Genomic DNA, 144,179 nt, shown 5'->3' with positions numbered 1-144,179 from the left:
GGCTATTATGCCGAGGGTGGGGGGAAAAGATACAAACAACTGCGCGACGACGCGCGCCAATATGTGCGCGACATAAGCACGTACGCAATAAATTACGCGCGACGCGGCCACGCGCTCCGCATCGAGGAGGTGACGACGTTCGACTCGACGCGCCACGAGTCGATCGCCGCCACCGTTCAGCGACTGCGCGTTTTTATGCCCGGCGAGCCGACGCTCGTGCTGAGCGAACTGCTCGCGCGTCGGCTCATCACGCGCGTGTCGGGGTGGCCGGAGCACTTCGACCAGACGGTCGGGGCCGACCTCGGCACGATCAGGCGCTGCGTCCACGACGCAGATTTCTGCGCCGATACACTCGCGTGGCCGCAGCGCCACGCGATCGCGCAAGTGGCGCGCGCCGAACTGCGCCTCCTATATTTTGTGCACGGCCGTAGCACGCGATATAACTACGGCCTTATGCAAACGGTGTTCGCGGGTGGGAGCGAGGCCGCCTCGCTACAGGCCGGGGTCGCGCGTCTGCGTTCGTGCGCCGAGTTGGGCGCCGACGCGGAGTGGGACGACGCCTACGTGCCCCTCCACGCCTCGCGTCTCCCAAACGACGTGTCCGAGGTGGTGCGGCACGTCGCGCAGATACAGCGACTCATGCCGTCTGGAATGAACGCGCCCGAGCACGCGGCCGTGTATCTCGAGGTGTGCGTGGCCGCGTGGGGGTACACGCGGTGCTGCGGCCTCAGCCAGCCGGCGCAGAACGGACTGGATCAGGCGCAGCTCGTGAACGAGCTCGCGAACGCGGCGACGGAGGGTGGGCGGGCGTCGACGTTCAGCATGGCCAAATTCTTGGCCATGTACGCCGAACGTGCGGTAAATTGTACGGTCAAGATCATTAAGACCGTGACGGCCGATGTGGTGTTGCGCGCCATGGCGACGAGGCCCGAAACCACGATGGCGAACGTGGTTCGCGCCAGTCTCAACGTGACGGTGGAGGGCGCGAGGGAAGCCATGCGTTTGGCGAAACTCGCCGCGAAGCAGGCGGGTCGCGCGAGACAGGCGCGAGAGGCGCGAGAGGCGAAGGAGGCGCGAGAGAGGGACAGGAGGAGGCGCAAGAAGCGCGCGCGATCAACAACGTCGTCGTCCTCGTCGTCCGCCTCGTCCGCGTCGTCCGCGTCGCACCGTCCTCGTCAGTCCGCGTCGGCTTGTCATCTTGGATGTCACCTTGGATCGTCTGATGGCCGCGCCGAGGTCTTTTCCACCGCGGTCCTCTTCCTCCTATTAATGCTCCTATTCTTTGGCGGCGGCTGCTGCTGCTGTTCTGGCTTACTCATTCTATTGTCAGGCCTAGCTGTTCTCACAGGGGCCTTAACCAAGGGTCCACCCTCTGTACTCCAGAGGAAGCTGCATATCCGAAAGGTCCCGAAGAAAAGGAGAAAACCGATGATGCTGGTGTTCATGCTCCCGTTGCTGCTGCTACTACTGCTGCTGCTGTTGCTGGTGCAGACATCACTGTCGCCCTCCTTTTTCTTCTATTGGAGACCACTCTCCAATCCTGGGGCGGCACAATACGAACATTCTCGACAATCTTGATGCCCTTGTCCTTCTTGGATAGATGTGAGACTACCGGCGTACCTTCGGGTTTCTTAATAATACCCTCGTCTCCCATCCTTTTTAATTTTTAACCGTCTCCAAAGGTTAACATTGCGTTGTCTCAGCAATCGGATTAAGAGCTAGCACAAGTAATAGGTGCGTACCTTATTATTATTTTAAACTATTATTCTAAATATTAATAACAGTTTTATTTTCTCTAAAATGTTTATTAATAAAAGAAGTATGTATACTGATAGAAAATACATTTTACTGATAGAATTATGGAAAGAAACGAATAACTGTTTATAACTCATTGTATTAATTAAATGTTAATCAATAATTATATAAAAAAATGAATGAATAATTATTTTATTAATTATATGTTAATTAATAATTATTTATATTTTATTTATATATTCTATTTATTTATTTATATTCTATCATATATTATTTAAATTATTACTGAATAAACATATTAAATATATAAGGATGATGGATATCCCTTTTTTGTGGAATGTTTTTATTAATAACGATGAAGGTGATAATTGGCAAATAGATCATGTCAGAGAACGACATTTCCCAGATAGCACAGCGAATTCGAGAAGAATTCTTTTTGAATTCTGAAATGAAGTCTTTTTCTAACCCATATCTGTGCCAAAAGAACTATTAAGAATTCGCAATAAATTCAAAATTAATTTTAAATAGTATTCTAGTAGAACTTTTATCAAAGTGCTTTTTCGAATTCATCGCGATGGTTGCTTAACAGTTAATAGACTATGAGCGGAAAAATGAAGCGTATAAAAAATCAATTTTTATTTTTTCATATATTAATGAATTTTGAGGTTTAATATATGTATGTATATATAGAATATAATAACTGATTTTGATTGGCCAAAAAGATGTTTCTGTTTTTTTATGCTTTAATAATTAAAGATATATCAATACTGCATCGCATAAGACTGCAGAAATATTGCAGACATTCAATAGAGATAAGAAAAAATACGTAGAAACTGTGTAAATTCATTCTGTCTACATCAGTAATATTTGGATATCTGACTACTTTAATCTTCATAGCCACTTTTTGTAAGCTTTATATAATTCTCATAACAAATCTTAAATACGAGATAGATAGCGCATCGTGCGTCGCATAGCGGTAAATAAAGGAACTAACGATTACTGAATACGTATTCTCTAGGAATTCATTTTGACTAAATTATGTGAATTCATAACGAATTTGAATATTGAATCCTTTTTGAACTCATTTTGACTAAATTATGTGAATTCATAATGAATTTGAATATTGAATTCTTTTTGAACTCATTTCGAACAGATTACTTATATATTTCCTATGTTTATTCAATAATAATTTAAATAATATATGATAGAATATAAATAAATAAATAGAATATATAAATAAAATATATAAATAATTATTAATTAATATATAATTAATAAAATAATTATTCATTCATTTTTTTATATAATTACCCAGACAGCACACAATATTTATGATAAATATTCATAAATATTTATGAATATATATTTTTTAAAAATATTATATATAAATATTTTATACATATTTTATAAAAATCTTTATTTGACATATTATTAAAATATAGATAAAATATTTTATATAATATTTATGGTAAGTAAAAATAAATATTTGTGGTAATTATTTTGTAAATATTTTTTAACTATTTGCTGGAAACGCCATCTGTTTCATGAAGTGCAAATTAATATCCGACTGTATCTGTTGTATGTTTCATCAAGCAAGAGAAAGTTCTTTTGTAAACGTGCCTTAGGGCCAATTTCACCAACGTCGATTAACTTTAACCTTCGGTTAAACTATATCTTTGTCTCTTTTTAAGAACGTATCTGAAAAGAGACAAAGATATAGTTTAACCGAAGATTAAAGTTAACCAACGTTGGTGAAATTGGCTCTTAGAGTTCTATAACGTGCCTTTGAAAAGTGTCGTTTTATCTTCGGCTAAACATCGATTTTTGCTCTCTACAAGGATTTTTGGTTTTATTTGTGGAGTCCCATACAAATCCCATGTAAAATCAAAATACTTTAGTTTTTTCGGAGTGCTTCAGCTGAAGGTATGTTATATTTTTTAATACATACTTTTTTAGGTTAGGTTAGGTGAGCATACTTAGGTTGCAATACTCGCTATCATATATTTTTGTGGTAATTGGATTTTTTTAAGAGGTAAGATATATTACTTATTATTATACACTTTTGTAATTTTTTTTAAACATTAATATAAATAATTTTACTTGTTTCGACATTCTATATAAAATGATATTCTATATAAAATTCAGTAAACGTGCGTTATGATTTTGAGCTCCGTAGAGCTCCAAATTATTGCAACAATATTGAATTAAAAATTATGAGAATTATTAATTATATTTATATCTTATGTTCGCAGAAAAACACAAAATATCACAAAAATTAAAGACACAAGGAAATTGAAAAAAAAGAAAAGATAAGAAAAAGGAAAAGGAAAACAATTCCAATCCAACATATCGATAAGTAATATATACATATATAGCTGCGCAGTCAAGACTGTGCTACGAATGCTTCACAAAATATCATTCTATCTTAATATTTTCATGGAATATAGAACAAAAATAGATGATGTTTCAAAGCATTCATAGTGCAGTCTTGATCGCAGCCTACATCACAATATTTGTAGCATAAGTATACATTTCTTATTTTATCAAATGTAAATATATTAAAACTGTATGTAACAATAATCTGTGGAAGGCCTATGCGAGCAGTAACATAATAGTGGAATAATTCATCAAGAAAATTTATTGATGTTTATCCTTTGTCAACAATGCTTACATATAAACGTAAAACGTTTCGATACTTGTGTCTTTTCAGCTACGTAATAAATAAAACACTATTGGAAAACAAATCTTTCACTTTTACAGAGACTCACGTTAATACATACATATATGTATTATTTTTACAGAAGCTGTATAAATGCATATACCTTCAGCAACAGAAGACAATATAAAAGTAGCTATAGCTTCTTGGCTAAACAATTCGGCATCTCGACTGAAAAATAAATTAAAGTAAGTAGTAAAAAATACAAAATTTTTGTACTTAAAAAAATTTATTTAATTTATGTTATAATGTATTTGTTAAAATGTAAGATAAATAATTAAAAATTATTTGTTTCAGTAAATGTGGTTATAAAAACCCAAATTTGAGACAAGAATTTGAAAAAGATCCTCTGATGAAGAAGAAAACTTATAGCATACGTGAAACGATCGACGAGTGGCTACGATGCTACTTATACTAATAAAAACAATATTTAGGTTAAAAGGCATTCTATTTTGATAATTTGGATATAATCTTAGTTTAATGTATTTATAAAAGTTATTCAAAATCTATTTTTTATATAATAAAAAAATTTTCTACAAAGCTTTTTTATATTCAATTTTATTTTTAATTTACCTAATTTTTCATAAAAAAAATTATATATATATATTTATTAAAGAAAATATAAATATTTTTAAAAGTCTCTCTAGCATAATGATTTATTAAATATATATTATAATATCTACCATAATATTTATGATACATATTTTTCTGATATTTATGATAAATATTTATGATCTATTGAATCTAAGACTCCAAAAACATTTATAAAATATTTTTGATAAATATTTGTAAAATATTAAAATAATTCGGACCAATATTTTTCTCACTTAAGAAAAAATTTGTAATTAATAATTTCAAGTTATACTTTATAAAGACCACAACCATATGGTCGATAAAGTCATAACTTACAAGGGGAGGTCGCGGTTGACTCTTCACCGATTTTGATCTCCTTTGGTATGGTGAATCTACATCGAAAAAAAGTTGCTCCGTGTTCGAGTTTTTCGTCCAATGCGCCTTGTAAAAAAAAATTTTTTTTTCCCGAAGTTTAGAGAAATTGTCAGGTTCGTTACGAGGCCTAAAGAAAGACACACTTTCGATCGGTGCCGCTAGTGCAGCGGCAGAGCACAAGAATAGTAATCCCGGGATCCCAGGTTCAGAACTTTGGGCTGTCATAACTTTTTTTTTTTTTTTTTTTAATAACGTATTATTTATTATGATAAATAAATATTCGGCATATTTTTATCGTTAGTTATGCATATATCTCTTTATATATTTAAAATTAATAAAATGATCGTAATATAAATAAAATATTTTTAGAAATATTTTTACTTTTTAAAGATTTATACATTTTTTCAAATTTTCTTTAATCTAATAATGTTAGAATACACACTTTTCATAGCTTTACAAAATTTAATTTATTACTCATTATTATTTTTTGCTTCAATATGTAATAAATATGTCATAAATATATAAGTAAGATATTTTCTAACCGACCTTCTAGAACCCTTATTAGTAGACAGGATCAGACGACTCTCTCCTCTCCCTCCAACGTTCCTTACACTTTCACAACCAGCAGTTTTATCCAGCGGTTCACAGCAGGTAGAAAATCCGAATTTTGTAAAGCTATGAAAAGTGTGTATTCTAACATTATTAGATTAAAGAAAATTTGAAAAAATGTATAAATCTTTAAAAAATAAAAATATTTCTAAAAATATTTCTCTATAAAAATATTTTATTTATATTACGATCATTTTATTAATTTTAAATATATAAAGAGATATATGCATAACTAACGATAAAAATATGCCGAATATTTATTTATCATAATAAATAATACATATTATTAATAAAAAAAAAAAAAAAAAAAAAAATTATGACAGCCCAAAGTTCTGAACCTGGGATCCCAGATTACTATTCTTGTGCTCTGCCGCTGCACTAGCGGCACCGATCGAAAGTGTGTCTTTCTTTAGGCCTCGTAACGAACCTGACAATTACTCTAAACTTCGGGAAAAAAAAAATTTTTTTTACAAGGCGCATTGGACGAAAAGCTCGAACACGGAGCAACTTTTTTTCGATGTAGATTCACCATACCAAAGGAGATCAAAATCGGTGAAGAGTCAACCGCGACCTCCCCTTGTTAGACAAATTCATTGGCTAGTGTGGTCGATTAATTTAACTACCCTGTTGATTAATTTACTAGCGATATATAAAAAATAAAAAACATATTTAAATTTGCTCCTGGACCTAATCATGGAGCCTACCCGTATAGATGATTTTCCAACTGTTTAGTATACGTCGGCGGATATACAAGGCGTTATTTACAAATAACTATATAAAAGCAAAAAGAGAGAAGTATTGTTTCGAAGGGTCTGAATAGCTTAGAGGTAAGAGCAGTCGCCCGGAAAGCGAAAGACTCGGGTTCGATTCCCGATTCAGCGACTTTCGGACCAATATTTTTCTCACTTAAGAAAAAATTTGTAATTAATAATTTCAAGTTATACTTTATAAAGATCACAACCATATGGTCGATAAAGTCATAACTTAGACAAATTCATTGGCTAGTGTGGTCGATTAATTTAACTACCCTGTTGATTAATTTACTAGCGATATATAAAAAATAAAAAAATAAAAAAAAAACATATTTATAATTATTTTAATTATAGTGTATATTTTAATATGTATTTTTTATGTGTATATTTTAATATGTATTTTAATATGTATTTGTTCCTCGATGCAGTTTGATTTAAAATGTATCTCGCATATTCTTTCTGGATACAATTACAATAAAAATTATTGTATTAAAAAATTTAGGTTATGAGCGATGTATGTTAAAAACATAATTTAATTACCATTTTTATTCTTGTATTCTTTATCTTTCTGACAAGCTTTCAATCATTTCGATCACAAATCCGGATCTTGGGGAAATGTATAAAACATTACTTTCTTATTGAAGACATAAGACGTCCGAGTTTTGCAATTTTTTACGAAACAATTCGGCATGATGTTGATGTCCAAAATAACACTTTAATATCACACTCCAACACTTAATATTTAATGCACATTGCCAGCAATATACATATGGCAGTATCAATCATATGATTTTGCCGAATGGGTGAAATCTAATTGGATCACTTCCCACTACTTTCGGACGACTGCGCATCCACCGGAATACTTCACCTTTTATCTTTCCACCATGAGTACCACCTTTCAAGGTGCAGATCGGGAGCTCGCTTCGTCGATTCGATTTTCCCTCAAATTTCAACTCAATATTCTTCCACAATTCACTTTGAAGATTTGAAACTATTGCTTCACGATTGCTTACATTCTCGAATAGATACTAAAATTGTAGATAAAATATTTGGTAGTTCGAAAAATTTTTTCAAGACCATTTTTATACTTATAACTTGAATCTCTGTATTTGATATGATAGCTTCGCGTTTTTCTCCAGCTAAACGAGAATCTAACTATGCAAAAATATTGATCGATTGTGGTTTAATAAGTGCATTCAAAGTTTCAGAATATTTTAAGCTTTGATGATCAGTTTTCAAATAATCGAACCCGTTCTGCATTATAGTTAACATTTTGGTAAGATCCGATAGTGACTGTTTGGGGTCTGTAAAATTACATTTCTGCAGCAAAATCAGTATGAGGGTCTGATTATACAAATTGTCCAAGTTACTAATTAAACTAGAAAATGATCAGCCCCTCTCAGTTGTAGAGAGTCCTGCATTTATTGATTAATTAAAATAGGACTGCCTTCATCAATTCGAATAATGTGCAAAAAACGTTAAGAGAAAAACTTAGTCAATCATATTGTGACATGAAAACTACTCTTGAAAACCAATTAAATAGAAGTTATCTCAACTACAGCAGACTTATGGATCAAAGCAAAAAGTTCGCTTAGATATAATTATGATTATATATTTTATTTAATATTTACATAATTATATATATTTTAGTTAATTTTTACATTAATTTATTTATATTAATTATATATTAATTTATTAATGCATTTTATTTTTTATGAATGTATATTTTTATTCTTTAATATTTATTATAATTCAATTAAAATCTTTGAATTTTTTATAGAAGTTATTTAGGAATAACGGTTCATTGGATTAATTAAATAACTTTAGAAAGGGAATCAGCCGCACTGGCTTGCCGTAGAATTAAAGGAAAACACACTTTTGATGTTTTAGCAAAAGCAATTAATTCCATATTTTTTGAATACCACATACAAAATAAAGTATGTATAAATTTGTAATTAATAATTTCAAGTTATACTTTATAAAGACCACAACCATATGGTCAATAAAGTCATAACTTAGACAAATTCATTGGCTAGTGTGGTCGATTAATTTAACTACCCTGTTGATTAATTTACTAGCGATATATAAAAAATAAAAAACATATTTAAAATAAAGTATGTTGTACAACAACAGATAATGGTACAAATTTTGTCAAAGCATTTCGGTAAATTAACATTTTATAATATTATATACAATTTTTTTCTTGTATATGATTATACATATATGTGTGTGTATATATATATATATATATGTGTATGTATATATATATATAATTTTTATATACATAATTATATTTAAAAGCGCATTAAATTTTTTTATAAATACAATTTTTTGTAAATAAAATTCTTTAAATTTGTTAGAGAATTTGAAAAAGAAGAAAATGATGAGGAGACTAACATGGAATTCCATAATTTAAATGACTTATTAATCACGGATGAAATAAAAGATTTAGACGCAGAAGATTTCATTACTGTTCCGCCACACCATAGGTGTGTTAGTCACACGCTTAATCTTATTGCAGCCAAAGATTCTGAAAAAGCTTTGAATAATAATGCTTTATATAAAAAAAAATACAGGCTAACATTTGCAAAATTATTTAAATTATGGAATAAACAAAATCAGTCCACGCAAGTGGCAGATAAAATAAAAGAAATTTGTGGCGTTTATTTAAAAACCCCCGTTGTTACTAGGGAAAAAGATATTTTATTACTATTTTTCATTTATCTATATTTATTTTAATTTAATAAATATCTTAATATTTTTTTGAATATACATATATTATTCTCACACATACGCATTATGTATTATATAAAAACAAAACTTATTTATTTATTTGTTGTTATAATAGATGGAATTCAACTTTTGATTCCGCATATCAACTAGTCACTCTTTTGAAAGACAGCTCAGAGAAAATAAACCAATGTTTGGATTATTGTAACTTACAGAGATTGACAAATGACGAAATAAAATTTTTAGATGAGTATTGTCAGGTAAATTACATGCACATATATAATATAACAAAATTGAAACATATAAATTGTATGTATAAACGATAAAAAAAATGCATTTCTTCATATTTTCTTGGATTCTTAGGTAATGGAACCTTTGGCAAAGGCATTGGACATCTTACAAAGCGAAGTGGGGATGTGTATGGGATATTTGTTACCTGTTTTGAACAGCTTACAAGAAAAACTAGAAAGTATTAGTATTACAAATAAGTTGACGGATTACCAGCCATTAGTTACAGCCATTCAGGAAGGTTTAAATCAAAGGTAAATCAAATTTGTTAATCTATTTATAAATTAAAGACTAAAAAAATACATACAGTATTTACAATTTACATTGTATAAAAAACAATAAAAATATAAAAATTTTAGTATCTATATGTTATTTTAAATTTTAGATTTTGTACAATATTCGAAAAGAAGGAATTAATAATCGCAAGTTGTCTACATCCTAAATTTAAAACAAACTGGTTAAGTGGAGAAAAAAAAAGTAGCTGAAAGCTATTTAGAAGATTTGTTAGGCATTCGCTCAAGTGAAAATTCTCCAAATTTAAATAATGACGATTACGACGATTTTTTTATTTTTTATCGGCAATCAACAACTCCGGAGTCAGAAGAAGAACTGCAACGATTTTTAAAATCAAAAAGATCTGATGTTAAATTATTACAAGATTTTCCGACATTAAAAAAGTTATTTATTAAGTTTAATACGGCTTTACCAAACAGTGTATCAGTTGAAAGATTATTTCGTATCGGTAATTCTGTATTGTCACCATTTAGAGGTCGCCTAAATGATGATCTAATGGAATATCAACTTTTATTAAAGGTTAATAAAAAATATCGATAAAATTAACATAATTTTGTGAGTTAGATAATCCTATATCTTAATCCAAACAATTCTATAATCAAAATAATCCTTGTAGTTGCATTTTAAGAATAAATTTATTTTTTATTTAGTCTTATCTCGATTTAGCATTAAAAGTAACGGAAAGAGGAACGAATCGTTATTTTTTAAATAACGGTAACGGTAACTAGTTACTTTTTTTATTCGGTAACGAGTAACGGTAACTAGTTACTTTTTTTACTCTGTAACGAGTAACGGTAACTAGTTATTTTTAAAAAGTAACTTTCCTATCCTTGGTTTTTAATAATTTTTTTAATGGTAAAGATATTTTAGTGATTAAGCTATTTTTAGTGATTAGGATATTTTGGAAAAGACAGGTTGAACTCTTGCGCGCGACCTATCGACTTGATAAAAATTCAACCAAGATATTAATTAGTTTGCGTCTGAAGGACAAAGCATTGAGTTGGTTTCACTCGAAGCCGGAACACTTGCAATTGAGTGCTGTCGAGTTACTTTTTGAAATGTCTCGTATTTTCGATAATCGCCCTAGCAGATTGATATTGAGAAGAGATTTCGAAAAGCGCAAGTGGCGAAGCAGTGAGGCATTTTCGGAGTATTATCACGAGAAGGTGGTTCTCGCGAATAAAGCATCCATTGAGAAGGAGGAGCTGATCGATTGTTTAATTGACGGAGTGCCAGATGCTCGAATGCGGAACCAGGCGCGGATGCTGCGTTTTGCGTCTGCGGCGGATTTGTTGGACACCTTCAGAAAGCTGTCGCTGGACAACGAGCCAAAGATCGGTGTGGAGCGATCATCGAAGGGACAGCGACCTGTGACGTCATCGGAACCGCCAAGTGAGGGGACTTCTATCACGCGGAACGTCCGATGTTACAATTGTGGAGCAGCCGGACACCTTTCCAGGGAATGCAAGCAGGAGCGGAAGCGCGAGAGTGGCTCGTGTTTCCGATGTGGCAACTCGGAGCATCGCATTAAGGATTGTCCGAAGCCAAAGCCAGGGATGGATAACACAACGAGCGTGATCCAGACTTCATTGAGCGCCCCATATTTGGTATCCCTTTCGTATCAGATCGCGGATGAATCGGATAATAGGTGTAAATATTCTCTCTTGGCAATGATCGATTCGGGGTCTCCGATAAGCTTGATAAAAAGTAGTTTTGTTCCTATGCACGTTCGTGCTGCAATGACAGTAGATCAATCTTTTTATGGTATTAACTAAATTAGAGATTCTCGGAGTTTTCGAGAAGGTTGTCGAGATAAATGATATTGAATTAAAAATTAACTTTTTTGTAGTGTCGGATGATGCAATAACTTGCGCTGTTTTACTCGGGAGGGATTTTATCTCGTCACCGTGGATTAAAATATCATTGGGAGAGAAATTTAGTATTACGAGAACCGATTTGCAAACTATTGATAGCGCCGATTTTTCGAAACAGATTTTTCTTATGTCGATCATCCGTCGTCTGTTACCGAAACGTTGAGCATTGATCCGCATTTAGATTTTAAGACGATAAAGCGTGTAGAACAATTGTATAATAATGAATATGTTGCAGAAAAAGAAGTCTTAAGTCCTCCAAAGGAGATCGAGATGGAAATTAATTTGACGCATGATCGACCTATTAGTTTCAGGCCGAGGAGACTTTCATTTGCAGACAAGGAGAAATTGAGTCAGATATTGGACAAATTGTCTCAGGAGCGGATAATAAGACCAAATAATTCGCCCTATGCTTCACCTATCGTACTTGTGCGGAAAAAAACGGCGAACTGCGGTTATGCGTTGACTACCGCGAATTGAATAAAATAATCGTTAGAGATAATTTTCCGACTCCTCTAATCGATGATCACTTGGATCGATTGCGCGGAAAATCGTATTTTTCTAACCTTGATTTACGTAACGGATTTCATCACGTGAGGGTTGCCGACGGGTCCGTAAAGTACACTTCCTTTGTGACGCCCTTAGGCCAATTTGAATTTTTGAAAATGCCCTTTGGATTAACAAATGCTCCGCGGATTTTTCAGCGATATGTGAACGATATTTTTCGTGATTTAACTTGCATGAATAAAATATTGGTATATCTTGACGACATATTAATTGCAACCGAGAGTGTTGACGAGCATTTGGAAATTCTTAGTGAAGTTTTCAATTTAGCTCGACAATATAAGTTGCATTTTCGATTGGATAAATGTTCGTTTTTGTATCGCGAAATTGTTTATCTGGGATATTTGATTGATGAGAGTGGCATTCGACCCAGCGTTGCGAATGTAGAGTCCGTCATTTTCCGGTGCCGCGCAATACCAAAGAAGCCCATAGATTTGTATGCCTTGCTAGTTACTTCCGACGATTTATAAAAGGTTTTTCGATTATCGCGAAACCACTTTATGATTTAATTAAGAGGAACGGGATTTTTCAATTTGGTCCGGAAGAGAATCGCGTGTTTGAGTTGTTAAAAGAAATGTTGTCGTCGCAGCCGATTCTTGCAATTTATTCGCCAAAATTATTGACGGAATTACACTGTGACGCCAGTGCGAGCGGATTCGGCGCAATTCTGTTGCAAAAACAAAATGATGGCACTATGCGACCAGTGTCATATTTTAGCCATAGAACTACAGTGGTAGAGGCGCGATATCATAGCTTTGAGCTAGAATGTTTGGCCGCGGTGTACGCAATCAAAAGATTCCATATTTATTTGTCTGGAATTCCATTTACCATTGTTACCGATTGCGATAGCTTTCGCCTCACCTTGAGCAAACAAACTGTAAATCCGCGTATTTCTAGATGGGCAATGTTCCTGCAGGATTATGATTATAAAATTTTGCATCGTCCCGGCAACCGTATGTCTCACGTTGACGCATTGAGCCGTTGCAATAGTATATTAGTTTTGGAATCGAATACTTTCGAGCAGACGCTGTCGATTCGACAGGATAAAGACAAAGGAATTCGTGTACTCCGAGATAAATTAGAGAATGCCGAGGATAAATTTTATGAATTAAGAGATGGCTTGGTCTATCGTAAATCTAAGAACAAAAAATTGTTGTTTTATGTTCCCGAATGTATGGAGTCAAACGTGATTCGTACATGCCATGATGATTTAGGTCATCTTGGAATTGATAAAGTTGTCGATAACATTACAAAAGTTTATTGGTTTCCTAAGTTGAGGGAGAAGGTCCGCGATTATATATCCAATTGTTTGAAGTGTATCGAGTTCTCTCCGGTTTCCGGTAAAATGGAAGAACATTTGCATAGTATCCCTAAGGGGAAATTACCGTTTCAAACAATACATGTAGATCATTATGGTCCGTTGGAAAAAACAGGAAAAGGACATCGATACATTTTGTCCGTAGTGGATGGTTTTACCAAATTTATAAAATTGTATTCGTGCAAAGCCACTAAAGCCGAAGAAGTGATACGGCATTTGAAAGACTATTTCCGTGCGTACAGTAAACCCAGGCGATTAATAAGCGATTGAGGAACATGTTTTACCTCGCAATTGTTTGCGAAGTTAATGGAAGAAGAATCTATCCGTCATATTCTTATTGCCGTTGGTACTCCTCGCGCCAACGGACAAGTTGAGCGTTTCAATCGGGTTCTTACGCCATTGTTGGCGAAGCTATGCGATGCGCCGGAAAAATGGGATAGAATATTAGGAGATGTTGAATTTTCTCTAAACAACACCCGTTGTCGAAGTATTGGTAATACATCCAGTCAATTATTGTTCGGAATTGATCAGCTGGGAATTATAAAAGACGAGATTCGTGTTCTTCTCGACCCGATAACGATAGAGATTTAGTAGCGATTAGAGATCGAGCGGCAAATATTATCATAACTAATCAGCGGACGAATGAATATCAATATAACAATAAGAGAAAGCGTGCGACTACATATGAGAAAGGCGACTATGTTATGATTTTCAATACTGACGTGACTCCGGGAGTAAATAAGAAATTAATTCCAAAATATAAAGGCCCGTATATTGTAAAGGCCGTCCTTGATCACGACCGATATATTGTGTCGGATATCGAAGGATTCCAAATAACACAAATACCATATACAGGAACAGTTAGCGCCGATCATATGAAATTTTACGTTGACGAGTAAACCTCAAGATATTGTATCTATATTTACTTTTATTTATTTATTTTTATATTTCGCAAATAATTTGACGATCGGCTTTTGATAACGTATTTGTTGTATGTACATGGCCGAGACGGCCATAATGTCAGGCCGAACTGTAGGCAATTATACATATGGATATATATGCTCATTTTGGACACGCTGTCCTGGTCGTGATGCGCGAGATCGATGCGCGTGACCGATCGATTGCTTCCGTAACAAATCGATATCAAACGGGGAGAGTCCTGAAAGATCCGCCGAACAGGACACACGTGTTTATTTTCTTCAACCTCGAGCGAACTTGAGATAGTCGGAATACTGTCCGTATTGACGAGCGAGAATATTTCGGAAATAAGATTGAAACGCTTTGATAAATCTGTGACTTATTCGAACATTAAAATTTTCCTGACAAGCTAGAAACTCTTCTTCTTTTCTTTATTACATCTTTCTTCCAACAAATGCATTTTTCAAATTTAGAGATCAACCTAATTTTTGAAATGAACCTATCTTATTTTTATTATATAAATCGAATCTTCGCAACATAAAAAGTTATAAAATGGGTAGAAAATGAAATCATTACAAGAAATTTTTATAATTACATAAACTATGAAATATATCTCATAAAATATTCATTTTTTTATAATCTTACCTCTACTTATGCACAAAATAATGAGAGAAATAAATTAGTGTAAAAAACAGTTGTTTTCAAGAAAAAGTATGTAAATTGAAACTGTAACAGCTACATGTTTTTTTACAACTACATATTTCCTTTACACCAATTTTTTTTATTTTGTGCATAAATATTGAGGTAAAATGATCGAAAAATGAATATTTTATGAGATATTTCATAGTTTATATAAAATTATATCAATTATAAAATATCTCGTAAAGATTTCATTTTGTAGCCATATCCTATAATATTTTTTATTGAATATTGCGAGAGTTCGATTTACATAATGCAAATAAGATAGTTCTAAAAAAAACTAGATCTAAATATAATTGGAAAATTAAGAAATATTTTTATCGGCTCTCAGTATTTAATAAATAAATAAATATGATTTTTTTAAAATTATAATATTCGTGCTTGGTTCTATTGGTCGTTTAAAAAAATCATATTTATTTATTTATTAAATACTGAGAGCCGATAAAAATATTTCTTAAATTTATATATTTGCGTCTGGGCCTAATTCATGGCGCTATTTACTAACATCCATTATAAGGCAAATGAAAAATATAGGATCGAAAGGGTCTGAATAGCTTAGTGGTAAGAGCAGTCGCCCGGCAAGCGAAAGACGCGGGTTCAATTCCCGCTTCAGCGACTTTTCGGACCAATATTTTTCTCGCCTATTTTCCCGTTGTAAAGTTCGAGGATTATGAATTGATGGAACTTAGTAATCTCAAACCAAGAGATACAGTTCTAAAAATTAGAATTAATTTTCGTGCTTGGCTCTATTGGTCGTTTAAAAAAATCATATTTATTTATTGAATAATTGGAAAATGTTACTCAAGAGCAATTTCATGATATTGTCCCCCTTCAAAATCTTACAATTGTTATATAAAAAATTTTTCCCGAAAATTTTTTATTTTTATGATAATATCTACTGTATCAAATAAAATATCTTGTATATATATGTATACGTATTATGTATGTATGTAAATATAAGAAATATATGACGCATACAGATGTATGTGTATAATACATATATATATATATATATATATATATATATATAACTGCATATTATAATGTAACTTTCTAGTAAATTACAATCTAATACAGTTCAATTTTTTCCAATTGATATAATCGACGATTATATAACCCAGCAAACACAGGAGATGTAACATATATCTCTCAGAGTTATAACATGATGTATCATACCCAGCAAACACACATATATAACTGATATTTCCCGTTATATAACCAGAAAGTATCTGGAAAGTATCATTGATATGTAACTAATTTATGTATATAATACATAAATGTGCTTTTGCTTATTTCATATATGTAAAAATAGCATATAAAAGATACATAATTATACTACTATCTGATACGTATCATTATCTGTGAAACGATATTATGTAGTATAGTAGCATGATTATGTAACATAAATATATTTACATTATATAGATATATCTCTGATATATCAGAGAAGTACTTTTGTTGCTGACATTTTTAGCAGTACATGTAACATACATGTATGTTACTTATTATGTAACTATGTATAACTATGATACGTATCAGATAATAATATAATTATGTATCTTTTATGCTATTTTTACATATATGAAATGTAAAGCAAAAGCACATTTATGTATTATATACATAAATTAGTTACATATCAATGATATTTTCCAGATACTTTCTGGTTATATAACGGGAAATATCAGTTACATGTGTGTTTGCTGGGAATAATAATGTATTATTTATATAAACATTATAAGTATATACATATATGTTTGATTATATAAATAAGTATATTTATATAAATATAATTACATATATGTAATAGATATTAATAAGCGCAATACGCTCACACATATGAACAATTGTGTTGAAACATGTAATAAAGGCAGACACACATATGATATACTGTTATCTATGCGCTTCGCTTCGATACTTTTTGATACGCGTGCAAAGCGATAGAATAATAGAAATATATGATGTTGTCTTTTCAATATATTGAACACAATTTCTATTCGTTTTTTTATTGCCCTGTAACATGTATAACGCTGTCGGTAATGGCAGAACTACAATTATCGATAATTATCGACAATTTTAGTTCCGCACAGATGAGGGCGCAAATCCGTCGGAGTTCGACCATCCGACTAGGATCCCCTTAACTCGCTCGTGCACCCTTTGGTGTGCACGAGCTACAAGCTCCATGGGCGGAAGACCTGCCATCACCGAGGCCGCCGCATGCGACACCGTCCGGTAGCCGCGGACGACGCGGATGGCCACTCGGCGCTGGACCCTTCGCAGGGTATCTCTTATGCGCCTCGTGGCCACCGCCTCGCCCGCCCACACCGGTGCCCCGTAAAGGGCCATCGCATTGACGGTGTTTGCGTAAAGGCGGCGCACACGAAACCTCCCGGCAACCGATATTAAACAAGTCGTGGATACATAGCGATTCCGCGAAGTGAGCGATTCAAGCGTTACCATTAACTTTAGAAAGACTCGAGCGAGTTCGTGAAAATTAGAGAGCGAATACTCAAACAGAAGCGAAGTTGAATTACCTGCAAACGTCACCGTTAAACGCAAGTTCACTTTCGATAGCCTTGACGAAAGCGTACTAAAGGCACGAACGACAGTAAGCGCGAAACTAACTATTATAAAAATACTCTTGTAAGGGAGAAACCCCTCTAGCGTCGAGAAATAAGCCCGAAGTTACTCAATGTCGGAACGACCTAAAAAACGCGTCTCATTTAAGCCACGATTCTGGAGCGGACCAGCTCAACTTAATCGTAGATTCGGTTCCGTAACACCCGTACAAGTAGCCGAGGAAGCGGTACGCGACATTCGCGATAACGTACGCACAAATTTAGATAGACGTTACTCGGACGCTAGCTCACCAGAATCAGGTGCCGAACCTATCGAGGAAAACGTACGTCCTTCTAATATAGACGAAAGAAGACGTCCCTCGGATCGCGCGTCTTCCGAGCGAATTTCGGTTAGGAGAAACTATTCCCCCGTATCAGTCGACGATAGCGTTTTAGGCACGCAAAGCGAGGACGACATGAGACGAAACCCTCCGACGCGGAATGCCCCCCCTGAAGATGTCGACAGGGAAATCGAACAGTTACGATCAATAATCGACGGTAATGCCGCCGCGTGTTATGCAGACGCCGGACGTCCAGTATCCGATCCGAATAACGCCCTACTCACTGAGCTCATACAAGAAATCCGGGAATTGAGAACAGAAGTAGATTCCTTACGCGACCAAATAAATGATCGCCCTACAAATATGAGAGAAGTACGACAGACGCGATACGGGTACCGCCCCGAGGGAAACCGATACACGGATCGCCGCGAAACATACAACGACGACCCAAACGCAACGTACACGTACGAAAGATCCGAAAATGATATCAGGAACCGACGCAGCACCTCTTTGCGATATTTAACCCTGAAAGAAGCAAGGACAATGATCCCAGACTTCGACGGAACTTCGCAACAGAAGCTTCAAAAGTTTTTAAACGCGTGCACATATGCCATGCAGAACATAAATCCCGCGGACGAAGAGTCATTAATTCAAGCAATATTATATACAAAATTAGACGGAAAGGCCATGCAAGATTTTGAAACGCATGATATCCAAACGTACGAAGAACTCAAACAACAATTAGAAGAATGTTACCAAACAAAACAGAGCACGACGCATCTACAATTAGAATTCAACTCGTTAAAACAAAAAACGAACGAAAACGCGCATGATTTCGGCCAACGCGTCGACCTATTGGCCATGAAGTTATACAATTCCATGATTGAAGGGAAAGACCACCCCCCCATGTTTAAACGCGCTATTCACCAAACAATCAAACACCAAGCATTGATTAACTTCCAAATCGGGCTCCGAAGCGACCTCAAAATTCTCATTCGAGCGCAACGATATACGACACTGCAGGAAGCGATAACCGGCGCGGGCGAAGAAGAAAAACTTCTCGAAAACCCTTGGTCTCAGGACAAACATAAAGCCGAATCAAGTGATTCGCAACCAATTCCACGTACACAATGTTATAAATGCGGAAAATCGGGGCATTATGGACGCGATTGCCGCAACAGTACATACGCACTCCCCAAACCGGACAAGCCCCCTCGCTCAAATACCGTAGAGAAATTCTGCAATTATTGCAAAAAACGCGGACATAACCGCGACGAGTGTTGGACTTTAAATGGAAGGCCGGAAACAAATACACCGGACCGCGATAAGGGAACCGATAATAAAAAATCGCGAAGCATTAATAAAATTGAAAACCGTAAGAAACCGCAATCGCGAAAAAGAGATACCGAATCCGAGTATAGCAGTGACGAGGAAGAACAGCAAGAAGAAAAGAATAAAAAGACACGCGCGATAGAATATCAGGTAACACACGTGCGACAAATGTCTCGTGGAGCAGCAAGCCTGAACTTGATAACTCTACCTATATGCGAAGTAAAGAACGGCAAAATTAACATGCTCTACGACACTGGAGCTACTGTCTCTCTAATAAAGGTCAAACATTTAAAAGGCGAAACAGAGATATATAACGACAAAATTACTTTGATCGGCATAACCGGGCATAAAGCGCGAACAATAGGAAAATTTTACGCGACTATCGACCTAGGCAGCCGAAAAATCAAACACGCGATTTATGTCGTAAAGGACGACTTCCCAATGGAATACGAAGGGATCATAGGAATGGATTTTCTACAAAAACAACAAGTCGCGTGCGATTACAAAAAACAGGAGATTCAAATAGGAAATGCCATATTAAAATTACGACCGTACAATAAAATTCAATTAAAACCGCGTAGCGAAACAATAATACAAGCGGCAACGAATCGTAATAAGATAGGCGTGATAAAGGCCGAAGAAACAGCACCGGGAATATATATCGGACGAAGCCTGGTAAAACCAAAAAATTTTTTGTGCCCCGTCAGTATAATTAATACGACCGATGAAACGGTAGAGATTAGTACGCCGCTCGTAACCGTAGAAGACATATGTGAAGATAACGCACACAAAATATATACAATACAAACGGGCGACACTCATGACTCAAACACGCGCGCCGACACCTCGCCCGTCAACGTAATTACCAAAAAAGAACTCCAACGTGAACTACATAGTAAAAAAGGGAAGAAAAGCAGTGTACATGCATGTATGCGAATAAACTAAAACTAGTTATAGAAAACTAATACTTACTTCACCTGATAATAAAAATTGCGAACCAAAACCATTAAAGATAAAATTAACACTTAATATATTATCACAGGACACTCACACTATTAATCTGCAACGCTGCAGCATCGCTTAGAATTAACAAAGCCAAAGTACTAGATTTTAGAAATAAGAAACGATTATAATACTATAATGTAAACGGGAACTATAACTGTACGTAGCATTAGAAATAATCTTAACAAAAATAAGATAAGAAAGCGAAAAACTTCGTACCTCCGTTTTTCTTTTTTTTACGGGGGAGGAATGTTATAGCCCGAACTATAACCAGTAATTATTAGGAATAAGAATATTATAAAACATTTTTACTTATAAACGAGCGCTCTAGCCAAGCGCTCGTCGAACGAAAACGCTAACGCAGCAAAACACGCACGAAGCACGGAAATCGCGAGCTGCAAGCGAAGGCCAGGAACTTCGACCTGCTTCGCTTGCATTTAGATCAAAAACGCGTGAATATTATTAACCAATCGAGGACTTGTTTCCAAGGGCCTCGCCCGTTGAAAATCAAAGAACAAAAGAAGATATAAGACTGAGAGCCCGCCCGCGAAGGCAGTCTCGAATACAATTCCTAAACATCAAGACGTGGTCGCTAATAAGAATCCGGAACATCAGGACGAGACTCACTAATAAAAATCTGAATCATTAAGAAGAATTACTAATAAACGCTCGTTAGCCAAACTTCGAATGTTACGCGAACATATATATATATATATATTTAAAGAAAGGACGAGAAATAAAGTGAAACCAAATTTAATCAGAAATAAAAGTGTATTTAACGAAAAGAAGAGAGTATAATCCTCCTAACGTCCTGCGAAGTCCTGATCGACCCGAGGATCCTCATCCTTTATTCGACGCAACCCCAGTGCCTTGCTCGAGGCACACAACAATATTTACCCCAACTGTTCAAGGCAAAATAAATAAAATTATTTGTTATTGTAGCGTTGGTAACATTACGAGTAAAACAATGATCGATTTGCATTGCCAAACGCAGTATATATGTTAAATAGATTAAATTATATGTATATCAGAGTCGGATCTAGATATTTTGTCACCTGAGGCAACATTAGTAATTGGCGCTTCCCCCCCTCTACACATACAAAATACAAGCATTATATGTTAAACAGACTTTGAATGCAATAGTACATTAGTATTATTTTCGAATTCTTCTAAAAAAATTTTTTTTTAATTGTTCAATTTATTGGTTATTTTTGCGCCTCCTCATGTTTTTCGCCTCGCTCGCCACACCCTAGATCCGGCTCTGATGTATATATTAAAAATTTTCTAAATTGAGTTATTTCATTTCAGTAATTAGCAGACGATATGCATAATGAATTGCAATAAAATAAGACAATTAAAATATTCATCAAGAAAATAATTTGATGCAGATTAAATTTCAGAAACTATTTTCTAAATCGATTATTATTCCTCTCCCTAATTTTAGTATAATTTCAGTATAATTTCAATACAAAAATTATCTTTACAACTCTTAGTTTTAACGAAAACAGGTATAGAAAATTTTTTAAGTCCCGAAGTCGAAAACTTTTTCAGTTCCGATTAGTTCTGATTGGAGTTCTGGACAGTTTTCGACGAGTGTTGACAAAAAGTCTTATGGGTTAATGCGACCGGACCAACGGTTTGCAAGATGTCAGATATATTTGAACGGTTATTGAAAATTTTCTAAGTTTCGAGGTCGAAAATTTTTTCAGAGTTTCGATTAGTTCTGACTGGAGTTCTGGACAGTTCTCGACGAGTGTTGACGAAAAGTCTTATGAGTCAATGCAATCGGGTGACAGAGTAAGAAGATACGTGTTATTTAACTGGTTTTTGAAATTTCGTTTAAAGTGTAGAATTTTTTCATTTTTGGATATAAATTATTTTTAATTGCAGAGAAATTTGCAGAACTCTTTGAAATCAATAAAATAATAATAGAAATATCCCAGAACTATCGTATCTTAAAATTAAATTTTCAAAAATTTTTTATTTTTTTTTAAGTATTTTTTTTATCTAAAAACTGCAGAACTCTTTAAAAAAAGTATCAGGAACTATAGATCTACTCAAAAGAGTTTTAAAATTAAGCTCAAAACTATTGGAACTCGATGTGTAAAAAAATCGTGAAGTTGGCACCCCCATTTTTCAAAGTCAATTTTCATTATCATAATGATCGGAACTATTTATAAAAACTATCAAGAACTCTTCCTTAGCTTCTAAATAATTCAGAACTCTTAACAGAACTATGATATCGTAACATAGGGGTGTCAACTTCACGCACCCCCCTTTTTCACGAGTTACAAAATAACTTAATCTGTTCTTTATCGGTAAACGCTTATAAATAACAATATCCTCTAAATATGTTTGTCTAAAGATATTTTATTAAGATTAAATTTTAATATTAAATAAGAACACAATATAACATGTTTAGAGAATAATTTTCACTTTGACGAGAATAGAAATTTTGAATCAATACGTCACAATTAATGTGTCAAATCAAATATGTCGAAAATAAAAGTGTTACCAATAATCCTCTTGAAAAGCCTTGAACAGTTAAACATCAAGACATCAGGTAAGTAGTTTCATCGCCTTATATACTTTCTTAGACTGTTTTCTTCTACGGAAAGACTGTTCGCCGCGAAGCCATCTCGCGGTACAATGGCGATACTAACTGTATCAGCGTAAAGCACTCGCGAGAAACTTACTTTAAATACTTGACAAATAATTGCCGTGCGTTCTGACAGATTTACTTAAATAGTAATCTTTTTCAACAATTTTTAGGAAAGACAATCTAAAATATTAGACAAATTAAAATACAAACAAATATACACTGCCAGTACTGAAAAGCTATAGTTTACGTTACGTATATTATATATTTTCAGTACTGGCAGTAATATCGGAACATGGGGCATATTATCCCACAATTATCATGATTTTCAAGGTAAATTCTAAGAGAAAATTCTATCTGTGTAATTCTAAAGATTACAAATTCAAAAGGAGGCTATATGGAGCCACGCGTAGGGTGTGTTATAGCCCTAAAAGCTATAACTATAATTATTAAAATCACTTAATATAATTATTATTATTTTGTATATATTACACAAAAATAAGTAAGACGCATGCTTGCAAAAGCGCTGAGGCAATAAGAATTTCGACAAGCATACGAAATCCGAAAAACGAGACTAACGCTGAGTAAGCACTGCGCTAATTAAGAAATTACCAAAATCGCAAGCAAAGCGTTCCATTAACCTCCTTCGCTTGCGACTAGTAACCCAATTATTAGATATAAAAAGGACCCTAAGACAACTCTCGAGGTCCCAGTCAAGCTGCAGTAAAGCGCAAGTACGTTAATAACAAACCACGACACGATTGTGAACAAGTGATCTACGCAACAACTGTGTAAGCATACTTTATTTTGCGTCATCCCAAGACGCTCATATACTTTGTACAACTGACTATTTATTTTAAATATATTGTGAAACCACAAACGGAAGTGAAATTCCCCCTGACGTTCCCGAGCTTCCTAGTTCTAATTCGGTAACGATCCCTTAACTATCCTGTGCCTCACAAGGGCATAACATAATTTGGTGGCAGCGGTGGGATCTACCGAAGGATCGTCTTGTGACAAGGAGTGACAAATACTTCCGAAAATCAGTTGACAAAATCAATCACGAGAACTGTCACCGTTAGTGATAAAACAGTGAACGTACGAAACGCCAAGAGCCATAGCCGTAAAAACGACGACCAACACCGTGGGACCACCATTGACGAGACAGCACCGCCAAGCTGCAGACCGCCACAGCATCCACGGAACCTGGGACCACCACACTAGCCGCTGATACGAAATACATCGAAAATGCGAGCTGCACTACTGCTGTAAGTGCGAAACTAACTATTATAAAAATACTCTTGTAAGGGAGAAACCCCTCTAGCGTCGAGAAATAAGCCCGAAGTTACTCAATGTCGGAACGACCTAAAAAACGCGTCTCATTTAAGCCACGATTCTGGAGCGGACCAGCTCAACTAAATCGTAGATTCGGTTCCGTAACACCCGTACAAGTAGCCGAGGAAGCGGTACGCGACATTCGCGATAACGTACGCACAAATTTAGATAGACGTTACTCGGACGCTAGCTCACCAGAATCAGGTGCCGAACCTATCGAGGAAAACGTACGTCCTTCTAATTTAGACGAAAGAAGACGTCCCTCGGATCGCGCGTCTTCCGAGCGAATTTCGGTTAGGAGAAACTATTCCCCCGTATCAGTCGACGATAGCGTTTTAGGCACGCAAAGCGAGGACGACATGAGACGAAACCCTCCGACGCGGAATGCCCCCCCTGAAGATGTCGACAGGGAAATCGAACGCTTACGATCAATAATCGATGGTAATGCCGCCGCGTGTTATGCAGACGCCGGACGTCCAGTTTTCAGTCCAAAAAACGACCTACTTGTTGAACTCATACAAGGGCAACGCGAAATGCGGAACGAAATAGACCGATTACGCACCCAGATACGTGACCAGCCCACGAATAACCGAGAGACACAACAAACGTCGAACCGACACCACTTAGAAAATGCGCGAAATACAGACCGTGACCTCGACACGACCTATACGTACGGAAGATCAGGAAACGACGTTAGGAACCGACGAAGTCTCCCTTCAAGGTATCTGGCCCTAAAGGAAGCACGCGCCATGATCCCCGAATTCAATGGGACGCCTCATAAACTCAAAAAATTTTTAAATGCATGTACTTACGCCATGAAAAAAATTCACCCCGAGGACGAAGAATCCTTAATTCAAGAGGTCTTATTCACAAAACTAGACGGAAAAGCCATGCAAGACTTTGAAACGCACGATATTCAAACATTCGAAGAATTAAAGGAACAATTAGAGTCATGCTATAAATCCAAACGCAGCACGACGAGCCTACAATTAGAGTTCAATTCACTAAAACAACAACCAAACGAAAGCACACAAGAATTCGGTCAACGCGTCGACCTATTAGCAATGAAACTATACGACTCAATAACTGAGGGAAAGGGCTACACCCCGGAAAATAAATGTGGAATACAGCAAACCATAAAGGAACAAGCACTAATAAATTTCCAAATAGGGTTACGCCATGACCTTAAAATCCTCGCACGGGCGCAACGCTTTAAAACTCTACAAGAGGCAATAACCGGCGCCGGCGAAGACGAAAAACTCCTCGAGACCCCTAGGGCCGCGGATAAGCAAACACACGAATCAAAGTATTCGCAGCATCCGCATGCATCGCGGATTCAATGTCACAAATGCGGAAAAAACGGACACTACGGACGCGACTGCCGCAGTAGCTTCAAGTTCGCGCTCCCAAAACCGGAGAAACGATCGCAAGTAAACGCGATCATTAAGTACTGTAATTATTGCAAGAAATCCGGGCACAACCGCAACGAATGTTGGAAATTAAACGAACGACCAAAAAATAGCAGATATAAAAAACAAAACGAAGACCTAAAATCACACTCCAAATATACACGCGAGCAGCGGGAATCGCATCGTCAACGAAAACAGAGCACCGACTCTAATAGCGGCAGCGAAGACGAAAGCAAAGACAAGAAAAACCCGCCAAAAAGGGCGCTAGAATACCGCGTCGCACACATAAAAGGCGAACCAGGATTACCTACAGTAACACTACCCATACGCGAAGCAAAACAAGGGAGGGTAAAAATGATGTGCGACTCAGGAGCAACCACTTCATTAATAAAATTAAAGGAATTAAAAGATGATACTTTAATCCATGAAGACGATATTTCACTCACCGGAATAACGGGACACAAGGTACACACCATAGGAAAGATAAACGCTACAATCAAGATAGGTGACCATAAAATAAAACACGCGTTCTACGTGGTAAAAGACGATATGCCCATCGAAAACGACGGAATCTTAGGATTCGACTTCCTACAAAAACATTCCACCGTCTGCGATTTCGAGAAAGCACAGTTAAGGCTAGGGAAAGGTATCTTAAACCTACACTCCACTAGCAAGATTACTTTAAAACCTCGCTGCGAAACCATAATTAGAGCCGCGACAAATATAAATAAAATAGGCATAGTTCAAGCAGCAGAAACCGCCCCCGGTATATACATCGGAAATGCGCTAGTAGAACCGATCGACTTCACTTGCCCGATCAGTATGATAAACACGACAGACGAGGAGGTCGAAATAGAAACACCAACAGTGATCATCGAAGAAATCGAACGAGACACTACAACCGGGATAAACGCAATAATTAGCGACAAATTAACCAAGCTAGAAGAACCACGGAAGAACCGCGTTTGCAAATTATTACGAACCGACCATCTAAACAATGAAGAACACAGGGCACTTTTAAATATCTGTGAAGAATACCAAGACATATTTCATGTAGAAGGGGAACCCTTAACGTGCACCACCACAATAGAGCACGAAATAAATACGCGTTGTAATACTTCACCCGTAAATATAAGACCATATCGCTTACCCGAAAAACATAAAACCGAAGTAAGCCAACAAATAACCGAGATGCTAAAAGCCAAAATAATAAGGCCGAGTATGAGTCAGTGGAATGCACCCTTACTAGTTGTGCCTAAGAAGATGGACGCATCCGGACAACCTAAACTTCGAGTAGTAATAGACTTCCGAAGACTGAACGATCTAACCATAGGCGATTCATATCCTCTTCCGAATATTACTGACATATTAGATCAGTTAGGCAACGCCAAATATTTTACCACGCTGGATTTGGCCTCAGGATATCACCAAATTCCAATGGCCGAAAAAGACAAAAATAAAACCGCATTTTCAACACCCCACGGACACTACGAATTTAATCGAATGCCGTTCGGACTAAGAAATGCGCCAGCAACTTTCCAGCGGTTGATGAACTCCATACTCAGCGGAATGCAAGGGCTCAAATGCTTAGTTTATTTAGATGACATCGTCATATACGGAGCCAGCCTAGAAGAACATAATAAACGACTCAAGGAAGTACTGCAACGACTCCGAAAGAATAACTTAAAACTCCAACCCAATAAATGTGAGTTCCTACGAAAGGAAGTTATATATCTAGGCCACATAATAACAGAAAATGGAATATTGCCAGATCCCTCGAAATTAACGGCAATAAAAGAATTCCCAAGGCCCGAAAAAGTAAAGGACATACAGTCATTCATAGGCCTTGCCGGATATTACCGAAAATTTATAGAGGACTTCTCAAAAATCGCCAAGCCATTAACAAAGCTGACAAGAAAGTCAGAAAAATTCGAGTGGACCACAGACCAACAAAACGCCTTTGAAACATTAAAAGAAAAACTGATGACTGCGCCAGTGTTGCAATATCCCGACTTCGCACAAGAATTTATAGTGACTACCGATGCTTCCAATTACGCTATCGGAGCAGTGCTATCGCAAGGTAAAATAGGTAATGATCGCCCCATTGCTTACGCAAGCAGAATTTTGTCACGAGCAGAAAAAAATTATAACACAACTGAAAAAGAGCTACTCGCAATAATATGGGCCGCCAAACATTTTAGACCATACATATACGGCACGAAATTTAAAATCGTGACCGATCATAAACCATTAATATGGCTATTCAACGTCAACGACCCCGGATCGAGACTGATTCGATGGAGGCTCAAGTTAGAAGAATACGATTACGAAATAATACACAAGGCGGGTCGAGCGAACGCAAACGCTGACGCATTAAGCCGTAATGTAATCCGAGATACAAGCGAATCGGAAAAGGAGCAAAAAATACATGCAATAGAAGTAAACAACACAAGCACTGAAAATACTGAAAATTATACGGAAGAAGAAAGGAAACAAATATTACATGAATATCACGACGCCCCCATAGGAGGACATCAAGGTGTCGAGCGAACTTTAAAAAGAATTCGCCTAAAACACGATTGGCACGGAATAACAAAAGACGTCGAGAAATATATAGCTAAATGCGAATCGTGTCAAAAAAACAAATTGTCGAAAAACTAAAATGCCTTTAATAATAACAGATACACCCACTGCACCATTCGAGAAATGTGCATTAGATATAGTCGGACCACTAACAGTAACCACGAAGGGAAACAAATATTTGCTAACATTCCAAGATAGTTTAACAAAATATAGCGAAGCAGTACCAATCCCAAACCAAGAAGCGAACACGGTCAGCAAGGAATTTATTACAAAAATCGTTCTCAAACACGGGACGCCAGAAAAAATCCTTACGGATCAAGGAACAAATTTCCTCAGTGAAATATTCAAAAATACATGCAAGCTGTTAAAAATAAACAAAATACAGACAACTGCATATCACCCTGAAAGCAACAGCGCACTAGAACGATCACATCGCACGCTGGCAGAATATTTACGACATTACATTAACGAAGACCAAACCGATTGGGATGAATGGATACCGTTCGCAATTTTTTCTTATAACACCACACCACACACAGCAACAGGATACACGCCCTTCGAACTAATATATGGACGACAAGCAGAATTACCGACTGCACTAACGAAACCCCCAAGGCTAACATATAATTACGACGATTACGCACAAGAGATGCGAGAAAGAATACGAGCTACCAATCAACAGGCAAGGGAACATCTAAAGGATAAGAAAATTAAAGCCAAACAACAATACGATAAAGAAACAAAAATAACAATATTTAGAGTAGGCGACAAGGTACTGGTCTACGACGAGACGTTACGACGAGGACGATCAAAGAAACTCGAATCATTATGGACCGGACCATACGTCATACTCGAAAGGAACTCAGACGTAAATTATACAATAAAAAAAGGAAGAAAGACTATACGTATACACGCAAATAAACTCAAACAATTTATAGAAGCATAAACGAACTGTATTATTACAGGATGCTTACTTGCTGGAACAGCAAGGTACTCGCAAGGCCCCACGACGACAAGGATCGCCCATATAAAATACACGAATTTATTCACAACCCAGGCCTACATTTTGAAAAAATCGGAAAATTACATTATACCGAAGGAACATGGAAACTTGTAATTAAATTAAACTTAGAAGAACTAATGCAAAGGTACGAACAAATAGAAGAATACGTACAACAGCAGCAACTGAAATGCGACACACTGAAGTTCCACGTTCAGTAACAAAAGGACGCATGTACTAGCTTCGAGACCATCACAAATAAAGAAGCTAAATATCTGAAGAACCTCATGACACAAATCCAAACGGTTTACAGACCGCCGACTAACAAACGTCGAGGATTAATAAACGGAATAGGAACAATAGCGAAAACATTATTTGGAACGATGGACGCAGAAGATGAGGAACATATCAACCAACAACTCGAGCTACTAAATGACAACCAACAAACGATGCAGCATGCAATAAAAACCCAATTAAAGGTAGTAAACGCAACGATAGCACACATAGAAACGTTAGAAAATATAGTTCAACGAAACGAAAATCTATTACGCAAACAAGTACAGGCATTTTTCGAACGCGAAGACATTTCTGAACATTTTGCGATAACCACTGCGGTCATTACAGAACTAATACGCGACGCAGAAAATGTACTAGATTACCTGACACACATACAAAAAGAAACAATACAACTAAAATTAATGCCGGTAGATATAATAACCGCGCATTTAAAGGAAGCGGTACACCAAATATCGCAAGGTTCATATTTCCCGTTCTCAATACATGCCGAGAATTGGTTACAAATAGAAAAATACATGACAGTAAGCGCATATTGCGATAAAACAAAAATTTTCACCATCCTTCATTTTCCGCTAATAACAAAACCTACGTACGATATCATAAGAGTAGTAGCGCTCCCTATTCCGGACCATAACGCGATAATGTCAAGCACAGAAATAACAAACGAACTACTCGCGTTAAATAAGGAAACGCTAACATACGTACTAATAACAGAAAACGTGTTAGAAAAGTGTAAAAGGAACAACTACGATTATATATGTCTAAAGACACATCCAATATACCGTATAAACGCGAACGCCCCGTGCGAAATACAAATGTACGAACAGCGACAACAGTATCATAACAATTGTAAAATAAAGCGAACTATTGAAAGAAAAGCAGTCTGGATCGCATTACACCAGCCAGGCACTTGGTTATATTCAACCACCACTGACCTGCAAATAATTATACAATGCAACGGACAACATGAGTACAGAGAAACAATAAGAAATACGGGACAAATAACACTACAAGGAAAATGCAAATTGACAACCACAGAAATGACGATACAAACAAGAAACACAGTTTTCGAAACGGAAACGGAAACGTACCTACCAGAATTAAACATAACACTATTACGCGATCTCAAAACTAACAACAATATAACGTTAACAGACGTCACAGAACACGAAACTGAATTAACAGAATTAAGAGCCAAATTACACACGATAAATAATAACTTGGAAAACAATGAGCAAAGGTTTTTCACCAAAAAATACTTTCTATACCCAATGGCAACCAACGGAATAATCCTTACCGTAGTAATAGCAATAATAATTTATATAACAAAAAAAACCAGGAAAACCGTATACAAACCTACAACAATACCAAGACCAAAACCAATATTAAAACGTAGTCTAAGCACGCGATATTAGAAGTAAGAACAAAAATTGTAAAGCATTGTAAATATCGCTATAGAACTAAGAAAACTACGTGCCTCGTGTTCTTTTCTAACGGGGGAGGGATGTTATAGCCCTAAAAGCTATAACTATAATTATTAAAATCACTTAATATAATTATTATTATTTTGTATATATTACACAAAAATAAGTAAGACGCATGCTTGCAAAAGCGCTGAGGCAATAAGAATTTCGACAAGCATACGAAATCCGAAAAACGAGACTAACGCTGAGTAAGCACTGCGCTAATTAAGAAATTACCAAAATCGCAAGCAAAGCGTTCCATTAACCTCCTTCGCTTGCGACTAGTAACCCAATTATTAGATATAAAAAGGACCCTAAGACAACTCTCAAGGTCCCAGTCAAGCTGCAGTAAAGCGCAAGTACGTTAATAACAAACCACGACACGATTGTGAACAAGTGATCTACGCAACAACTGTGTAAGCATACTTTATTTTGCGTCATCCCAAGACGCTCATATACTTTGTACAACTGACTATTTATTTTAAATATATTGTGAAACCACAAACGGAAGTGAAATTCCCCCTGACGTTCCCGAGCTTCCTAGTTCTAATTCGGTAACGATCCCTTAACTATCCTGTGCCTCACAAGGGCATAACAGGTGTAGGTACGCAAATATTAAAAACAAACTTGTTGGAATAACAAATTTATTGAATCTAAACGTTTCGGTCCTTTCTTTGGACCTTCTTCAGTAAGTTTAATACAATAAATTATAATGGGGAATCTACATACTACCGCACGCAGCGCAAAAGCCGTGAGCTGCCCTATCGATATCCCATTAAATAGACAAAGTGAGATAATATGTCATGAGGTACTCAAAAGTGGACTCTAATGAAGAGTATAGTGAGGAATTTCCGAAAGGGGGCTCACTCTTACTCACACACTCATCCATCGCACGTTCACACGACCGTACGCGGACGCGCCCGACGCACGAGTGAAGAAGATATTCGTTTTGATGCTATTTATAAGGCGCCCTACGACGGCTCATAGCCTGTTATCGAAGTCAATGTCAAACACAATGTGTGGAATTTATTTCTCTTCTTCTCTCTCTCTCTCCCTCTCTCTCCCTCCTCTCTCGCCCTTCCCCCCCTCCGTCACACTCCCTCTATCGCTGTCCCCCCTTCCTCTCGCTTCCCCCCTTTCTCTATCTCCCTCTCTCAAACATACAATCTATGGAAATTAATGTTACAAATGATTTATGGCTCTCTAAAGGAATTCGATAACAACTAAACGAAGACCGTCTTTCAGGAAATTTGAGGCATATTTGTCACAACAGATATATATGCTTGACTTAGACACTCTGTGTCTTCTTGTCGGTTTAGGCCATTTATCTGGCGCCTGATAAACAGCATCTCTGAAACAAGTCTCTTTCTTAGAAACGGTTCCTCATCCAAGATCTCAACGTTATCCCAATCAAATTCGTGGTTATTCAGCCTGTGATCCGTGATCACGGATTTTTGCGCGGTGTTTCTTTTTATGTGATTTCTGTGCTCCCTAATGCGTGTTCTCAACTGTCTGCTGGTCTGACCGACATAAGAGGCATTACAATTTTGACATGAAATTTTGTATACAACGTTATTATGCCAGTCTTTCTGCAGTGTGTCTTTATGCACGCGGATAAACGAGCGTAACTTATTCAAACCTGTGTAGGACATTTTTACATCTAGATCACGGACCACATGGCTAAACCGCTCGGACAATTTGGGTATGTATGGGACATTAAAATATGCAACGCGAGCCGAATTAGTATCAGGTGTTCTGTTAGCGTCACCTGAATTATTATTTTTATTTCTCGCAAACAAAGTCCTAAGCCTTTCGTGAAATGTTTCAAAAATCAGTTGCAATGGATACCCATTATCACGTAACACCCCAATGACCAATTCGAAGTTCTTTTGGTGATATCTTGGGTGTGATAACCAGAAAGCCCTATCTATTAGGCCAAATATTGTGCCTCTCTTGTGGCAGAGAGGGTGACAGGAGTAATAATTCAGATATCTTCCCGAAAATGTTGGTTTATGGTACCAGTCGAATTCAACATATCCCCGGTTTAGAATGAATGTAACATCCAAAAAATCGAGTCTATTGCCCCCCCTTTCCAAAGTAAACTGTAATCTATTATGACACGCGTTAAACTGTCTTAGTATCTCCTTGCTCGTCCCGGGAATGTCCTACGCCACGCGTAGGGTGTAGGTACGCAAATATTAAAAACAAACTTGTTGGAATAACAAATTTATTATATCTAAACGTTTCGGTCCTTTCTTTGGACCTTCTTCAGTAAGTTTAATACAATAAATTATAATGGGAAATCTACATACTACCGCATGCAGCGCAAAAGCAGTGTTGTTCTTCACTCAACTTTTTTCACCTTTGATAGCATAATCTATCAACAAACCTTCGGAGCGCCCATGGGTTCTCCGCTGTCTCCCATAGTAGCCGATTTAACCATGCGCGATTTGGAGAGCAGGGTGATAGGAGACCTTCCTTTTGAACTCCCGATCTACGTACGCTATGATGATATCGCGTTGGCCGTCCCTCCCGGGACGAGCAAGGAGATACTAAGACAGTTTAACGCGTGTCATAATAGATTACAGTTTACTTTGGAAAGGGGGGGCAATAGACTCGATTGTTTGGATGTTACATTCATTCTAAACCGGGGATATGTTGAATTCGACTGGTACCATAAACCAACATTTTCGGGAAGATATCTGAATTATTACTCCTGTCACCCTCTCTGCCACAAGAGAGGCACAATATTTTTTTTTTTTTTTTTTTTGCGCTGTGGAAAGCTCATGGTACCCTTATCCCCCGGGTAGAGGATGAGGGTTATGTGGGACTCCTTGTTCCCCTTGACCGATCCACGAATGGATCGATCACGGGGCCCAAGACCTACCTCACTAAAACCACAGCGGGTGCCTACGCTGGCTCTTACGAGGATGGTAGGGAACTACCGAGCATTGCTTCCTGCCATCCTCTGGCCCGACCTTCCCGGAAGAGCATCTTCCCCGAGAGGAAGATACTCTCCCCCGCACATCGTGCGGTCCTATCCCGGTTGCGGCGCAGGGGGGCACCGCCCCCACGCCGCGCCATCCCAAAAAGTTTGGTGGGCGAGGTCACGGCTCGAGTGTTCCCGCTCGAGCCGCCACCCCCCGCTACCGTAACGAGGCTCCCTCTCCCTCCAAAAAGGGACGGGAGATTCGGCCAACGCTCCGGGAGCCCTGCTCCTGGGAACTCCCCCCCAGAAGGGGAGGGAGCACCCCCGCAGGCAGTGGTGCCCTCCCATCGGCGCTCTAGGCACCGGTGAGAGGGCCGCCCCTGCCGCGTCCCTTCCTGGGGGGGATCACGTGCAATGGGGCTCGGTAGTAACTGAGCCCCTGTAATCCCCCCGTGTCCCCAGGCCGTGGTTCCCTCCCTTAACGGGATTCGACCGTCGGCCCGGGGGCATAGTCGAGACCCTCCCCCGGGGGCGGACCTCGACAGGGGGCGGGGGCGGATGCCGCCCGACTCCCGGCCGCAAGGCTTTCGCCGTGCGGCCGCCAGCCGGGCGACACCCGCCCCCGCCCACCTCCTCGGATTACAACTCCACCCCCGGAGGGGGCCTCTTTCTTATTGCCGGACGGGGGGCACAGCGCCCTCCGCCCAGCCTTAGCGCCCAAAAAAAAAAAAAAAAGGGGGCCTTCCTCCTCTTCCTCTTCTCCACCGGCGAGGGGGGTACAGCGCCCCTCGCCCAGTCTCCTCCTGTGTTTGGCCGCCTCTAAGGGAGGCGGCCCTTTCCCGGTGACGTTTAGGGGAACTTGAGTTCCCCCTCAGCGTCACCGGGCCTGCCTTTGTTGGCGACGGGGTCTCCTCACTCTTCCTCTCGATACCCCGCCGCCATCTCCCGGCTCGTCACGGGCTCTCCTCCCCCCGGCCCCCATCATGACGGTTTCCTCGCCTAGGCAACCAGGAGGGGTCGTCCCTTTCCTCCCGGGATTCAGGGCTGAGAGGGATTCTCCTCCCTCTTCCCCGTCTCTCCCGCTCTCTTTCCGCCTCCTCCTTCTGCGTCATTACTTTGGCGCAGAAGGAGGAGACCGCCTCCCATACTTTCCCATACCCTCGCTCCCAGCCATCTTTGCAACGATGGCCGGGAGCGATATATCCTCACCAGTCTTCTGGACGAGGACACGGCGCTCTTCTGCCCACGCTGGGCAGATCTCCAGCGTGTGCTGCGCCGTGTCCTCGTCCTCCTCACAGTGGTGACATTGCGTGGTGCGCTCCTTTCCTATTCTACACAGGTACTCGCCGAAGCATCCGTGCCCGGCGAATACCTGTGTAACGTGGAACGACATCTTGCCGTGAGACCTGTTCACCCATTCCTCCAACACAGGTCTCACGGCCCCAACGACTCTCCTGCCCGATCTGGATGGAGGGATGTTTCCCAAACTTTCCCCCCATTCCTCGAACATGAGCCGTCGGGCTTGTGTCCTGACGACCCCTCGGACCCTCTCAGTTATCTTAACACCCCACCCACGGAGCTCCTTGATTCTCTCGTACACTCTCTTGTGAGTACGAGCTTGGAGGCATTCCCGCGAGGGCCGAGACCGCCGCATGCGAGATCGTGCGATATCCGCGGACGACGCGGATGGCCATTCTCCGTTGTAGACGTCGGAGGACGTCTCTAATTCGTCTCCTGGCCACCGCCTCGTCCGCCCATACCGGTGACCCATATAGGGTCACCGAATTTAGCACGGCCGCATACAGCTTTCTCACTCGGCCGTCTGGTCCGCCGAGATTGGGCAGCAGGCGGCTGAGTGCCGCCGCTACCCCATCGGCTTTTTCAGCCAGACGGCCGAAATGGTCGTCAAAACTCCAAGTCCCATCCAGCCAGAGGCCAAGATACTTCAGATTTTGCCCCAGCTGGACGGGGATGCCGTCCACGATAACCTGGGCCTTCGGCGGCTTCCCCGGGAGCCATCGTGAAAATAGATGGCCTCCGTTTTATGGGGAGCCACCTTAAGGCCCATTCCCTTTATGGAGCGCACCACGCACGCTATAGCAAGGTCCGCCTTTCTCTTTGGATCCCCCCAGTCATTCCCCCCGGCCAGGATTATAGTGTCGTCCGCATAGCAGACAACCTTGCAGCCGGGGGGGAGGGCACAACGGAGCACGCTGTCATATGTGATGTCCCACAACAGGGGGCCCAAAACTGACCCCTGCGGGACACCACACGACATAGCCCTTCCGCGCAGAGTACCGGTTTTATCCCGGTACTCTAGGCACCTATCCCTGAAGTAGGCTTTAACTATCTCCACGAGGTATTGTGGGACGCCGTGTTCCAATAGGGCGCCCCTCACCTTCCCCCAGGGCAGGGTGTTAAAGGCGTTGGTGATGTCCAACGCCGTTGCAATCACCACCCTGCCCTCTGCAGTCTCGGATTCCGCGAGAGAACGGACGCGTAATATTGCGTCCGTTGTTGATCGATTCTCGCGGAATCCGTACTGCTCCTCGTGGAGATTTGGGCCTACTTCATTCATCCGCCTGACGAGTTGGTCGGCAATAATTCTTTCAAAAATCTTGCCGATCTCGTCGAGCAGGCAGATGGGCCTATACGCGGAGGGCGCTGCTCCATCGGTTCTGCCCCCTTTTGGGATAAGGACCAACTTGGCCTTACCCCAGACTGGGGGGAACTCTCCTTCCCGTAGACAGCTCGTATACAGCCTGCGAATGGGCTCCGACACATGGGCTAAGGCATATAGCCAGACCCTTCCGGGGATGCCGTCAGGCCCGGGGGCTTTATTGCCCCGAGCCCTGAGCCTTTTGGCAACCCCGACCAACTCAGCGCTAGACACCTCGTACGCCTCTTCCCACTCGACAGGTTCTTTTTCGTATAGATCCGGAACCCTGTCACACTGTGGGAAGAGGGTCGACAATATATTTTCGAGTACATCGGTGTCCAGCACCTCCGTCACGGGGGGCGTCCATCCCCGCAGTTTTTTCATTACCGCTTTGTAGGGACACCCCCAAGGGTCCGCATTGAGGTTCCTGAGTTGCTCATCCCAGGATCTCGCCTTAGCCTTCTTAATGGCAGCGCTCAAAGTGTTACATGCTTCCCTGTAACCCTCGAGCGCTTCTGCCATGCCCTCGTCTTCATTGCCGAGGCCCCTCCTTCTTATTCTCTTGAGGCGACGCCTGGCCTGGACGGAGGCGCGTCTGAGATCCGCGATCTCCTCCGTCCACCAGTACGCCGCCCTCAAAGGCCTCGACTTGGCTCGGGGCATAGAGATGTCACAAGCATCTCTCATTGTCTCCCCGAGCCATGCCACCTGGTCTTCGATACCCATCGGTGCGTTGTCTGCACCGGGCCAGGTAGCCGAGAGCATGGCTGCCACCAGTCTGTCGGAGTCTAGCTTTGCTAGAGCCCACCTTCCGGGCGGATTCCCTCCCTGGGCGCGGCTCAGCATCCCCCGGCAGGCGATGTCGACCCTCATCCTAATATAGAGATGGTCGGAGAGGGTCTCCTCTTCCATCACCCGCCAGTCCTGGATCCTGTCCGCCGCAGAGGGAGACGCCCATGTCAAATCGACAATGGACTCCCCCTGCGGCCTGACCAGGGTGCTGCTCGACCCCTGATTGATTATACAGAGGCCGAGAACTGCTGCCCAATCCTCCAAGACCATGCCTTTGCGGTTCGTTCGCCGGGAACCCCAATGCGCCGAATGGGCATTGAAGTCCCCAGCGACCACAATAGGTTCGGGGAGTCTCCTTTGCACGACGTGCAATTTCATCTAGGATATCCCCGAACGTGGCAGGTCAATACTGGGGGGGATGTAACACCCTATCACCCACAGTGGGCCCCATTCTACGGCTGCATACGAGCGCCCGCCTCCGATTTTGGTACACGGAGGCGAGCCCATCTCCTTTCTCCACGTGATCGCGACCGAGCCCGCTGCTTGCCCAACACGGATTATCCGGTGGGACGCGATACGGCTCGGCCGCGATCCCTACACCACATTTCCACTGCGCCAGGGTGTGCAAGAATAGATCTTGCGCTCTGGCGCAGTGATTCAGATTCGCCTGGAGGAGGCCTATTTTCTTCGCCATAATTGGCGATGTCTAGGCCCCCTCCATGACCACCTCCATCGGCTCATTCGCCTGAGCCGAGGGAGTGTCGGCTCCCGCCTTCTCCTGCTTGGAGGCGCCCCTTTCCCTCCTCCTTCTCTGGGGTTTGGGCGCCTCACAATATTTGGCCTAATAGATAGGGCTTTCTGGTTATCACATCCAAGATATCACCAAAAGAACCTCGAATTGGTCATTGGGGTGTTACGTGATAATGGGTATCCATTGCAACTGATTTTTGAAACATTTCACGAAAGGCTTAGGACTTTGTTTGCGAGAAATAAAAATAATAATTCAGGTGACGCTAACAGAACACCTGATACTAATTCGGCTCGCGTTGCATATTTTAATGTCCCATACATACCCAAATTGTCCGAGCGGTTTAGCCATGTGGTCCGTGATCTAGATGTAAAAATGTCCTACACAGGTTTGAATAAGTTACGCTCGTTTATCCGCGTGCATAAAGACACACTGCAGAAAGACTGGCATAATAACGTTGTATACAAAATTTCATGTCAAAATTGTAATGCCTCTTATGTCGGTCAGACCAACAGACAGTTGAGAACACGCATTAGGGAGCACAGAAATCACATAAAAAGAAACACCGCGCAAAAATCCGTGATCACAGATCACAGGTTGAATAACCACGAATTTGATTGGTATAACGTTGAGATCTTGGATGAGGAACCGTTTCTACGAAAGAGACTTGTTTCAGAGATGCTGTTTATCAGGCGCCAGATAAATGGCTTAAACCGACAAGAAGACACAGAGTGTCTAAGTCAAGCATATATATCTGTTGTGACAAATATGCCTCAAATTTCCTGAAAGACGGTCTTCGTTTAGTTGTTATCGAATTCCTTTAGAGAGCCATAAATCATTTGTAACATTAATTTCCATAGATTGTATGTTTGAGAGAGGGAGATAGAGAAAGGAGGGGAAGCGAGAGGAAGGGGGGACAGCGATAGAGGGAGTGTGACGGAGGGGGGGAAGGGCGAGAGAGGAGGGAGAGAGAGGGAGAGAGAGAGAGAAGAAGAGAAATAAATTCCACACATTGTGTTTGACATTGACTTCGATAACAGGCTATGAGCCGTCGTAGGGCGCCTTATAAATAGCATCAAAACGAATATCTTCTTCACTCGTGCGTCGGGCGCGTCCGCGTACGGTCGTGTGAACGTGCGATGGATGAGTGTGTGAGTAAGAGTGAGCCCCCTTTCGGAAATTCCTCACTATACTCTTCATTAGAGTCCACTTTTGAGTACCTCATGACATATTATCTCACTTTGTCTATTTAATGGGATATCGATAGGGCAGCTCACGGCTTTTGCGCTGCGTGCGGTAGTATGTAGATTCCCCATTATAATTTATTGTATTAAACTTACTGAAGAAGGTCCAAAGAAAGGACCGAAACGTTTAGATTCAATAAATTTGTTATTCCAACAAGTTTGTTTTTAATATTTGCATACCTATACCCTACGCGTGGCTCCATATAGCCTCCTTTTGAATTTGTAATTTCTCAATGCAGGGAGCCTACATTGTAACTTATTCTAAAGATTGTTATAATACTTTAAACTCGATTAATATTTTTGACAGTTATCAGCTGATTTCTGTCAAAAAATATTAATCGCGGATAAAGTATCATAATATATTATTTCAAACATTATTTTATTTAATTTGCCTCTCGATGCTACGAATATAACGCACAATGCGAATCGAAACAGTGAATCAGCATCGCGGAAAAGATGCAACAATACTCGCGAGAATCGACTTAATATGTCTTTTTTAGAAAGAGATGTTATAATATTTTTAATTCGATAAATATTTTTGATAATTATCAGCTGATTTTTGTCAAAAAATATTATAATCGCGAATAAGATATTATAACATATTATATAAAACATATTAATATTTCAATATTTTCAAACATTATATACACCCCCATTACCGCTATAGGAATGTTTTAAAATAAACAATTTCTCACTCACCGATACGTACAATAGCCGGAGTTGTAGTACACAGCACATTAATCTGAAAACAAAATATTCAAATTATGTATATACATATGTGTGTGTCGAATATCTCATAAACAATGCAGTTTAGAAAAAAAAGTTTTTATTTCGTATACCTCGCAGTTGCTCCGCTATCTCTTTTTACCATAAAAAAACTTACCTTTTTTTAAAAAAAAAGTAAAAAAAGGGCGTCAAGTTTACGCGCCATATGAAAAAGTGTTATACAAAAAACAGTGTTTTTAATTACTGTAAAAAAACTGCTCTAAAAAATAATGTCATTTTAAGTTTATACAATATAATTTAATTGTACAAAATAATTAAATATTTCTAAACAAAATAATGATATAAAAAAATTGCGTCAAATAAATACAAATTTATGTTATAAAATCTTTATTATTATTATAAATTACAATATAATTAAAGTAGGGTATATAGTTAATATAATTAAAATAGAGTTATTTTTTATAATTAACTAAGCACAATTGTAATATACACACATTATTATCATATACTGCAACATTAAACTTATCTCTATTTTTTAAATAAGTCTCAGTAATACACACTAAATCATATTTATTTAAATACTTAAATAGGAGCAGCAAGAACAAGAGGCATATTTCTATCCATCTATAAGTACACGCAGTAAACATGTATTCATTCGACTAATACGCAACCGCGCCGCTAGATGGCTCCGTAGCGACAAACTTATCCGATAGTGAAAAACCACTTTCTTGTTTTATATAAAGCAAGCAAACCGCTTCGATTATATTATTAACAATGGAGACGTTGAAGAAACTGTTGAGCTATATCGGTTTATACAACGAAAGTAAAACCGATTTTATAAGGCAATTGCCTCTCGAAATATCAAGCATGATAATGGCTATGTTAGACTACAAATCTCTTCAATCTGCTAAAATGGTTAGCCATGGCTGGAGACATTATGTGTTTACGAATTTAAACATAGAAGACTACTGCGACAGACTAAAACGAACAAATACATTTCTAATAAATTGAGGATAAGAAAGATTCTGAAGTCAACTATAGAAAGCAACGGCGGTATTATATCACAATGTATATATCATAAATCACTGCAAACACATATATTTGTCACGTTCAAAACAGCAAACGCGTCGAATCATCAGGGATGAAAAAATATACGGCTGTGATATTCAAATGTACAATAAAATGTAAAATTAATATTTTTTTTATTGTTTTGTTAAAAACAAAAATGCAATAAAATAATTAACAATAATAACTTAAAATTTATTATATTATTAATGTTATTGGCATTTGACATCTTTATTGATTATTTGATTTTTAGTATAATTGATTTTATATATCTTAATATATTATATAATAATTATATATAAAAAAACTACATGAAAGAGTCATTTTTCGACATATTACTTTTATTAAGAATTGACAAGAAACAATGAAAACACATTAAGAAACTTGAACAAACTGAAATATAACATAAAAAATAAAAAATGATATAGATTTAAGGAGACGACTCATTTTGACATCCGATATTTTATTTCATTTCCTCCTTGATTTCCTTTTATCATGTAGAGATCCCTTCGAGGGAGCATCTCTCGCCCGTGTCAATTTTGTGCTATGTAAAATATTACAAAAGCACGTGGAAAGCATGATGCAGAATAAGTTTTTTTTAGCTAAGTTATGTGTCACAATTACTAAATTATAGAATAAAGTTATATTCAATATATACATATACATATATGTACGTAAATTATAATTACATCATTTATTTCTAATAATCTATAATTTATAATATATCATATATTGTTTACAAATTTTCATTGAAGAATGAGCAACGTGCAGCTATGGGTATCAGTATAAATATTAGTAGAAGAAGGAAAACGTGGAGACCATTAGCAACAAACAAAATATGTAACTTGCATTTCTCAAGTATCAATATAATTTCTAATTTTGGATATCAAAATATAATCAACTAAAACTTACAACAATCCCATCACTATCTTAAGTACATATTGACATGAATAAAGAAAATATGCCAAATGTAAGTACTAAAATTCAAGAAATAATTACAACTTTATAATCATTTTATTTACAGGCTATGAAGAAAAAAAAAATGGAAGAAAGTAAGCACTGGAAACAGCGCAATTATCATACTTGTTGAATCAGATTGTACATGTTTCAGGCACATCTCAAAGTGCAAGAACTAATGCTACTAAAGTAATTTCATCTAAACGAGTTGCTGATAAGTACACAATTATACAACCAAGAAACAAGAAGTACGGTCATTCCTAAACAATACTTTATACTCCTCAAATAGAAACACCTTCGGATTAAATTTCTACAATAAAAGACAGTCCACCCGAGAAAGTAAAAGCTCTTCATGGCAAAAATTAACAAACTTTGGTGTTTCGTATTGACACTAACTTCTTCTACATTATTAATATATATTATTCGTCATGTATTTATTTGACCTGCCAAGTTAATATTGTAAGGTACTGTTCGAAACGAGCGATATTGTTTTTATTTTTCTTATATACATACATGCTCTATTGAATGTCACGTATTGTATTTATCTTAGCTCGTGACGTGTAGATCGTTACTAAAGTCAAATTGTTTGAGACTCGAAGACTTCGATCGTAAAATTTCGGGTTTTCTCGGAGCCTTCGGGATCGCTCCTGAGAGCCGGTTTATATAATTCTCGCGAAAACGGATGAACGAACACTGCTAATCCTGCCGCCGCCTCGAACTTATAAGGCGCGAGATTTTCACTTGAAAAATGAAGTATCGAGTATTTAAGAAGTGAACAAGGCGTCTCGATTCATTCGCCTACCATCTCAGCCGTACTGCAGCAAGAAAATTAGAGGCTTGTGCTTCGGCTTGCGTCGACCGCGGAATACCCGGGATTTCCACGCAAGGAATTACAATACATTTTGATCCTTCGAGCCGGATCGTGAAAGGCTACTCAGATCCGCATCAACATTTTAACGGTGCGAGCTGATTTGGATTGAGGCGAGGGAATCAACAATTGCTGGTTATCGTCGGTTGAGGAGGTATCCTTGAAGCAGTCAATTGACGGTCACAGAACCGGACAAGGAAAAGGACTGCCAGCCGTAAGGAGGTCAGCCGACGCTCCCAGAAGAAGAGGAGGCGGTGGACTGCCAACCGTGAACGAGCAAGAAGGCAACAATGGAGCGGTCGAATCGGCGGTCAAGGTAGGTCACTCATTTGCCAATCAAAATTATTCATTTATTATTTCACCGTTGCGTGAATTATCGAATATTATCGCATACATTGTGCGCGGTACATGCAGATATTACATAAGTTATGGCTCATTCGGCTCAGATCTCAACGCTAAGGAGAAAGCGTGCGTCGATAAAGGCGGCATGCTTCCACATAAAAACGTACGTAGAATCAGTATCGCAACTGACGCCGGAATTGATCGCGAATTTAGAAGAGAGAAAAGAAAAATTATCTAATTATTGGACGGACTATAATGGTTTGTAATTCGAGATAGAAGCTCTTTGTGACAATGAAGGAGAAGATCGCGTCGCGTTTGAGAAGATGTTTTATGGATTGACGGCTGCACTGCGCTGCATGATTTCGGATTTTGACCGCGCGCCTGCAGCTAACCGCGGCGCGATATTACCCGCCGCGTCCCCGGTCGGAGTGGGCACCTCCACGTGCGGTGTACGATTGCCGAAATTAGATTTACCAAAATTTGCAGGGAAATACGAGGAATGGTTCCCATTTTATGAAATGTTCGACTCTATAATAAATAATAATTTGTCGTTAAGTGGCTTTCAAAAATTTCAATATTTGAGAGCATCTATAACTGGCAAGGAAGCAAATATAATTCAATCGCTGGTATTGTCGGATCAAAATTATCAAGTAGCTTGGAATTTATTAAAACAGCGATACGATAATAAGCGCGCTATAGTGCAAACGCATCTACGCGCTCTGTTCGAGATGCCGAATATCGCGAAGGAGAATGCCATTGAGTTGCGTAGAGTGGCGGACAATGCTAAAAACATATACAAGCGCTGAATGCCCTGCGTTGTCCTACCGAACATTGGGATACTATGCTGATATACTTGATTTCGTCTAAATTCGATTCAATCACTGTCAGAGAATGGCAAGCATAGTTAACCGGGACAGAGTTGCCCACGTTTAAAAATAATTCGTGGAACTTTTGGAGCATAGATGTCATTTGCTGGAATCATTGAATCGCGGAAATTCGGTGGCTCAATCCGCCGGAAAACGACTGGTAACTCACGTTGCCACTACTTCTTTGTCTTTGTGCGGATATTGTCAAGGAGGGCATCTCATTTATTATTGTCAGGACTTTATTAAATTGCCGGTGACTCAACGAATCGCGGAAATACGGAAACGCAAGCTATGCACAAATTGTCTGCGCGGAAATAATCATTTTTCCGGAAAATGTAAAATGGGCGCGTGTTTCTTTTTTCTACGCGGGGAAATCCTTATGGATACCCTTTAATCCACGAGGAAGTAGTGCCGAACTCTTACCGGCGAAAACCCCGCGAATGTCCTACTCGGACTTTGTTTGCGCGAGATGCCCGGCACAATTTGCTCGCTTCGGGACATTTCCGCATTCAATGCAACATTCTTGAATAGAATTGCAACGGTTCGAATTGATAAAGATAGCAGATACACATTTTAAATCACAATTTGTCCTTGAAAAACCGACTTTTTTCAAATTGCGATAATTAACCGAAAAATTATCGTATCGAGTTCCGCCAAAGTGCATTTTAAAGAGAAAAGTTCAAATTTTCACGTGCTTTTTATCCCATTGAGCTACGTCAACTGATTTACGCCGTGCAATTCAGGAAAGTGGACCTTCTGCTCATCAGTTTTGCAGGTTCACATTCTATCATTTGTCATTGCAAAACTGATCATTCCACGTAATCGGCATTAAAATTTTCTCAAACTACAGACTTCAAGCTTCATTTTCGTTTTTTAAACATCTCGATATCATAATTATTTGCTGAGTTATAAATTCTTAAACTTTTGCAATTTTTTACTACTTTGCAAATGTACCGTTTTTTTTGGCCGAGTGTATATGAATATACATATATATATATATATATATATATATCAGTTAATTCTTTTTATTTACAAATTTTTAGTACTCTCTGAATGAATTCACACTCAAACAATTTGTCACACTTGTCATTCACACAAATATATTTTAAAAAATTTTAAAAACATCTTGAACTTTTTAAATATTTAAAGCTTCGAATCTTCGAAAATAAAATAATATTCAAAAATAATAGCTTTAGGCTATATTGCAATTCATATATTCTAATATTTCTAATATTTCTAATATTTTAACAAATTCAACATTTTATTTTTATATTATTTTTGTATACTTTTAATATAGACTTAATGCTTTTAATATTTGAAGCATGTTAAAAATGTCTTGTGTCTTTGTAAAATACATTAGAGCAGAGCATCCAACTATTTTGGAATTAAATGTGTAACGAATTTATTGAATCTTCTAAGTTTGTTTTTTTATTTATTTTTATTAGAAAAATTTATAACTTTAATAAGTTCGTTTAGAGTTATAAATAATTATTTCCAATTCAATATTTAATCAATCCTTTTTAAAGTTAATCTTCAATATTTTGTTTAAAAATTTACTATTAGATTTATTTTGTATTTTAATTTATGTTTAATATTTTAGATTGTCTTTCTTAAAAATTGTTGAAAAAGCTTACTATTTAAGTAAATCTGTCTGAACCCACGGCAATTATTTGTCAAGTATTTAGAATGAGTTTCTCGCGAGTGCTTTACACTGGCACAGTTAGTACTGCTATTACCGCGAGATGGCTCCGCGGCGAATAGTCTTTCCGTAGTAAGAAAACAGGTGAAGAGAGTATATAAGGCGATCAAACTGTTAAATTGATGCTTTAATGTTCAAGGCTTTTATAAAAGAACGTTGGTTTCATTTTTATTTTCATGGATCTGGTTTTAATATTTCTGTTCTCGTCAAAGTCGAAATTAGTATTTAAATATGTGTGATTACATGTTTTAACTGAATATTAAAACATTTTTTTTTAAGAAATCGTTTTATACACAATCATATTTATAGCAAATTATGTGGTGTTTATAAACTTTACAGACAGAGAACAGATTTAAGTTATAAAAGTAACGTGTTTAAAAAGAGGAAGGAAAAATAATAAACGACATAAAATTGTTCCCAAAATTTAATGTATATAAAATTATCTTTTTTTGATGAATCTTCTGATAATCTAATTTTATTACAATTTATCATACATATTATCTAGAATTTATTGCACTGAAATATATAAATGTCTCAGTTTAATAAATTTTAAAGTCAAACATTTTTTCAAAAGAATTGTTTTAAAATAAAAATTTTAATGTTTCAATAATTGGTACATAAGTGAACGTACAAGTTGAAGGAACCGTTTTAAATTCTTAATTGTGAGAATTAAAAAATGTTGATAGTTTGTGTGCCAACAAATAACGTTCGACTCATCTACATTATCCAAATTTTTAAAATACAGGATTGACAAGTTGAGATATACTGATATACATTGTAATATTTTATCAATTGTTGAATCAGGTATCCTAAAAGAATATGAATTTTGTATAAAAATCAACAAACTATTATTAAATTCATCTTCAGAAGTATCAGAAAGATTTATATGATCTGCACAATAATTTATATTAAAATCCTTATTAGTGTTTATATATTCAACTCAATATTATTATTGGTATTTAAATCTTGGTATTTATCAATGTTATAAATACAATTATTAGGAAGAATCTCTGTCGAATTATTTGAATTATCTATAGCATTGACTTTTTCAATATTTAACTTACATTTAGCTAAATGTTTTCTAAATTTTGAATAAGTTTTGAACACGGAAGAATAGTTTGAAAAACAACATTGTAAGTTTAATTGTGAACCTTCATAAAACGAATAAATTATTATTGTCGACATAATTAATTGAACTTCCGATATAAAAAGTACAATTTGTACACATTTCAAGGCATGTTTTAAAAATATCTTAATCACTAAAATAGTTTAATCACTAAAATTATCACAATCGCCCCGAAATTCACTCAACAAATCGCTGATGGTTCGAATATTAAATCTCGAATCAACGGCATGATCGCCAGCACTACTCACGCTAGGCGACACACTCGCTTCCCGTCGGACAAGATCCAGTTCCCGCTCCAAAAGAGCCTTCTCACGTCGCAACAGTTCAAGCTCTCTGGCCATCAATTCCGGCGGCATTGTCAACTGATCTGAGGCTGCCTCAATAATTTCCTCAGACTGCGATTGTTGAGCCGGTGCATCAGCACTCGAATCCGACGGCGAGGGATTCTGCGTCAACCTGCTACCCGTAAAACGCTCATATGCACTCTTCCAAGTATCCTCGCCGACAGACAATATTTTCGCCACTAACTCAACTTTCGCTCCCGTCGGAGACTGTCCAATTTGTCGCGCAATCTCTTTCAAATTTGCAACCGTTAAATCGTTTAGAATGTTCTGAGATGCCCGTTCCATATTGAGAGTCACTGTCCGTTCAATTCACTACAACGGGAAACACATAGTATCGCGCGTTGAAAGGTCACAAATACCGAAAAAAGGTACAAAAATATTTTCGTCTCAATGTCAATCACAAGGAGCACGGAGCTCAAGACGATAATAAATTCGGCGACCGTTAACAATTTCGAGAGGGTCGTGAGACCCTTAAATAAAGCCGACACACGAAAATTTGTCCGCTAACCGCCGTCAAATTTTGTTAATAATAATAGGCGCGGACTGATTCCTACTCACAGGCGCGAGAGAGAGGAAAAAAAAATTCACTCACGAAGGCGTAGTTTCACTGTCCGAATCCCACTTCTGAATTTGTTGGAAGAAAGATGTAATAAAGAAAAGAAGAAGAGTTTCTAGCTTGTCAGGAAAATTTTAATGTTCGAATAAGTCACAGATTTATCAAAGCGTTTCAATCTTATTTCCGAAATATTCTCGCTCGTCAATACGGACAGTATTCCGACTATCTCAAGTTCGCTCGAGGTTGAAGAAAATAAACACGTGTGTCCTGTTCGGCGGATCTTTCAGGACTCTCCCCGTTTGATATCGATTTGTTACGGAAGCAATCGATCGGTCACGCGCATCGATCTCGCGCATCACGACCAGGACAGCGTGTCCAAGGGTGTGTTCCGATATAACTGTCAGTACTGGCAGTACTGAAAAATCATTCCGTTATTAGTATGCAGCGCACTGTGACAGCATCTAGTACCATCAATGTCGTCATAGATGGTAGCCATATTGCCACTGCGATTACTGCAGCTGGAGAGGTGAGGCAGTTATAGTGCAATATGGCGGGCGAACAAGCGCAAAAGTTAGAATTATTTGATGCTGAAACCAAAAAAATATATACATTATATGTAACTGCAAAAGATGCACATAAAGCGAGAAATGGTAAGAATTTATTATAAAATTACATACTTAACATTATATTGTAAAATTGACTATTTATTTATTTAAATAGTGTTATAACCTTACTTATAGCATATTTTGTATTTATAATAGATAACTTTATATATGTAAAAAGGACTAATAATATTTCATATATTGTTTACATGGTTCTCAAATGAACTGAAAACTCTCATCAAGGCCAAAAAGGGTGCTCACATCCGATTTAAGAGAACTAATTGCTTTTCGGATTATATGGAATTTTCGGGTCTGAGGGCTCGATGTAAATCCCTTTCATCGGCGTGTCTGCGGAGCTATATGCATCGTACGGAGGAGGCTATCTCGAGTAATGTAAATGTTTTCTGGAGCTTCACAAAATCCATGTATACTTCTAATAAACTTCCAATGTCAATTTATCACAATGGCTCGTCTGTCTATGATGGATCAGCCATAGCAAATTGTTTCGCAGACTATTTCGAAACTGTTTACTCCGGTTCGGATGTGCATGGTGGCAGCGATGTTGATTTGTGTGAGCATGATCTGAGCCTGTTGAATATAGATATCTCCATCGGGGATATATTTAATTGGATAAATGCCACGAATTTGGCATCCAACTCTGGCTATGACGGCATTCCTCCGCTCTTTCTTAAAGCAACCAATTTTATACTATCTAGAGTACTTTGGATTATCTTCAATAAGTCTTTAGTAAGTGGCATCTTCCCGGAATCCTGGAAGCTATCCACCGTTACGCCAATATTTAAGGACGGTGATAGAACTTTGGTCTCTAATTATAGACCAATAAGTAAGCAATGCCTCATGCCTAAATTATTCGAAAATATAATAGCGAATAAACTTGCATCATTATTTAAGCATGTTTTGATTGAGGAGCAGCATGGCTTTATTGCCGGTCGTTCCGTCGTGACTAATCTGCTACTTTATCAGAATTTTATTAATTCAGTGGTGGAGGATGGCTCCCAGGTCGATGCAGTTTATACGGACTTTAGAAAGGCTTTTGATAGCATTGACCATTCCCTGCTACTCACTAAGTTGCGGGCCTTTGGTATTGATGGTATTTTGCTGAAATGGGTATCAAGTTATGTAACAGACAGGTCACAGATTGTAAAGATCAATAATTGCCAATCTAGAATTTTTAAAGCATCGTCTGGCGTGCCCCAGGGTTCTCACCTGGGCCCGCTTCTTTTCAATCTATTTATTAATGACATTAACAAGGTCTTTAATCACTGTAAATTTCTACTTTATGTGGACAATTAAAAGTTTTTCGACGAGTAAATAACCTTGAGGACGCGGATCTGTTGCAGCTTGATCTGTTTCGGCTCGAGCATTGGTGTAATGTTAATAAACTACAGTTTAATATAGCGAAATGTCATGTAATCCGTTTTAATCGGAGGAGAAGCGTTTGCATGCATGAGTACTCGATAAACGGGGTGCGTCTCTCTGAGGTAGATTCTGTGCGCGATCTTGGGGTCACCTTTTGCCCTGATCTATCGTTTGAGAAGCATATAATGAGTATCACGAGCTGCGCGTATAGAAAACTGGGTTTTGTCTTGCGGACTGGCAAATACTTTAATAATGTGCACACCTTAAGATTGTTATACTGTGCGCTAGTACGGCCTCATTTGGAGTACGCCTCCATTGTCTGGGCTCCGTTTTATGCCAAATATGATATTCAGATTGAGGGAATCCAACACCGCTTTTTGTGTAGAGTGAGCTTCATAACGGATAATCCAATGCGCTTTTTCGATCACTCTTATGATGATATGCTGAATAACTTGCGGCTAATTACTTTAGCAAATAGACGCACTTTCCTAGATCTACTGTTTTTTTTCAAATTGATTAATGGAAGTATTACATGTTCGGAGCTCCTAGAGTATGTGGGGCTGCGTGCTCCGGCTAGGCCTCTCAGGAAGGGCGTCATATTTAATGTTGAGTCTCACCGTACCTCTTATGGAAGATACAAGCCCCTGAATCGAATCTGCATGCTGGCGAATGAGTTCTCTGATCGTGTGGATTTCTTTCAATCATCACTCTGCACCTTCAGACGAACGTTATCCCATTGTCTACGATAGACTTGTTATTTCCCTCCTGTGTTTTAGTTTTATTGCGATAGGCTCTTAATGTTATCATTCGTGCGTAATCATATAGCGATAACTTTGTACATTTTCTATGTTCTCAACTTATTTTATTTTAATTTGTTTTTAAAGGGATATCTCCCGTTTATCTGTACATAAATAAAATAAAATAAAATAAAATAAAAATAATTCATAATATTTTTACATTATTCGTAATATTTTTTACATAAACGTTTCAACATATTTTGTAATGAATAAAACGGTGGTATATTTCTTATTTTTTATAAAGCTACATGTTTTACAGATAAACAATTTTTCTCAGCATTATTGAAATATGCGAAACAAACTATGTCTGATTCTGGTACGTATAATATTGTGTATATAGCAAATTTTTACATTATAGTGTATTTTATATGAAATAAATCTTTCACATTGTATCAAATATATAATCTCAACAGAGACACCAAGTACAAGTACAACAAATATGACAAATAGTTCTGCATCAGATGTATCAGACAGAGACATAAAATCTAATAATGAAGGTATTTATTACACATATTATACACACATATACACACATATATTTATTACATTATTTTGCTTATGTATTTGTATGTACGAGGGCAGTTCGATAAGTCAGTGACTTTTACAAGATATGGCACTCAAATCGCAATCTAATTTTATTTCTGATATTTACCATCTTATTTAAGTATACACACCAAGTTTCAAGTAGATCTGTCAAATAGAAATTTTTTGACAGCGTTCTAAAGCGGATAAGTTTGTGTTTTTTGCTAAAATGGAAAAAAGTGAATTTCGTGTGCTAATAAAACATTACTTTTTGCGTGGAAAAACCATTAAGGAAACTGAAGAAAAGCTAAAAAAGTATTATGGGGACTCTGCTCCGTCGCATGGAATGGTTCACAAGTGGTTCACTGAATTTCGTTGTGGTTTTTGGTCGATTGTGAGCAAGCGCGGCACCCATCTGGCCGACAGCTTCTTCATGCCCAAATGTTTATGCAAGATATTAAAAACACGTTCATTTGAGATGTTTACCATCTTGGCTATCTCGCGTATCTTCACTCGACGGTCGTCCAATACAATATCATGGATTTTATTGACTGTTTCTTCAGTTGTGACCTCATTCGGACGTCCCGGGCGCTCAGCATCATTCGTGCTTGTACGACCACAACGAAATTCAGTGAACCACTTGTGAACCATTCCATGCGACGGAGCAGAGTCCCCATAATACTTTTTTAGCTTTTCTTCAGTTTTCTTAGTGGTTTTTCCACGCAAAAAGTAATGTTTTATTAGCACACGAAATTCACTTTTTTCCATTTTAGCAAAAAACACAAACTTATCCGCTTTAGAACGCTGTCAAAAAATTTCTATTTGACAGATCTACTTGAAACTTGGTGTGTATACTTAAATAAGATGGTAAATATCAGAAATAAAATTAGATTGCGATTTGAGTGCCATATCTTGTAAAAGTCACTGACTTATCGAACTGCCCTCGTATATATATTTTACAGATGTCTATATATGGAACAAAAATGAAACTTTGTTGTTAATAGATTTATATAAAGAACATGAAAAAATGTTTACTTTGGGAAAAATGAAGCAACATTTATGTTGGGAGCGAATAGCTACAGAAATGTCCAAGAAAGGTTATAATATCTCTGCAAAAAAGTGTTGTACAAAATTCCAAACACTAAAACGAACGTACAAGCAAATAAAGGATCACAATAAAAAATCAGGCAATTCCAGAAAAACGTGGGAATACTTTGATGTATGCTGGCATGTATTATAAAACCTTGTGTTCACAATGCTAGAAATCATTTCGAGATCTCTGACAGAGAAAGAATTAACAAATTTGAATAATTCAACCAATTGACCAATGCAATTGGTCAATTTTTTCTTCGTATGAGATCTCGAATCAGTTTCTAGCATCGTGGATACAAGACTTTAAATTGATGTTAATATTTTTATATAAATATACATATGGATATTATATACTTACAGGCTATGGATGAACTATGTGGTGAAAAACCATGGATTGAACCAATGTCAACTGCCTCATCTGATCATCAAAATAATCAGCCTGCAGAATTGTTAGATCCTGTGAAAAAAAATAAAGGTATACATATTTTTAATTACATATTTTTTACACATGCATCTATAGCATAGAAATTATACATAAGAAAAATCTTAAATGAAATTTAATATCTCTTTAATCAAACTTAAACTAAATTAATAAAGTAATTTTTTAATTTGTTTTGATTATATATACTTACAGATAAAATGCACTCTGTTACGAAGCACACATTGTTGGAGTATAGAAAACTCCGTGCAGAAAAAAGAGATTCACAACATAAAGAAAAAAATGGATTTATTGCAAGATATTAAAACTTGATTCAAGATACATTACAAAAGGAATAACTTTGAAAGTTCAACTGAATTATTTAAACAAGACTGAAAATGAAAGTTAGAGTATAGTTACTATAGAACTAAATGAAAGTTAGAGTATACTACTATATAAATATAGTTCTTATGAGATGCTATTTTATAGCTTAAAATATTGCAATGTTATATATGTAAGTTATGTTACGATTTTATTTTTCAATTTTTAGTTTCGTTTATTTTAACGTTATCAATATAAATATATTTATATTGCACATATTTAAAAGATAAAAATAAAAGAAGATTGATTCGTGTAGGTTTTTTTTTTCATAAACTATGTGCACTTTTCTTTGTGTTTAAATCGTTACATGTATATAATAATTTATGTTTGTTGCATCTGTTTTGGTATGCATTATTATGAACATTCTATTTATCAGTAAAGTTTAAGAATTATCTACAATATAAGTAGAGAGATTAACATTTTCTTCCAATATCTGTGATGTAATGTTAATATTACATGAAATGTAATATGTGATGTGTAATGTTATTACATAAATAAAAAAGCTATTTTTTATAAATACATACATTTATTTACAAAAATATTTAAGATGTTTTATAAACTATTTAACATGTTTTATAGACGCTTCTATAAATTCTCACTCAACGTATATGCTAGCGCATTTCTTTTTTGAATGCCTCTTTCTTTATCTGGAGCATTAATTTCATTATCATGTGCAATCGCAGCAATATTGTTTCTTTCATCGATTATAACATCATCTATAAAATCTTTATGCAATATTCAAATATTGTGTAGCACACAACAAGTAATAATGTATTGAGGTTATAACCGATAAATTTTATTCGATTTAATAATTATCGTTAATTTCGCGGAACTTCCCTCGGCACGATCTCTCGGAACGTTCGGGCGCTCGAGCGTGCGGGTTAAATTTCTGAATTCTCTCTAACCGAAAGGGGCGCCAGGCACGGGAGCCGTGCCGCTACTCCCTGAGACTCCGCGACGCGGTCGCCGCGTCCGTCTCGAATCCGGCACGCCCGATTCAATACCCGCTACGAGATCGCTACGACGATCCAAGGCGCGGCAGCTCGGCCGACAGCAGGGGTTCGGATTGCGACAGCGTAAGAAGGAGAATAACGGGGCGACTCAGATGGGTTTTCATGAGTATATTTGCTTAAACCAGAGAAAGTATTAAATAAGAAAGCGTATTAACGACAGAGTATTAATAAAAAACCCGAACAAAATAAATTCAATATATCGTATGACGACAACGGACACTCGGTCGACAGCGAAGACCGGTGAATATAATTTTACAGAATAACATGATCCGAGTTGCATCGGAATTTTCGCATACGGATGTCGTCGTATTAGAACTATGCGGAAGTCGCTCGCGCCGCCCGAAATTCGATACTATAACGTACGGTCACGCGCCGGGACATTAATGTACCCGCGCCGCGCACGTGATCCGCTCCTTCGGCTACTCGCGTGAGTATCGAATCCGGGACTTCTCGCTCGCGCCGATTACCACCGAACTGAGGGTCAGGACCTTCTCGTATACCGCCCTTCGCTCATTATAAATTAACAGCAACAAAATACCCGCTCTAAGTACGACGTTACGAGCTCACCGATCTTATTAATTATACCCGCCAGCTAACGAGAACGTATACTCGCGATACACAAACGAATCGGACCAAATTTTCCATCGCCGAGCTCGGACTGTGGGCTCGCCGAAAAGAGAGAGATTTTCGCGCAATAAGAGGCTCGAGCGAGTCGTCCTCCGGTGGCCGTCACACAAGGCCTCCCGAGAATCTATGACGTGGCGTCGGCCGCCCTTTCGGCAATTATTTCGGCAACTACTTTGACTCGGCTCTATTTCGCCGGTGCGACTCGCTCGAACAATCTACCTTCTGAATGGGTCGGGGATGGCGACGACGTCTCACCAGCTTCGTCCTTCGCAACGTCACTCTCGCTCGGATCTCTAACTGCGCTTCCCCTTTTCTCGTCGACAGGACCTCTACTCCCTCGCGCGTCTTGCCCGACAGTGACGAGTGGAAGTCTCGCCGGAGACACGCTGGCGCCGTATCGCCGAACTAGGCCGCTCGGGGCGCTCCCGTAATCAGGGCCGTGAGGCGGCCCGGAGGATCCCCGCGGTCGTGGTGGCGGCTCATCGCTTCCGCGCTCTTTTCTTTCCGGACGTTCCTCCATTCCCGTAGGATACGGGCGGGAAAATCTGGCGGCAGCGTACGGGGGGCCCGATTCCGGCCGCCTCGGACACCGGATGTCGTCCGCCGCGAGTCCTCAATCGATCGTGGATCGCATCCGGGTCCGGGCGCCGGGCATGCCATCGGGTCCCTTGCCGTAACTCCGTGGCGGGGCTCCTGCGCACTTCTCGCGCGGAGTGGCCTTCCCCTTTTCCTCAGCTCTCGATCCCTAGGGAAGAGGAGATGGATATTAATTTTACGCGGCATCTACTGTCCCGAAAAGTATTTACAGTCGTGATAGTTCAATAGCGGTCTCACCGAGCGTGTTCCGTAAGGCGTGGCCTCCCCTCGTCCTGTTTCCTTCCTTTTGCCGCTTTTTCGTCCGGATGAGATGTCGTCGCTTCTCCCTCGACCTTCGCTAATTTCGCCAACAGCTGCCGCAGCAATCGCAACAGCTACGGCAGCACGCAATCGCAACGCGCAGCGGCGGAATCGCGTCCGATTCCGCGCTCGAATCGCTCTCTCTCTTTCTTATCTTAGAGAGAGCAGAGGTCCCAAAATCACCCCCCCGGTCGGGTCTCGCGACCCTTGTGACGGACAATTTCACCAAATGAAAACTGTCACGTCACAACTCCCCCTTCCCAGGAGAGGACCGGGCGGTCTTCATCGACGACACCTGTCGCCTCCCCCTGACCCTGGGGAAAATGTACTTACTCCAAAACTAGACTCGAATTCGGGCGCTCCGGCGACCTATCGGGAATCTCTCTCTATCGAGCCTCCCTTCTAGCAAACAAAGCACCACAAAAAGTTTCGACCAAACAAATAAATAAAAAAAACAACCGAGAGGGTGTAAGAACATGCCATTCGCTCGCACGCAAGGACCAGGAGTGTACGCCAGGGAAGGACGGCGGGGAAAGTGAATCCATCACAATTACGCCGAAGAGACCTCTATCCTCTTTATTTTTCGGGTCACACAAAAAAAAAATTGTCCCAGTGGGAGAGATCGCAACGGCAGCTAGTGGAGTTCGAGTGGCGGGAGTCAATCTCGGCGCGGTCGACGCTGTCCCAAGTGACCTCGGTCGGCATGGTAGGGCCCGAGGTCTCGCCACTCGGGGCCGCACTCGGGGCAGGTCCTCATAGTGACCCCCCTGCGGCCGCACCCATAACAATAAGGGGTACTTCCCTTCGGGTGTGGACACTGCGTGTACCGGTGGTCGGCAGCGTTGCAGTTCCAGCAACCGCTGGCTCCCCGGGTTGGCACGACTTCCCGCGCGGCACGGCAGCTAATGGGGAGGTCCTCCCTCCCTGGTGATCGGGAGCCCGAGGCGGTCGGTCTCCCTGAGCGGACTCGCGGCAGCGGCGAGGTAGATCGCCGTGGCGACCGGCTGGAGTACCTGGGGCGCCGGGTCGGACTTCGGGAGCACCGACTCTCGGGCCGGCTCCTGGGGGATCGCTCCCTCGACCGGTTTCTTCCCTCGCTGGGGCTCGCCCTGGGCTCCACGCGTCGCGTCTCCTCGCGCGGAACGCCCGGTTGCGGCATCGCCCTCATCGTCGTCAGTAGGGCGGAAATCCCGCGTCCGCGGCCTCGTGGCCCCCTCGGCATCTCCTCCCCGTGCGGTGGTCCCATGGCCGCGTCGCGTCGGCTGGGGGACTCGGTCTGGGTCCCCTCGGTGCGCACGCGAGGCCCTACGGGCGGCGGAGTCTGCGTCTCCTCCGTCCGACGCTGAGGTGCGGCCTGAGTGCCCTGGTCGCACATCCCCGCAGCCTCGGTCTGCGTGGCCCGCGTACGAGCGCCGTCAGCAGCGCTAGCTCGATCCCGGGACCCGGTTTCCACGGTCTGGGTGCCGATCTCCTGAACGGAGGGGAACTCCCGTACTACGGCGCCTCGGGTGGTGTAGCGGCGCCGGCGATGCTCCTCCAGGAAGTCGGCCCAATCCGACCAGAACTCCGGGCGTTGGCGGGTAATTTCCTCGAAGAGGTCCGCGTGCCGCGCCCTGAAAAGGCGGGCGTAATTGGCCATCTTCCCTTTTCTGTCTCGGCAACCAATCTCACGGCAACCAATCTCACGGCAACCAACTAGAAGCGAGGAGGATAATAGGGTTTCAGGTCCTGTGCATGTATCTTACACACAAAATTGCCGGCTAAATCGGTGAGCTCATAAACGACTGGAGACAAAATCTTACCCACCCTGAACGGCCCGTGGAACTTCGGTGCGAGTTTCGCGGCAAAGTTCTGAGCTGCCGATGATAGCACATGTTGGCGCTTCATCACCAAGTCCCCTACGGAAAACGCGACATCTCGACGCTTTGAATTATAATACGCGGACTGTCGCTGATATGCCTGCTCAAGGTTTTCGGATACCCAGTCGCGCAAGGACGAAAGCGTCCTCATTCTTTCGGACCACTCGGTCGGGTCTCGAGTCTCTATCGCGGCCGCCTCCTCCTTCCCAACACGTAGGGAGTTTGGGGGCCATAGCTCGCGACCGAGGTTCAAGAAGGCGGGAGAAGTCCCGATGGAGGAGTGGTGAGCAGTGTTATACGCGAAACGGAATTCCCCCAAGTGCTCGTCCCACTCCCGATGATCTCTGTCCAAAAAGGCGACGATCATCGTCTTTAACACGCGATTTACTCTCTCTACCGGGTTAGCCTGTGGATGGTACGGCGGTACGGTGGTATGTTTTATGCCGTGTTGTTTCGCGAAGGTTTCTAGGGTCTTATTAATGAACTCCGTGCCGTTGTCGGTTAATATGAACTTCGGCGCCCCCCATCGCGACACGACCTCCCCCAAGGCCTCGCTAATCTTTTTTCCGTTGGCGGCCCGCAGGGCGTAACATTCCACCCACTTGGTGAATAAGTCCTGGACTACGAGAACGTACGTAAATCCGGATTTACTCCGCGGAAAGGGACCCATGACGTCGGCAGCTATCACCGTCCACGGTCCCTCGACAACGCGGCGCCCCATCAACCCCGCGGGGCTCGCCTGCTCGACTTTCGTACGCTGACATACGTCGCACCGTTTTACGTAATCCGCGACGTCCCTGAACAGATTCGGCCAATAGTACGCGACAGCTAAGCGGTGGACAGTTTTTTCGACGCCTAAATGACCCGCGTGTGGTTCGTCGTGGGCTTCTTTCAAGGCGCTTTCCCGCATCTCCTTCGGTAAGACGAGTTTCCACCGATCCAGATCCTCGACCACCTCTGAGATGACCGGTTTCGGTCGACAGAAATATAACTGTCCGTCAACGATTCGCCAATCCGTAAAACGTCGCGTTTTATTGGCGACTTCCGCGAACCGTTTCTTATACCACGCGTCGTTCGTGGGTTCAACCGCGTCGGCCACGGCGACGGCAACCAACGGGATTTCGGGGTCACCCTCGAACATGCGAGATAGCGCGTCGGGTACGTGATGAAGCGCGCCCTTACGGTGAGTGATCTCGTAGTCGTACTCTAAGAGCTCCAACGCCCATCTCGCGAGTCGTCCGGTCGGGTTCTTCAGATTGTGGAGCCAGCGCAGACTACTATGGTCCGTCACGACGGTAAATCTATATCCCTCAAGGTACGGTCTGAATTTCCGAATGGCCCATACCACCACCAGACACTCCTGTTCCGTCACCGAATACTTCTTTTCCGGATCCGATAGGGCCCTGCTCGCGAAAGCTATAATGTTTTCCTCGTCGTTCACCGTTTGAAGGAGGACCGCTCCCAGCCCGACGGAGCTCGCGTCCGTCTGTAGTACGAAGGGAAGACTAAAGTCGGGTCGCGACAAGGTAGGCGCGGCAACTAGGTGGGATCGAATCTCCCTGAACGCGTCACCCTGATCTCTCCCCCACGTCCACGTTTGATCCTTTTTTAATAATCGCGTTAGAGGCTCGCTAAGAGTCGCGAATTGTGGTATAAACCGGCGATACCATGACGACATTCCCAAGAATCTGCGGAGTTGTTTGAGGTTTCGCGGGGCTGGGTACTCTAAAACCGGTTGGGCTTTTTCAGGGTCCACGGATAGTCCGTCTTTACTCACGACAAATCCAAGGTATCGAACCTGCGACCGACAGAACTCGCACTTATCGGGATTAATAGTTAGACCGGCAGCAAAAATTTTTCGGAGCACGCGATCGAGCCACTTCAGATGTTCCTCGAAGGTGGTGGTAACCACCATGATGTCATCTAAGTACGCGAACGCGTGTGGTTCCATTTCGGGTCCGATCAATCTGTCTAGTAATCGCTGAAACGTTGCCGGTGCTCCCGTTAGCCCGTACGGCATACGCGTAAAATGGTAGAGTCCCTTCCCCGGTACGCTAAAAGCGGTAATTTCGCGGCTCTCTTTCGCGAGGGGTATTTGAAAATACGCTTGGCTTAAATCTAGGGTGGAGATATATCGCGCGGACCGCAGTTTGTCTAATATTCCGGTCATATTCGGCAACGGGTACGCGTCTTTCTTGGACACATCGTTCACCTTCCGGAAGTCCAAGCAAAAACGATATTTCCCGCTCGACTTCTTAATCATCACGACGGGGTTGGACCATTCGCTATGGGACGGCTCGATTATTCCGGCGCGAAGCATGCTATCGACCTCTTCGTGTATGGCCTCTTGCACCCTAGGCGAGACGAGGTAACATCGTTGTCTTATGGGTCGGTGACCTCCGACGTCGATCGTATGTTCTGTGAGGGAGGTGACCCCCGGGTCTACCACCGCCTCCGGCAGTCGCGACTTTAGAAACTGCTCTAATCGCGTCATCTCCGTAGGTCCTAAGTCCGAGAGTCCACAACACGCTCGCGATGGTTCCCCCCTCGCTTCGAACGCGTAACGAGTCCCCGGTTCGCCCGCAAAGTGCCACTCGGCGGCAGCAAAGTTGACTATTAGTTTGAACTTCTGCAAAAAATCCACCCCCAGTATACACGAAACGGCCAAGTTCGGCAGCAAACACGCGGAGATGGCGCGACTCCTCCCCTCGAGAGTGAGTTCGACCTCGGCCTCCTCGCGGGACTCCGCGATCTGTCCGTTCGCGGTGCGAATCCGTGTGACCCGATCACGAACCGAGAAGGTCGTATTATGCACGAGAGCTATCCCCTCCCTCCCAAAAAGTGTCCTATTTGAACCGGAGTCAATTAAGGCGCGTACCGGATTCCCGTGTATAAAAATCGTGCAATAAGGAAGGGGTGTTAACTCCGTCTCATCGATCTCTCGATCGATGGAGCCGTACGACAGGCTGGATATCTCGTGGGGACCTTGTGGCGCACGGGCCTCTCTCAAAACCGGGGGAATCACGGGGGCCCGCCCTAGTGATTCCCGTCTTCGTTTCCCGCGCAGCTTGGACACGTGCGCACGGTGACGTCGGTCTTCCCGCAACGGTAGCAGTGTCGACGCCGTGGCTCCGAGCACTCGCGCGCGAAGTGACCGACCTTCTCGCAGTTCCAGCACTTGCCGGTTTTATTCGCGGCAGCTATCGCGGACGTGGACGGCATCGCGACCGTATTTGCCGATGCGTTTACGGTGCCCGCTGGTTTTGTAGCCGCTAGGTTAGAACTCGCCTTGTTCGTCGAATCCCTGCGGTTCCGTCTCTCGGCGCGTCTTCCGCCGTTACCCGGGTCTATTAATCCGGCCGCGGCAACTACCGTCGCGGTTTTGGGGGTTTTCGGCGGTGCTCGATAGGCCAAATCCGAAAGATCGATTGTTCCGGCGGGGGAGGGGCGCGGTAGCGATTGGCGGCCTCAAATCCGAGTTCGACCCTGGTGGCTATACTCTCCAGAGACGCGAAATCATAGAAGTCGCGTCGATGTATGGCGACTTGCAAGCGCGGCAGCATATTACGATGGGCCTGATTAAGTTGTTCGTCGAGGGTCCAGGGGGGGCTCAGTCGCTCAAACAAGGCGCGTATGCACGTTATGAAATCGGCGATTAATTCCCGTTCCCCCTGAGTGCGCCTCATAATTTCGTCCCTTAAGGCGAACTGAAAGTCAGGGCTTCCGAAGCGGATACGCCACGCGGTCTCGAAATCTCGCCACGTTCGCCAGGTCCCGCGTTCATTCCGATACCAATAAAGCGCGGTGCCCGTGAGGAAAAACGGAATACATTTGAAAATTTCCGCGGCGTCCGCTGTAAATAACGCACGACCTTCCTCGATGCGGGTCAAGAAGGCTTCGGCATCGCTGCCCCGCGCGCCCGAGAACTGGAGGTTCCACCGCCGCATCATTTGATATACGTCCGCGGCGGAGGTATTGCCGCGGGGTGGATTCCGCGCTTCGTTTCCGCGAGCCGGTATTCTAACCATCGGGGGCCGTAAGGGGGGTTGAGAAGGGCCCGCACCCTCGTCCTCCTCCATCTGAATCTTTGTATCGCGTGAGCAGTCGAACTCGCTTTCCCCCTCCTCGAACTGCCCCTCCGTCGCGTCGGGGGGTCCCCCCACGTGATTTGCTTCTCATGACCTTGAGTAAGCGCTTACGCAATACGGGTACTGATCCGTCGGTCGTCAATCCGCGCCTCTCTAACTCGTCGCACAGCTGATCCGTCGTCAACTGATTTACCCACGCGGTGAATTGTTCGTCGTGGGAATCCATATCATTAACGGCAACTTACTAAAATGACAGAACCGAAACCCCGAGCAGGCTCCCAATTTCGTTCAAACGTCCCCGTCTAATAACGTATCGTATACCCTTTGCCAACCCTCGAAGTTCCACGGCTCGCTCGTTCGCGAATCCCGAATAAACCGTGTCTCGCAATATCCCACCCAATCACTTATCGGCGTCGAGCTTAAAGCTGCAAGAAACGGGTTAGGTCGCATACACAGAAAGAAGTATAATTATTCCAGGCAGAAATTCAGATAAATGACATACATCTCCCAAAAGGACGAAAACATTCAAAACAACAAAACAAAAAAAAAATATAAGAAAACTGTCATATATTTGACAAGTATTATTCACGTAATACTAATGAAACATAGCACCAGTATAGTGCAAAATCGAAACGAGGAAAACTTTCTCGTAATGCTTTCTCTCAATATGTGGGTTCTCAAATTTTTCGTCTATCTTACTTCACAACTTTCCCGTGAGAACCACTGTCCAAAATCAGCTGAGAAGTGCTGTTGACGGTTCTCGTCTGCGAGCGACGAGAAGGACAGAGAGAGAGAGAGAAGAAAAAAAAATGTTTTCGTCGGGAGAGATCGTATGTCACCTATATTATATTTCAAGTTATAATAATACGGTAGCCAAATCACAATCGCAATAATATTTCGTGTCCTCTGTACTCTCTGTACAATAACAATCGGACACAATTCCATTTACTAATCGAAATAATCGAAATAATCAATTACAGTCGTAAAGTATACGAATTCCAAAAAAAAAGAAAAACATCTTCCAAATTCCCATCTATATCTTCCCGATACTCTCCAAATTCGCCGTCGCTTATCGGATCTTCGAACCTCGACGTTGGGCGCCAATTTCTAACCGATAAATTTTATTCGATTTAATAATTATCGTTAATTTCGCGGAACTTCCCTCGGCACGATCTCTCGGAACGTTCGGGCGCTCGAGCGTGCGGGTTAAATTTCTGAATTCTCTCTAACCGAAAGGGGCGCCAGGCACGGGAGCCGTGCCGCTACTCCCTGAGACTCCGCGACGCGGTCGCCGCGTCCGTCTCGAATCCGGCACGCCCGATTCAATACCCGCTACGAGATCGCGACGATCCAAGGCGCGGCAGCTCGGCCGACAGCAGGGGTTCGGATTGCGACAGCGTAAGAAGGAGAATAACGGGGCGACTCAGATGGGTTTTCATGAGTATATTTAGCTTAAACCAGAGAAAGTATTAAATAAGAAAGCGTATTAACGACAGAGTATTAATAAAAAACCCGAACAAAATAAATTCAATATATCGTATGACGACAACGGACACTCGGTCGACAGCGAAGACCGGTGAATATAATTTTACAGAATAACATGATCCGAGTTGCATCGGAATTTTCGCATACGGATGTCGTCGTATTAGAACTATGCGGAAGTCGCTCGCGCCGCCCGAAATTCGATACTATAACGTACGGTCACGCGCCGGGACATTAATGTACCCGCGCCGCGCACGTGATCCGCTCCTTCGGCTACTCGCGTGAGTATCGAATCCGGGACTTCTCGCTCGCGCCGATTACCACCGAACTGAGGGTCAGGACCTTCTCGTATACCGCCCTTCGCTCATTATAAATTAACAGCAACAAAATACCCGCTCTAAGTACGACGTTACGAGCTCACCGATCTTATTAATTATACCCGCCAGCTAACGAGAACGTATACTCGCGATACACAAACGAATCGGACCAAATTTTCCATCGCCGAGCTCGGACTGTGGGCTCGCCGAAAAGAGAGAGATTTTCGCACAATAAGAGGCTCGAGCGAGTCGTCCTCCGGTGGCCGTCACACAAGGCCTCCCGAGAATCTATGACGTGGCGTCGGCCGCCCTTTCGGCAATTATTTCGGCAACTACTTTGACTCGGCTCTATTTCGCCGGTGCGACTCGCTCGAACAATCTACCTTCTGAATGGGTCGGGGATGGCGACGACGTCTCACCAGCTTCGTCCTTCGCAACGTCACTCTCGCTCGGATCTCTAACTGCGCTTCCCCTTTTCTCGTCGACAGGACCTCTACTCCCTCGCGCGTCTTGCCCGACAGTGACGAGTGGAAGTCTCGCCGGAGACACGCTGGCGCCGTATCGCCGAACTAGGCCGCTCGGGGCGCTCCCGTAATCAGGGCCGTGAGGCGGCCCGGAGGATCCCCGCGGTCGTGGTGGCGGCTCATCGCTTCCGCGCTCTTTTCTTTCCGGACGTTCCTCCATTCCCGTAGGATACGGGCGGGAAAATCTGGCGGCAGCGTACGGGGGGCCCGATTCCGGCCGCCTCGGACACCGGATGTCGTCCGCCGCGAGTCCTCAATCGATCGTGGATCGCATCCGGGTCCGGGCGCCGGGCATGCCATCGGGTCCCTTGCCGTAACTCCGTGGCGGGGCTCCTGCGCACTTCTCGCGCGGAGTGGCCTTCCCCTTTTCCTCAGCTCTCGATCCCTAGGGAAGAGGAGATGGATATTAATTTTACGCGGCATCTACTGTCCCGAAAAGTATTTACAGTCGTGATAGTTCAATAGCGGTCTCACCGAGCGTGTTCCGTAAGGCGTGGCCTCCCCTCGTCCTGTTTCCTTCCTTTTGCCGCTTTTTCGTCCGGATGAGATGTCGTCGCTTCTCCCTCGACCTTCGCTAATTTCGCCAACAGCTGCCGCAGCAATCGCAACAGCTACGGCAGCACGCAATCGCAACGCGCAGCGGCGGAATCGCGTCCGATTCCGCGCTCGAATCGCTCTCTCTCTTTCTTATCTTAGAGAGAGCAGAGGTCCCAAAATCACCCCCCCGGTCGGGTCTCGCGACCCTTGTGACGGACAATTTCACCAAATGAAAACTGTCACGTCACAAGGTATAAGATCCGTCCATTTCATATATAATTTATCTAAGAGACTACGAAAACGTCCTTTAAGCAAACCGATGGCTCATTCAATCATTACACGGGCCGAACTTAGACGTTCATTAAAATTAATTTGCGCATTATTCAAATGGCCATTGTTCTTATAAGGCACCATCACATATTTTTGCACAGCGTACGCAGCATCACCTATCAGATGGCTATCATGTGGGAAATAGTTTTCTGTACACATAGATTGGATGCCACTTAGTCGAAATACGCGCATATCGTGGACAGACCCAGGTTGTCCCGCGTAACAGTGAATAAATTTTAACGTAGAATCACATAATCTACAACAAATGTTAAAATATTTAAATATTTATTAATCTTATCTCTTAAGTATTTACCAATCTCTCTCTCAAAGTATAATCATATAATTATAATTATTTATGTTATTAATTGCACTAAATATTTCACTTACTTGCAATTGTATTGAATAATAACTTTTTCGGTTTATGTAACTTTCTGCATGTTTCTTCGGTTTATGTATATGTATGTGGGTACCATCTATGGCACCAATTACTTTTGGAAACTTATGTTTAATTTGAATGTCTGTCCATGTATATTCTGCTTCCTCTACATTTGGCCATTTAATAAATTGAGGTGCTAGAGAATAAATAGCTGCACAGACTCTTCTATTAGCACGCCAAGCAGTTGCTCGTCCAATATTGAATCGGTCACAAACTGATCTATTAATTAAATATAGAATACATAGTATAATAAATATAGTATTAATAGTACTTATTCATTTCATATAGTTATTTTTTAATTTATATATAATTACCTATATGAGTCAGGTGTTGCCATAGTCCATAGGGCTACTAATAATTGTACATCTGGAGAAATTGTACATCGTCCATATCTATCGGATTGCCTTTCTAAGCTGGGTTTTATTAAATTTAATAAATATGTAAACACTACACGCGACATCCTGTAATTGAAGGTTAATTAATTTTAAATCAAATTATTCCTCAAGTATTCAAGACATTACCTATGCCATAACATCCTTCAACAATAATAATAAATATAAATAATAATAAAATGTTTAATATTAGACATAAAGCTACATATATTATTTATCTTACCGAAAATGGCTCTTAAATTCCACATCTGAATATTCATTCACTGTATCCATATCATTTTTAATACGAGGTCGAACTACTTGAATTGGTAATAATTCCATTTGTTCTTCTTCTTCACATGAACTATCACTGCTGCTTTCGTTTAAAATCTCCAATGCTATTAAACATATTGACAGTTTACGGCGTTTGTCCATCCTCTTACGATCTAACAAAAGTTCACTACTGCGACTACTGCAATGTCGTTCCGAAATATGACATCACAATGTTACTGGCAGTATCAAAATAATTTCGAAACGACTGCGGCAGTGTACTGTTGTGACGTCATATCGAGCATACTGCCAGTTAAAACGGAACACACCCCAAAATGAGCATATATATCCATATGTATAATTGCCTACAGTTCTATATATATAATTGCCTACACATTGAAGAACAATTTCACGAAATTATCCTCCTTCGAAATCTTATAATTTTTATATAAAACATTTTTCCCACAAATGTTTTATTTTTCTGATAATCCACTGTATCAAATAAAATATCTCGTATATATATAAATATATATATACGTATATTATGTATGTATTCATACATGTAAATATAAGAAATGTATGATGCATGCATTTATGAATATATAATACTTATATATTCTGAATATTTATAATGTAGCTTTCTATAAGTCACAATCTATCTAATACAGTTCATTATTTCCATTCGATATAATCAACAGATAAAAATTTATTACTTCAATATTATGTGTGTGCATGTACACACATACTTACAATATATTGTCTCGATTGCAACAGAATACTTTTACAATATTCTGAATATTTTAAATATAGAATGGACCCCTCCCCGTCCATTCCCGTGAGAATGCAACCAATATGTTTTTCGTCTCTCCGATTATAATTTGCAATCTAGATGATTGATGCAGCTTTTTCTGGCCAATTGTAGAGTATAGATTTTTGAAGTCTATATACCCGTATGAAAAAAAATTATAAGGAAACTATTTAAAAAAATACTGGAAAACTACTGAGAGCAATATAGAAAAACTATTTAAACACTACTGAAAAATATTGGAATACTACTGTATACGTATTACAACACTATTAGAAAACTATTGAAAACCTATTCGTGAAGTATAGTGTCATTCTCTGTAGTATTTTCGTCAAGAACTATTGAACACTTATACCAAAACTATTTATGAATTATTCGATTTTTATACTTCAATGACAAAGTACGACTGTAATCAGATTTAATATATTTGTATTTCAGAAATACATTTTACAATGCATGTTGAATAATATTATATAATATAAAACATTTTGAAATACAAAAGTATTATCGGTCGAGATTTATAGACACAGAATGATAAGTTGTAATACAATTTATGAAATTAAAAAAATACATACTTCAACTTTTTATGTTTACAATACAATACATATTATTTATACTAAACACATACAAGAATATATAAAAAGAATTACATTATTTATGATTAATATAATAAAAAATATTGATTAATCAATTTCTACAGTATTTACCAAAGGCACAATGTATAATTTATCTTCTTTATAATGTATATTACAACACTTTTTATCAAAGTCTGAAGGAAAACAAGAAATATCATTATTTGTTTCTCGTGCTATAAATGAAAACATTTTCGTTGATATACCTTTGTGTTTACAAAGTTCTTCGTCTAGTATTTGTAGTTTTTTTTACCAAGGAATAATAGTGTGTTGTTTTTTGTTCTAGTATCTATATATCTATAGTATTTTATATTAATTAAAATTAAATCTGAAATTACCATTAGTTCTCCGTTATGTAATATTACTGTGCTATTGTTCCTTTTAATAAGGCGAGGATATTTGCAACTATGATAAAGAGCATTTTTATAAGAAAATCTATAAAATAACTTAACTTTTTCTGTTATTGTTTGTTGTAATAACTGCTTAACTAAAAGTGTTTGAGACAATAATAAAGTTATTCGTAAAGAATAAAAAAAAACATTTATAATACATTAATAATATTACATATAAAATAAAAAAACATTTCTTTTAACATGACCAATGTTAATTTCTTTTAACATTAATTTTTGTAATATATATTAGGAGCTGCGCATAATAAAAGGAATAAAAAACGAAATAAGAAAAAAAACAGAGAACAAAAAACAGGAACAGGAAATAGGGAACAGTTTAATATAAAACATGAAATGTAATTTAGTAACGCAGAATAGAGAAATTTCATCACTTTACCTTAGTACTATTCCTCTGTTCTTCTATTTTGCGTTACTAAATTATATTTTATGTTTTATATTGAACTGTTCCCTACTCCCTGTTTCTGTTTTCTGTTTTTATTTCCTGTTCCTTATTTTTTTATTGTTCGCAGCCTCTTATTGTTTTTTTTTCTTAAAAATTAATTAACAATACTTGCAGAGTAACTCGAGAAAAGTTATTCATAGTTATCTTCCTGCTTTTTTTTGCTTGCTCGAGGTGCAGCATTATTACATTTTTGTCTGACAGCTGCTTTAAAAAGTTTTTGAGTGTCTTTATTACACTCAAATATTGAAAACACTTGTGCTGTAATAATAAAAAGTAATAATTTTTAGAGAAATTTAAAAAATATATTAATAAAAATAATATATATAATATTGAAATTAACATATATATTGTGTTTTTTGATTATAGAATATATGTGATATGTAACATTAAATCTATGAACTGCAAATTATTCATATATGAGACACAAAAATTTTTTACTTGGGATTGTTACCTTCAATTGCATCAAGACGTTTTGGATTTAAAGGTGGTTTAGGTGTTATATTTGCTCCTTTCATAGTATTGGCAACTTTTCCCGTCAAACTGGATGATGTCAGTTCTTCTTTGGAAAAAACCACTGACAATAAATCGCATGTGTATTGCGAAATACTATTTCTATTACAATTTCGAAGGCGACCAGCCATTTACAAAAACTCCTTTCCCACCAACATTAATTACTTTTTCCTATAAGTAAAAGAAAAAAATAAGTTAATTATTTCTATAAACAAAACAGTGTACAACAGATATACAAAAATTATGCTTATATTATTATTAAAGATTTCTTTATTTGACGTGATTTCTATATTATTTGTCACACAAGCCTCACTTTTTTTTTCTATAAATATGTAACAGAAAAATTTATATGAATCATACAATTTAATTTTAAATATGAATTAAATTCTGCATAAACGTGAATATATACATGATATTATTTTATACAATTTTACAACGGTATTATATACATTTTCAAAATTTATAATAAAATTTAATATTAATTATTATTAGTAATATTAAATATTATTAAATATTTTAATTTAATATTAATAAAAATTAAATATTTATTTAAATACTTATTAATAATTTATAATAATTAATAATAAATAAAAATATTTCCTCACATATAAAATTGATTCCATTGAACAAAATAAAATTTACGAAACTATTAATTATATTTAAAATAAATCATTTTTATTAAAGATAAACGAGATAGATTTCTTTAAAGATTAATATTTACCTTGTAGTTCGCAAATGAATCATCCTTGTATATTTTTTCTGTTTTGTGAAGTATGTTATTTTCCACCACATTGTTTCCGTTGGAATCCGAAATAAAATCAATGTTGTCATGTATTTGTTCTGTTTTGGTAAGTATGTTTTCTACCAAATTGTTTATTTTCGGCAAATCTACAAATTAAATATAAAATTAGAACAATTAGAACAATCATTTACAAATCTTGAAAAAAATAATGTATGAAATTATTGTATAATATATTTGCTCTCAATATAATGTATGCTTCAGGTTTTTCTAATATAAATTTTTCTGTAACATGAAATATTTATGTTAGAAAAACCTGAAGCATATATTATATTGAGAGCAAATATATTATACAATAATTTCATACATTATTTTTTTCAAGATCTATTTTTGCTTATGTAGTATGTAAAATAATATATGATTTCATACAAATAAGATACATACTTTCTATACAAGCAAGTGAAACACGCAGTGCCACATTTTCGTTTTTTAAATCATTATTTTCTTTTTTCAAAGTTTTGTTCTCTTGTATTAAATTTTGCGACATTTTTGAAGAGCTGTCATCATCTGAAGATTGTTCTGACTCTATCTACATTTAAAAAAAAGTATTATAAAATCAATATGTGAAGAATGTGTTTGAATATTATATTACTTTTTGCAAATATATATATATAAATATCTAGGAAAACTTACTATAGATGAATGTTTACTTGTTTTCAATTCTGTCCATAATTTTGAAGATTTGATTTCAGTGTTTATCTCATTTTTTTTGTATTTCTATTTTTAGAACAAAAATTAAGATATTATATATTAATAACACAATAAGTAATATAAATAATAAGGGGCCTATTCTGTAACTTTTAACGATGTTGTTGTGCATCACTGCGCAGACTTTGTATCATGAAATAGCTGCGCAATGATACATAACGAATGATACATAACATCATTATAGATTACAGAATAGGCCCCTAAGAAAAGAATTTATAAAACTCAGTGAATGTAACAACCTTTTTTCTCTGACTATCCTCTGGCTCTTCATCGTCACTCCATTGTTTCTTACACATTGATTTTCTTTCCTCTTTAGTTACTTCTAAAACTCCATATGTTTCCAAATTGTCTCGTTGCTGGCACATTTTGGTCCATTCTTAAATATTTGAAATAAAAATATTAAAGCTATAATGCTATAAGTTATAATAGATTTTAAAGATATCTTATATGTATATGTTACGTACCACCAATAGAAAGTATCTTCGCTACAACTGTCTTCCATTTACATGTTTTCACTCTTTTCTTCATTATCGATACTGGTGCAATGTCACAATTAGGCCATTTTATTTTTACTTCACTTTTCTTTTCGATTATATGTAAGTATTCTTTTTCTTCACTTATTTTATCTTGCAACCAGTTTTGATAACCAACAGCAATTTTTTTATCTTCGTTGACAAATTCCAACAAAAGACATTTGTTATTATCCATTTCTAGTATTTCTTCCTTATGATGTTTATTATTTCTTTTTTATCTTTTATATATAATATAGTGCCTTAACCTGCTTTATCTCTTGCTTATTATTATGGCAAAATTTATCAGTTCGGTGGTGTATTATTGTTGTCACTCGTTCACACTTCGTCTTATATTTGTGTAATAACACTGATCAAGATTCGAAAAATCGTCGTAAATAATGCGTGCGATACTCTTCCTCAAGAATACGAGCGACACATCAAATCTTGTTTGATATTGAATAGCGCCCAAATAAAACGCCCCAAAATAGTGACGCTGCCCGCTGCCAGAACGGATGGAAGAGATATACATATGTGTACATATGCGGCTCGGCGGAATCTGATTCGGCTTCTTCCTTGTGTGCGCGTACCCCCTCCACATGCTCTGGCAATGGACAGCCGGGCAGCGTCTCGAAACTGGCAGTATTCCCTCTATCTTCGTTTAACGAAACTTTGCGGCCATCTTATTTTTTACTTTTGACAACACTGGTTTAGTGCGTTGCTTGTATTTCTAAGAAGGAGTATCGTACGCATTACGATGGTTTTTGGAATCCTGGTCAGTGTTATTATACAAATGTAAGAAGAAGAGTAAACGATTGATAACAGTAATATACGGAACAGACAAACTTGCTGAAATAATAAGCAACAAAGATAAGGCAAGTTGAGGAATCATTACATACAAAAGATAAAAAGGAAACAACGTCTACGTATTACATAATGTCGAAAGGGAAAAGAGGACCTTATAAAAGATATCTAACAGACGACTCTGAAGAAATTCCCATAACAACAAAACATTCTCGTACACTAAGAGCAAAAGAACGGAAAATAGTGACACAGGTAAAGTCATATTTTTCTTTTTACTTTACTTTTACTTGCTTTATAAAATGATCTACACATTAGATACACACACACACACACACATATTCATATATATATATATATATACATATATATACATATATATATATGTATTTGTAGATGGAAATGTACATTGATGAAGAAATTAATTTGTGTGAACAAAGTGATATGACAATTAAAGAGCATTCTTTCCAAGAATCTTTCGAAGAAGAAAACATGATTCACAATTATACTGAATGTAACAATAAAAATAAAACTAGTGAATCTGAAGAAGACAAAGATGACCAGGATTTAGCTGAAGATGGAAATAGTTCATCTGAAAATGATGAACACGATTATTTATCTGCGGATGAAGATGAACACTATTATTTATCTGAAGATGAAGATGAAAATGATTGTTATAATACTTTTAACAATAAAAATGACAATTTCTTTTATGGCGATAATGGAGAGATTCATGAAAATTCTGATAATGAAGAAAATGAGAATCAAGAATATCAAAAACATTCGCAGGTAATTTTACAACACAAAGCCAAGTTCATTTTACATATCAGATGTGTGCACTAAAAAAATTAACATTTTTAAAAAAACATTCTTTTCTTTAAAAAGTATTCTTTTTTCCGATACATGTGATATGTGGAATTTGAACTTGACTGTGTCATATTTAGGGCGTTTTTTTAATTCATCGATTATTGTGAAAATTTAAAAATTTTATCTGTTCAGTTTGATATATCCTCTACCTGCATAGAATCAAAATTATGATTAGCGGACACCGTGTATATACATATATATATATATATATATATATATATATATATGAAAATAGACCGTGTATATACATACGCATATATTTTCTTGCAGGAACACATAGAATTTCCCATATATGAAGGATGTGATTTAAGTAAAGAAGAAAGCCAATTATTAGTAATGAGTATGGCAGTTAAAAACAGATTGACTGACACTGGATTACAAGCTTTGCTTCAAATTATTGATTGTCATTTGCCATTTAAAGTACACCACTCAAAGTATCATTTTCTACAGTTATTTCCAAAGGTGATTTCTTGTAAATATTATTTTTGTCCAACGTGTTTTACTATATTGACATTTCATCATGATATTATTATTGAATGTAATAATTGTAAAGAACGTTACGAACAAATCCAATTACAAAAAAATTTTAATTTCTTTTATCATTTTCCACTAAAGCCGCAGTTGATTGAATTATTAAATTCCAAATTATTTACACAATGTAGAAAAACTTGTCCCATTGAAAGTGATATCGTAGATGGAACACTTTATCGTCATTTAAAAGAACAAAATGTTATATGCGATAACGATATTACTATTCAATGGAATACAGATGGTGTAGAAATATTTGAATCATCCATGTACAATATATGGCCCATTCAAGTATGTATAAATGAATTACCATACCGACTTAGAAGAGAAAATATTTTGCTTTGTGGATTATGGTTTTATAAGAAAAAACCACCAATGGATTTGTTCTTGCGTCCATTCATAGATGAACTTTTGGAATTACAAACCAATGGGTTTTGGTGTGCCGCATTTGGACACAGAGAACCTATACTCATAAAAGTTTATGCACTTCTCGCAACTGTAGATACGGTAGCTAGATCACTTATTCAAAATATAAAACAATTTAATGGTATATATGGATGTTCCTATTGTCTCCATAAAGGGGAACAAATTTCAATCAGAAGAGGTCAGATACGTATATATTCTGGTGATAAAAAAGCAATGCGAAGAATGAAGCAACATTACAAATATGTTGAGAAAGCTATTAATAAAGGAAGACCAATAAAAGGTGTTAAAGGGCCTTCAATAATAATGCTTTTACCTACTTTTCATATTATTCATTCTTTTCCACCAGAATATATGCATTCAGTTTTATTAGGTGTCACAAAATTATTTGGAACATTGTGGTTTGACTCAGCTAATAGTAATAAAGATTGGTATTTAGGTTTAACAGTTACTGAATTCAATGATAAATTATTGGCTATACGGCCTCCATGTGAAATTACAAGAACGCCACAATCCATAAAAAATAAAAAATGGAAGGCAAACGAATGGAAATCTTTTTTGTTATATTATTCGCTCATTTGCTTGATTGATATAATGCCACAGAAATATATTAAACATTGGTCACTGTTTGTATATAGCATCTATATTTTTTCCAAAACGAAATTTACAGACAATGAGTTTGATAAAGCGGAAAGAGCACTTCATCAATTTATTTTAAATATCGAGTTACTCTATGGAAAAGAAAACATGAAGTATAATGTACATATGATGCTTCATATGTCAGACTATGTAAGAAAATACGGTGCTGTATGGGCGTGGTCGGCATTTCCGTTTGAACATTTTAATGGTATAATAGCAAAAATGTTTCATGGAAGTCAATGCGTGCCATTACAAATTTGTAAAAATTATTCCAGAATAAGATATATAAAAAAAATTCAGAAATCTTTAGTAAGCCTAATTGTAGTAGAGAAGGAAAAAAATTGTTTAAAAATATAATAAAAGAAACTAAAATTATAAAATGTATAAAATATGGAGATGATTTGAGAATATTTGGGAAACCTGCAGATATAACTTTATCATTGTCTCAAAAACTGTTGGTTGAACAGTTATTACAACAAACAATAACAGAAAACGTTAAGTTATTTTATAGATTTTCTTATAAAAATACTCTTTATCATAGTTGCAAATATTCTCGCCTTATTAAAAGGAACAATAGCACAGTAATATTATATAACGGAGAACTAATGGTAATTTCAGGTCTAATTTTAATTAATATACTAGAACCAAAAACAACACACTACTATATTGTCCTTGGTAAAAATTTACAAATACTAGACGAAGAACTTTGTAAATACAAAGGTATATCAACGAAAATGTTTTCATTTATAGCACGAGAAACAAATAATGATATTTCTTGTTTTCCTTCAGATTTTGATAAAAAGTGTTGTAATATACATTATAAAGAAGATAAATTATACATTGTGCCTTTGGTAAATACTGTAGAAATTGATTAATCAATATTTTTTATTATATTAATCATAAATAATGTAATTCTTTTTATATATTCTTGTATGTGTTTAGTATAAATAATATGTATTGTATTGTAAACATAAAAAGTTGAAGTATGTATTTTTTTAATTTCATAAATTGTATTACAACTTATCATTCTGTGTCTATAAATCTCGACCGATAATACTTTTGTATTTCAAAATGTTTTATATTATATAATATTATTCAACATGCATTGTAATAATATTTCTGAAATACAAATATATTAAATCTGATTACAGTCGTACTTTGTCATTGAAGTATAAAAATCGAATAATTCACAAATAGTTTTGGTATAAGTGTTCAATAGTTCTTGACGAAAATACTACAGGGAATGACACTATACTTCACGAATAGGTTTTCAATAGTTTTCTAATAGTGTTGTAATACGTATACAGTAGTATTCCAGTATTTTTCAGTAGTGTTTAAATAGTTTTTCTATATTGCTCTCAGTAGTTTTCCAGTATTTTTTTAAATAGTTTCCTTATAATTTTTTTTCATACGGGTATTCTTACCAGAATAGATTTTTTAAAATAATTTCTTATTATTTTGGAAAAGGTAAGAGTTTATTGCTTTCTAGAATTTTATAGAAATGTTCTCTCATGTATTTTACATTTTTGGAGTACTTTTCCTCGCAAGGATTGCCTCCTAAGGCTATAGTCGTGGCAAAAGCTGCAGCAAAAATTCCACAACATATGCCATCAGGTTGTGTTTGAACCTTTTCAAAAATGATGTCACTCGAGTTTACTGTAGGGTAACGAAGATGTATATAATTTTTTTCTTTAGCTACCAATTTATCGTATGTACAGCCAGGTAGACTATCGTACACGCGAAGTTTGGTGCCGTCAAAGGAAATACATCTCCAATGATTACTACAATTCCCTCCAATTATTTGTAAGCTTTTATCACTACAACTAGCTTTAATCATGTGAGGGTATTCTATATATAGCACACTTTGCGTTTCGAAATGAGAAGTTTCTACAGGAACAACTGTCTACAGGAGCTTCGTTGTCAATAACAAGAGAATTGTTATCATCGCAATTGTCATCGACAATGCGACCGTTTCTCTGAAGCCTTCCAGCCAAAAAGAAAAAGACATTGCGACGGTCTTCAGGGAAGTTTTCTTGTATACAAGAACTGTCTGGAAGGGCTTCGTTGTCAATAACAACAGAATTGTTATCATCGCAATTGTTAACAATGCGACGGCCTTCACGCAAGTTTTCTTGTACACAAGAACTGTCTGGAAGGGCTTCGTTGTCGATAACAACAGAATTGTTATCATCGCAATTGTCAACAATGCGACGGCCTTCACGCAAGTTTTCTTGTACACAAGAATTGTCTGGAAGGGCTTCGTTGTCAATAACAAGAGAATTGTTATCATCGCAATTGTCAACAATGCGACGGCCTTCACGCAAGTTTTCTTGTACACAAGAACTGTTTGGAAGGGCTTCGTTGTCAATAACAAGAGAATTGTTATCATCGCAATTGTCATTTTGGTTATACATACCTTTATTTGACTCCAAGCATTGCATTACCTGGGTACTGATTTTCGAATCCATGTTGGGTGATCCCATTGATTTACAAAAATCGATGGATTCGTCGTCAGTACCCTTGGTAAACTTTATAATATTGGAGTTTTTAGCTTCTTGGGCCTTCAATTCCTTTAAAAATTGTCGCCTGCAAAGAAAAATAAATAGATTATTATATTATAAAATCTTATGCAAAGAAATAAATTGCCGCATTTGTAACATGATTTATAACAATTCTATATTTTTAAAAATATTTTTTTACAAGTCTTTGTTACAAGTCTCTGAAAAATAAGTTCAATCCTTTGTCTATAAAATCTAAAATCGTAAATTTATAATAGAAATAATAATAAAAAAATTTTTTGACAACATAAATGCCAAATTTTTCACTAAACCAAAGCGCACATGCTAACCGCATTTGGTGTAAAATATTTTTTAAAACAACCAGCACACGAATAGATCGCCTCTGGAATTATTTTTTAAAACAACCAGCACACGAATAGACCGCCTCTGGAATTATTTTTTACAACCAGCACACGACTAGACCGCCTCTGGAATTATTTTTTACAACCAGCACACGAATAGACCGCCTCTGGCACTAACTACTATAAAAATTATAATAATTTTCAATTGTATATGAAAAAGTAAACAAAGGATTGCATTCTTATCTTTCAGAAAAAAAAAATAAAAAACAAAAAAAAACTTTATCGAAAATAAATTTTTCGCCAAAACATCTTTTTGAATCATCTTATATAAAAGTTATATATATACATATATATATATAGGGTGGGGAATATAATATAACTCTGTCCACCTGGAATATTTCTTATTTTAGAGGTACGAAAATGTTATTATTAATAAATAATAATTAATAATTATAAATTATTAATATTTATATATTATATATTGTATATTATTATATAATTACATAATAATATATAAGAATAAATATATATTATAATTATATAAATATAATTATATTATTATTATAATAATATATAATTATAAATAATAATTATATATAATAATTATAATTATAATAATATTATTATTCTTATTATATATTAATATAATATTTATTTTATTCCATTCCATTTATTACAGCTGCCCCTAGAGGATTGCCGTGGCGTTTGCACGGGACCGCCAAACCCTTTACATTCTCCTTCGTTTTCTATTCCTACCTACATACAACAATAACTAGTACACATTTATCTCCTTTCCTCTCCTTCGTCCCCTTCCCCTTTCTACAATTTCACCTCTTTCTAACCTGACCATTATGCGGCCTCACATTTTTACTACCTCTCCTCCCTTTTCCCCCTTCCTTCTTCTCCTTTCCTTCTGTCTTCCTTGCATCCACTCTTCCTGTCATCTTTTCTCCCTTCTTCCTTTCTGTTCTTTTCTCCTCTCTCTCGCTTTGCACCGTCTCCTTGTCGCTGTTTCCTTTTCCTTCTAACATACAAAAAACATACAAAAAACAAGCAAATAATCTTTCCTTTTTCTTTGTCCACTCTCTCTTCCTCTTCACCCTTTCCTCTATCTCCTCCCCTCCCCCTTCTTCTCCTCCTCCTCTTTCTTCCCGTCTAACCCCTCTTCACTCCGCTTTATCCTTTCTCTAACCCTTTCCCACCCCTCCTACTCTCTCCCTAGTCCTTCCCATCTTTCCTCCTCTCTCTTCTCTTTCCGTCCTCCTATTCCTTTACTCCCTTTGCCTCTTTCCGCCCTATCACCTTCCCTCCCTCTCTCCCTCTGACCCTTCCCTCCATTCAACCTCCTCCCCTCCTTTCTCTACACCCTTCATTCAATCCTGCCTACCTTTTCTCCTCTCCAACTCACCTCTTCCTCTATCCCATTTTCTCCTACATCCCTCCTACACTACTTCTCTACCCCTTTCCCTCCAGAGCATTCTCCCCTCGTCCCATTTCCACTCCCTCCCATCTATCCATAACCTTCTGCTTGTATCGACCACACATTTCCCTTTCGCTCTCTCCATCCTCGCCTTTTCCCTTATCTTCCATCGCATCTTCCTTTCCTCCAATGTCATATCCTCATCAACTTCTACTCCCCACCTCCTCCTAAACTCCCATCCCCTTTCTAACAGCTCCTCCTTGTCCTCTACCTCCTCCATCACAACTATTAATACCCTTGTCCCTGCCTCCCCTATCCTTTCCGTTACCCCCTTTATTTCCACTTCCCTCCCTAGTTCCCTCTCTACCATCCCTTCCATGAATGCTCTTCTTTCTTCCCGGTCCTTTCCCGATCCTTCTATCCCTCTCCTCACTACGTTCTTCTTCCTCTTCTTTCTTCTCTCCGCCTCCTCCATCCTTTCTCTTACCCTTCTCTCACTACCCTGCCGTTCCAGCTCCTTTCTCTTTTCCTCTGCCTCTTCTTCCCTCTTCCTTCTGCATCCTTCTTCACTGCTCCTATCACATCTCCACTCGCTAGGTCCCTCCACTTTTTCCTCGTCCTTCTTCTCGCCTTCCTTCCCTTTTCTTCCTCTCTCTATCCTCTCTAACCTCTCTAACCTTTCCTCAATACCTCTCCTTCTTTCTTCCTCCTTCTCTCCTCTCCTTCTCGTCTCCTCCATCAAACTTACTACTTTCTCCAATAGTTTCCTTATCTCCTTCAGCTCTTCTATCTTCTCCTCTCCTTTCTTCTTTTTATCCATTATCCCTTTATTCTTACACTTTTCCTTCGACACAATACCGTCTCTCTTCCTTCCCATGCTCTCTTCCTCCTATTGATATTCCTCGGTGCGCCACCTCGATTTTTCCCTGTGGCGCCCTCTTCACTCTGCTTCCCTTACATTCCTCTGCCAACCGCTTCTCCGTCTCACATCTGGCATCACCATCCCCCGTGTTCCTGCCTCTCCTGTCTCATTACCAGCTATATCGGCCCATCCATCGATCGAGCAATCGATCCATCGATCCATCGAATTCTACCTCTGTCCTCGTGGCGCCCTCTCTCCCTTCTCCTGCCTCCTCCGTACCCGCGCCTTTATTCTTCCTCACTTGTCGCTTGCGCCACCTAGCTTCTTCCTTTTCCTCATCCTTCCCGTCTCTCCTCTCCAACCTCGTTACCTTCTCTCCACTCACATTCTTCTTTCCCCTGCCTTTGATCCTGCTTTTTCCATCTGACCTTCATTTCCTCCGCCACCTCTTCAACTCTCTTATCCAATTTTCCCTACCTCCACTCTCTCCTCCACCTCCTCCGCCCTCCCCAACCACCGAAACATCGGAGCACTCCAAAACGCCTATCACTCACACTCCGCCATCTTTCCTCCTTCCAATATAATATTTATATTAATATATAATAATTGTGTATTAATTATAAATATATTATAATTATACATATATTATTATATATTATATATTATTATTATTATATATTATACATATATTATTTTTAATATTAATAATATTATTATTAATATTATATATTACATATTATTATATATTATTATATATTATTAATAATTAATAATTATAATTATTAATAATTATTAATTATTTTATGAGATATTTCATAGTTTATGTATATTATGTTAAACTAAAGTATAATATATATCTCATAAACTATTCGCTTTTTGACCATCCTACATTATAACTTTATGTAGAATATTGTAAGAAATCGATTTATAAAAAAAAATATGATTTTATTTAAAAAAATGCAACATTTATTTTTTTTATTAAAAAAATTTTTTTCCTCATTTTTTATTGTAATAGCTTCCATAAAACAGATTAATTTTTACAATCTAAATTTTTTTCTAAACTGTTGGAAACATTTCAAAAATCGTACGGACCGTTTCGCTGAACATCGTATATGTGTATATATATATATATATATATATAAGTATATATATATATATGTATATATATGTGTATATATATACATATATATACATATATAGGGTGTTCCATTTTAACTTTGCCATCGAAATATCTCGTAAAGTCTAAAAGATACGAAAAAATGTTTCAAACAAAAGTTGTGTGGCTTCAAGGGGGACATAAGATAGTGGAAAAGATTTGACCTTGAATAGTCATTTGAAGGTCACGTGAAGGTCACCGTCAATTGCTTAAATGGAACCTACTACTTTTCTTTGCATATTCTTGTAGCTTATCTCGAGAGCTTTTCAAAACCCTATATATGAGTTGAATTTCGTTCAGAATTTCCTGAGTTATAAGGCTTGAAAGTTACAATACCCATTACTCAAGATGTACCACGCGGAGGTTGCCTTGTCGGATTTACACCTCTCTTGTGTTCAGAGAAAGATTGGAGAATGATCCAGCCAGTGAAGGCAAATCACCGATCTTGCCTTCACTGGCTGGATTAATCACCAATCTTGCCTTCACTGGCTGGATCAATCACTGATCTTGCCTTCACTGGTTGGATCATTCTCCAATCTTTCTCTGAACACAAGAGAGGTGTAAATCCGACTAGGCAACCTCCGCGTGGTACATCTTGAGTAATGGGTATTGTAACTTTCAAGCCTTATAACTCAGGAAATTCTGAACGAAATTCAACTCATATATAGGGTTTTGGAAAGCTCTCGAGATAAGCTACAAGAATATGCAAAGAAAAGTAATAGATTCCATTTAAGCAATTGACGGTGACCTTCACGTGACCTTCAAATGACTATTCAAGGTCAAATCTTTTCCACTATCTTATGTCCCCCTTGAAACCACACAACTTTTGTTTGAAACATTTTTTCGTATCTTTTAGACTTTACGAGACATTTCGATGGCAAAGTTAAAATGGAACATGTATATATGAATTACATTTTATGTATATCATTTTAAGAGAAAGTGGAGCCCCCCTAGTGGAGCCCATGTCAATTTTTTTGAAAAATAAATGCCTAGGCCAGAGAGAAGCCTGAGAGAGGCTATGCCGGCAATTTTCGTGGGACGCTTTTACTAGGTCGTACAGCAGCTCCGTGTATACACTTTTAGGAATTGGTACTATTTACCCACATCCACTTTTCGATACCATCGATCATTTGGTTCATGTCCGTGCTAAATACATCCACTTTTCGATTTGTAATTCATGTCCGTGCTACATCCACTTTTTTGACTAGTAAAGTCATCGTCTGATGCATTTTCTATATGTCCATAAATTATAAATTGTTACGGAATGGAGTAACTCATATCTCCCTCTTATAATACAATCGATTGAGAGTATATATCTATATAAGGATTTGAGAAGAACTCGCTTACTTGCTCCGTTCCGTGACTTTCCCCCCTCGCGGTACCCTATCGTTACCACACCTACAGAGCGTCAGCTTGACTGTGTTAGGATGTCAACAAGCGGAATTATTACCTTATTTGGGCATATCGAGCACTTCCTATTCCGATTGGTCCTAACACTGCGAGCCGTCGTTCGTACGTGTGGGGATTGATACCACCCCGCGAACGACGAGTTTGTCTGACGACTAGAGCGAGTTGAAAGTCTTATTTTTCGCGCTGCTCTCCGAGTACAAGGATTAAGTTAATAATCATTTGACGCGTAAAGTTACAAATCCGGAGAGAGAAAGAAATTGTTACTAAAGCAATAAAGAGTTTAAAACTGCAGAACTGTGTTTTGGCGATTCACTCGACCTTCCTCGAAATTACACCGACAAAACTGAGCGAATAAAACTATCGAATATTATACATTGGTCCTTCGAGCCGGATCTCGGAGTGAATCACCGCCCGAAAACGAGCCACCATCGGAGTGCACCAGTTACCCGATCGAACAGATACTGTATCCTGTTTATCGTATTTAAGTCAGTGCAAGGGTGCATTCTAACGAACAACAGTGATTTAGACTTGGAGATTAGTGAACGTCATCATTAACGACTACTCGTTTAAACTAATACTACTAAACGAGAAGAGTGACTCTCTCGCTCTAACATATTTAATTAATAGTCGTCAGGTCCTCTGCTTATGTATTGTATAGATAGAGAAAAGTGATTCCGCGCTCGCGATCACGGGAGAGAACCGAGCTATCTCTCTTTTCATATAGAGCTGCCTATCACACTCACTCTCTCCCTCACGGTGACCGTGCTCCAGTAAGGCACAGGTGTGGGGACGTGAAGAGTCTAGACAGGTGGGCGTTAACTACACCCCCACCGCTCACTGTCTGCGCCAGATTAGTGCATGTACGGTTCACCGCAGGCGAAGAATAGTACTATCTCCGTCTAATCCACGAACTTCTTACTCTCAATCACATAGACCGCTACATCAACTGATTTGAGCGATCTCATTTTACGTAATCAATCGTGAAATCTTCTCAACTGTCCTTGCAAATTCTCATACTGAATTTGCGAGTGTGATATCTAGTGAACTTTATCACACTACCTCTCACTGTTTCGCGAGCCTATTCACACTATGGAGACGTCCAAGGAATTGTTAGCCGCGCTAGACAATACCCAGGCATTGTTCTTTCGGATTCTGCCGAATTACACCAAACTCGTCAAGGCCAAACGGACTGCAACCTTTTTTTTTTGACGCTGTGGAAACCTCCTCGAGGTACCTTTACCCCCCGGGTAGAGGACAAAGGTTATGTGGGATTCCTTCTCCTCATCCCGGGAAGAACCGAAGTTCTTCCCGTGATAGGGCACAGAAGGGGACCGCACTAAAACCACAGCGGGTGTCCTTCTCGGGCGTTTATGCAGGGGACGCGGAGGATGCTGGTTGCCCATGCCGACTCCGCCCCCCCCCCGCCTTTTCCTTCCCGGGAGAAAAGCCGTGAAGCGGCCTTTCCCCCTCCGCCATTGTGCGGTCTTCGCGGTTGCGTTGCGGGGCGACACCGACTCCACAACACGCCCTCCCAAAGAGTTTGGGGGGCGGGGTCCCGGCTCGAGTAATCCCGCTCGAGCCGGGGCCCCCCCGCCTCCAAGGCTGTCGCCCCCTCCGCTCCCCGAAGGGGACACGGGTTCGGCGGTTAGCCCTGGTGGCCCTCTCCGGAAGGCCCCTCTCTAAGTGAGAGAGGCCATCGCAACGGCTGAGGAGCCTTCGGTCCGGTGCACTAGGTTCCCGGCGCGAGGGCCCCCTTCGCCGCATCTCATCCCTGGGAGAGGGGAGGACGCCCGTCCATGGGCCGGTCCCTAAGGCCCGGTCCCGGCCGCACTCGTCCTCCCCTCTCCCGGCCCCCCAACTGGTGTTCTCTCCGCCCCAGAAGGGGTTCAGGATTCGACACCAGCCAGGGAGGGATGCCGGTTCGGGGGCCGCCGCGCACGAATCGCTCCCTAACGGAACAGCCCGTCGCTACGACCTCCGGATTCCCGCGAGGCTGTCGGGGGGAAGGGCTATGCGACCTTAGTCGCCTTAGTCCCCCCCCGACAGCCTCATCCGACGCCTAGGTTTGACGCCAGTGTTGCAGGGGTTCTCCTACCCCGCCCTCCCCGGACTGCGGGAGCACCCACAGTTGTAGGGCCAGCGGGGGAATCGCCCCCGTTTCTCTTCTCCTCTTCACTCTCCTCGCTCTCCTCTCTTCCCTCCCACTCACGCTGTCTCCGCCCCGTCCTCACTCTCTCCCGCTCGGCCTCCTCCTTCTGCAGCATGACTTTGCTGCAGAAGGAGGAGAACCCCCTCCAGGCTCCTTCGTCCTCTGTCATCGCCCGTACTATGCTGGGCAGTGACAGATCCCGTCCTATTGCGGCTACGAGCTCGGCCCGCTCCCCCGGCCAAGCTGGGCATTCCTCCAGAGTATGTTGAGCGGTATCGCGCTCGCAGCCGCAATGGTGGCATCGCGTCGTGCGTTCCTTTTGGATACGACCCAAATACTTGCCAAAGCAGCCGTGGCCGCTGAGTATCTGGGTCATGTGGTAGGTGATCCCCCCGCAAGTCCTGTCCAGCCAGTCTGCTAGACAGGGCTGGATGGCCGTGATGATGCGCTTACCGGGTAGCCTTGGATCCAAAAGGCTTTCGGTCCACTCCTGAATCAGCGCCCGTCTGGTGTGTACCCTCAAGGCACGTCTAGTACCGTCCGTGGTGACGATGCCCGCCCGCTGGTAATTCCTGGTACGCCGATATACGTCGGCGTACATGTGGGCGAGCATAAAAAAATGAACTGCAACCGCCTTACGGAGTCGAATCGCCAATCTCAAGATATATTGGGAGAACTTCCAGACGTGTCACGCCAAACTCTGCGCCGTCGCGGTCGAGGAGACCCGCCAACAGCATGAGTATTTCACGAAAGATAAGTTTTTGTCGATCAGCGATTCCGTTGAGGAAGTTATGGACACCCTAACAGAGAATCTTGAGATAATGCAAGCAAATAGTACACAGTCAAGTCTTAATGAGTCTAGTAATTCACAGGAGGTTAGAACGCCTGTTGTTCAGTTACCTAGAATCGATATCCCCAAGTTTTCCGGTGAGATTACAAAATGGAAAAATTTTCGAGACGTTTTTGAATCTTTAGTCTCTAGTAGAACAGATCTCTCTAATGTACAGAAATTGCATTATCTTAAGGCCAATCTGACGGGGAACGCCAGCTTGATTCTCGCTAATACTCATGTAACTGACGCGAATTATGATTCTGCCTGGACATTGCTGAAAAAGCGTTATGACAATCCGCGTGCCATAGTGAATGCTCATCTGCAATCGTTTATAGATATTTCTTGCGTGAGCTCTCAGTCCGTGAGCGATTTGAAAAACTTGAGGAATAAGACTAATGATACATATACTGCACTGCTAAATTTAAAGAGGCCCGTTAATCAATGGGAGGATTTAATGGTTTTTGTCACGGTGTCGAAACTCGATAAAGCAACTCGACTGGGAACTCTCGCTAGGAGACAATACCGAAATTCCCGACTTCGAGAAACTTGACGCGTTTCTCTCTTCAAGGATACGCGCCCTTGAAGCTATTCAGGGCAGCTTTACAACGCCGAGTAAGTCCGACGGAAAAAAATCAAGTAAAGCCGGTAACGTAAAAGCTCACCAAATCTCACCAATTACTGCTAAGTGTTTAGTTTGTGAGGGAAATCACCCCTTAAATCATTGTAGAACTTTTTTAAATCAACCTATCTCTCAGCGCATAGAGATATTAAAGCGAAACAAGTGTTGTTTCAACTGCCTACGACAAGGACACCTTCCGTGGTCCTGTAAAAGTAAGAATGTTTGTACACTCTGTAAGATGAAACATCACACTCTAATACATAGAGACAAGTCTACGGAGAACACCGCGATTCAACAAACGAGCAGCACCGAACAAACAGCGGACAACTCGTCACAATTAACTTTAATTATGCCTGATCGATCAAACGCTAAGATCTCCAGTAACAACTTTTCTAATGTAACCGTTAAGACGACGCTGCTTCCTACCGCTTCCGTTCTATTAAAGAGTCGGTCCGGACGCTCTGTACGCGTTCGAGCGTTACTCGATCAAGGATCGCAAGCATCCTTCGTAACAGAATCTGTCGTACAGTTGTTAAAAGCAAAACGGAGCCCGGTATCGATTGATGTATCCAGAATCGGAGGTTCCAAGGCAGGAATCGTTCGGAAGGTAGCCTCACTTACAATGGAACCCTGTTCACTGGACGGTCCAATTATTCCTTTCAGTGCCTTTGTTCTGACTAGATTCACTTCTTATTCTCCTCAGCCAGTCACAATTGACGAGCAATTTGCGCATCTGAGAAGGCTACCGTTGGACTCTGAACCTCCGCACGTAAAACGTATCGATCTGCTTATAGGCGCTGACTATTACGGTACGGTATTACGCGACGGATTAATGCGCGGCTCCCCGGGGGGCCCCACTGCACAACTTACGATATTCGGATGGGTCGTATCGGGTCCTATATGCAGTAACTCGCGAGTGACCTCTAACAATATACATACTAATCTCGCGTTAGCAACGGATCCATTAAATGAGTCTCTTCGTGATTTTTGGGAGCTCGAGGAAGTTCCGAATCGACACTTTCCCTCGGAGGAGGAAGCTCGATGCAAGACTCACTTCCTAGAGACTCACTCGCGATTATCCGACGGTCGTTACGTCGTTCGACTACCTTTTAAATCGGACATTCCAATACCTATAGGGGACACTAGACAAGTAGCTAGACGCATTTTCCTCTCCAACGAGAATAGACTATCCCGCCAGCCCGAGTTAGCGAAGGCCTACAAGGACTTCATGCGAGAGTATGAGGAGCTCTCTCACATGGAGAGTCTCTTACGCGGAGAGCGAAAATCATCAAAACGTTTATCTACCCCACCATGTGACGATAAAGCCACGAGTCAAACTACCAAAGTAAGGGTAGTCTTTCACTGCATCTCGCGTCTCCTCAATAATTCTTCGTTAAATGACCACCTCCTGGTCGGCCCCAAACTTCAGGTCGATCTATTCGCGTTAATTCTCCGTTGGCGTAGCCATCAGTTTGTTTATACTACGGATATAGAGAAAATGTTCAGACAAATTCGCGTACATCCATCTGATGTTAACTACCAGAGAATTTTCTGGAGAGATAATCCAAAAACCGAATTATCGACCTATAGACTACTGACGGTGACCTACGGAACGACATCCGCTCCGTTTCTCGCCAATCGAGTCTTGAAACAACTCTCTCGAGACGACAGTGCAAGGTTCCCTCTTGCCGCTCCCGTCCTTGAGAACGAGGTTTACGTGGACGATTTAATGTTCGGGGCGGAGGACATCGTCATTTTAAAGCAGACTCGGGAGCAATTAACTCAGTTGCTCATGGCGGGTGGTTTTTGTCCACACAAGTGGGCTAGCAATGATTCGAGGTTGCTCTGTGACATTGATGAGGCCGATCACGGATTAGCCGTTGACAAAGATCTCGGCGATGAATCGAAATTAAAGATTCTCGGTATTGTATGGAGCCCCAATACCGATTCTTTCCAAATGCAAATACAAGTGTCGGCAACTTCCACCTTTACCAAGAGATTCTTCCTCACTCCTAGCGCGAATTTTCGATCCCTTAGGGTGGGTTTCGCCTGTCACGATTATCGCCAAGATCATAATGCAAACCCTGTGGTTGATGAAGATTGGGACGAGACACTCCCTGACAATCTATTACGACAATGTTTAAACTATCAGACCCAATTAGAACAACTTAGTCAAATCACGTCGAGGTGGACCGGATAAGGTAGTGATCCACAAGATATCGAACTCCACGGGTTCGCAGATGCATCCAATTCCACGTACGCGGTAGTTGTGTATTTACGGGTCGCTTCGACCCTAGGATCGGTCAAAATCTCACTGCTGTATTCCAAAACAAAGCTCGCTCCGCTCAAAGTCCAGAGCGTGCCACGACTTGAACTATGCGCGGCAGTGTTATTGACACGCGCAATAGAGTTCGTTCGAACCTCCATGAGATTATCACAAACGAACATTACCATCTATTGCTGGACAGACTCAGCGGTTGTATTGGCGTGGTTAAAGTCTCCTCCTGGTCGTTGGAAGACCTTCATAGCGAATCGGGTGTCCGAAATTCAGTCGTCACTACCGCAGGCGGAGTGGCGACACGTCTCATCCCAATTTAATCCAGTAGACTGCGCTTCACGCGGCATATCCACCGAAGAACTACAGTCTCACAGGCTGTGGTGGACTGGCCCCCCGTGGCTAGCTTATTCGAAAAAAGACTGGACTCTTTCTAATCCCACCTCTGTCGTCGAAATCGAACAGGAGCAACGAAAAACGGCTTATACACATGAGTGTCTTATAGAAGACGCGTGGCAACTGCCGAATGAGGTCTCCTCGTGGTCGAAACTCCTCAGAATCACAGCATATTCGCTTAGATTTATTTACAACTCTCGCAACCCTCTGAGTCGAACACGTGAACCCTACCTCACTGCACCTGAAGTGACACAGGCGAAAAGGACTTGGATTAAGCTAACTCAGAAACTACATTTCGATAACGAAATACAGAATGTGCGACTTGGAAGGCCTTTGCGCCCAAGAAGTTCTATCCTCTCGTTAAATCCATTCCTAGACCACGACGGAATTCTACGAGTAGGTGGACGTTTACGTAAAGCAGACTTAACCGAAGACGCTAAATTCCCCATGATACTCCCTAAAGGAAGAGTATCTGAACTAATTATTTATCATACGCACCTGACTACCCTACACGGTGGACTGCAATTGACCCTAAGTACACTCCGACAGCAATATTGAATAATTCGAGCACGAAATTCAGTAAAAAGCTGTATTCGGAATTGCGTGATTTGTACTCGACAACGTGCTTCCTTATCACACCAACGCATGGGGGATCTCCCTGGAGTCCGAGTAAGACCTGCACGTTCCTTTGCTAACACTGGCGTAGATTACGCAGGCCCCTTCCTTATCAGATCAGCGAAAGGAAGAGGTCACAAAACACACAAGGCGTACTGCGTGCTCTTCGTATGTCTCGCGACTCGTGCGATACATTTGGAGGTCGCCGACGACTATGCCTCCCACGGGTTTCTCGCCGCGTTTGATAGATTTACGGCGAGCAGGGGCTTTCCGGCTGTAGTCTTTAGCGACAACGGGACGAATTTTCGGGGTGCCGACGGGGAATTAACCCGGAGAATCCGGGAAATACTCCGTGACCCAGAATTACTGAATCACTTCGCGTCAGACGAGATCTCCTGGCGGTTTATCCCCCCAGCGGCTCCGCAGTTCGGGGCTCTCTGGGAGACGGGGGTCAAGAGTGTCAAATTCCACTTAAAAAGAATGGGAGAATTTACTCCAACTTTTGAGGAGTTCTCCACTCTGTTATGCAAGATTGAATGCATTCTGAATTCTCGACCCCTAGCCCCCCTACACGATGATCCTGAGAGTCTCGACCCCTCACCCCGGGGCACTTCCTCGTCGGATCTTGCCTAAAATCGATCCCTACTCCAAGCGTGGAGGACGTAGAGCTAAACAGGTTAACGCGGTGGCAAACCGTTCAACAGTTAGCAGAGAGGTCCTGGAAGGTCTGGTCTGCAGATTATTTAAACTCGCTACAAACTCGAAAAAAATGGCGAGTGAGTCAACCAAATCTCAAGATAGGTGATCTAGTATTATTAAGAAATCCCTATCTACTACCCTCTAAATGGGAACTCGGTCGAGTCATACAATGTCACACAGGCGACGACAAGTACGCGTGGTCACAATCAAGACAGCCAGATCGACTCTACGGAGACCAGTAACTCAACTCTGCAAACTGCCAATTGAACCGTCCTCCAAAAACGAATAGTAAGCAACTACCGACATATAACGTCAGGCGGGACAATTCTAAAGCTGAGACATTCACTATGGTCACAAAACTTCGACATTCGTTCACTGTAATTGAACGAGGCGGGTGGTATGTTACGGAATGGAGTAACTCATATCTCCCTCTTATAATACAATCGATTGAGAGTATATATCTATATAAGGATTTGAGAAGGATCCTGAAGAAACTCGCTTACTTGCTCCGTTCCGTGACTTTCCCCCTTCGCGGTACCCTATCGTTCCCACACCTACAGAGCGTCAGCTTGGCTGTGTTAGGATGTCAACAAGCGGAATTATTACCTTATTTGGGCATATCAAGCACTTCCTATTCCGATTGGTCCTAACACTGCGAGCCGTCGTTCGTACTTGAGGATCGAGGGTTGGGTGGTCGATACCACCCCGCGAACAACGAGTCTGTCTGACGACTAGAGCGAGTTGAAAGAGTCTTATGTTTCGCGCTGCTCTCCGAGTACAAGGATTAAGTTAATAATTATTTGACGCGTAAAGTTACAAATCTGGAGAGAGAAAGAAATTGTTACTAAAGCAATAAAGAGTTTAAAACTGCAGAACTGTGTTTTGGTGATTCACGTGTCCCTCGACCTTCCGAGAAATCACACCGACAAAACTGAGCGAATAAAACTATCGAATATTATACATAAATGAATAAATTATAAATTATAAATGAAATGATACAACTCTGCGTATACGAATTAATTAATACGTTTTATTAAGTTTTATTTTATTTAGTTTTCACTCGATATTTTTCGTTTTAACATATACGGATGACGTTTTATGTGTTATTATTGAAATATATATACCTATATATATACATATATATATATAACATGCATATATAAAATGTTATTTTTGCGATATATTTTTTAATAAACTACATTTTAATTTGATCAAATTATTGTAGATGTGCAACGAAATTATTTTTCCCTTTTCCATCCTTGGAGTAAAATAAAGTAAGAAATAAATAGAAAAATATGGAAATGTAGTGTAAAATAATGCTATTTTGAAGAAGAAAAAACCGCATAGTTTGAAGCAAATATGTACCATAAATAACGATAATGTTAAAGCATATCATAATGATACATGGTGGCACTGCGAGAAACGCTCGAGCTTTCAAACCAAGGACTCGAGTTCGATTCCACGTTGCTCTAAAATTTAAAAAAAATTTTTTATATTTAAAAAATTGTATTAAATATATTTTGTTAAGGCAATTAACAACAAAACTCAAATTTGAAAGTTATTTAAAATGCTCTTTTATAAACAATTTCTCATGTGTAAATTAATAAAAATATTACATTAATTAATTTTTTTTAATAATAAAGAAATTAATATGTTTATTGATTTAATGTGTGTGTGTGTGTGTGTGTGTGCGCGCGCGCGCGTGTGTGTATTAAAGGAAAATAAATATATCTTGTACCAAAATATAGAATCAAATATAATAAAAAATAACTCTAATTAACAATAAGTACTGGTCGAGTTTTTTTTTTGCCTGGTGCCGGAGGGGAAAATGTCTACGGCGCATATCTCGAGGTCGGCCCCGGGGTTATGTAGGGCTTGCACCCACTAAAAACCCCCCATGAATTATTTATATTAAAAAAATTTGTAACTGAAATGTACTATATATTACATTAAAGAAATTATTTTACATTAATATATATATATAATATTTTATTTAAATATAACATATTTATAATTAATTTTATCTTTTTCAATGTAGAACGCATCAAAAGAATTTTATAAATAATATGTACATTTGTTATATTGTTATATTTGTGTGGCTATTGTATCGTTAAAATAGAGTATGTTATATTACTGCAAACAATGCAATGTTAGTTATAATTGCTTATGTTGCATTTGTTTCACGATTTATTTATTTAAAGCTGATGAAAACGTTATCATAACAAAGCAATCACATATGCAGACATTTAAAGAGCTCTTCCGTAATTGATCCTGTAGCAGATTTAACTCACAGCGATAAGAATGAGCGGAGAAAGAAAGGAGGAGGAGAGAAGGGAGCTGTATCAGTTTAACGCGGAATCATCAGTGCACATTTAGTTGCGGAACCGAATGTAGTCCTTTTAAAACTTTTCAGATAAGTGTTTTTTATTCTTTCTGTATTTTCGTTGTTGTTATTGTCCGTTACGGATTTTACACGCGATTATCTGTGAAAGAATTTTTACTTTACGCTTTTACTTTAATTTAATTAACGCGAGTGGAAAGTTTTTGTTCTAGAATTTCGTTGCAAGGGTTTTATTTACATTACTGTAGAAATAATATAATACTTATCAAAAAACAATGTCAAAACAGTGTCGTGTAAATAATTTCTTCGACAAATGTATGTTTAAATGTGTGAATAAGAATTCTGATGAGAAACATTTATACAGATTTCCGCTACAAACGGACGACAGATTTTATATATGGATACACAACAGTGGTAAGTCGTTATATACATATACACAAACTCTCTCTACTATATTTTTGCTATTGCTATTTTTTATATTGCTATTTTTATATATTTCTATTTAACTCGTAGTATATACATATAAGCACATTAGTGCGAATTTGCATCAACGAAAATTTCAAGTTTAGAGTATTCAAAGATAAATGCGAGTTAAGATCTCTTCTCACTATATTGTACATAAATTTTACTATTATTGTCAAAGATATATAGAATATTTAAAAATTGAAGATGTGATTCTCTCTCTCTCTCTCTCTCTCTCTCTCGCTCTCTCTCGCACCAGTGTCTATATAAAGACAATATTTATAGCATAAATAGCAGAAACGAAACATAACGTATGAAATATAACATATTTTCTCATATATGAATATTGATATTATTTATAAGTTATACATTTTTTTGTTTTATCACATTTTGATACATGTAATTTATTGTGATATGATATATTGTGATATCACATATGATTGATAAATTTGATTTATCTATTATATATATAAGTACCGTCGTCTGTCTGTCTGTATGACCGCGAACTACTTCCGCCTTTGTGGACCGATCTTCACGAAACAGGTACCAAAATTTCGCAAATTTTCCGGGGGTGGCTACTGTGTGGTTTTTTTTCAGTTTTGCACCCCCACCCACGCACCCACCCACGCAAACACGCATTTATTGACCTCTAATTCCAAATTTATGGATTTGATTCTCTCGAAATTGGTATCAAAATTTTGCAAATTTTTCGGAGATCGCGACGTCGTGGTCTATTTTAGTTTAACACCCCCACCCACCCACGCAATCACGCATTTATTGACCTACTTCCACATTTATGGACCGATTTTCTCGAAATTGGTACTAAAATTTTGTAAATTTTTCGGAGATGGCGACGTCGTGGTCTTTTTTAGCTTTGCACCCCCACCCACCCACGCACTCACCCACGCACTCACGCATATATCGAGCGATTTTCTCGAAATTGATACCAACATTTTGCAAATTTTTAAGGGAAGGTTACTATGTGGTTTTTTTTAAAGTTTTTTACACCCCCACACACGCACCCACCCACGCACTCACACATTTATTGACCGATTTTTTCGAAATTGGTACGAATATTTTACAAATTTTTCGGGGATGGCTACTATGTGGTTTTTTTTAAGTTTTAAATCTTTACTCACCCACCCACGCACCCACTCACGCAGTCACAAATTTATGGACAGATCTTCTCGAAATTGGTACAAAAATTTTGCAAATTTTTCGGGGATGACTACTATGTGGTTTTTTTATGTTTTATACCCCCACCTACGCACTCACCCACATAATCACACATTTATGGACCGATTTTCTTGAAATTGGTACCAAAATTTTGCGAATTTTTCGGGGATGGATATATGGTTTTTTTTTACACCTTCACTCAATCACCCATTTATTGACCAATTTTTTTTAAATTGGTATCAAAATTTTGTAAATTTTTCGAGGATGGGAACGATGGTGGTTTTTATTTTTATTTTTACACCCCTACCCACCCATAAACGCATCCACTTACGTAATAATTTTTTTACACCCTCACTCAATCACCCACGCATTCACCCATTTATTGACCAATTTTTTTGAAATTGGTATCAAAATTTTGTAAATTTTTCAAGGATGGGAACGATGGTGGTTTTTTTATATTTTTAAACCCTCACCCACCCATCCACGCATCCACTTAAGTAATAATAAATTTATGGACCGATTTTTTTGAAATTGGTACCAAAATTTTGAAAATTTTTCAGGGATGGGTACTATGTGTTTTTTTTAAAGACATACAAAAACACACAAACTGACACACAAACACACAGACTCGACCATACATACACACACACAGACACACAAAAGTATACACACACGTGAACACACTAGAACACATCTGAATATGATACAAAAATACATAAACAAACATATTTGAATATCATACAAAAACAAACACAAATACAAAACACACACGCGAACACATTAGATACACACACATACAAACACACACACACGAACACAAACACGAACACAAACACGCATGAACAAACACATAAATATACAAACACGCACACGCATAAATACACACACATATACACATGAACATACCCGACACACCCGAATATTATATTATTATATTATATTATTATATTATATCATATTATTATCAAATTTTGCATATAAATATATAAACATTTAAAATTTTTTATTTAAGTAAGTTGATCTACAGAATATATTAAAAATAAAAAACAAATGTATATATAAATATATAATTTATTTATTTATTAATCGATTGATTTTTATTAATTATTGTCAAAATTTTTTTTATTTTTTTGTATAGCGAAATTTTGTCACCCCTTATAGGTGTTATGAGTTTTTATTTATTTGCGAGATTCATTTTATGATTGATTATAATACATAATTTGCTGATTTCATATGTTAAATGTCATCATGGATGAAATAAAATCTAATGAAATAAATGTCATTATGGATGAAGTAAAACTAAATAAAAGAGAAATAGAAGAATTTAGAAATGGTAAATACTAAATAAAAATTAATTGTTTTTTTTCGGTCTTTAAATTATCTCTCAATTCTTTCGTTATTAATATTTTAATAAATATAATTATAATTTAAAAATGGTAAATACTTAACCGTATTTAATTGTTTTTTTCGGCTCTTACACTTATATGTCTATACTTTCCTTTTCCTTATTTTAGTAAATATACTTTTATATATATATAAATATTATTATTAATATTATTGTTGTTATTCTTAATATAATCATATAATTTTATCTAAATTAAAAAATTTCAGTGCTCGACGATGGGCTTGATCATCTTTTGATAAATGCTTTATTAGAATTTGAAAAACAAGAGGAATTTAAGAAGGAAAAATGTAAAGATGATTGCAAAAAAGAAAATAAAAAGCGTAAAGAGCAGGAAAATGATGACAGGAATAAGAAGAAAAAGAAAAAATAAAATGATTTCATAAATTTTTTGATTTAAGAAATTTTTTGTTTAATATGGCGATATAATAGATATTTGCTATTTCTTTATTATTTGTGTAAAAATTATTATAATTTTGAAATGTATTAATATTAAAAATATATATTTAAGAAAAAAAATAATTTTACCATTCTTTGTTTATAAAAAAAAAAATGTTTTTCGTTCGTCAGCTTATTTGTAAAATTTTTATTTTTAATTTTCTAAAAATATAAATTTTTAATTTTATATACAAAATTATAAATAAACATTATAAATTTGATAAATTTTTGATTTCGATAATTGATGTTCAATTTTTTCGATAATTTCTTGACATTTTATAGTTCAATCAAATAATAAAAGGAAATAGAAGGATTAATAGGACGTGATATTAAGAGAAATAAGGAATTGTCACAAAAAGTAAGAAGTAATTTATATTTTATAATTATTTGTATATATTTGTGTTTTGATTTACGATAATTGATACGATCGCGTAGACTGACGGCGCTGGAGACGTCGGAGAATCGAATTTCCAAAATTGAAATAGAGGAGATATTAAGCGTGTAAGAATCGATCTTTATTCTTTCGATACTCAGTACAGACTGTGTCGACAAGCACCAATTTATGTTTTTGATTTAAGTTTGCAAGGGCGAGAAACGAGGTGTGTAATCGTGTGAATGTCAAGGGAGCGTGAGTGTGTGTGTATGTGAGTGTGTGAGATGAGAGATAAATAAACGATTCACGCGGTAAGGTGATGTCGACAACGGTTAAATATAGATTGACGAATTACATTGAGACACGTTTACGAAATTTTAAGAAATGAAGGACAGTATCAGTTTAATAAATCAGCGTCGGAACATTCCGTCCGCCTTGGCAATTGTAAGTTGGCGAAATTGGAATGAGAATGTGTTTTAAAATTAGAGGTTGCTGTAAGTGAAAAGAATCGCGATTATTTTCTCGTAAAGCGCGTTTCGCATCGGTCCGTTAGTTAGTCCACTTTTGGTAAGATGCAGAGTTTGACAATCGGTCTTTTCAATGTTGTCGTTGCCGTTTTAACGGTTGCTACGCGCACTAGTCCGTCAGCACCAGGGTGCACGTCCATGATTCGAGCGAGAGGCCATTTTGAGGGGGGGGAAGCGCTCGTCCTTGATGAGCACAAGGGCGCCCCGTTGATATGAATCCTGAGATCTTGTCCACTTGGAGGATGTCTGTAGTTGATGGAGGTATTCTGATGACCATTGCTTCCAGAATGAATCGGTCATTCGTCTAATTAGTTGCAGTCGCGAAAGTCGATTTTTCGGAATTTCCTGAAGAGAGGGTTCCGGGATGGTATTTAGAGCTCAGCTGATAAGGAAATGACCGGGTGTGAGAGCGACGGCGTCGGACGGATCTTCTGATAGGGCTGCAAGCGGGCGAGAGTTTAGAATCGCCTCGACCTGTGTTAGAAGAGTAGATATTTCTTCATATGTGAGTAGAGATTCGCCTATGACCCTGCGGAGATGAAATTTTACGGACTTGACTCCCGCCTCCCATTTTCCGCCGAAGTGTGGGGCGGAGGGAGGATTAAATTTCCAGGTCAATCCGTCGTTTGCTAGATGGTTAGCGAGCTGGATCCATTCCTTCGATGATGCAGTAAAAAGTCGCTTCAATTCGGCGTCGGCACCGATTAGATTGGTGCCGCAATCGCTGGTCAGCGTCGCACAAAGACCTCGGCGCCCGGTGAAACGTTTATACGCTGCGAGGAACCCGTCGGTTGAATAATCCGTTGCGACCTCTAAATGAATCGCTGATGAACTGAAGCATACGAAGATAATAAAGTATCCTTTATAGGTTTTGGCTCCTCTTCCTCGAAATGTTTTGAGCGTTAGGGGTCCGGCGTAATCAACTCCTGAGTTAAGAAAGGGTCGGCACGGAGTGACGCGAGACGCTGGAAGTTGACCGATAATCTGTCGTCCGGTGACAGCTCGCTGGCGAGCGCAGGTCACGCATTGATAGATGAATGATCGAATTGGATCTCGACCACCGATGATCCAGAATTTTTTTCGTATTGAGGATAGCGTAAGCTGAGGTCCGCCATGTAGAGTTCGTCTATGGTAATGGTCGATGACGAGAGTTGTCAACTTAGAATTTCGTGGCAGTATAAGCGGATGTCTCTCCGAGGGTTGGAGTTGCGCATGCTGAAGACGTCCCCATAATCTGAGGAGTCCATCGGAATCGAAGGTTGGAATGAGGCGCGACAGCGGGCTTGTTTTTGAGAGCTGCTTGTTGTTCTTCAAGGTCTTAACTTCTTGTGAGAAGTAAGCTTGTTGAATTATTTTCGTCCAAAGTAAGAGTGCTGAGTCCAATTCTCTTGGTGTGAGAGTGGTCGGATGAGATTTTGTTGGATCTTGAAATCGATCACGAGCGCGAATGATCCAAGAAGAGATGCGAAGTAACTGAGTGAGAGACGAGTATCGTTCGATGAGATCCCAAATTTCCGGTTCTGATTTCTCGTTGGCGACGTTGCACGTAGCGGAGCGTTCCTCGAGGTCGGTTGTGATATCAAGAGTTGGAATGCGAGAGGGCCAGGAAGTGGAATGGCTTCGCAGCCAGAGCGGTCCGTTCCACCAGAGCATTTCCTGCTTAAGTCGTTGCGGAGAGAGTCCTCTTGACGCGAGATCTGCTGGATTTTCCTTGCCGCTGATGTGATGCCAACGAGAGTTTGGTAGCTCTTGAATAAATGCGACGCGATTCCGAACAAAGTCCTTCCATCTTGAAGGATGACTCTTGATCCAAGCGAGTGTAACTGTTGAATCGGTCCAGAGATGGATGGGAGTTTGGTCGAGACTAAGAACATTTCGGATTTGAAGGACTTGGCGTACGAGGAGTACGGCAGCAGTAAGTTCGAGTCGAGGTACTGTTAAGCGTTTGAGCGGCGTGATTTTTGTTTTCGCGCTGATGAGAGTTACTCGAGCATCATCCAGGTCGTTGATGACGCGCACGTAAACGACAGCGGCGAGGGCTCGTTGAGAGGCGTCGGAAAAGCCGTGAATCTCGATCGCCAACGATTGAGAGCTGATTCCGAACCAGCGTTCTATAGAGATGGTCGTGGTTTCCTCAAGTTGCTGAGTGAAGGTCGTCCATCGAAGAGAAAGTTCTTCTGGTAGTTCGTCGTCCCAATCGAGGCGGATGGCCCACAATTCTTGCATAAACATTTTTGCGACGACGATGATAGGAGCTAACCATCCAAGAGGGTCGAACATTCGAGCAATGAATGAGAGTACTGCTCGTTTTGTGGCGCGCTTCGACGTTGAGACCGAAGGTGCGGAAAAAAGAAAGCGATCGGACTGTCGATCCCATCGGATGCCGAGTGTGTGGTGCGGTGTTTCGTCGTCGACGTTGAGTATTGTCGATGAATCTCGGTCGGATTGCGGAATATCCGCGAGAACGGCTGATTCGTTCGCGATCCACTTGCGGAGCCGAAATCCGCCCGTCTTGAGAGTTTCGTTTAGTTGTTGAATTTGATTACGCTAGACAAGGATCCGATGCGCCGGAAAGAACGTCGTCGACATATATGTCAGAGCGAAGGATCTCGGCTGCGAGAGGGCTGGCTGATTCGGATTCGATGGCGAGTTGACGAATGCAACGTAACGCAAGATAAGGAGCACACGCGAGGCCGTAAGTCACGGTGCACAACACGTATTCTTGTAGGTTTTCAGCAGGTGAGAATCGCCAGAAAATTTTTTGTAGCGGCCAATCTTCTTCGTGAACGCGGATTTGGCGATACATTTTTTCAATATCGGCCGCGTACACGTATTGATGCCGACGCCAGCGTAGGAGAACGTCCGTGATTTCAGTTTGTAATTTCGGCCCGATATGGAAAGCGTCGTTTAACGAAAAACCCGTGTTGGTTCTTTGCGAGCCGTTAAATACAACGCGAAGTTTCGTGGTTGAACTTGTCGCGCGAATGACGCCGTGATGAGGCAGAAAAAACTCACGTGTTTGAGAAGTCGAAGATGAGCTGGCGGGACACATGTGGTCGAGATCGCGATATTCGCGCATAAACTCACAGTAAGCTTTCTTGAGTGTCTCGTTGGATTCGATGCGTTTTTCCATCCGACGGAGCGATTGTAGAGCGGGGGTGCGAGAGTCACCAAAATCTTGTACTTGTCGTTTCATTGGAAGGCGAACAACAAACCGACCTTGAGAGTCACGAGAGTGCGTGTCGTTGAAATGTTGTTCACACTGAATTTCTTCCGGTGTGAGTGACGCTTGCGATTGAGGTACTATCTCTTCTTGTAACCAGAACCATTGTAAAACTTGTAGGAGATCTGAGTCGAGAGAGCATTGAAGTCCAGTAACTGGTAAACAGTCAGGCGTGAGGTTGTCGTTAGTCAGTGGTCCAGAAAGTACCCAGCCGAGGGATGTTTTTTGAGCAATTGGTTGTCCGCTTTGTCCTCGACGAAGACCTTCTTCAAAGATCTGCGCGCAGACATTCGCTCCGAATAGCAGGTCGATTTTTCCGGGAGATGCGAAGGTTGGATCTGCTAGCTGTAAGTCTTGGATGTGAGACCACTGAGTATATTGAATCTGAGCTAGCGGTAGATACGCTGTTAGCTTTGGCAGGACGAGAGCGTCGATCCGTAATTTAACATCTGAATTGACGCGAGAGAGGATAGTAAGAGAGACGGATCCGTTGGAAACGCTGTTCCGTTGTGCGCCGATGCCGAGAATAGGGATGGCTGCGGATCGTCGCGAGAGTCTCAAGGTTTGCGCAGCTGCTTCAGATATGAATGACACTTCCGATCCTTGATCTAGAAGAGCCCGAAAATGATATTGTTCCCCGTGGCGAGAGAGAACTTTTACCTGAGCTGTTGCGAGAAGAGCGGAAAAGCGTCGCGCAAGCCGTGGTTGCGCAACGTGACTCGATGGTTGCGGTTCTTGTTCGTTGAGAGGAGTGATTGGATCACGTTTTTGAGATGTCGGAGTTTGCACCGCGGCTGTCGAAGAGGCGACTGAGGTTGTTGATGTAGCGTCGACGTTGCCGGCCGACGGATGGAGCGTGGTATGATGTTGTTTGTTGCAGAGGCGACAGCGTTTTGCGTTCCGACACATTTTTATTAGATGAGGGCCGAGGCAGTTGAAGCATAGAGATTTTGATTTGATGAAGTCGCGGCGTTTGTCAGAAGTTTTTTTATGATACTTTGGACATGCGGATAAATAATGTCCTGATCCGCACAACGCACATTTTTGTTCTGTTGTTGCAGCAGTATAGGATCTTGCTGTTGATGAGCGAGAGATTGGTGGTTGTTGATGTTTAGGCAGCGACCGTTCGATAGCTTCGAGTGTGTAGATCCGGCTTACTAAAAAGTCTTCAAGTTCGGTAAATGACGGCGGAGTTGATCTCGGACCGAGCTTTTCTTCCCAGCGTTTTAGCGACTCTGGATCGAATTTTCGAGTGAGCATATGGATGAGGAGGACGTCCCATTCTTTAACTGGACACCCGAGAGCTTCCAGGGCTCCGAGAGCTTCCTTCGTATCGGCTAAGAGCTGTTTGAGAGCCGCTGCGCTTTCGAACTTGACCTTCCGAGGCGCGTGGAGGGCAGCGGTTTGAGCATCGATAAGTATGCGTTTATTTTCATAACGCGTGACGAGTGTGTCCCATGCGCGGGTGAAGTTCTCGCCAGAGATCGTGAGATTTTTAAGGTGTTGAGCAGGTTCGCCTGAGAGGCTCATCTTTAGATAATGTAATTTTTCGACATTTGATACGTCGGGATTGTCCTTAATGATTGAGGTGAAGAGATCTCGAAAATGACTCCACTGCGAGTAGTCTCCTGCAAACGTCGGTACGTCTATACGCGGTAAGCGTCGGGAGCGTGCGATTGATGCTGAAGCGCTTGTCTTTTCAGTAGTGGACTTGTCTAATTCAACCGTTGGGGTAATCTTGTCCAGAGACTCAAGAAGACTACCGTACGCGTCTATGTATGTTTCTTCGCATTTACCATACACGTCGTCGTTGAAATATGGAATTTTTCTTTGTTCTGCGTTGCACGATCTGAATATGCTTTCATGATTCGTCTTAAAAGTCACCCAATTAGATTTTAAAGTTTCGATTCGACTCCGTAGGTTGCCGCGAGTAATATTGTCTTCGAGTTTCTTCACGGTCTCGGCGGTACGATAGATTACTCCGTAGAGCTGATGCTGACGATCGATGGTGTTTTCCACTGTTGCCATAGTGAATGGTTAAAATTGAGAGTCACTGTAGATTGAGAATCACTGGCACTGAATGTTAGTATTAGAGAGCGCGCACTGAAAAAAACTACTCTACCGTCTTTGAGAGAGCGCGAGAACGACACCTTTTTTTTTTTTTTTCGATGTTAAGAGAGAGAAATTAAGAGATCACTATTGAGCGAGAGATTTCGTTGAACACGCGAAATAACTGAGATAGAGAGACTTCGAAATCTCCGGTAACATTGACCGCACTACTTTCCGTGAGAATTTTATCGCGAGCGATCCGTAATCCGGCTCGAAGGACCAATTTATGTTTTGATTTACGATAATTGATACGATCGCGTAGACTGACGGCGCTGGAGACGTCGGAGAATCGAATTTCCAAAATTGAAATAGAGGAGATATTAAGCGTGTAAGAATCGATCTTTATTCTTTCGATACTCAGTACAGACTGTGTCGACAAGCACCAATTTATGTTTTTGATTTAAGTTTGCAAGGGCGAGAAACGAGGTGTGTAATCGTGTGAATGTCAAGGGAGCGTGAGTGTGTGTGTATGTGAGTGTGTGAGATGAGAGATAAATAAACGATTCACGCGGTAAGGTGATGTCGACAACGGTTAAATATAGATTGACGAATTACATTGAGACACGTTTACAAAATTTTAAGAAATGAAGGACAGTATCAGTTTAATAAATCAGCGTCGGAACAATTTGTAATATATAATTTTTTAGTTTTTTATATATAATTATTTGTATATATTTGTAATATATAATTTTTTAGTTTTTTATATATAATTATTTGTATATATTTGTAATATATAATTTTTTAATTATTTATAATTATTTTATTGAAATTTTTATAAATTAGATTATTACATAGTTATGTAAATAGCATTCGCACGTCCGCGGCCACGTCCGCGGCCACGTCCGCGTTCTCGGCCTCTTCCTGCTCTCGCCCATCGAGCAGTTTTATGCTTTACTGTAAAAAAAATAAAATTTATATATTTAAGTATATTATAATAGATTTATTTTTATTTATTATTATACTTACGTTGCAATGTATCCTTTTGACCTTCTGTAAAGATCGGTGTAACCATTGCAGGTTGCTTGGCCAAAGCATCGGTAAGTTGTTGTTGCAACTTTTGCAACTGCTCCTTTAAATTTTTATTTTCGATATTGAGATCTTCGTTAATGTCAATCTGAAAAAAGATATACATACTTAATAACCTCTCTCTCTCTCTCTCTCTCTCTCTCTCTCTCTCTCTCTCTCTCTCTCTCTCTCTCTCTCTTCGCTATTTCTCTCTCGCTCTCTCTCTCCCTCTTTCTTTCTCTCGCTCTCTCTTTTTCTCGCTCTCTCTCTCTCACTCTCTCTCTCTCTTCTTTTGAACCATTTCTCTATCTCTTAAATTCATTCTTTCTTTCTTAACCTAATTCTCTCTCCCGCTCTCTCTCTCTCGCTCTCTCGCTCTCTCTCTCTCTCGCTCTCTATCTCGCTCTTTCGCTCTCTCTTTCGCTATCAAACTCGCTCTCTCTCTCACTCGCTCTTTCTCTCTCTCTCTCTCTCTCGCTTTCTCTCTCCCTCTTTTTTCTCTCGCTCCCTCTCTCGCTATCTCTCTCTTTCTCACTCTCTCTATCTTTTCTTTACTCTCATTTCTCTATCTGTTAAATTAATTCTTTGTTTCTTAATCTAATTCTCTCTCTCGCTCTCTCTCTCGCTCTCTCGCTTTCTCTCTCTCTCTCTCTCTCTCTCTCTCTCTCTCTCTCTCTCTCTCTCTCTATCTCTCTCTCTCGCTCTATCTCGCTCTCTTTATCTCGCTCTCTCTCGCTCTTTCTCGCTCTTTCTCTCCCTCTCTCTTTCTCTTTCTCTCTCTCTTTCTCGCTCTCTCTCTCTCTCTCTTTTCTTTTCTCTCATTTCTATATCTCTTAAATTCATTCTTTCTTTCTTAACCTAATTCTATCTCTCTTTCTCTCTCTCTCTTAAATTAAAATTTACTTACATTTTGCAATGTATCGATTTGATTTTCTATTAAGACCGGTGCCGGTATAACCATTGCAGGCTGTGATGGCAGTGGTTGTTTGCCAGCAGCCATCACTATAGGCTGTGGTGATTGCTTGGCCAAAATAGCGGTCAGTTGTCGCTGCAAATCTTGCATTTGCGTCTGTAAAATGTTATTTACAGTAATGATATCGTCATTAATGTTATTCTAAAAAAAGATATATGATTAAATAATAACGATCTAATTCTCTCTCTCGCTCTCTCTTTCTCGCACTCTTTTTCTCTCTCTCTCTCGCTTTCTCGCTCTCTTTCTCTCTCTCTCTCTCTCTCTCTCGCTCTCTCTCGCTTTCTCGCTCTCTCTCTCTCTTTCGCTCTCTCGCTCTCTCGCTCTCTCTCTTGCTCTCTCTCTCTTTCGCTATATCTCTCTCGCTCTCTCTTTCGCTCTCTTTTTCTCTCTCTCTTCTTTTCTCTATCTCTCGCTCTCTCGCTTTCTCTCTCTCTCTCTCTCTCTCTCTCTCTCTCTCCTCTCTCTCTCTCTCTCTTCTCTCTCTCTCTCTCTCTCTCTCTCTCTCTCTCTCTCTCTCTCTCTCTCTCTCTCTCTCTCTCTCTCGCTTTCTCTTTCTCTCTCGCTTTCTGTTTCTCTCGCTCTCTCTCTTGCTCTCTCTCTCTCTCTCTCTCTCTCTCTCTCTCTCTCTCTCTCTCTCTCTCTCTCTCTCTCTCTCTCTCTCTCTCTCTCTCTCTCTCTCTCTCTCTCTCTCTCTCACTCTCTCTCTGTTTTCTTTTATCTCATTTCTCTATCTCTTAAATTTATTCTTTCTTTCTTAACCTAATTCATTCTCTCTTTCTCTCTCTCTCTTAAATTAAAATTTACTTACATTTTGCAATGTATCGTTTGGATTTTCTATTAAGACCGGTGCCGGTGTAACCATTGCAGGCTGTGATGGCTGTGGTTCTTTGCAAGCAGCCATCACTATAGGCTGTGGTGATTGCTTTGCCAAAACAGCGGTCAGTTGTCGCTGCAAATCTTGCATTTGCGTCTGTAAAATGTTATTTACAGTAATGATATCGTCATTAATGTTATTCTAAAAAAAGATATATATGATTAAATAATAACGATCTCTCTCTCTCTCTCTCTCTCTCTCTCTCTCTCTCTCTCTCTAAATGTAAGTAAATTAAAATTTAGAGCTAAATGTAAGTAAATTAAAATTTACTTACATTTTGCTGCTTTATGCTGCACGCATTTTCAATCCTTTTAAATTCTTTTGACATTTCTGTTGAATTATTATTTTATATGTCATTAGGACATGAACTCTAATAACAGTTGAAGGAGATGTGGTACGCGTACAATAAAAATATTAGCGTAAAAAATATTAACATGGTAACGACATCTAAACTAAAGGCCTGTGTTTGTGTGCAATTAGTGTAAATAAACCATTAGTTTAGATGCCGTATGTTTTATAAAAATTTTATATATTTCTATTCTATATAATTTTATATTGTTATATATGTATATCTATTACATATGTAATATGATTATATCTAAAACATTTTTTTGGATATTATGAAAGTAAACATACCTTGATATTAATTTTTCTTTAAAATTTTTATTTTTTTTCTTCTTATATGTAAAATTTTAAGATTTTAAATGAAATTTTCTTGGCTTTAGGTTCAGTTTATAGAGGAGTTTTAATTTTTTGCGGAGATTACTTCAAGGACTGATGGCTTCAAAAATTAGCGGGTTCTGAAGCGGTAACAGGTAAGTAATTGTATTAAATCATACAAAAAGGCTGCTGTGCGCCTGTTAAAAACGGCTGCTGTGCGCCTGTAAAAAAAGGCTGCAGTGCGCCGATACAGAGCTGCTGTGCGCCTATAAAAAAAGGCTGCTGTGCGCCTATAAAAAACGGTTTCTATGCGCCGATACAGAGCTGCTGTGCGCCTGTAAAAAAAGGCTGCTGTGCGCCGATAAAGAGAATTAATATAAAACAAAGTTAGCAAGAGAAAGAAAAGATCTATCAAAAAAATTGGTTTATTAATAAATGAGTAGTTAGTGGTCAGACAGACAGACGTTAGGTATTTATGTATAAAACATAGATAGATAGATAAAATAAAGTAATTTTTTCTCAAATATATATAGATTATAAGGAATAATTACTATTATATATTTGAAAAATAACGTATTGCTACATAACATTTCGTATAATATACGTATAAAGTACGACGCAAGTATGCCTCAAAAGAGAAAAGGAGGAAATTTGCATAAATTGAGTCGCGAAGGCAAACGTTCACCACAAAGGCGAAAAATTGAAAATTCTGAGGAAAGGTCTCAACGACTTGAAGCTAATGCCCACAGAAATGCTCAGCAGAGGACCGATGAAAATGATGACGCAAGGTCTCAACGAATGGAAGCTGATGCTCATAGACATGCTCAGCAAAGGGTAGATGAAAATGATGACACAAGGTCTCAACGAATGAAAGCAGATGCTCAGAGACATGCTCAGACAAGGAACCAAGCCAGACAATTGAATCAGCACATTGCGCTAATTGCCAAGGGCCATGAAATTAATGTGCCTGTTCATACACTTGGCGAAATGAATGTAGAATGTCAATTTTGCAAATCGTTAAACTTTGCATGTGAAAAGTCTAAAGATGGAAAATTTACATATTGTTGCCAAAAGGGCAAGCTTCAATTAAAGCCAATAAATTGTCCTGATTTTCTTAAAAAATTATATATGGGAAATGATTTTGCATCAAAAAATTTCCTTGATAATATTCGTTCATATAATAGCGCTTTAGCTATGGCTTCAATGGGTGCCCGGGGCAATAGAAATCCATTGGATGTTGTGAACAATGTTCCTTATTGCTTGAAGATTCATGGGCAATATCATCATTTGACCTCGACGGCAATGCGCCCAGCGGATGGACAAGCTCCGCGATTTGCGCAGCTTTACTTTTTAGATGCAGAAGAAGCTATTAATCATAGAATGAATAATAAAGCCAATCAGGGCTGTGATCAAGCCCTTATGAAAGATTTGTCATGCTTTATGATCCAATGCAATGAATTTGCAAAGACTTTTAAGATGATGCGTCAAGTTGAAGAAGATCTTAATCCGAGAGGCAATAAAGCTATAAATTTAATGTTGTCCTTTCGAAATGATCCTAAACACGATCAAAGAAGATACAATGCTCCAAGAGCTAATGAAATAGCCGTGGTTTTTCAAAATGTTGATGGTGAGCCTCCATTTGAGAGAGACATTCGGATTTATAACAAAAATTCAAACGATGTTCAACAAATATCAATTCTAGATAAAAGATGTGACCCCATGTGTTATCCTTTGTTATATCCATATGGTAACGATGGATGGCATTCAGAACTTAAATCATATAATCCTAAATATCCAGGATTCAAAGTAACTCAAATGGATTATTATGCTCACATGCCGGCACCAAGAGCTGAATTTAGTCAATTTAAAAAGGCAGGCAAGTTGAGATGTCAATTTATACTTGATGCTTATATGAAACCTGAAGCCAATAGGCTTAATTATATTAAATTAAATCAACCTCAATTAAGAGCAGAACTTTATTCGGGATTAATGGATCACTTAGATAATCGAGCTCAAAATGAAGGAATTAAAGCTGGTATACCTGTAATATTACCATCCTCATTTATGGGCAGTCCAAGAAATATGCAAGAAAGGTACCAAGATGCTATGTCTCTGGTCAGAAAGTTTGGTAAACCTGACATTTTTCTTACGATGACTTGCAATCCTAAATGCCCCGAAATTAAGGATAATCTTGATGGATGTTTAATAGAATTTTGACCTGATTTGGTCGCTAAAAGATTTAACTTGGATGTCAAAGAGGTTTTAAAGGATTTAATCCAAAATAATATTTTTGGAAATATTATAGCTTATGCAGGTGTTATTGAGTTTCAAAAAAGAGGACTTCCACATTTGCATTTACTTGCAATGTTGAGTGATGAAGATAAGCCCCGACTTGAAGAAGTCATTGACATGATGGTATGGGCTGAAATCCCTGAAGAAGAAAAATATCCAGAACTTAATGTAAAAGTATTGAAGTACATGATTCATGGTCCTTGTGGAGATCCCTCTCAGAGATATCCTTGCACTGGGGACGATGGAAAATGTTCAAAAGGTTTTCCAAAAGAATTTCGTAAAGAAACTAATGCTAATGTGAATGGATATCCCATGTAGATAGATTAGATAATTTTATTGCTGCCCCAATTGGGGATTACAAGGCGCTATTTTCCTAAGGAGCGGTCCCAAAGCTTTATCCTTTACATAATCCTTAAGGGGTAAAACCACTCTAGAGGCAGAAAAAAGACCTAAATATGACAATTTATTTTGGGAGTATGACAAACGGAATAGAATTTCTTTTCAGAGGGTTTATTCAACACATAATGAAGTACGAAAAACAATTTTTTTTATTGTCATTTTCATACAAAATGGCGGCGACAGAGCCCGTCGTCGAAAACAGCTTTTTTGAAAACACCGCCACGGGAGGACGGATTTCTCGGCATGTATGAGTCCTGGAACAAAAAACAAAAAAAATTTATAATCTATATACAATTGGCTTTGGAAGTACGTAGGGTTTTTTTTTTAAATCAATTTTTGTGGAAATGGTGCACTTTTTAAGAAATGAATCAATTTTTTGCCCTAAAAATGAGCATTAAATTGTTTATAAAAAAAAAGTTTACATTCAATCAAAAAACGGCTACGTACTTCCAAAGAGAATATTGTTGTGAAGCTACTGTAAAAATTTCAAATCGATCCATGCAATAGTCTCCGAGAAATCCGTCCTCCCAGTTTGAAAAAAGTGGTTTCGAGAAAAACGCGTTTAAAGTTTTATGAACACTTTAATCCTTGAAATTTTTGTTTACCTCTAATCTGCGATGCCTGCACCATACATTTGGTCAACCAGGTCGATGTTCGCCTCCTCCTCTTCCTTCCTAGATGCTTTTAGTATTTTAGTAAGTAACAGGTAAACTTATTATTTCGAAAGGTAAAAGAAGTACAAAAGCGATGAATCACAGCGCGCCGCGTGAATGCTCAGCGCGCGCTCTGAGGCGCTGCGGCAAAATCGATAATTTAACCTTTTAAAATTTGTTTTCCACTATAAATCAAATGGCATATTGTTTTTATGACCCTAAAGTATCGTTTAAGACAAAAAAATATCGATTTTTTGAAAATCCTAGAGTGGTTTTACCCCTTAACCTATAACTTAACCTATATACAATATTTAACTCCGCCTCACGCTTGCCCTATCTCGCCGCACCATTTACTCTCTCGCTCTTTCCCTCCTATCTTACTCAGTCTTATATCTTATACTTATACTTATAACTAACTTACAACTAACTTAATCTAAAGTGGGACCTCCGCTTCCGGCTACTTCTGCCTTTCCTCCTCCACTCTCTCTCTCTCTCTCTCTCTCTCTCTCTCTCTCTCTCTCCCTCTCCCTCTCCCTCTCTCTCTCACTCACTCTCCCCCCTTCCCCTCACCTCCTTCCCCGTCCCCTCTCGCTTCCTCCAACAATTTTACCCACAATTCCCCTTCTCCTTCCTGTCCTAGTACCTCCCTCACCATTTCCTGCTAGCTCTCTCCCCTTCCCCATTCCTCCCATACATGTTCCCACGCCTCCGCCCCTCCCCCACACATCCTGCACCTCCTTTCCTCCTCCTTCTCCCAATATCTATTTCCCCTCATCCCATTCCCCAATCTGTACTTCGCCATCCTCTGCCACCTTCCTTCCGTCCACCCTTTCCTCAGATACCTCGGTACTCCCTCCCCCTTTACCTGCTTGTACCATTTATTATACTCCGAATTCTCAATCTTTTCCCATCTCTCCTCCCTCTGTCCTTTCTTTTCCCATTCCTCAACCTCCTCCCACCTAAACTCCCCTCTTTCCCTTCTTTCCTCCACCTCCCTTAAATTCATCCCTTTACCCTCAAAAAACTCTTTTCTTTCTTTCTCCCACTCCGATATTTCCCCTCCCTTTTTAGCCCTCTCCTTAATTTCCTCTAAACATACTCTTGCCAACCCCCCCTTTCCCTCCTCCAACCTCCTCTCATATCCCCACGCTCTCCTTCCCATCCTTGATCTTATCTTTTCCCTTTGAAGCTCCTCCCTTATCATATACCCCGGCGTTCCCCAATCCACTCCTAACATCCATCTCATATACCTTTTCTGTACCCTTTCCAATCCTTCTCTCTCCTCCCATCCCTATATCTCAACCCCATACCCTAAAACCGTCCACACTAACGCATCAAAAAGCCATAATCTCCTCCCCCAATTACCCCCAAATCTCCTCTTTCCTATCCCCCATACTTGCCCCATTACTGCTGCCCCCCTCCTCATCCTCTCCCTCACCTGTCCATCCTGCCTCCCATTCCTTTGTACTACATAGCCTAAATATGTGTACTCCTTTACCTCCTCCAACTTCTTTCTCTTCCAATACCAACTAGCTTTCTTCAGCCTCCCTCCCCCCTTCCTGCACCTCATCACCTTCGACTTGCTCTCATTCAACTCCAATCCCTTCTCCTCCAAATATCTTCCTAATCTTTCCATCATACACCTCATTCCCCCCTCATCCTCTGCCATCATCACCACATCATCCGCGTACGCTAGCGTGTATATCCTATCCTCTCCCAACCTCACTCCTCCCCATCTCCCTTTCCTCATCTCCTCCTCCAAGTCCGCCATCATCATATTAAAAAGCAGCGGACTCAGAGGACACCCCTGCCTCACTCCCCTCCCTGTCCAGAACATTTCTCCCCTCTCCTCCCCTATTCTAACCCTGAATCCTATCTCCCCTACTATCTCCTCACATCTCCTTACCATCCCTTCCTTCACCCCCTCCCTCTCAACGCCGCTATTAATTTCACCCTGTCCACCGAATCAAACGCCGCCCTCAGGTCCACAAAAAATAGCACCATTTGTCTTCCTTTCCTGCTTATCTGTCTATTTATCAAATAGTTTAACACGTAAATATTATCTACTGTCCCCATCCCTCTCCTGAACCCCGTTTGATTCGGTGGCACCATCCCTCCTTCCTCCACTTCACCCCTCAGCCTCTCTGCTAACACCGTCGCATACACTTTGTATAACGACGGTGCCAGCGTTACTCCCCTGTAATCTGAGACCTCCCTTCCCTCTCCTCTTTTCAAAGTTGGTATCACCAACCCCTCACACCATTCCCTAATCCACCCTTCCCCCTTCCATATCCTATTACATAATTCTCACACCCACTCTTCTAGCCCCTCTCCGCCATATTTCCACACTTCTCCTGGTATTCCATCCACCCCCACCGCCTTCCTATCTTTTATCCTTCTTATCGCCCTCCTAATTTCTCCCCTTTCTATCTGGTCTTCCTGATCTTCCACCTTCCCCCTTATCCTCCTGCTTCCTCCCAACACCACTCTCGACTCCATCCCCTCTAATAAATCCCTAAAATAACTGTTCCATTCTTCCATCTCAATCCCTCTCCCCCCTCCTTTCCCCCTTCTCCTCTCTTTCCTAATTACCTCCCATACCTGCCCCTCCGTCCTCGCTTCCATTGCCCTCCTAGTCCACTCTTCATTCTCCTTCTCTTTCTTCTTCCTACATAATCCCTTGTACTCCTTCTTTCTTCTCTTATATTCCATTCCCTCCTCCCTTCCCTCTTCGATCTTTTCAACTCCTTTGCCACCTCCCCCTTATCTTCTCTGCACTCCTCATCAAACCACCCTCCCCTTTTTCTTCTCTCCTCCCTACTTTCCCCCCCATTTCCCTTACTTAGAACTTCCTGTATTTTTTTCCATCCTCTCCCACTCCTCCTCTACCCCTCTCTCTTCTTGTTCCTCTCCCTGCCTCTCCCCTATCACTCCTAACCTCTCCCTGAATTCCTTCTTCCCCTCGCCCGACCAGTTCCACCTCCTTTCTTACCTTCTCTTTTTTACCTTCTTCTCCAATCCTCCTCTTTCCCCTCTGAGCCTTACCACTACCGGCATGTGGTCCGAGTCAATCCTATCTCCTATCTCTACCCTCATAATTTCCTCCCTCACCTCCTCCTTCATTATCACATAATCAATGACTGATCTCCCATTCCGCCCCATGTACGTCCAGCTCCCCTCCTCATCTCCTGCTACCCCTCCATTCACTATTGCCCACCCTATTTCCTCTAATCTTCTCACTAACAATTTCCCTTCCCCATTTACCTTTGCATCCTTCGACCTTCTTTCCTTTCCCTCCTCTTCTCCCTCCTCCCCTATCCTTACCCTTCCCACAATTCTCCTGTTCTAGCATTAAAATCCCCCCCTATTATCGTTTTAATCCCACCTCCCTCCTCCTCCATCCACTCCCTCATCTCTCCTAATTTTTCTTCTAAATCACCATTTACGTACACACCCACCAATCTCCATCCCTCCCCCTTTTTCTTTATCATCACCTCCATCATTCCTTCCTTATCCGCCCCGCTCTTTCCTTCTATTCCTAACCCTTTTCTTACCCCTACTATTATTCCCCCCATTGCCCTTCCTTTCCCATTTTTCTTCCTCGCATATTGCACCTCCCACTTAAATCCCAAAGGCAACCTCTCTCTTATCTTCTCCCACCCTTTCTCATCTACCCATGTTTCTAACAAGAACATTACGTCCCATTCCCTTATCGCTTCCCAGAATTCCGCATCCTTATTCTTTAGCCCCGCCATATTCCAAAATGCCACTTTCCATCCTTCCTCCCTTCCCTCTTCATCGCTCTTTCTTTCTTCTCCTCCTCTCCCCAACTCTCCATCTCTCCCTCCCCCCTCTCTCTCCCTTTTCCCTTTTTCACCTTCCTTCTCCTACTCGTTCTCTCCCTTTCTTTTTTGCCTCCTGCAATATGTCTACCTCCATTTCCCCCTCGTCCCCTCCTCTCCTCTCTACCCCCTTCCCTTCTTCTCCCCCTTCCTCCTTCAGCTCCTCTCTCACCTCATCCCACCTCCACCATTTACCCCTCATCCATATTCTTCCATATCGTACCCACGCCCTCCCTCCCTCTCTTTCTTCCCCCCTAGCGATCTCTCCTAATCTCCACATCATTCTTCTTTCTTTCCACGTAAGATCTTCCTCAATCCTCTCCTCTCTCTCCCCCTCAATCTTCTTTTCTTTTCCATTATTTCCCTCTTAACCTCCATATTTCCTACCCTTACTAATGCCATACTAGTCCCATCTCTCCTTCCCTCCCCTATTTTCCTCACCTCCCCCACCGGCCCATCTACCCCTATCTCTTTTAATATTCTCTCCACTTCCCCTTTTACTCCTCCTTCCCCACCCTTTATACCTTTTACTATAATGTTCCCTCTCTTTTCCTCCCTTTCCTTCCTCTCCCACCTCCATTCCATCATATTAATCCTACCTTTCATCTCAACCATCTCCTCTCCCTTTCCCTCCCCTCCTCTCCCCCTCTTCCTCAGCTCCAATTCTTCCACTTTCATCCCTAATTCTAAATCCTCCCCTCCAACCCCTCCTTCTCCCTCCCCCACCTTCTCTCCTTCTCCTCCATTTCTTTCTTCAGCTCCCTTATCTCCTCTCTTATTTCTTCCTGTTCTCTTATTCCCTCCTTAATCTCCTCTTTAATTTCTCTTCTTATCTCTCTCATCTCTCTGATTATTTCCTCCTTCCATTCGCTCCCCATCTCTCTTATGCTCTCCCCCATCCCTCCTGCCTCCTCTCTCCTTTCTGTCTCAGACGATCTTATCACCTTTTTACTTTTCCTAAATATCCACTGGAAATCCCCTTTCTCCTCCATCTCTTTTCTCAATCCTATATCTTCTAATTCATCCCTTTTCCTTTTCAAAACCTCTTCCGGCGTCCCCGTGCTATCCCTTCTCTCCCTCTTCTCAACATTCTTTATTCTTTGCACCTCATCCATTTCCCTTCTATACTTCCCTTACTCTATGTCTAGTGACTTTTCTCGCGCCACCTACCTCTTTCTCTTTCCCTATACCTACTACACCTGCTCCGGTCCCTCTACACCTGTTCCCACCTTTCCTAGTTCCCATCCTCTTCCTCTGCGCCCCTGACCTATCTCCCTAACTGCTGACTCACTCCACCTGCACCACTTTACTCTCTTCTCACCGCTCTTTTCCCTTCTCATCCAACTCGCCTGCACTCCCCCGGCATGCACTCACTCCAGATTCTCACTGACTCACTCTCTCTCACCTTTTCTCTTCCTCCTACCTCTAATAACCACTCAAAACACACTCTCTGACAGCACTTCAACCTTCTATCACGCAACCGGAAACGGAAGTCGATATCCCATGTATCAAAGAAGGAATTTTGGTAAAAAATATATCGCCAGAGGCAAAGAAGTTGATAATCGATGGGTGGTACCATATTCACCATGTTTAATTATGAAATATGATCGACATATTAATTTGGAAATATGTTCATCAATGAAGAGCATAAAATACTTATATAAATATATTCATAAAGGATTTGACTGTGCTGCAATTGAAGTGCAAGCACGAGATGGCACAAAGCTAATTAAAATAGATGAAGTTAACTCATTTCTGGATGCAAGATATGTTAGTGCTCCAGAAGCAATGTGGAGACTGAACGGATATGATTTGTTCATGAAGTCTCACACAGTAATAAGACTAGCAGTTCATTTGCCTAATCGCCAAATGGTTTATTTCCAAGCAGGAAATGAAGAGCAAGCTGCTCAAAGAGAGCTCACTCGAGATACTACGCTGACTGCATGGTTCAAATTAAATCAATCTGATGAAAATGCGATGCATTTTCTTTACACAGATATTCCTTATCATTATGTCTATGATAAAAAAGAAACTAAGTGGAAGCCACGCAAAAAAGGTGGTGACAAAATAATTTCAAGACTCTATACAGTAAGCATAAAAGATATTGAGAGATTTTATCTCCGTGTTCTTCTACTACATGTGGTTGGAGCTAAACGTTCTGAAGATTTGAGAACTGTAAATGGAGTTCTTTATGACACGTTTAACAATGCAGCAATTGCAAAAAATTTGGTAGAAGCTGATGATCTTTGGGAAAAAACGATGGAGGACGCAACAGAATCAAATATGCCTGTACAACTTCGAGAACTATTTGCCTACATTTGCATCTTTGGAACTCCAATAGATGTACCGACTATTTGGAATAAATACAAGGATTTCATGATTGAGGACTTTGTACATAACAATGTTGTTAATCCTGAAAATATGGCTTTAAACCACATACAAGAAATTCTGATAAATAATGGAAGTAGTTGTGAGAACTTCCAATTGCCAAATCCAACTCCAGTAAATATTTACATAACAGAGTATAATGTGGATGAAGAAAGAATCCGTGGTGATTATTTATTATCGACACTAAATGCTGAGCAAAAGCAAGTGTACGATATGGTCATGCAAGCGATTGAAAATGAAAATGAACCTCAGCGTTTATTTTTTATTGACGGATTTGCAGGAAGTGATAAAACCTATCTATTTAACACATTTTTGAGTGTTATTCGAGGAAGAAACGAAATAGTTCTTCCATGTGCTTCAACTGGAATTGCAGCCACACTTCTAAAAGGAGGAAGAACCTATCATTCGATGTTCAAGCTTTCAATCCCAATTGATGATGGAGCTAAATCTAATATCAGAGGAAATTCTCAAGCTGCACGAGAACTAATCACTGCAAAACTAATCATATGGGATGAGGTGAGCATGACTGTTGGACATGCTTTAACAGCAGTTGATAAAGTCTTGAGGGATTTGATGAAGAATCCTCGACTATTTGGAGGAAAAGTAATTTTATTTGCAGGAGATTTCAGACAAAATCTTCCGGTAGTGCCACATGCACAGAAAGCAGCCATTATTGAGTCGACTGTAAAATATAATCATATATGGAGGAACGTAACTCAGATAAAACTAAAGCAAAATATGAGAACTGGGAATGAAAAGGAATTTGCAAATTGGCTAATGCAACTTGGAGATGGTAAATTGTACAATACAGATGGACTAGATCTCGATACAATTGAAATACCTGAAGATTTTATATCAAAAGAATCAATTATTAGTGAGATTTTTGGTGATAGAATCACTAAGGAACAGATCAGAGAAAATCAAGATCAAGCGATCCTTTGTCCTAAGAATGAGGATACATTCAAAATTAATGATGAAATCCTTCGTTTAATGGAAGGAGAAGAAAAGGAATATCTCTCAATCGATTCCATTGTGAGTGATGATCCACAGGAGCAATTGAATTTTCCGACTGAGTTTTTAAACTCTGTGACACCTTCTGGGATGCCAGTTCATCAACTTAAAATAAAAGTGAATGCAATAGTTATCCTATTAAGGAATTTAAATACTAAGAAAGGACTCTGCAATGGCACAAGATTTATTGTAACTGATTTGAAACCTAATCTTATTTATGCGGAGGTTCTAACTGGTCCTTCAAAAGGTCAGATTGTGTTCATTCCAAGGATCGATTTTCTACCAAATGATACGGAAATTCCATTCAACCTTAAACGGAGACAGTTTCCTATTCGAGTGTCATTTGCTATGACAATAAATAAATCTCAAGGACAAACTTTAGAAAAAGTAGGGATTTATCTTCCACATCCTGTATTTGCTCATGGTTAACTCTATGTAGCATTCTCTAGAGCAACAAAAAGAGAAAATGTCAAAATTAAGATCGATGAAATAAGCAATCAAGGGCATCTCATTCAGGAAAATCCAAAATCTTTTACAAAAAATGTCGTATACAGAGAGGTTTTATAAATTGAAGAATTAGAAAATTGTATGAGAGCTAATAATATAGCGGGTCAGCGGTGGGTAATTCAGTCGTAAAAGAAATCTTTGTAAGTAAATAATAGAAAATATAAGAAATATTATATGACAAGTAAAATATTTATGAGAATGCTCTATTATATGAACTTCAGCTCGATATAATCTAAAAAATTATATTAATTGCAGATATAAATTAAATATCTATCTATTATTGTGCGGAATCTTAAAGCGCGTAGATAGCGGTTTTTGCGCGGACACGATTGAGTCTAGAGGACGCAGAGGTAGCAACGACACAACGAAAGAAAAAGGAACACAGGAGTTACACGAAGAAAAAAACCCACGGCACTATATTTACAAGAAAATTACACAATATATATATACAGGATGCAAGCGCGATGCACCTTTATCGCGACAAGCAGTGCGACGATCGCTGGAAGTGCAACCGCACGAAAAAGTTACTGTCCGCGAGAAGCTCGAACAAAGGAGAAGAAAACAGCGAAAGAATCTCGGTCTGTGCGCGTGAAAGCTGACTAGACGAGTGCGAGTAAAAGGCGCCGAACAAACGGTCTTTATCCCGCTGACCTTCGAGAAGATTCTGAGACAAAATCACAGTGTTTGTGATTTTGTAATATAAAGATATCGAATCTTCTCGAAAGTCGGAGGACAAAGCCGTTTGTTTTCGTCGTTATTGTTTTTCGCTCACGGGACGGTTACCCGTGAGCGATCGAAGGCGACGATATTTGGCGCGCGAAACGCGCGCTGCTGTGCGCGGTAGCGGGGCGCGCCGGCGGTGCGATTGGCGCACAGGCGGATAATGCGTGTCGTCGCGCAGAGTTCGAGTGCGTTAATCACTCGGATTTAATTGCGCGCTCATAGCGAAGCGCGAATGCATTCGCGATACATTTTCCCCGCATACACATACATACACACACTCTCTCTCTCTCTCTCTCTCTCTCTCTCTCTTTCTCAACATCCCGCCCGCCGTCGTCGAGATACGAACGACGACCGACCCCTCGATTCTCGTATCGATTTACCGGCGTGAATCCATCGACGCGTCGATGCAATCGTCGATAGCGGTGTGGGTATGGCTTACTGTCGAGCGCTGACAGTTCGAGGTTAGGAGCCCCGTGTGCGAAGAAAACGTGAGATGTGAGAGCATCGAAGGCAGAGATCCGGTTGCGGTATGACAGTAAGTACATTAGTATATAGCAACTAGACCGTAAGTTGCAGTTACCGGCACACAAATATATATAATTTATTTTTACAGGACCTTGCTCGCGGATGGAGCAAACGGCGCGGGAGGATCGCGGGGCACGTGCCCTACGACGGCGAGTCGGTGTCCGCGGCGATGGTCGACGGCAGCGGTACTATTTTTACTACCGGACGAGTCAGGTTGCCGCCGGAGGTCCGAACCTCCACAACGCGTACGCGGCCGTCGTCGCCGGCATGCAGACGCGTGATCCGGGCGAGCGGCCAGCGGCACGGTGGGGTACTCTCGCCCTTGACGATGCAGAGCTGACCCTCCTGGATGGCTCCGCGCGTGGCCCACCACTTTGGCCGGGGGGTCAGTCCCTGCAAGTACTCCCTGGTCCAACGTTGCCATAGGTGGTCGCGCATCTGCTGGAGCAGGCGCCACCGGGTTAGCCGATTGGAATTCACGCCCGACAGCGACGGCTCCGGGATGGCCAGGAGAGGGCCTCCCACCAGGAAGTGCCCCGGCGTCAGCGCATTGAGGTCCTCTGGATCGTCCGTCAAGGCCTGGAGCGGCCTCGAGTTTAGGCAGGCCTCGACCTCGGCAAGGAGCGTTGAGAGCTCCTCGAAGGTCAGCTTCGACTCCCCGATCGTCCGGCGCAGGTGGTGCTTGGTGGCCTTCACGGCCGCCTCCCAGAGACCACCGAAGTGGGGCGCTGAGGGTGGGTTGAAGGCCCACCTTATCCCCTCGTCGGCGAGGCGCCCGATGATGGTGCTGGCCTCGCGGCTGGCTGCTCTGAACAACTCCCGGAGCTGTCGGTCCGCGCCCACGAAGTTCGTGCCGCAGTCACTGTACACCGCGGTGCACAGTCCACGGCGCGACACGAACCGACGGAATGCCGCGAGAAAGGCCTCGGCGGAGTAGTCGCTGGCGGCCTCCAAGTGCACGGCGCGAGAGCTGAAACACACGAAGATCACCAAAAACCCCTTAAAAGCCTTGTGACCTCGGCCTCTTGAAGCTCGGAGCCAGATGGGACCCGCAAGGTCAACGCCGGTGTGCTGAAATGGTCGGCTTGGTGTAACTCGCGCCTTTGGCAGACTCCCCATCATCGGCTGCGGAGTGGCCGCCCGCCATCGGACGCATGGAGGGCATCGGTGTATGTGACGGCGCACCAGCTGGCGGGCCCTCGGGATCCAGAAGCGCTGCCGGATGTTAGCCATCGTGGACTGGACCCCTCCGTGCAACGTGCGTCGGTGACAAGCGTCGATCACCAGGCAGGTCAGGTGAGACTCAGCTGGTAATATAATGGGATGACGCTGATCCGCGTCGAAAAGCGAATGTTTTAGGCGGCCCCCCACTCGCAGGATGCCCTCAGCGTCGATCGTCGGAGTTAGCTTGCGGAGCGGACTGCGACCCGGCAAGGACTCCCCGGCGCGGATGACCTTCAGCTCCGAGTGGAAGCTCAGCCGCTGTGCCACTCGGATCCAGCGTGCCAACGCCGCCTCCAATTCCCCTGGACTCAGGAACGTGGGCGCGGCCTGTTCGCTAGCTGCTCGACGGTGTTGACCTCGCCAGCGCCAAAGCCAGGCCGAGACACGAAGCAGGCGGCGGAGGCTGGAGAAGCGTAAGAGCTCGTCCGGCTCTCGCTCTTGGGTGGCCGCGAAGCATCGAGGTGGTCGTCGCTCCGGCAGGTCCTCGTCGTTGATGGATCCAGGGTCCGCTGGCCAGGCATCTCGGGTTTCCCGGAGGTAGCACGGACCTCGCCACCACAGCGGATGTCCCACCAGTTCGCTCGGTGAGATCCCTCGGGAAGCGCAGTCAGCAGGATTTTCTCGGCCAGGTACGTGGCGCCAGGTTGCATCCGGATTTGCTCGCTGAATCTCGCTGACTCGGTTTGCTATATATGTGCTCCACTTTGCAGGATGCCCACGCACCCAGCCGAGAGTGACCGTGGAGTCAGTCCAGAGATGCACCGCTGAAGATGACAGATCCAGTAGGCCTCGGACATGCTCGGCCAGATTGGCTAATAAGGCTGCGGCGCAGAGCTCCAGGCGAGGAAGCGAGACGCGTCTCAGCGGCGCGACCTTTGTCCGAGCGGCGACCAGGTTGATGGTGGAAGCGGCACCGCTGGTCCGCAGGTAGACGACGGCGGCATAGGCTAGCTCCGAGGCGTCCGAGAATCCATGGAGCTCCAAGGTATCCGCGGGGATGCCGCAGCCGAACCAGCGCGGCAATCGGACCTCCTCTAACATCGGCAACTCTTCTTCCAGCTTGATCCAGGCGGCGGCTTCTTTGTCGGCCAGCGGGGCGTCCCAATCTAGATGCTGGAGCCACGCTGCTTGCACCAGGAGCTTGGCTCGGACGATGATCGGCGCCAGCCAACCCAACGGGTCGAAGAGTCGTGCCGTTTGCGACAAGACAGACCTCTTCGTCGGGATGGTATGCGGGACCCGCTGTATGACTAGAGCGAAGTCGTCGCTTACAGGGTTCCACCGCAGGCCCAGGACGGAGTGCTCTGCCGACGGGAGCTGCGCATTGCCGATTTGCTGCAACCGATGTTCGATGGGGACGTCTTCCAGGAGTGCGTCGTGATTGGCGGCCCATTTGCGCAGAAGAAAGCCGCCCGCCATGCAGAGCGCCGACACCTGATCTGCTAGCTGCCGGCCGGTCACCAAGTCGTCCGCCCCGGTGAGTATGTCGTCCATATAGACGTTTCGTCTTAGCGTGTTGGCCGCGAGCGGGAATCTCGATTCCTCGTCGGCGAGCTGGCGGAGTACGCGTATTGCGAGATACGGTGCGCTCGCCAACCCGTATGTGACTGTGTTAAGATGATAGTCTACAGTCGGTTTCTCTCCCCACAGGATGCGCTGGAGGTCCCGGTCCGCAGGATGTACCAAGATTTGGCGGTACATTTTCTCCACATCGGCAACGAAGACGAAGCGATAGCGGCGCCAACGAGTGAGGATGTCCGCCAGCGCCGGCAGTAGGTTAGGCCCGACGTGCAGAGAGGCGTTGAGAGACGCACCTTCCATGGTGCGTGACGAGCCGTTAAACACCACTCGGATCTTGGCGTCGGGTCCGGAGCCTCGCAGGACGCCGTGGTGTGGAAGATAGCACGTCGGTGCTCCTGGAGTCGACGGTGAGGAGGTGACCGGCGCCATGTGTCCAAGCGCGGCGTAGTCGCCCATGAAGGCGCGGTACCGATTCCCGAAGTCGTTGTCGCGCGTGAACCGACGCGCCATGACCTCCAAGAGACGATGCGCGGCTCGGCGAGTGTGGGTCAAGTCGGGCAGCTCGCGACGAACGGGCAGGCGCACTTGATAGCGCCCGTCGGCCAGTCTCTCGCACGTACGCGAGAAATGCTCTTCGCATGCCGCTTCATCGGAGGTCAGCGGCATCGGTGCGCGTGGAGGCTCCTCCGCCTCCCAGAAACGGCGCACTAACTCACTGAGGTCGGCGTCAGTGGAGCACTGCAGCGCCGAAACCGGGGTCGCGACGTGACCGGCTCCGGTAGTACCCATCAGCACCCAGCCGAAGCGAGTTCGCTGGGCACCGGGTTCGCAAGGCGCTCCGCGTAAGAGTTCTGGCAAGGCGAGGTCCAGATACACGTCTGCACCGAGTAGGAGTTCCACGGGGTCCTGACGACGGTAGTCAGGATCCGCGAGTTCGAGGCCGTCGAGGTGAGGCCACGCACGAATCTCACTCCTCGACGGACCGCTGTAGACGGACAGCCACGGTAACACAAGCGGCGAGACGGCGAGCGTGAAGTGCCCGTCGCGAGAGGTGACGGCGAGCGTGACCCGACCGCGTGAGACGCCCGACTGGATGCCACCTACCCCGTAGATGGCCACAGCAGATGGAGTTCGCGGCAGGCGAAGCCGCTGCGCCAGCGACTCCGCGATCAGCGACGTCTCGGCTCCCGTATCCACGAGCGCCCGCACGACGTGGCGGGCTCCGACACGATCAGTCACCAGCACACGAGCGGTCGCGAGTAACACGGGCCCGCATTCCGCGGGTGGGTGTTCGGCAACGAGCACTGTCGCGGATGCACTGGGTGCACTGGCGGCTAACGCGGCGACGGCGAATGCCTCGTGCAAGGTCGTGTGGTGGTGGCCCGAACACTTGCCGCATACCTTTGTGGAAGAGCAGGCTCCCAGAAGGTGTCGTCCGAGGCAGTTCCAACAACGCTGGTGAGTACCGACTACCTCTCGTTTTTCCTGAGCCGTCTTCCTTTTGTAAAGGTCGCAGTAGGCGATAAAGTGATCCTTTTTGCACAGAGGGCAACTGCGATTAGGATCGACCCCTTTTCCTCCCACGTGGTTGGCACGGACAGAGCGGCTGGTCTTCTCCGACGGCTTGGACGTCTTGCTGCGAGACTCTGCATCGACGGACAGAAGTACATCCTGTGTCATTAGTTGCTCCTGGAGGAACTCACGAAGCGTCTCGTACGAGGGAGGATCGGATGATCTGCCGAGTGAGCTTTCCCATTCACGTCTGGTCTCGCTGTCCAGAAGCTCGACTACAAGGTGTACGAAGAGGTCGGTGCAGTCGTTAATTGGTCGGTCAATACCCTCTAGGGCGCCAACGGTCGTGAGGACGCAATGAAAAATACGGCGGAGTCCGGCGGCTGAGGGGGTCTTCATCCGCTGCAGCGAGGTGAATGCGTTCAGGTAAGCCCTCACCAAGAGTCGCTTGTTCTCGAAATGAGAGATCAGCATGTCCCAAGCACGCTCGAAGTTGTCCCCCGTGGTGGGTAAGTTTTTGATCAGGTGTTCTGCATCACCCTTCACGCTTGTCTTCAGGTACTGAAGCTGGTCGACCTTGGACAAGGATGGCTCCTCAATCACCATCGAACGGAACAGATCTCGGAACGACGGCCAATCCTCGAACTTGCCAGAGAACTGCGGCAGCTGCATCCGAGGCAGAGATTTGCGCGACGTAGCGGGGTCTCGCGCCCGCTCGGCAGGTACTGTCTCCGACGGCACGGTGAGTCTCCGCTCTACTTCACCCAGCTCTGTACGCTGTTGGAGGTATGCGACCTCCACTACGCTGAAAAAGTCCTCTGTTTGATATGAGTGGTTTTTCAGCTCCTTCCAGAACTCCGCACGAAGCTGTTTGTGCTGTTCCGAAAAAGCGGACCACTTCTCGTCCAGGAGGCGTATAGCTGCGTGCACGCTGTCCAATGAGAGCTTGGCTGCTCCGATCTTCTTCAGGTTGTCGAGAGAACGGGAGATACGACCGTAGATCTCGTGCTGGTCATCGATCATCTGCTCCATGTCGTCGTTCGTCATGGCACTCGACTCACTGTCCGATGTCCACATCCGCTAATGGCGAATACACGCACGAGTGCCGGTTGCGACGGAAGCGCGAAAGAGATCCGGCTCGAAGGACCAAAAAGATGTGCGGAATCTTAAAGCGCGTAGATAGCGGTTTTTGCGCGGATACGATTGAGTCTAGAGGACGCAGAGGTAGTGCAACGACACAACGAAAGAAAAAGGAACACAGGAGTTACACGAAGAAAAAAACCCACGGCACTATATTTACAAGAAAATTACACAATATATATATACAGGATGCAAGCGCGATGCACCTTTATCGCGACAAGCAGTGCGACGATCGCTGGAAGTGCAACCGCACGAAAAAGTTACTGTCCGCGAGAAGCTCGAACAAAGGAGAAGAAAACAGCGAAAGAATCTCGGTCTGTGCGCGTGAAAGCTGACTAGACGAGTGCGAGTAAAAGGCGCCGAACAAACGGTCTTTATCCCGCTGACCTTCGAGAAGATTCTGAGACAAAATCACAGTGTTTGTGATTTTGTAATATAAAGATATCGAATCTTCTCGAAAGTCGGAGGACAAAGCCGTTTGTTTTCGTCGTTATTGTTTTTCGCTCACGGGACGGTTACCCGTGAGCGATCGAAGGCGACGATATTTGGCGCGCGAAACGCGCGCTGCTGTGCGCGGTAGCGGGGCGCGCCGGCGGTGCGATTGGCGCACAGGCGGATAATGCGTGTCGTCGCGCAGAGTTCGAGTGCGTTAATCACTCGGATTTAATTGCGCGCTCATAGCGAAGCGCGAATGCATTCGCGATACATTTTCCCCGCATACACATACATACACACACTCTCTCTCTCTCTCTCTCTCTCTCTCTCTCTCTCTCTCTCTCTCTCTCTCTCTCTCTCTCTCTCTCTCTCTCTCTTTCTCAACAATTATATATATATTTTTTTAATTTTTCGTATCTTATATATCTATATATTTCATATAAATATATATATATATGTATATACAGGGTGACCCATTTTAACTTAGGCAGCCAAATAACTCGAAAAATAAGCACACTACGAAAAAATGTTTAGAATCAAAATTTTGTCATTTCGAGGGGGACGTACAATGACGTTAAAATGAGCCCCCCCACCCCTCCCCCTGGGCGGTGAGGAGGGGCAAGTTTGAAATCTTAAATGGGAACCCCTATTTTTTATTGCATATTCGGAATCTTTGGCTAAAAACACATACAATTTGTCTGAAACATTTTTCTCGATTCATGATAGATGGCGCTGTAATCGACGAAATTCAATTTCTTCGATTTCTCTTACTGAGAACCCATGCTTACGATTCTGCAATAAATTAACAATAAAAATACCACGTTTTCATTGTTAATACTCGAAATTAGTCTTAAAACAAACTTCTCATTATTTTTTATTACTCATTAATTACTTCTCAAGAAACTGCTTTTAGCGTAACCCAGGAACAACGTCGTGGACGTAGCAGTTTTCTGTTCCCTTCGGGGTGCTTGATTAACGTGAGTCCCCTCGCCTCTCACAATTCGGGGTGCTTGAACGTGTGGTAACCCAGCCAGTGAAGGCAAGGTCGTGTGGTGATCCAGCCAGTGAAGGCAAGGTCGTGTGGTGACCCAACCAGTTAAGGCAAGGTCAAGTAGTGACCCAGCCAGTGAAGGCAAGGTCGTGTGGTGACCCAACCAGTTAAGGCAAGGTCAAGTAGTGACCCAGCCAGTGAAGGCAAGGTCGTGTGGTGACCCAACCAGTTAAGGCAAGGTCAAGTAGTGACCCAGCCAGTGAAGGCAAGGTCGTGTGGTGACCCAACCAGTTAAGGCAAGATTGCATTGTTATCAGCTCTCTCCGCATGGAGGAGATGCTCAAAGTGTGCACCATTATTTTCTAAGGATAACAGTAATCGACAGCGAAAGTTACGTTGTACATTTTCTAGCATTAAAGGAGTTATAGCTTCACAAGCTCTTCTTATTCTTTCCATCATATTCAATCTTGTCGTTGGAGCTTTACTATACACTGCATCTTTAACGTATCCCCATAAAAAGAAATCAAGGGGGTTCAAATCCGGTGATCTCGGAGGCCACAGAACTGGTCCACCCCGCCCTATCCACCGATTTGGGAACCTTTGATTCAAAAACATCCGTACAATACGAGCATAATGAGCAGGAGCACCATCTTGTTGATACCATAAATTTAGTCTAACTGCAAGGGGAACATTCTCTAGGTATGCTGGCAAATCATTTTCGAGGAATTCTAAATACATTGGACTATTAATTGGACGTTCAAAAAAATGAGGTCCAATGACTTGGCCATTGCAAATGCCTACCCATACATATAAACTCCAACGATGTTGATTAAGCACCTCACGATACCAATGTGGATTTTCTGGTGACCAATAGTGGCAATTATGCCTATTGAGACTACCATTGCTGATGAATGTTGCTTCATCACTGAAACAAACATTACTAAAAAAATCTGGATTCTGATCTAACATCTCAAGAGCCCATCTACAAAATTGTACTCTGAGTACGTAGTCGGCCTCACTTAATTCCTGTACCAGAGTAATATGATACGGATGGTAATTGACTGATCGTAACAATCTATGTGCCGTAGTTTGAGGGATTCCCAGTTCTCGTTCTATTTGACGGGTACTAATATGGGGATTTTGATGAACCATAGCCAAAACTGCGAGCAATCTAGGGTCATTATTATTATGAAGTCTATTCCTTCGCCTTTCGCGATGAAGTGGATTATTACGAGATCTCCTTTCAATGTTTATAATTTGTTGATCAGTAGGATGGCGGCGATTTGGGAATCGCTCCGCATAAGTACGGGCAGTAAGTCTGTAATTTCTACCACATTCGCCAAAGATTATAAGAATATCGACTACTTCTGTAGGCGTATAATTTGCCATTTTACCAGAATTTTATCAGAGTACAAATGTTAAAAAAATACATAAACACTTGTGACTTTGGCACTAAATGGACAAAATTTTGGAGGGATACTTAGAGGAACTCCATCAGATGGAAAGTCCAAAATGTCTCGGTACTTTGGACCATTCAAGTTGCCTAAAGGGCAGGTTACGCTAAAAGCAGTTTCTTGAGAAGTAATTAATGAGTAATAAAAAATAATGAGAAGTTTGTTTTAAGACTAATTTCGAGTATTAACAATGAAAACGTGGTATTTTTATTGTTAATTTATTGCAGAATCGTAAGCATGGGTTCTCAGTAAGAGAAATCGAAGAAATTGAATTTCGTCGATTACAGCGCCATCTATCATGAATCGAGAAAAATGTTTCAGACAAATTGTATGTGTTTTTAGCCAAAGATTCCGAATATGCAATAAAAAATAGGGGTTCCCATTTAAGATTTCAAACTTGCCCCCCCTCACCACCCAGGGGGAGGGGTGGGGGGGCTCATTTTATTGTACTTTTTTCAAAAATATTTACTTTACGGTCGGCGTCAACTTATTGCCGGCTTTTTCGCGAGCTATTAAGTTGAACACGTGCCCATCGATATCAGCGCAGCGTAAAGCATAACATCGCGTGGCTCGTGCCGCTCATGTGGCGTGCAGGACGAGTCAGTCAGTCGTCAGTCAGTCGTCAGTCTGTGTGCCGCCGTGAGAGAGATAAGGTGGACAGATTTACAAGATTTACGTAAAAAAAGATGGATATGATGGTGAGTATAAAGTTATGTATTTAAAAACTATAGCTAATTCTTGATTGTAAGATTGCATTATTAAACTCGTCGTATAATTAAAAAACAATTTTGTTCATCATTGGAAACCTTTTTTAAAACAGAGTTTACACATATCGAGTTTCGAGCTAAATATCAGTCTGTCCAGTATTTCTCTGTGTCATTAGATTTTGCTTTAATATATATATATAATTCATATTCGCGTAACTCGAATCATTTTGAGGTTTTACTCGTGTCGCATCTATTTAAAGCATGTATATAATATTCTAATAATCATTCTCTTTTTTTCAGAATACGCATCCAGCACCGGCACCGACGTCGGCGATGACAACAACGGCAACGACGTCGACGTCGACATCGACAATGACAACGACGGCAACGACGTCGATGCCGACGATGACGACGGCGATGACGTCGACGTCGACATCGACGATGACAATGCCGGCGACGTCATCAGGCCCAACGATGAATGAGGCGTCAATAATAACATCGACGTCTCATTCATCGGAAATGGTTAACACGACCGCGATCACACCAACACCGGTGTCTGGAATGATAATGTTAAATGTAAGTATCACAAATTTAAAAAAATATTAAATATTAATTATATTACAAGTATATGAAAATAATATTAAAATTATTTAAAGTGATTTTTTTTACACTCAAATATATTTGAAATTGCACATTTCTAAATGATATTTGCGTGTAAAAAATTCATTAAATAATTAAATATTATTTTTATATATATATTAACATTACACAAAAGTAGGACAAAAAAATTACTTTTTCTTTTTCTCCAAAGTGTAATAGTACGTTTCCTGAAGATTTTTCCTGAACACGATACCGTTGTCAGAATTTGCTTAGCACGTCAGGATTTTGAGTAAATTGAGATAAAAGAAGCCAAAAATTGCGTTTTTGCTCATTTTCAACATTTTTTTACAAAAAGAAAACTGGTTTCTAAATAAGTTTAATAGCTGAAAGTATAATTCAAAAACTTTCAAACGAATTTTTCATGATCGTACGATTTCTTTTTAAGTTATGGCTATTTGAATTTTAGACATTCTGTATAATTTACAAGATACATAAATATACGTACTTACATATAGTAGCAAATGAAAGAAAAATGTAATATGAATTTACTTGCAAATAATAGATAAAAAAAGAAAAAAGTCAGGTTGATCCTTACAAAAAATATAATGAGATCCTGTTGATTCAAAAAAATTGTTTCATCACCTCTATGTATATTAAGTCTATAATGTCCAATTTTGGACAATAAAGAAAATTACAAATTCAAAAGGAGGCTATATGGAGCCACGCGTAGGGTGTAGGTACGCAAATATTAAAAACAAACTTGTTGGAATAACAAATTTATTGAATCTAAACGTTTCGGTCCTTTCTTTGGACCTTCTTCAGTAAATTTAATACAATAAATAATAATGGGGAATCTACATACTACCGCACGTAGCGCAAAAGCCGTGAGCCCCCCCTATCGATATCCCATTAGATAGACAAAGTGACATAATATGTCAGGTACTCAAAAGTGGACTCTAATGACGGGTATAGTGAGGAATTTCCGAAAGGGGGCTCACTCTTATTCACACACTCATCCATCGCACGTTCACACGACCGTACGTGGACGCGCCCGACGCACGAGTGAAGAAGATATTCGTTTTGATGCTATTTATAAGGCGCCCTACCACGGCTCATAGCCTGTTATCGAAGTCAATGTCAAACAATGAAAAGACATCTTATTTGGACAAGATGAAGGTCCTCCTTGGTGATACAAATACTTACATTAGAGTAAAGAAGGATCCCACCAGAAGAATTATCAACAGTTTGCATGAATTGCTTACAAGGTGGAAAAACTTAGATTATATATCCGATACGACATACAGGTCGTTGAATTGTTCGGAGGGAGTACTGCCGAGAGCCTATGGGCTCCCTAAGATTCACAAGTCGGGCTGTCCCCTGCGAATCATCGTCTCCTCACTGAACACGCTGCACCGTCTTGCGACGTTTCTCCACAAAATCATATACAGGTCGGTCCCGGCGGCGGACAGTCATGTGGAGAATAGCTTTCGACTGGTCAACAAACTCGATGGAACTTACGTTGGTGACAATTGTGAACTTATTTCACTGGATGTGGTCTCTCTATTCACTAACGTTCCATTGGATTTGGCAGTCGACGGCATAGCCGCGAGGTGGAATTTCATAGAAAATAACTGTACGATACCGCGCGTGGAATTTTTGGGGGCAGTCCGGCTTGTTCTTCACTCAACTTTTTTCATCTTTGATGGCATAATCTATCAACAAACCTTCGGAGCGCCCATGGGTTCTCCGCTGTCTCCCATAGTAGCCGATTTAACCATGCGCGATTTGGAGAGCAGGGTGATAGGAGACCTTCCTTTTGAACTCCCGATCTACGTACGCTATGTTGATGATATCGCGTTGGCCGTCCCTCCCGGGACGAGCCAGGAGATACTAAGACAGTTTAACGCGTGTCATAATAGATTACAGTTTACGTTGGAAAAGGGGGGCAATAGACTCGATTTTTTGGATGTTACATTCATTCTAAACCGGGGACACGTTGAATTCGATTGGTATCATAAACCAACATTTTAGGGAAGATATCTGAATTATTACTCCTGTCACCCTCTCTGTCACAAGAGAGGCACAATATTTGGCCTAATAGATAGGGCTTTCTGGTTATCACATCCAAGATATCACCAAAAGAACCTCGAATTGGTCATTGGGGTGTTACGTGATAATGGGTATCCATTACAACTGATTTTTGAAACATTTCACGAAAGGCTTAGGACTTTGTTTGCGAGAAATAAAAATAATAATTCAGGTGACGCTAACAGAACACCTGATACTAATTCGGCTCGCGTTGCCTATTTTAATGTCCCATACATACCCAAATGGTCCGAGCGGTTTAGCCATGTGGTCCGTGATCTAGATGTAAAAATGTCCTACACAGGTTTGAATAAGTTACGCTCGTTTATCCGCGTGCATAAAGACACACTGCAGAAAGACTGGCATAATAATGTTGTATACAAAATTTCATGTCAAAATTGTAATGCCTCTTATGTCGGTCAGACCAGCAGGCAGTTGAGAACACGCATTAGGGAGCACAGAAATCACATAAAAAGAAACACCGCGCAAAAATCCGTGATCACGGATCACAGGCTGAATAACCACGAATTTGATTGGGATAACGTTGAGATCTTGGATGAGGAACCGTTTTTAAGGAAGAGACTTGTTTCAGAGATGCTGTTTATCAGGCGCCAAATAAATGGCCTAAACCGACAAGAAGACACAGAGTGTCTAAGTCAAGCATATATATCTGTTGTGACAAATATGCCTCAAATTTCTTGAAAGACGGTCTTCGTTTAGTTGTTATCGAATTCCTTTAGAGAGCCATAAATCATTTGTAACATTAATCTCCATACATCGTATGTTTGAGAGAGGGAGATAGAGAAAGGGGGGAAGCGAGAGGAAGGGGGGACAGGGATAGAGGGAGAGAGACAGAGGGGGGTGGGGAAGAGGGGGAGAGGGAGAGAGTGGAGAGGGAGAGGGAGGAGGAGAGGGAGAGAGAGAGAAGGAGAAATAAATTCCACACATTGTTTGACATTGACTTCGATAACAGGCTATGAGCCGTGGTAGGGCGCCTTATAAATAGCATCAAAACGAATATCTTCTTCACTCGTGCGTCGGGCGCGTCCACGTACGGTCGTGTGAACGTGCGATGGATGAGTGTGTGAATAAGAGTGAGCCCCCTTTCGGAAATTCCTCACTATACCCGTCATTAGAGTCCACTTTTGAGTACCTGACATATTATGTCACTTTGTCTATCTAATGGGATATCGATAGGGGGGGCTCACGGCTTTTGCGCTACGTGCGGTAGTATGTAGATTCCCCATTATTATTTATTGTATTAAATTTACTGAAGAAGGTCCAAAGAAAGGACCGAAACGTTTAGATTCAATAAATTTGTTATTCCAACAAGTTTGTTTTTAATATTTGCGTACCTACACCCTACGCGTGGCTCCATATAGCCTCCTTTTGAATTTGTAATTTAAAGCAGTGGTATCAACGCAGAGTACTTTAATAAAGAAAATATTTGATTAAATTAAATATATAAACGAATTTCAAAAATTGAATATTGTAAAAAATGAAGTAAGCATATTTCCAAGCAAGTATATGTATATTTGCCTTTCTTGTATTGTAGATTATACAAAAAGTCTAAAATTCAAACAGTCATAATTTAATGAAAAAGTCATACGATGATTAATCAAAATTTGTTTGAAAGCTTTTGAATTATACTTTCAGATGCCATTGAGTTTTTTATAGAAATCAGGTTTTTTTTGCCGCAAAAAAATATTAAAAATGATCAAAAACGTCATTTTTGGCACATTTCATTTAAATTTACTGAAAATCCTGACGCGCTAGACACATTCTGACAACGGCATCGTGTTCAGCACGAAAAAATCTTCGGGAAACATGTTATCGCGCTCTTCGGAGAGAATTTAGTGTTCCATTGTATTATATACATTATATACATTAAGTGCATTAAATATGTATTAACATTTACTTTTATCTAGATAAAATTATATAAAGATTATTCACACTGGAAAAAATTATTTAATTCAAATAAATATTTATTTTAACATTTCTTTACACATCATTTATTTGAAATAAGTAAATATTTGTTTGTTTTTAAAAATTATTTCTTATATCAAATAAATATTTTTTTCATGTCAAATTAATATTATTAGTTTTCAATAAATTATGTACAAAAAGCAATATTTTGGAATAAATATTTATTTAAATTTAAAACATTTTTATATTTACATATGTCTTACATTTATTTTTGTTTTACAGAGCGAAGAATTAACTTATATCATAAACAATGCTGTGCAAACAGCCTTTTTAAGAGGACGGGGAGGACGAGGTGGAAGAGGAGGAAGAGGAGGAAGTGGAGGAAGAGGAGGAAGAGGAAGAGGAAGAGGCAAGGGTAGAGGCAGGGGAGGAATACACATCTACAATCATATAATAAATAAAGATAAAAAATAAGAAAATATAATAAATAGAAAAAATAAAAATATAAAATGTAAGCAAAAAATATATAAAAAAATAAATGTGAATTTATAATTTTAGATAATTTATTTATTTTATATTCCTATTATACATACACATACAATACTGCAACGGACTTTTCTTCCTAGTGCCGCGCAACTTCGTCACTTTTCTCGGTATCTCTACACACAAAAATTCGACCGATTGCTTGGGCGCCAGGTACGGTCAGGCCGCACCACTCAAAATAACCCGATAATTAATTCTACGATAGTGACGGGTTAAGCTCGGTAACTCAGTTTCTTAATTGGCAGAGGGGTAGGATTCTTAATGCGGGGAATCGTACTCGGGGCCTCGGAGAGAAGGAGAGCCATTAAATCGGCACATTGAAATACTTAAATAAAAGTTAGATAAATATATTTCATATGAGAAAATTGATTGAAGTTTCACATTACTTATTTACGGCCTCGTGACTCGGTAAATCCTCGACACTCGAGGTGGTACAAAACAATTATGGTTCGATATTTATCGCTACCGAGGGGAACATATCCCGTATTACATTTCAAAATTCTGGACTGTCGACTCGGTACGGCTCTCCACGGAGAGAGAGAGGCGGCGCAATTCTTACATTAATGGCGAATCTCGGTACGGGCCTCGCGCTTCGCACACTCCCGAGTGCTCGGTAACGAAAGTAATTAACAATAACATCGATAACAATTTTAGCCGTGTTACTAGAGACGCGAGTCCCCGCCGAGTTCGCTCTTACCGAGATTTCGAAGTGGTGGCCTTACAATGTATAGAGATCCGTCGGTGTCTTACGTGGTTCACACGCCGCAGTCTCGTCGAACAGTGTACGACTCTGGGCTCACGGCACGCCGGTAGCCGGCGTCGGTGGCGCTGCGCGCGCCGCCTATAATCGATCCTTGATCCTCTGTCGACGATAATCCTTGTGGGCCTCGTTGCCCCAGTAATTTCGAAACTGCTCTCGGTACTTTTCGGAATGTTGGTGCGGATAATGTGGCTGCTCGCTGTACGTTCCGAATAACTGCTTCTCTCCTTCTCTAATGGCTGTCGACTTGCTGGGGGACCCGCCGAGAGGTGATCAGTCTCCGACGGTTCCGCTTTCTTCGGGACAGTGCCGGCGGCCCCATTGGAGTAGCCATCCCTGTCTCGAGATGTCGGTACCTTTTTATGTGCTCCTCCGCTTAGTTCCGTCCGCTATCCGAGGCTGTAAAACGTATCCGGCAGTAACGGGCCCTTGCGTATTTATTCTAGTTATTTTAGAATAAATACCTTACTTGACCGTGTTATCCGGCGTCTCCGAGCGCACCGCTTCCACCCTTCCAGGTCGTCTACTCTTGCTGCAAATTCCGCCATCCCACGATGGCTGCTCCCTTCGATACATTAGGGCCTTCTCTGACCACTCACTTCCACTCGGTAAATCTACGGGACTTAAATAACTAAAGGCGAGTCGACGAAGAAAAGTTCGTCGCTCGCCGACCAAAATCCGCCCTCTCTCGACCCTTCCTCGGCCGGGCCGTGCCGGCCCTGTGACGGGCGTAAAAACGTCACGTCACAACTCCCCCCTTCCCGGGGAGGACCGAGGCGGTCTTGGACACCGACGCACGTCGATGACCACCAATCCGAAGCCAAAACCAATTTTTCCCATGACTGCCAAACTTCACCAGAACTAAGCGCTCTCGCCAATTCCCTCCGGGAGCTTCCTGTACTGTCTAAGTCTCTATACTTACTACACAGGGATTCGAGAGCACGACCATTCTTATTTAAATGATTCAGGGGGTCTAGAGTTAAATACAACAACTGAAGGATACACTTTTATTGCGTCTCCGCGTATATTGTACAAACTATATATATAAAAAAAAGTAGGGAACTTATAGACTTAAAAAAAAACAAAAAAACTATCGGTACCCTCGTACTTTGGGCCTCCTTTACCACAGCCGTTAGGGGGGGGAGGGAAAAAAACCAAAGAGGCCTCGACTACAGAGGGGTAACATGAAACAAAAAAAAATAAAATAAGACGAACAAAACACAAAAAAAAGTGTCCCTTAGTTTAGGGCCAGGAGGGGTAAGGTGTGGGGCGCGTGTCCCGTCGGCGGCCATTCTGCCCCTGAGTCGGCGTTCGTCGCGGTCCTCTCTCGTCCTGCGAGGGTGCGTCCGCCTCGTAGGACGGTCCGCATCGGGAGCAAGTGCGCACCGTTACTCCGGCGCGCCCGCACCCGTAACAAAAGTCTGTCCGCCGCGGCTGTGGACAGGCCGCCATTCGGTGACGACCGCCGCAGTTCCAACAGCCGCGCGGCAACGCCTCGGTAATCGGCGAACCTCTGGCTCCTGTCCTCGGTATAGGGAACGGCTCGAACAGATCCGTCTGCGTAGCCCTCTCTGTCGACCCCGGGGGGCCTACCTGAGTTGCCCTCTCCCTCAGGGATAGCCAGTCCGTCTGGACTGCCCTTTCTCTTTGCCACGGCGCCAATCGGACTTGTAGCCCTACGTTGCGACCCTCCGGGCGGCTGGAGTTCTCCCGTCCCGAGAGCGCGGTCTGGGTGCCCATTTCCCCGGTGGATGGGAACGTTCGCCCTACCGCTCCTCGCGTGGTCACCCGTAGGCCTCGGATCGTTTCTCCGACGTCCGCCACGTCGCTCCAAAACTCGGAGCAGTTTTCCTCGATGTACGCTACGAGGTGATCGTACCTCCCCAACAAGCGCTGCCACTCGGTCCGGGCGGGATCCATCTCGAGGAGAGCTAATCGGGGTCAGGAGTGTGATACAGTTTTAGGTCTTGTATATGTATTTTGCCTACGGCCGACCCGTCGAGACGAGTCAGCTCGTAGACCACGGAGGATAGTTTCTTGCCGATTCGGAAGGGACCCTCGAATTTAGGTGCCAGTTTCGCTGCGAAGTTATGCGCGGCGGAGGACAGAACGTGCTGTTTTTTCAGTACGAGCTCTCCCGTACGGAAAACACGGGGCCGACGCCGCAGATTATAATGCGACGCTTGCCTCTGGTGTGCCCCCTCTAAATTCTCGGTAACCCACTCCTGCATAACCTTTAGGCGGTTCATCCTATCTGACCAAGCCGCGGGATCTGCTGCTTCGACCGGAGTCATACTGTTACCTCGGTCTCGCAACCTCGCCCTCGGTACTAATTCTCGCCCCAGATTCAAAAAGGCCGGCGATGTTCCTATCGAGGAATGCACGGCCGTGTTATAGGCAAATCTAAAATCGGCAATATGTTTATCCCATTCTCTATGGTCTCTATCGATAAACGCGACGATCAGAGTTTTTAAAATCCGATTCACCCTCTCTACGGGATTCGCTTGAGGGTGATACGGGGGAACTGTCGTGTGAGTTATCTTATGATTGTCGGCGAAATCCCTTATGACTCGATTCACAAACTCGGTACCGTTATCAGTTACTAGAAATTTTGGTGTCCCCCATCGCGAAATTACTAGATCTTCGAGAGCCTTCCTAATCTTTGGTCCGTTCGTCGTTCTAAGCGTCTTACACTCTATCCTTTTGGTGAATAGATCTTGAATCACCAAGAGATACTGAAATCCCGATTTACTCCGGGGTAACGGCCCCATAATATCCGCTGCGACTATCGTCCACGGCGCTTCCGGGATCCGTCTACCCATAAGTCCCGCAGGGTTGGCTTGCTCGACCTTAGTTCTTTGGCACGTATCGCATCTCTTTACGTATTTGACTACGTCTCTTAACATTTGCGGCCAATAGTATGCTACTGCCAGACCCTGATAAGTTTTATCGAGGTGTCCTGATTGGGGAACATCGTGCGCTTCGTGTAACGCTTCCCCCCTCAATTCGCAAGGTAATACCAGCTTCCACCTATCCAAATCCTCCACTATCTCTGAAATAACCGGTTTCGATCTTAGGAAATACAATCGCTCGTCTAGGACTCTCCACTGATTGTATCGCTCCGGCTCTTGTACTACCTGTACGTACCGTTGCTTGTACCATTTATCAGTACTCTCGGTATCCGGGATATCGACTATTTCGGCCGGCGCGATCAAAGCAACATTAACTTCCCCCTCGTGGCTTCGCGATAAGGCATCAGGCACATGATGTAGGGCGCCTTTCCTATGTACGATCTCGTAGTCGTATTCTAGCAACTCGAGGGCCCATCTCGCTAGCCTGCCCGTGGGGTTTTTTAAATTATGGAGCCATCTCAGACTACTGTGGTCGGTTATGACTGTGAACCGGTAGCCCTCTAGATACGGTCTAAATTTCTTAATGGACCACACAACGGCTAGACACTCCTGCTCGGTAACAGAGTACTTTTTCTCGGGGTCCGCGAGGGCTCGACTCGCGAAAGCGATCACTCTCTCCCCCTCCCCAAAAGATTGCGTCAAAACAGCTCCTACTCCTACCGAGCTGGCGTCCGTTTGTAACACGAAAGGTTTTTCGAAATCAGGGCATGCTAAAACCGAGGCCGTTGTGAGGTGTTCTTTAATAGATTGCACCGCGTGAGACTGCCCTATCCCCCACTCCCATCGCTTATTTTTCTTAAGTAGACGGGTCAACGGTTCCGTAATCGTGGCTAACTGGGGTATGAATCTGCGGTACCAAGAGGCCATTCCTAGGAAACGTCTGAGTTGTCGGATGTTTCTCGGTATCGGGAACTCTAAAACGGGTTGCGTCTTTTCCGGATCAACTGTGAGTCCCTCCCTCTGAACGATAAAACCAAGGTACTTTACTTGGGACTTGCAGAACTCACACTTCTCCGGATTGATCGTCATACCCGCTGCAGTTATTTTTGCTAAGACTCGCTTCAGCCAAACTAAATGCTCTTCAAAAGTAGGACTCGCGATAACTATATCATCCAAATATGCAAACGCGAATGGTTCCATCTCCGGACTGATTAATTTATCCAACAATCTCTGAAACGTGGCCGGAGCTCCGGTGAGCCCGTACGGCATCCGTTTGAATTGGTACAGCCCTTTTCCCGGTACGCTGAACGCGGTGACTTCCCTACTTCCTTTCGCTAAAGGGATCTGAAAGTAGGCCTGACTGAGATCGAGAGTCGAAATGTAATGTGCCGCCCGAAGTCCAAAATACTATTCATGTTCGGCAGAGGGTATGCGTCTTTTTTCGAAATCTCGTTTACCTTTCTAAAATCTAGACAGAATCGGTACTTCCCGTTAGACTTCTTCACCATCACCACCGGGTTTGACCATTCACTGAACGAAGGCTCGATTATACCCGCGCGTAACACTCTTATCTATTTCTTCGCGTATGGCTTCCTGTATTCGCGGAGAAACTACATAGCAACGTTATTTGACCGGCCTATTAGATCCGGTGTCGATACGATGTTCTGTAAGTGACGTTACTCCGGGATTTTCGCTCGGTATCGGAACGGTTTCTTTTAAAAATTCGTCTAACTTTCCTCGTTGGGTGATGGTGAGTTCGGGCAGCCCGCTGCACATATAATTGGTTCCCTCGGTAGAATCGAACTGATGGCGGACGGTAGGCTGTCGCGAAAAGAACCACTCGGATCTTGCTAAATCTAACTCTATGCCGAATTTGCAAAAAATCCATCCCGACAATACAGGAAACTGCTAGATCCGGTAGCAACCCTACCATAAGCTTATGTTCGACATCGCCTAACCGGAGGGGTACTTCGCAAATTTCGCCGATTCGCGCTATTTGACCGTTGGCTGTCCTTATTTTTCCGTCTCGGTATCGCGATACGGGTATCTTGAGAGACTTGATCAATTGAATTCCTTCACTCCAGAAGAGCGTTCTACTAGAACCGGAGTCTACCAGGGCGGTCAACGGTTTTCCTCGTATTTGTATATTGAAATACTGCAATGACGGAAACTCGGTATCATCTAACGTGACGTACGACTGGATGCCTGCCGAATTTACTTTTTCGCGGGTCTTCTCCACTGGAGCCATTAGGACCCGTTCTACCGACTCCCGCTCCCGTTTCCCGAACAGTTAGGACAGGTACGCAGCGTGTGCTGTTTCTTCCCGCACCGATAGCAGTGGAGGTTTCGCGTTTGCCTACACTCTCGCGATCGGTGTCCCTTCCCCTCACAGTTCCAGCACTTCAGGTCTGCTAACCGAGTATCATTCGCGGCGGAAGTGGAGGGTTTAGGCTCGAACTTGGCGTCGGCTATTACGTTAGCGGAGGGCTTCCCTCCCGTCTCGGTAGCCCCGCCTTTCTTTCCCTGTTGTTTCGGTACGGATATTCCTGTCGCGGTAATCGTCTTAGAATTTTTCGAGGATCGTGGGGTTGCTCGATAGGCAAGTTCCGGGAAAATAGAACGCGTCGCGACCGGTAGCTTGTCTAGGTCATAGCATTCTTCTACCTGAGAGGCCAACGTTTCCAACGAGCGAAAATCGTAAATCTCGGTACGGCGTACCGCGACGCGCAATCTCGGTAGCATATTTCGGTAGCATAGTTCAGTTGCTCGCCTAGATTTCAAGTGGGGTCTAGGCGTTCGAATAAAGCCTGCATACAGGTTATATAATCCGCCACCGGCTCATCTTCCCCTTGTTTCCGGCGCATTATCTCATTCCTCAACATGAACTGAAAATTTGGACAACCGAAACGCGAACGCCATGCGGCCTCAAAGGCTCCCCAAGTATGCCAAAGATGTCGGTTCAATCGGAACCAGTGAACCGCGGTGCCCGATAGAAAGAAGGGCAGACATTTAAAAATTTCTTCATCGTCTAAAGGAATTAATTGACGACCCTGCTCTATTTTAATTAGGAAAGCTTCCGCTTCTCCATCCCGGGCCCCGGAGAAGTTGAGGTTCCATTTCCTCATAATATTATACGCGTCCATTACCGTATTTGCCCTACCGCGAAGTAGTCGTGGGTTAAGGGCCCTTCGCAACTCTGGAGGTGTCGGGACCTCCACCCGGGTCAGGGGTCGTCTCGGTATCTGCCTAGGCTCCCCCCCGACCGCCCCCTCTTCCTCTTTCGGTTCGTCTTCGGAGGAATTATCGGATATTTCGGGGGTAGACACGTGTTCCTTCCCGGCTAAGTTCGCGGCCTCAAATCTAAGCAGTCTACTCCGGAGAGTGGGGAGAATCCCTTTTACTGACAATTCTCTAGCCGCGAGTTCCCTTTTCAGCTCGTCCACCTTAAGAGTGCATATCCATCCCAGGCTCTCCTTAGTGGTCATTATTGCGAAATATCGCGAGAGAAAGAAATATTGTCGATAATCAACGCGTATCTCTCGTTATGAAACCCAGCACGGACGTCACCGAGCGATAAGAGACGGAACTAGTACGCTTTAAATATGTTGCCGTCCCGCGAGATCGTCGAGTTCCGACTCTCAAATAAATATTATCTCACTATCATGCGACCTCGCCAACACAACGCGACTCAATACATATCAAATTCCGCAACCGCGACCTTGGTCGTTCAGTTTCAAAATGTAAGCAGACAGCTCCTCTGTCTCGAGCGTCTAAATATTACGGGAGTATCCTTGGTGATTCATTCAAGGACTCTCGATAACTCACTCATATAGTACCCAAAAGAAATTATTATGCCTAACCATTCCAATGTATCCGATCAAGTCGGAATGTTCGCGAAAACTGTACGCACGGGGACACACCGAAAGAGAAAAAAAAATCGGGAGAAAAGAAAACATATAATACCCGAACGAATCCTTCGATTCCACTGTGTTATTCTAAATATTTTATTACTACATATAGGATTCATTTAACAAAAAAAAATTATCGAATGAAAAGATGTAACGTTATTCCAAACAGAAAATAGAACTGAAGCGAGAGGGAAAGAAAAAAAAGTATATATATATCCTTTAATTACCACGTCCCCGTTAGGCGAATATTCTTGTCGAAAATTTTATTCCTAATACTATACAATCGCAACGACTTTACTCGAATCCTCTATATAACACACCGAGTCGCAAAGAAACATATAAGGACACACAATATTATTGTAGGTAATCGATACGCGGTGTTTACCGTGCCGCGCGCGAGCTTCAATGGAATGCGTGCTCGAGCCCGCGCAGCGGTTCTCCGCCTCGAGGGAGAAACAATGTATACGCGATGGCACTCTAAATTCGGGGTTTACTCGTCTCGGCAAGAACCGTCTCACAGGAAAATCTTTTTCCCAGCTCAAAATATATCAATTAAATAAATACATACGAAAAATACACATAAATAACACATAAAAAGAAAAGAAAAGAAACGAGGAAACAATAAAGTAAACGGAAAATGTTCTGGGAATATGGAACGGCTGTGCGATGGCGATAGCCAACACAAAGAAATCTCCTATCTCTCTCCTGACTTCTCTCCTTATCTCCGTCGCATAAGCCAAGTCTCAAATTTCTTAATTAACCGAGGTTAAAATAATTTTCCCTCGGGCCCCACGTTGGGCGCCAAATTTGCAACGGACTTTTCTTCCTAGTGCCGCGCAACTTCGTCACTTTTCTCGGTATCTCTACACACAAAAATTCGACCGATTGCTTGGGCGCCAGGTACGGTCAGGCCGCACCACTCAAAATAACCCGATAATTAATTCTACGATAGTGACGGGTTAAGCTCGGTAACTCAGTTTCTTAATTGGCAGAGGGGTGGGATTCTTAATGCGGGGAATCGTACTCGTGGCCTCGGAGAGAAGGAGAGCCATTAAATCGGCACATTGAAATACTTAAATAAAAGTTAGATAAATATATTTCATATGAGAAAATTGATTGAAGTTTCACATTACTTATTTACAGCCTCGTGACTCGGTAGATCCTCGACACTCGAGGTGGTACAAAACAATTATGGTTCGATATTTATCGCTACCGAGGGGAACATATCCCGTATTACATTTCAAAATTCTGGACTGTCGACTCGGTACGGCTCTCCACGGAGAGAGAGAGGCGGCGCAATTCTTACATTAATGGCGAATCTCGGTACGGGCCTCGCGTTTCGCACACTCCCGAGTGCTCGGTAACGAAAGTAATTAACAATAACATCGATAACAATTTTAGCCGTGTTACTAGAGACGCGAGTCCCCGCCGAGTTCGCTCTTACCGAGATTTCGAAGTGGTGGCCTTACAATGTATAGAGGTCCGTCGGTGTCTTACGTGGTTCACACGCCGCAGTCTCGTCGAATAGTGTACGACTCTGGGCTCACGGCACGCCGGTAGCCGGCATCGGTGGCGCTGCGCGCGCCGCCTATAATCGATCCTTGATCCTCTGTCGACGATAGTCGATCCTTGTGGGCCTCGTTGCCCCGGTAATTTCGAAACTGCTCTCGGTACTTTTCGGAATGTTGGTGCGGATAATGTGGCTGCTCGCTGTACGTTCCGAATAACTGCTTCTCTCCTTCTCTAATGGCTGTCGACTTGCTGGGGGACCCGCCGAGAGGTGATCAGTCTCCGACGGTTCCGCTTTCTTCGGGACGGTGCCGGCGGCCCCATTGGAGTAGCCATCCCTGTCTCGAGATGTCGGTACCTTTTTATGTGCTCCTCCGCTTAGTTCCGTCCGCTATCCGAGGCTGTAAAACGTATCCGGCAGTAACGGGACCTTGCGTATTTATTCTAGTTATTTTAGAATAAATACCTTACTTGACCGTGTTATCTGGCGTCTCCGAGCGCACCGCTTCCACCCTTCCAGGTCGTCCACTCTTGCTGCAAATTCCGCCATCCCACGATGGCTGCTCCCTTCGATACATTAGGGCCTTCTCTGACCACTCACTTCCACTCGGTAAATCTACGGGACTTAAATAACTAAAGGCGAGTCGACGAAGAAAAGTTCGTCGCTCGCTGACCAAAATCCGCCCTCTCTCGACCCTTCCTCGGCCGGGCCGTGCCGGCCCTGTGACGGACGTAAAAACGTCACGTCACAATACATACATACATATACATACATGCATATATAAAAACATACATTCGTACATACATATACATATACATATACATACATACATACATACATACAATGACCGGCAAAAATAAAAAGGCATCTCAATTGTAAGACATGTGTTTGCTTGATAAAGGTAAAAAAAAATATGTTATAGGTTTTTTATGATTGAAATTTAATAATTAATGAAAATTTATAAATTAATTGTTCTTAATTTAATATATTAATTTCTAAACAATCATATATTTAAGAGTGACAAAATAAAAAAGCCGGTTGAAGTAAATATAGTATTTTTAATTTAAAGAAACAACAATATTATTTTAATTAATAGTTAATAATTAATTAATAATTAATGATTTTCTTTAGCCTCAATAACTTTTTAAAGTCTTCTTGATATATACTTTCAATTAAATTTTTCAAATGTTATGAGTCCAGATTCTCCCATGCTAGTGTAGTGCTTTAAAATAGGAGTTCTTGTTAATTATTTCGCATTTGTTAACCCTATTATTCAGAATTGCCCATAGATTTTCGATTGAATTCAAATCTGATGGAAATTGCGGAGGCCATTCGAGTTATTTAATTCCATTATTTAATGGTGAAAAAAATATTATAGTCTGGGGATGTTTCTCATGGGCAAGAGTAGAAATTTATTTTTGATAACAAAAGTTAACTTTTATAGTTATACAGTGTGTCAAAAAAACATGTTGTCTTTATTAATTTAACGAAAATATTAATAAGTTTATTTTTTATAACAAAAATTAACTATTATAATTATGAAGAAAAAAGCTGTTATATATTTAATATTTTTTTGTTTTTTTCTTTAATATCATTCATTACATTAAATTTTATGTACGTCAGAAAGAAAAATAAACATATTTACCTTGAATTTTTTTTCCATTTTGTAGTCGATAGGATGTCGATAGGAGAGATATGTATATTCGATTCAAACTCTTAACTCTTTTCTAATTCTCAGAAATCGTATAAACTCTTTATTATTGTTACTCTTGTAAATTCTCAGAGAGAGAGACGCGCTCGACCGAGCGGTCGCCGTTTATAAACATTCGGTTAAAACGCTTATCCTTTCAAATCAAGCCAATCACGGCATGGCACGTTTCGTCAGAGATATACAATAAAATCGAGGCAACGGACAGATAAGCATACACGAAAACACGACAAGGACCCGACACGAAAATAATAACATAATACATATACTGGTGACTTATTCCACGGACATCCCGCTACGTCAGATACCGCCTACAATTTCTTATTATTGTTTCTTATAAAAAATGTATCTCTACTTTTACTACAAATCTAACTAACAATAAGTAAATTCTAACATTTATCAATATTAACTGGAAAACTTCAAAATAAAGATCGTTTTTGAATATTTTTGGACTCTTATCAAAGCATTTTGGTAAATCTTAGAATTTACGTGTAAATCTTAGGTTTAACCGACATTCGAAATTTTACAATAATATATATAAAGTATGTATAAAATATTTATGTATTTTAAAACAAATAAATATATAATATTAGGTGTTTGCAAAAGTTCGTATGATTTGACAATTTTTATTTATTAATAACAAATAAAATAACATAATATTTTAATCAAAACATTGGCCGTTTTTATTGACAACTTTTTGTCACTTTTCGGGCAATAATTTAATCCCACGTTGATAAAACAACTTATCTTTTGAAGCAATCCATTGCTCGACCTATTTTTGCACTTTTTTAGCATTTTGAAATTGTGTATTGGATATGCCGTGTTGCATCGATTTAAATAGATAAAAATCAGTTGGAGCGATGTCTGGAGAGTACGCTGGTAGAACTTCCCAATCCAATTCGAACAACGTCTCTTTAGTTGCAACAGCAACATGCGGTTTGGTTTTATTATGGAGTAGGATGATTCCATTTTCAATCGCGTTAAATATGAAGTTATATTCGAAATAATGATTTATCAGCCATCAATTCTGATTAAATATGGTCAACATTTAAAAACAAGAAAGCAACTTAAAAGAAAATAATTATTAAGTGACTGCAATCTAATCTAACGCGCCATTTATTTGTAACCTTACGAACTTTTGCAAACACCTAATAAATAGAAAAAATTATAAATATTATTTGAGTGGTGTGGGACACCTTGTATGTATTCTACATCTTGTAATATTCTAACTAATAATAAAAATTTATTACCTTCTTTTACTAGCAAAAAAGTCGACTTTATAACATTTTAAAATGTATATAGTGACGTAATTACATATGTTTGAGAATTAATAAGATTAAAGAGAAATATTTAAATATACATATTGAAAAATAGAGAGAAATCAAATGAAAGTAATTATAATACTTTTATTTTCCAATATATAATTTCGTTTCTGTTATAGGGAATACTAAATTAGAAAAATGGTCACCTACCTCTATTCGACGTGCGGGATTATGTGAAGACCATTTTCATCAAGATTCATTTACAGATAATACGAAGAAAAGATTAAAACGCAATGCAGTGCCAATTCCATATTCATATTCCATATTCATCTTTTATTAATTTATCAAATACGAATGATATACAAATCAACCAAAATAGAGAAATGCAAATGGAGCAAGTGTCTCACTTCAATGAAACAAATGTAGAAGAAATAGAATTTATAGAAGAAAATGCCACATCATCTGCATCCGTTTCTATTTATAATAATGTAATGACAGATGAGCAGCCACTTATAAAGCAACAGCCATTG

The 144,179-nt window shown here is 40.9% G+C and overlaps 8 protein-coding genes, 3 long non-coding RNA genes and 5 pseudogenes across 12 annotated transcripts; 11 read left to right on the top strand and 5 right to left on the bottom strand.

Annotated features, from left to right (window-relative positions):
- The first annotated feature begins 8,291 nt into the window (after positions 1-8,291).
- LOC145937937 (uncharacterized) lies at positions 8,292-10,632 on the top strand (annotated as a pseudogene).
- Positions 10,633-14,151: 3,519 nt separating this feature from the next.
- On the top strand, positions 14,152-14,744 carry LOC145937936 (uncharacterized; annotated as a pseudogene).
- A 20,674-nt stretch (positions 14,745-35,418) lies between these two features.
- LOC145937935 (uncharacterized) lies at positions 35,419-35,817 on the bottom strand. The gene has a single exon (XM_083041284.1). The coding sequence runs from the start codon at positions 35,815-35,817 to the stop codon at positions 35,419-35,421; it is 399 nt and encodes a 132-aa protein (XP_082897410.1).
- An 8,214-nt stretch (positions 35,818-44,031) lies between these two features.
- On the top strand, positions 44,032-44,514 carry LOC145937934 (uncharacterized). Its single transcript, XM_083041283.1, has one exon. The coding sequence runs from the start codon at positions 44,032-44,034 to the stop codon at positions 44,512-44,514; it is 483 nt and encodes a 160-aa protein (XP_082897409.1).
- Positions 44,515-48,846: 4,332 nt separating this feature from the next.
- Positions 48,847-53,469, top strand: LOC145937933 (uncharacterized; annotated as a pseudogene).
- Positions 53,470-68,661: 15,192 nt separating this feature from the next.
- LOC145937932 (uncharacterized) lies at positions 68,662-71,368 on the bottom strand. The gene is made up of 8 exons (XM_083041282.1): positions 71,013-71,368; positions 70,788-70,924; positions 70,474-70,557; positions 70,225-70,369; positions 69,763-69,929; positions 69,207-69,212; positions 68,983-69,154; positions 68,662-68,789 (listed from the first exon to the last, which is right to left on the bottom strand). The coding sequence occupies exons 1-8, from the start codon at positions 71,254-71,256 to the stop codon at positions 68,662-68,664; spliced, it is 1,083 nt and encodes a 360-aa protein (XP_082897408.1). The 5' UTR covers positions 71,257-71,368.
- Positions 71,369-71,877: 509 nt separating this feature from the next.
- On the top strand, positions 71,878-73,750 carry LOC145937931 (uncharacterized; annotated as a pseudogene).
- Positions 73,751-73,901: 151 nt separating this feature from the next.
- LOC145937930 (uncharacterized) lies at positions 73,902-75,190 on the top strand (annotated as a pseudogene).
- A 10,671-nt stretch (positions 75,191-85,861) lies between these two features.
- On the top strand, positions 85,862-87,823 carry LOC145937929 (uncharacterized). Its single transcript, XM_083041280.1, has one exon. The coding sequence runs from the start codon at positions 85,862-85,864 to the stop codon at positions 87,821-87,823; it is 1,962 nt and encodes a 653-aa protein (XP_082897406.1).
- Positions 87,824-88,048: 225 nt separating this feature from the next.
- On the top strand, positions 88,049-88,852 carry LOC145937928 (uncharacterized). The gene has a single exon (XM_083041279.1). The coding sequence runs from the start codon at positions 88,049-88,051 to the stop codon at positions 88,850-88,852; it is 804 nt and encodes a 267-aa protein (XP_082897405.1).
- A 7,853-nt stretch (positions 88,853-96,705) lies between these two features.
- Positions 96,706-98,559, bottom strand: LOC145937927 (uncharacterized). The gene has a single exon (XM_083041278.1). It carries the CDS (start codon positions 98,557-98,559, stop codon positions 96,706-96,708), a length of 1,854 nt encoding a protein of 617 aa, XP_082897404.1.
- A 310-nt stretch (positions 98,560-98,869) lies between these two features.
- LOC145937925 (uncharacterized) lies at positions 98,870-101,578 on the bottom strand. Its single transcript, XM_083041277.1, has one exon. It carries the CDS (start codon positions 101,576-101,578, stop codon positions 98,870-98,872), a length of 2,709 nt encoding a protein of 902 aa, XP_082897403.1.
- A 16,074-nt stretch (positions 101,579-117,652) lies between these two features.
- On the bottom strand, positions 117,653-118,744 carry LOC145937924 (uncharacterized). Its single transcript, XM_083041276.1, has one exon. The coding sequence runs from the start codon at positions 118,742-118,744 to the stop codon at positions 117,653-117,655; it is 1,092 nt and encodes a 363-aa protein (XP_082897402.1).
- Positions 118,745-119,427: 683 nt separating this feature from the next.
- Positions 119,428-121,608, top strand: LOC145937103 (uncharacterized). Its single transcript, XR_014425489.1, has 3 exons — positions 119,428-119,720; positions 119,795-120,212; positions 120,386-121,608. It is a non-coding gene; the product is annotated as an uncharacterized LOC145937103 (long non-coding RNA).
- A 28-nt stretch (positions 121,609-121,636) lies between these two features.
- LOC145936996 (uncharacterized) lies at positions 121,637-122,085 on the top strand. The gene is made up of 3 exons (XR_014425461.1): positions 121,637-121,714; positions 121,802-121,938; positions 121,977-122,085. It is a non-coding gene; the product is annotated as an uncharacterized LOC145936996 (long non-coding RNA).
- A 21-nt stretch (positions 122,086-122,106) lies between these two features.
- Positions 122,107-123,701, top strand: LOC145937251 (uncharacterized). 2 transcript variants are annotated; one of them, XR_014425528.1, is made up of 3 exons: positions 122,107-122,194; positions 122,327-122,490; positions 122,612-123,701. It is a non-coding gene; the product is annotated as an uncharacterized LOC145937251 (long non-coding RNA). The 2 variants fall into 2 exon arrangements; XR_014425527.1 differs by having other exon boundaries at positions 122,327-122,510.
- The last annotated feature ends 20,478 nt before the right edge of the window (positions 123,702-144,179 follow it).

Source organism: Prenolepis imparis, unplaced genomic scaffold, assembly GCF_030444845.1.
Source record: "Prenolepis imparis isolate NDT839.2.m4 unplaced genomic scaffold, iyPreImpa1.0 SCAF_6, whole genome shotgun sequence".
Taxonomy (NCBI): Eukaryota; Metazoa; Arthropoda; class Insecta; order Hymenoptera; family Formicidae; genus Prenolepis; species Prenolepis imparis.
Note: the sequence above shows the minus strand (reverse complement) of the source record. Positions and strands in the feature narration are given on the sequence as shown.

Coding starts and splice junctions, on each gene's coding strand:
- LOC145937935 (XM_083041284.1), bottom strand. CDS start 35,817: ATGTTCGAGGAATGGGGGGAAAGTTTGGGAAACATCCCTCCATCCAGA.
- LOC145937934 (XM_083041283.1), top strand. CDS start 44,032: ATGTTTTATGGATTGACGGCTGCACTGCGCTGCATGATTTCGGATTTT.
- LOC145937932 (XM_083041282.1), bottom strand. CDS start 71,256: ATGGATAATAACAAATGTCTTTTGTTGGAATTTGTCAACGAAGATAAA. Junction 70,925..71,012: donor GAAGATACTTTCTATTGGTG/GTACGTAACATA, acceptor CAAATATTTAAG/AATGGACCAAAATGTGCCAG. Junction 69,930..70,224: donor TTCACTTGCTTGTATAGAAA/GTATGTATCTTA, acceptor TTTAATTTGTAG/ATTTGCCGAAAATAAACAAT.
- LOC145937929 (XM_083041280.1), top strand. CDS start 85,862: ATGAAACATCACACTCTAATACATAGAGACAAGTCTACGGAGAACACC.
- LOC145937928 (XM_083041279.1), top strand. CDS start 88,049: ATGAGATTATCACAAACGAACATTACCATCTATTGCTGGACAGACTCA.
- LOC145937927 (XM_083041278.1), bottom strand. CDS start 98,559: ATGTTTATGCAAGAATTGTGGGCCATCCGCCTCGATTGGGACGACGAA.
- LOC145937925 (XM_083041277.1), bottom strand. CDS start 101,578: ATGGCAACAGTGGAAAACACCATCGATCGTCAGCATCAGCTCTACGGA.
- LOC145937924 (XM_083041276.1), bottom strand. CDS start 118,744: ATGGCTAACATCCGGCAGCGCTTCTGGATCCCGAGGGCCCGCCAGCTG.